At 35.8% G+C, this 103,338-nt stretch overlaps 7 protein-coding genes across 15 annotated transcripts; 6 read left to right on the plus strand and 1 right to left on the minus strand.

Annotated features, from left to right (window-relative positions):
• The first annotated feature begins 263 nt into the window (after nucleotides 1-263).
• On the plus strand, nucleotides 264-20,382 carry LOC131537062 (butyrophilin-like protein 3). 4 transcript variants are annotated; one of them, XM_058770305.1, is made up of 14 exons: nucleotides 265-400; nucleotides 577-652; nucleotides 6,056-6,409; nucleotides 7,001-7,273; nucleotides 7,801-7,908; nucleotides 10,102-10,143; nucleotides 10,417-10,458; nucleotides 10,657-10,698; nucleotides 13,375-13,416; nucleotides 13,685-13,729; nucleotides 15,954-15,986; nucleotides 18,972-19,025; nucleotides 19,167-19,211; nucleotides 19,843-20,382. In XM_058770305.1, exons 2-14 carry the CDS (start codon nucleotides 595-597, stop codon nucleotides 19,887-19,889), a joined length of 1,185 nt encoding a protein of 394 aa, XP_058626288.1. In that variant the 5' UTR covers nucleotides 265-400; nucleotides 577-594; the 3' UTR covers nucleotides 19,890-20,382. The 4 variants fall into 4 exon arrangements, with proteins under 4 accessions (XP_058626290.1, XP_058626291.1, XP_058626288.1 ...); XM_058770306.1 differs by lacking the exon at nucleotides 13,685-13,729; XM_058770307.1 differs by lacking the exons at nucleotides 18,972-19,025; nucleotides 19,167-19,211; nucleotides 19,843-20,382 and adding an exon at nucleotides 16,468-16,901 and having other exon boundaries at nucleotides 264-400.
• Nucleotides 20,383-21,176: 794 nt separating this feature from the next.
• On the plus strand, nucleotides 21,177-35,858 carry LOC131537064 (butyrophilin-like protein 3). 5 transcript variants are annotated; one of them, XR_009270160.1, is made up of 9 exons: nucleotides 21,177-21,320; nucleotides 21,631-21,981; nucleotides 22,281-22,550; nucleotides 25,444-25,551; nucleotides 31,569-31,610; nucleotides 31,954-31,989; nucleotides 32,314-32,383; nucleotides 33,181-33,279; nucleotides 35,720-35,754. XR_009270160.1 is itself a non-coding variant. In XM_058770310.1 (9 exons), exons 1-8 carry the CDS (start codon nucleotides 21,263-21,265, stop codon nucleotides 33,273-33,275), a joined length of 987 nt encoding a protein of 328 aa, XP_058626293.1. In that variant the 5' UTR covers nucleotides 21,177-21,262; the 3' UTR covers nucleotides 33,276-33,279; nucleotides 35,720-35,858. The 5 variants fall into 5 exon arrangements, 4 of the variants coding, with proteins under 4 accessions (XP_058626293.1, XP_058626294.1, XP_058626292.1 ...); XM_058770310.1 differs by lacking the exon at nucleotides 32,314-32,383 and adding an exon at nucleotides 32,244-32,270 and having other exon boundaries at nucleotides 35,720-35,858; XM_058770311.1 differs by lacking the exons at nucleotides 32,314-32,383; nucleotides 33,181-33,279 and adding an exon at nucleotides 32,244-32,270 and having other exon boundaries at nucleotides 35,720-35,856.
• On the plus strand, nucleotides 35,752-37,883 carry pde6ga (phosphodiesterase 6G, cGMP-specific, rod, gamma, paralog a). The gene is made up of 4 exons (XM_058770314.1): nucleotides 35,752-35,890; nucleotides 36,788-36,971; nucleotides 37,076-37,116; nucleotides 37,221-37,883. Exons 2-4 carry the CDS (start codon nucleotides 36,829-36,831, stop codon nucleotides 37,295-37,297), a joined length of 261 nt encoding a protein of 86 aa, XP_058626297.1. The 5' UTR covers nucleotides 35,752-35,890; nucleotides 36,788-36,828; the 3' UTR covers nucleotides 37,298-37,883.
• A 940-nt stretch (nucleotides 37,884-38,823) lies between these two features.
• On the minus strand, nucleotides 38,824-42,369 carry tspan10 (tetraspanin 10). Its single transcript, XM_058771548.1, has 3 exons — nucleotides 42,277-42,369; nucleotides 40,654-41,276; nucleotides 38,824-39,454 (listed from the first exon to the last, which is right to left on the minus strand). The coding sequence occupies exons 1-3, from the start codon at nucleotides 42,367-42,369 to the stop codon at nucleotides 39,124-39,126; spliced, it is 1,047 nt and encodes a 348-aa protein (XP_058627531.1). The 3' UTR covers nucleotides 38,824-39,123.
• Nucleotides 42,370-55,547: 13,178 nt separating this feature from the next.
• Nucleotides 55,548-60,630, plus strand: si:dkey-282h22.5 (uncharacterized protein LOC107988040 homolog). The gene is made up of 4 exons (XM_058772041.1): nucleotides 55,548-55,616; nucleotides 55,972-56,069; nucleotides 57,826-57,952; nucleotides 60,041-60,630. Exons 2-4 carry the CDS (start codon nucleotides 55,973-55,975, stop codon nucleotides 60,309-60,311), a joined length of 495 nt encoding a protein of 164 aa, XP_058628024.1. The 5' UTR covers nucleotides 55,548-55,616; nucleotide 55,972; the 3' UTR covers nucleotides 60,312-60,630.
• A 2,144-nt stretch (nucleotides 60,631-62,774) lies between these two features.
• On the plus strand, nucleotides 62,775-67,775 carry antkmt (adenine nucleotide translocase lysine methyltransferase). 2 transcript variants are annotated; one of them, XM_058772040.1, is made up of 7 exons: nucleotides 62,775-62,853; nucleotides 63,753-63,822; nucleotides 64,357-64,520; nucleotides 64,601-64,705; nucleotides 65,190-65,330; nucleotides 67,130-67,180; nucleotides 67,303-67,775. In XM_058772040.1, exons 3-7 carry the CDS (start codon nucleotides 64,359-64,361, stop codon nucleotides 67,492-67,494), a joined length of 651 nt encoding a protein of 216 aa, XP_058628023.1. In that variant the 5' UTR covers nucleotides 62,775-62,853; nucleotides 63,753-63,822; nucleotides 64,357-64,358; the 3' UTR covers nucleotides 67,495-67,775. The 2 variants fall into 2 exon arrangements, with proteins under 2 accessions (XP_058628023.1, XP_058628022.1); XM_058772039.1 differs by having other exon boundaries at nucleotides 62,776-62,853; nucleotides 64,342-64,520.
• A 4,238-nt stretch (nucleotides 67,776-72,013) lies between these two features.
• Nucleotides 72,014-96,614, plus strand: xpo6 (exportin 6). Its single transcript, XM_058770911.1, has 26 exons — nucleotides 72,014-72,163; nucleotides 72,393-72,482; nucleotides 73,936-74,026; nucleotides 75,883-75,995; nucleotides 76,643-76,840; nucleotides 78,372-78,531; nucleotides 78,683-78,760; nucleotides 79,724-80,207; nucleotides 80,291-80,417; nucleotides 82,867-82,976; nucleotides 83,066-83,174; nucleotides 83,261-83,353; nucleotides 85,329-85,398; nucleotides 86,529-86,688; nucleotides 87,349-87,441; nucleotides 87,544-87,691; nucleotides 89,663-89,809; nucleotides 89,915-90,086; nucleotides 91,421-91,576; nucleotides 91,711-91,825; nucleotides 91,971-92,049; nucleotides 92,137-92,229; nucleotides 93,235-93,396; nucleotides 93,742-93,840; nucleotides 94,495-94,725; nucleotides 95,898-96,614. The coding sequence occupies exons 2-26, from the start codon at nucleotides 72,480-72,482 to the stop codon at nucleotides 95,997-95,999; spliced, it is 3,393 nt and encodes a 1,130-aa protein (XP_058626894.1). The 5' UTR covers nucleotides 72,014-72,163; nucleotides 72,393-72,479; the 3' UTR covers nucleotides 96,000-96,614.
• Nucleotides 96,615-103,338: the final 6,724 nt, after the last annotated feature.

Raw genomic sequence — 103,338 nt, forward strand, 5'->3', positions numbered from 1 at the left:
ACCTCAATAGATTGTTTTTTTCTATCGGATCTTGCATTTGGTGTGATTTGCTGTCTGAAAAGTGCAGAGCAGTGTTTCTGTCATGAGCCTACTAAACCAGCTATTTAAACTAGTTAGAACCAGCAAATTGATTCAAAAAGTTAAATCACAACCCTCCACAAATGCCAGTTATAAACTCAAAGCCTGAAGACATTGATTTGGCAGCAGAGAGGTCCTACAAAAAAAGTTACTCCTCCCTGCTCCTAGACTCTAAAGAGGATGTAACACTAGTGTGATTGGAGGAACTTTGTAATCACTTAAGATGTTCAGTCAAATGAGAAAGTAAAACTAAACCAGGAATGATCTCCGTACGATCTTGCATTTATTCACTCTCTTGGGAGAAATCAATGTTGAGATTAAGGTAAGTCATGGAAGAATTGAGAGATACACCTGAAGTCTACATAGATTTTCTGAATTTAGATTTTCTGTTCTAATGTGTAATGTAAAGAAAACACATAAATGTTAACACACCATTCTATTTTCTGTTTTCTGATTATAATACATGCAATTTGTTTTTTTCTATATTTTTCTTTTCAGCGTCCATGTCCTTCAAATATGAAGTTTATTTGTTTGACCCTCCTGATTATTAGTGGAATTACTGATTCAAGATCAGGTAATTATTTGTATTCAAGTGTGTGTTTATGTGTAAAAGAAAAAGGAATCGAGATATAATAAGTAACTTATATAAGGGACAATGTACAATCAGCCAGTCATAGTCCAACTGAAGATTCATCAATCTGAAATATTTGACCACTGAATGCCAAGATTGACCAATCAGAATCAAGTATTCCAAAGAGCCATGTAATAAGTGATCAAATCTAAGAAAGTGTAAACAAGTAGTGTTTTATGTAGTTTAATGTAGTGAATGAATCCTCAGCTGGGGAAACGACAGATGCTGCTTTACATGGAAATATATTTTTCAGAAAAATTTGTCTTGTATTGTTTCTGGTGCAGGATTATCACACCAGGCTTTTCTTATACTAAAGATAAAAATTATTCGGTGTATTTTAACTGTCCTAAAACTGTAGAACAAACTGTCTGCTGCTTCTAATTTAAAGGGACATTTCATCATCCCTTTAAATGTCACCTCATGTCATTTCAAACCTGTATTTCTTCTCTGGAAGACAAAAGGAGATGTTAGACAATGTTTACTCTATTTTGCATAAAATGAAAGCATATAGTGACCAGGTCCTGACATGTTTCACAAAAGCCAAAAATACCATGAAAGTATCAGACAATAGCTTTTTGTAAGGAACAGACCAAACATTTTGTTGTCATTATAATTTCACTGTTGCCCTAAAGTCAAATATGAAGTGTTGTGATAAGCTTACATGTGAGAACCTGCGATGAGTGGTGTCAATAACATTAAACATTTACATTTAGTTATTTAGCAGATTATCCAAAGCGACTTACAAATGAGGACAATGGAAGCAATCAAAACCAACAAAAGAGCAATAATATGCAAGTGCTATGACAAGTCTCAGTTAGCCTAACAAATATATGTAGAAAAGTTTTTTTGTTATTTTTTGTTAATTATATAATTTCAGTCAGGACCTAAGTCAAAAAGAAAACCATAGACAAGCCTTTGAGTCAACTTTAATGGCATGATTACTAAAGTTACATTTGGCGGTATGGCTCTGTTCCAAGTTCCCTGTCCTTTTCATGAGCTCCATGAAAGCCAAGACAGGGAAACAGCAGCTGCTTCAGGGGCAACCGTCCTATTTTAAGAATAGGAGAGTAGCACAAAACCCCCCAACAGACCATACCAGGCAATCCTCCCTGGCTCTTCCTGCTAAAGAAGAGCCAGCAGAGGAACCAAATGAGCATTGCCGGAAGCCAATTTACTGCTTTAAAATAGCCAAATTAACTACGTGACGTCAGCGTAAGAATGAAGATAGAATAATGAATATTTATAAGTAAACACACCCAACAGCTACTGAAGCCATACATTTTTATTTTAAACCGCAGATTAGGGAGCTGCACTCATAGCTTTTTGAGCCAAGTCAAGGATGGCTCGAGCGTCGGGTCGGAGGTAACGTTCATAAGCAACTGAAGACCATCGCCCCATGGCCTTCAAGGTAGAGATTGGAGAGGAGGAAGCTGCAGTTGTAGTAGCCCCTATGCGCAGAGAATGAGCTGTGTAACATTCTGGGGGAAGACCACAGTATTAGCAGAGAAGGCAGAGACGGGAGGCAAACCAGCCTCTGGACATAGGCTTTCCCTCCTCTGTGGAAAACAATGGGTCCTGCGGACCAGCTTGTGGACGGCTTCTCAAGTAGGCCAACATGGATGACAAAGGACAAAAAAGTTAGATTCAGACATAAAAATTACTGTGCCTTCCTTGTTTTTATCAGTTTTAGAATGCTTTAGATATATGGTGAAGTAGTGAGAATAAATGGTTACATCAGAAATTGTCAGAGGTGGGTAGTAACGAGTTACATTTACTTCGTTACATTTACTTGAGTAATTTTTTTGGGTAACTAATACTTTTAGAGTATATTTAAAAATGGGTACTTTTACTCTTACTCAAGTACATTTTTAGTGAAAAAACGGTACTTTTACTTCGTTACTGTGGGCGACGCTCCTCTCGTTACTTTATCTTAATGCAGTACAAGTTAAAAATCCTTCAATTTATTCCAAGCGCGCCATCTACTTTTTTTCCTGGGCAATGAGCGATGCCCGTTCGCGAATGATTCATTCTTTTGAGTCAATTCTGTTCGAAGGCTTGATCAAACCAGTTGGCAGACCAGTGAATCGGTTCGCGAATCAGTTTGAATGATTCGTTCAGTTCCCTGCAGCACGCGCTGAGTCGTCTGAAGCGGCTCTCACTCAGAGTTGTAGAAGAGCGTTGAAGACGTGGCTCTGGATCAACAGTCAGTTGAAAGCAAATCTGCAAAGGCTATGGTTTGCTAGCTATGAAGACCTTTATTAGATGAACACCGCGTGTGCTGACGGTTCCACAGGTATAGATTCGATTACAGTTCACGATACCACTATGACATTACAGTTTGTTGTACATGTACCTTACACATTAAATACAATGTATAATTTATTCATTAAATAAGCTGTCAGAGAGTATGAAATAAACACCCGATAACCGCGTTAGTTCCAGGAGGAATGCCTTGCCTGGAAACAATTAATATTGATATTTTCACAATATTTACGCTTTCAGAAATAAAGGCTACATTTGTTTACATTTTGCAGAACAGACGGAAGAAGATCCGTCAATGTGCATTTTTTCGTTATGTTCAGATGTTCTGTAGCGGTCATGTGAGGAGATTTCATTCTTCTCCGTGTCAGAGGTTATATACATATATACATTTATTATACATAATATACTTTAAAATAATTTTATTTAATTCAGTGATGCAAATCTGAATTTTTATCAGCTGTTACTCCAGTTTTGCTGCTTAATATTTTTTGGAACCTGTGACATTTTGTTCAGGATTCTTTTATGAATAGAAAGCTAAAAAAGAACAGCATTGATAATAAATCAGGCTGATACGTATTCTGATTTGCATCACTGAAATAAATTACATTAAAAAAAAAAACATTAAAAGTATTTTGAACGGCTGTGTCTGTGTGTGTGTGTGAGAGTGTATATATATATATATATATATATATATATATATATATGTATGTATGTATATATATGTATATGTGTGTGTATATGTATGTATGCATGTATGTATATAAAATTTTATCTAAATATCTATATATATAAATAAAAGTATACTATATGCAGTATATGATCCAAAGTAACTAGTAACTAACTACTTGAGTAGTTTTTTTATCCGATACTTTTTTACTCTTACTCAAGTAACTATTCAGACTATTACTTTTACTTTTACTTGAGTAAATATTTCTTCAAGTACTTTTACTTTTACTTGAGTACAGTTTTTGGGTACTCTACCCACCTCTGGAAATTGTGAGGTCTTGTGATGGATTAAAAGTATCAGTGCGTGTGGCAAACTCGCCATCTCTGAGAAATCCATAGAAAGCTGTGAGCAAAGCAGACTCTAGCATTAAATCAGTATAAGACCCAAAGCATCCTTCTCTTAAACATGATATTAACTTTAGCAAGAGTGGGAGTGTGAAGGGGAGACACTGAGTGCGTTTACATGCACCCTCTTAATGCGATTATGATGAGATTTTGGCGATATTGCGATTAATCTTTACCTCATGTAAACGCAATACTTCGATCTAAATAATGCGATTAAGCTCATAATCGCAGCAAGCATAATCGTATTAACCATAGGTGGCGTACGCCGATTTTAATCGAAATACACAGGCATGTAAACACCTTAATCGCAGTATTGCCGCTCTGACCAAAGTGCGCATGCGCTTGTGACATGAATAACGTGACACGCACCTGTAAAAATACGGAGATTAGAAACGATGGAGGGGAAGAAAGCATCGCATTCTGAGGAAAACACAACAAGCTGCCAGCAGTCTCTGTTCTTTACCCTCATCCAGAAACGGCGAGCAGAACGCGACGGCAGCGTATAGGCAAACAAACTCCATCACATTTCTATGGCGCCGAAAAAGCGTGGAATACAGCCATACAAAATCATTATGCATTAGACGTAAATAAATTAAAACAGCGACCAGTAACACTGCTCTTTCTGAGTCCATCATTTGTGCTGTCCAGTGGGGTATGTGAATAATGGCAGTAAAAAAAATTAACCACAATTCTTAGCGAATAATAAGAATAATGGAAATTGCATGTAAACGGGAGTAAGAGCTTTGCTCTTGACATGTAAACATCAAAATGCGATTAAGTCCTTACTCTGATTATTGGAAATAATCGCAATATTCGTGCGCATGTAAACGCAGTCATTGATTGTTGCCTTGAGGTTTTTCTTTTTTGATGCCATTAAGCAGGAGACGAATCGATGGATTTCATGGTAAGCTGATGGTAGATGGATCCAAGCAGCACAGGTGGAATTGGATGCCGGCGACCATACTTTTGATGCTTGAAGGCTGCATTTTTCTTGATTCATAACAGTGGACTATAAAGCACTAACATATGAAACATTGACCGGTAGTACAGCTACGGGGAAAGTTGCACAGAAAGAACTGAAGTGAGACCAAGCAGAGTTGTACATTTTTAATGTAGTTTTAGCTAGACCATTACGCATACGTGAGCTGCAGAGTGCAAATACAATTGAAAGGTCATGTCTAGTCTAGTACGGTTTGGCTGAAAGAGGGACAGACCAGGCTGGATGGTGCTGCCTCCGGGCACAGGAGGTGGAATATCTGAAATTCAAACCGAGACAAAGAATCAGCGATTTGGTTGTTTAAGCCAGGAATGTGAGCAGCCCGAAAATTGAAGTTACCCAATACAGATAACCAAGTAAGGCGCCTAACAAAACGGTTTATAAACGGTACAGAGGAGCGACCCTTATTAATAATATTGACAGTTGCTTCATTGTCGCAGAAGAACATAATTTGTTTCCTTGACCAGTGCTTACCCCACAAAATACAAGCTATCACGATAGGGTACAACTCCAACAGAGCAGTTGACAGGGTATTAACAGGTACAGATAGCAGTTCATCCAAAGGGACTAGACAAGAGAGATAATCCAAAACGTAAGTAATAGTCCAGGCAGGGGAAAACACAATCTGAAACAGGCAAGACAAGGCAAGACAAGACTAGGAAAACTAACAGGGCTCTGTAAAGTAGCTAACAACTAGAACAGTGATAAATGCATACAATACTCGGCGATGATAGAGAGGAAGTCCAAGGCTTATAAAGCGTGTCTGATGGGATCAGCTGTGTAATCAGTGCAACGAGTGATTGGTGACAGCTGTGATCAGTACAATGATGGGAATTGTAGTCTGATGAAATGCAACAGTAGTGTAGTGCAGTGCAAGAGTCCATGTGATGAGCAGGTGACCTCTGGTGGTGAGTGAACGGAAGTGCATGGACAGGATTCGTGACAGGATTCCTACCGTATCAAAAGGGAAACTTGTTAGCACAAATTTTACACCTGCTTTCTTTCTTTTATAACAGAGCGGTATGATGTGGTGGGACCTGTAGATTCTGTATTTGCTGTAGCTGGTGAAGATGTGATTCTGCCCTGTTCAGTCAAACCCAACATCAGTGTTGTGGACATGACAGTGAGGTGGTCTGGTCTTGATCTGAAAGACTCACAGCTAGTGCATCTCTATGAGGATCATGGAGACAGAAACACAAAGCAAATTGAGTCCTACAGAGGGAGAACAGAACTGAATCATCAAGAACTACAGAGAGGAGATGCATCACTCAAACTCTCATCAGTCCGAGTCTCAGATGAAGGACGTTACAAGTGTTTTATTCAGTCCAAATCCTGGTATGATGATGCTACTGTTGATGTCAGTGTTGAAGGTGAGTAAACCAATGAAAACGAACATTTAATGGTTTTAGACATGAAGCTTTGGTGTAGGGAAGACTGGGATGTTTGTAACATGGGATCAGTTGTAAAGGGGTCTATAAGGTCATAGAAATATCATGTTTAGCAGATGGGAAGGATTGTCACACAACTTTCACGATTTACTTCTACTGCACCCACAAAGATTGAACACAATGAAATGAGATGGTGTGTAAGCCCACATTTGACAACTATGAAAGTGACTCACAAGCACACACACTGGGTCACATTCACTAATAATTGCGTGAATTAATATTTATATGCACAGGAGAATTTCTCACAAAACGTTAGCACCTATAATTCGCCACACATGCATACACACATGAATTTGTCCCGAACCTTATTTGAATGCTGAATTTTAGGTTTTATCTTAAAGTAAAAAGTTTTACAACCATCCAGAGTCTCCCCTGTATGTTACTCCTTTATGATTTAGTTTGATGCTCTTGTCAGCATCAAACTAACACAAAAAGAAAGAACAAAAACAGGTTTATAGGCAGAAAAAATAGGGTTATGCACTCAGTGAATGTTCTTCATCTTGGTCTCTGTAGCTGTAGGACGTCCTCCAGTGATCACTGTAGATGGGTTTGATCATTCAGAAAGGCTTCATCTACAGTGTGAATCTGAAGGTTGGTATCCTGAACCTGTTCTTGAGTGGCTGAACAGTGAAGGGGTCAGTTTGAGTTCGGAAACTACACAAATGCAAAGAAACACAGACGGGTTCAGTGTGAAACACACCATCACTGTACATCACAGAGACGACAAGATTCACTGCAGAGTCAAACTGAGACATCACACGCTGGAGACACTGATTGTGACCTCAAGTATGTACTGACACATTTGTTGTGCAATTTTTATGATATTTTTATGGTTATTTGACGCTGTAGAGTAGATCAAATAAAGTGTAACTTAGCAGATTTCCAACTCGCTTTGTATTGTTACAATGTCGTAGATGTAAATGAACAAGGTTTTTCTCCTACTTGTGTGTACCGAGATATACTGGTTTATTTCTTAGCAAATCTCAGCTGGATGATGACAAATTAAACAGGGGTATAGGTACACATAACTTGGAGAAAAATTTAATCTTGTTTATTTACATATAATGCTGATATTCTAACAATACAAGTGGGTTGAAAATCAGCAAAGTTACACTTTAATAATGAATTTAGTGCGTAACATTAGGGTATGTAAATCAAAAAGCATCAGCAGAATTAGTTTTAATAGCACTTTTTTTTTTTTTACTGTGTATGTATACAAATGTATCTTGCTTGCATTATTAATCATTTTTAATCAAATAGTAATAAATGTTTGACACAATGTGCTCAATGTGAGTCACTGTTTTGTTTTGCAGGTATAAGTTTTAATCCTTGGAGGACAACAATCATCTTGAATTTAATTGCTGTTGCGCTCATTGTGATTGCTGGAATACTGTTAGCTGCATTTGTTCGTAAAAACAGAGGTAAAATTCTTGTTTGTTTAATATATTTGATTTAAATAAATAAGGGATCCTAGGGCTGGTTGTCACATGTTTATTATTCCTCAGTCCACCAATAGTGTCCAACTGTGGACATATATGCAGGACTGAAGAAATCTGTAATTTTATTTTATTTATTTATTTTTGTCGAAAGTCGTTCACTATTAATTTAAAGGCTTATACTTTTGTGTCTTTTTTATTCAATCAAGCATACTGTGTTTGAGAGAAAAAATATATTGTAATTAAAAAATAAAAGACTGCAAGTAAAAATGATTGCTAAGAATTGTGCTACCGTTGGAATTGTTTTATTTACAAAAATAAAGTAATTGATAAAATCTTTGTATTGTAAATAAATATTCTATGCCGTTCCTACATTTTTCATTACGCACCCATATATTTTGCTTTCTGTTCTGTTTCTGGTCTAATTTTTTGCAGGTCTAAAATCTTGGCAGTAACTGTGCTAGAATGAAAGACCTGTTTCTATTGGTCACTCTCACTCTTGACACAATGGTTTGGCCACACCCACTGCCCAGTCCCAGTTGTGGCATGAAGAGGGTGTGTTTTAACACTGGGGCTTAATACACAGTCTAATTTCCTAAACGAAATCTACATTTCGATAACTTTTACTGTAACAATTTTAATGGACCTTCAACTTAACATATTGCACAATACAGTTGAATGAGCCAAGTCATTTCGGAGCAGTCTTTCTCAGCCATGTTCAATATTAAATATGACACCGACTGGTGACACACGCTATAATGGCCTAACAATAAACGTTTGACCATATTTCACTGTACTAACCTGCTTTTATAGACACACGCTTGATGGTATAATCAGCCACTCTGTTTTCTGCCCATTTGGCACAGCCTTTCTCAGCCATCTTAATTTAGGCTAATCCTAATGTTCAAGTATCCAACTATTATCAAGTGTATTTCTAGAAAACAAAACATTTTATTCTTACATTATGTGAATTCATTACATTACATTCCTACATTATGTGATACATTTGTTATATAATCGCACCTGGTAATTAGCCTCAAGCGACACATAATTTACAGTATGAAATTAATGTTGTTTTTCCCCTAAAATGCACTTTATACTGTAACACCATCTAGTGTAGAGATCTAAAGTGGATTTTGATGATATGAGATAGAAATATATTATATGTGACTTTTCATAGTTGGCTAAATGTTGCACCTGCTTAGCATTTCTCATATTAACATCTTTATTCGTATAAAATTAATGAAAAACACATGCAAGCCATCGTAATTGTTTATTTATTTTTGAAATGCTATCTGTTATTTGTGTGCAGTCAGAACGTAGAATGTCATTATAGAAGGGTGGGAGTTATGACACATAAGATGAGCGACAGATCTGCAGCGAATCGTCTGTAAGTCATGTGAACCGAAACAAACAGAACATTAGGCATCACTTCATGCTCATAATTGAATTAATAATTTTTTTTTTTTTAAGAAATATGAAGTAAACGTGGGAATCCATCAATATTTCTCACTTTTGAACTAATGGACATTGTTTAGTGAAACCATGTGATCACAAAGAAACAGGAGCAGACGCAATTGTGTCCTTATTCCATTTGAAATATCAGTAAATATTATACCGGTTTTTGCAATCTTTATTCTTTAATTACAATGTTATTACTTTTGCTCTCAAACATGGTATGTTTGATTGAATAAAAAAAAGACACAACAGTAACTCCATACATTTCATACACAAACTATTTAATCAGCACACACTGTGTATTCATATACTTTTTGTCTTATGAGGGAAAGTGTATATCTTAGGTCACCTTGATTTGGAGTTGTGGCCTAATGGTTAGAGTGTCGGACTCGTAACCCAAAGGTTGCGGGTTCAAGTCTCAGGTCCGGCAGGGATTGTAGGTGGGGGGAGTGAATTTACAGCGCTCTCTCTCCACCTTCACCCTTGAGCAAGGCATCGAATCCCCAACTGCTCCCTGTGCGCCGTATATAGCATAAATGGCTGCCCACTGCTCCGGGGTGTGTGTTCATGGTGTGTGTGTGTTCACTGCTGTGTGTGTGCACTTTGGATGGGATAAATGCAGAGCACAAATTCCGAGTATGGGTAGCTGTACTTGGCCACATGTCACTTTCACTTCACTTGGTCACCTTCTCTTGTCTTTTTTGTTCTGAATTTCTTCAGAACATGACGAACTACAGAATGAGAACAGGAGAAAAAAACAAGGTGAATTTGTCTTTTTTAGTTATAATTTCATTTTTAATGTAAAGTTTGTTTTCATCCATAAAACATTAACAAACAATGTGTATTCAAATATGTTTTTGTTTATATCTTTTTTTTTTAAAGTTTTTGTCATCTTATTTTTATTCATTAATTTATTTACATATTATTTAAATATAATTTCTGTTGTATTTGTAGTTCTTCTTCCTCAGTCAGAAATAATTATGGTCTATGTATTTAATGTTGTTTTCACTTGCCTTTATTCTGAATTTTCTTCAGAACATGATCAGCTACAGACAGAGACATGCAGAATTCAACAAGGTGAATTTATCTTTATTATGTTATTATTTCATTATCAAGTTAAACATTTTTTTCTTTTTTAATATTTGTAGTTATTATTCCACCCCTATAATAGATGCATGTTTATAAAATGTACATTTTAATTATTCACTTACCATATATACCCCTGATGTTATCTATTTAATGTTTTCTCTTGCTTTTATTCTGAATTTTCTTCAGAATATGATCAACTACAGGAGGAGAAGAACAGAAAACAACAAGGTGAATTTGTCTTTTTTTTGTTATAATTTCATTTTTAATGTAGAGTTTGTTTTCATTCACAAAATATCTACTTAACCAGACTCAAACATGTTTTTTTTTTCTTTTTTTAATATTTGTAGTTATTATTCCACCCCTATAATAGATGCATGTTTATAAAATGTACACTTGAATTATTCACTTACCATATACAGTCATGGCCAAAAATATTGGCACCCTTGGTAAATGTGATCAAAGAAGGCTGTGAAAATTAATCTGCGTTGTTAATCCTTTTGATCTTTGATTAAAAAAAATCACAAAAATCGAACCTTTCATTGAATAATAAGAATTTAAAATGGGGGGAAATATCATTATGAAATAAATGTTTTTCTCAAATACACGTTGGACACAATTATTGGCACCCCCTAGAAATTCTTATGAGAAAATATCTCTGAAGTATATTCCCATCATTCATATTCACAATTTTGAGCACTCCAGGGTGATTATGAACATGAAATTATCCAGCCATGGCTTTCTGTTTCACAGAAATATAAATAGGAGGGAAATCAAAGCCCAAACTCCCTTAATCATCCATCACAATGAGAAAAAAACAAAGAATGTATTTCTGATGTGCAGCAAAAGATAATTGAGCTTCACAAATTAGTGAAGTGGCTTAAAGAAAAGAGCTAGAGCAATGAAAATTCCCATTTCCACCATCAGGGCAATAATTATGAATTTCCAATCAACATTAAATGTTACGAAACTGCCTGGAAGAGGACATGTGTCTATATTGTATCGTCCTAATGCACAGTGAGAAGGAGAGTTTGAGTGGCTAAAGACTCTCCAAGGACCTCAGCTGGAAAACTGCATAAAATAGTTGAGTCTCGGGGTCAGAAAACCTTAAAAAAATTGTCAAACAGCACCTACATCACCACATGTTGTTTGGGAGGGTTTCAAGAAAAATTCTCCTCGCTCATCCAAAAACAAACTCCAGCATATTCAGTTATCAGACACCACGACTGGAACTTCAAATGGGACTGGCTTCTTATGGTCAGATGAAACTAAAAAATGAGCTTTTTAGCAGCAAACACTCAAGATGGGTTTGGTGAACACAGGGATAATGTAACGTGGCTGACGAGACGTGAGACGTGCGAATCCAAGTGCAAGCTTTTATTTAAAGGCATGGCCATATATACAGGCAGGGTCAAAACAATGGCAAACAGGTATGGCAGGGACAAGACAAAGAGTAATCCTAGGGCAAGCGAAGGTCGACGATGGGCGAACAGTATCCAAAAGGGCAAGGTAGAGAGATAATGCAGGTACATGGGCTATAATCCAGGCAAGGGAATAAACAGTCCGAACAGTGAGACGGGTAAATACTGGGAACACAGACTAGAAAACAACAAACGTTCCGTAAAGCAGCTAACACTAGGGGAGAAAAAAATGCAGGACAATACAGGAACTGAACAGAAACACGGAATGGCACGGAAAGGGTTAATCCAGGAAACACAGGCTAGAATAAAACACAGGAAAACAGGCAAGGCAAGACTAAGAAAACTACATGGGCTCCGTAGAGTAGCTATCACTAGGAGAGGGATAAGTGCATACAATACTCGGCAGTGAGGGAGAGAAAGTCCATGGCTTAAGTAGAGTGTGTGATTAGTGATAACTGTGTGATCAGTGCCTTCAGCATATGTGCAATCAGTGTAATCAGCTGTGTATGTGTCATCAGTGCAATGGATGATGGGAAATGGAGTCCAGTGTGATGGATGTTTTGAGAGTCAATGTGTTGAGTGAGTGACCTCTGGTGGTGAGTGAACGGAAGTTCATAGACTGGATTCGTGACAGATAAAAAGTACCCCATGTGTACAATGAAATATACTGCTGTATTTTTGATGTCGTGGGCCTATATTTCTGCTGGAGGTCCTGGACATCTTGTTTAGACACATGGCATCATGGATTCTATCAAATACCAGCAGATAAAAAATCAATAAGTGACTGACGCTGTTAGAAATCTTATAATGGGCCATGTTTGGATCTTCCAACCGTACAATAATCCAAACACAAACCTCAAAAACAACACAAAAATGGATCACTGAGCACAAAACCAAGCTTCTGCTGGCCATTCCAGTCCTCTGACCTGAACCCTGTAGAAAATGAGTGAACTGAAGAGAAGAAGCACCAACATGGAGCTGGGAATCTAAAGGGTCTGGAGTGATTCTGGATGAAGGAATGGTCTCTGATCTCTTGTCAGGTGTCTCTAACCTCATCAGGCATTATAGGAGAACATTTAGAGCTGTTAAACTGACAAATGGAGGTTTCAAAAAGTATTGAATAAAAGGGTGCCGTTAATTGTGGCTAATGTGTATTATGTGCACATCCTGGTGTGCTCAAAATTGTGAATATGAATGGGAATATCCTTCAAAGATATTTTACTCATAAGAATTTCTAGGGGTGCCAATAATTGTGTCCAACGTGTATTTGAGAAAAACAATTCTAACAATTCTTATTATCCAATGAAAGGTTAGATTTTTGTGAACTTTTTAAATAAAAGATCAAAAGGATTAACAATGCAGATCATTTTCACAGCCTTCTTTGATCATATTTACCAAGGGTGCCGATATTTTTGGCCATGACTGTATATCCCTGATGTTATCTATGTTAATGTTTTCTCTTGCCTTTATTTTGAATTTTCTTCAGAACTTGATCATCTACAGGAGGAGAAGAACAGAAAACAACAAGGTGAATTTATCTTTATTAGGTTCTTATTTAACTAATAATTTAATTTTTTTGCCATTTTTAAAGTTAGTTAGTTTATTTGTTTATTTATTTATTTATTTTATATTTGTTGTAATTATTTCTCCCCTATATTAGTTGCATTTTTATAAAATGTACATTTGAATGATCTATTCAGTTACCATTTGTAGCTATTTTAATAATCTTTAATGATATTTTCTCATGATCTATTTTAATGTTATTTTCTCTTGCCTTTATTCTGAATTTTCTTCAGAATACAATGCACTTTTACAAAATGAGAACCAGAGAATAAAGCAAGGTGAATCTTTCTTTAAGTCATAATTTCATTATTAATGTAAAGTAAAAACGTTTTCATCCACAAAATATCTGCTTAAGAGACACTGTATATGCATCTGTGTATAAGTTTATTTATTTATTTATTTTTTTGCCATTTTTTAAAATACAATTTGTTATTAGTATGAAATAATTATATAATTTTAATCTAGTTTTTTTTTAAACTTTCTTCAGAACACAATGAAGTTTATCAATTAATTAATAAAGTCTGCTGATCTGCAAAACATTAACACACTGCGTATTCATGTGTAAATAAAACAACCCGGTCTCATGAAAGTGTGTATAAATAGTAGGCTACGCCAAATAAAAACGAAAACTCGTGGTATTGATACACAAAAATGGACTTTGGCGTGTATATGCTACGCAATGGGTAGGATAAGGGCATGGCCGTAGCCAGGCTTTGAAAATTAGTGAGGTCCGGATGGGGGGATGGTTGGGGGGAGATTGTATGCTATAATAACCTCTTATTATAGAATTGTGCTATAATAACCCCTATATATACAACTCATTATACACTATTAACACTTTAAAATAGACAGAAATTTTTGTGAAAGAAAGAAGTTTTCTCTGTTTTGGAGGGATTTTAATTTTTAAATCATACCCTATTTATTGCATCAAAATTTGTTAATACATTTCTATAGTTATGGGGTGGATAATTTTATCAGTTGTTTATTATACATGCAACAATACTGTTATAGTTTTTATTTATAACCATTGCTGTGTAGCTGATAACTTTGTCTAGTGCTCTTATAAATGTTTATAGCATGATTTGTGAAAATTTAACTACTATGAATGACTTGGCATATACTTCTTCATAGTGTTTGCATATTTCATTTTATTCTGTAACCTACTTTTTCTACAGATCTCTGCACTAGTGTTAAATGCTACTGTTTTTGACAGCGTTGATAACGTTTCTGACAGATAATATGAATGTTTTTTTATTTTTTTTTTTTGCGTTTCCCTTATCGAATGTCGTAGGGTAGGCTATGTCAGAAATGGGCTTTTTTGATTACTGGTGATTACGGCGATGCAGTGTTGCCAGATATTGCTATTAAGATGAGCAAAAGCCCATCAGTAAATAAAAATAAACTGAATATATTACAAATCTTTTGCAAATAAGATAAGATAAAGATATCGCTGACCCTAAACCGCAAGGTCCTACATTATTAACTTTCTAAAGTGTCAAATTAAGTGGGAAAGACAAGTCAAAAACGTGCATATTAGCTGGATTTGGCAACACTGAGACTGCGCTCGCGTCCTCACTCACAACACTCTCAAGCCTCGTTCACTCCGCCAGCGTCTCGCAGCGATCATTTTCATACCACGGACGCTAAACATTCTTGCAAACTGTCTAAACTGAATTATACATACAGACATATGAGGAGTTTAATAGCAAATTGGTCATTCAGAGAACAAATTTTATTTTTGAACATGAAAAATTTACCGAGGTTCGGACCTCGGTGACCTCATAGCTGGCTACGGGCCTGGATAAGGGTTGTGGGGTAGATGCGTATCGTATTTACTCGAAAACTATGTATCATATGCACGCCAACAAATGTCGTATTATATGCACGCGAAAACTGCGTATTATATGCACGCCAAAAACGCGCGTATAATATGCACGCCAAAGTCCATTTTTGCGTATCAATACCACAAGTTTTCGTTTTTATTTGGCATACTGTTTATACGCATTTTCATGAGACCGGTCTCAAATAAAATGAGGCATAATTGACATTATGGCAATTCAAACACACACACACATTTGTTTTTGTGAATTGTGGGGACATTCCATAGGTGTAATGGTTTTTATACTGTACAAACTATATTTTCTATGGCCCTACACCTAAACCTACCCCTTACAGGAAACTTTGTGCATTTTTACTTTCTCAAAAAAACTAATTCTTTATGATTTATAAGCCTTTTGAAAAATGGGGACATGGAATAATGTCCTCGTAAGTCACCTTTTCCTTGTAATTCCTGTCATACCCATGTCATTATACAAATTTGTGTCCTCATATGTCACAAAAACGCACACGCGCGCGCACACACACACACACACACACACACACACACACACTTATATAATAGATTCCTGTTTATAAAATGTACAATTGAATTCAGTTACCATATATACCCGTGATGTTGTCTATTTAATGTTTTCTCTTACCTTTATTCTGAATTTTCTTCAGAACTTGATCGACTACTGGAGAACAGAAAACAAGGTGAATGTATCTTTAGATTATATTCACTATTAATATATTAGGTTATATGAAGAGTTCAGATGCAAAAGCCTCTAAGTATGTCTGACGTTTTTCTTTAAAATTAGCGTTTCTTTCTGGCTACTATGTATAGATTTCTATGTAAGTACTGGTACTTCTGAATGGGTTGAGGCTGGGATTTAGTGCATTTGAAGTGAAAGTTCTTGATGAACATATACTATGTATGGAGAGCATTCGCTCAGTATCGTTATCTCATTTTTGACCAAGATGGCTTTTAGAGGCTTTTGCGTTGGAACTCTTCATATTCACTATTAATTTAAACATATATATATACAGATGCATGTTTACATTATTATATTTTTATAGGTGCATGTTTATAAAATGTACATTAAATGAATTATTTATTCACTTACAGTATGTACCCGTGTCTGATGTTATCTGTTTAACATAGTTTTCTCTTGCCTTTATTCTGTATTTTCTTCAGAACATGATCAACTACAGAATGAGAACAGGGAAAGAAAACAAGGAGAATTTATCTTTTTAAGTTATAATTTTATTTTTAATGTAAAGTTTACGCAGGTGTAAAAAAGTACTCAGAAAATATACTCAAGTGAAGGCACAGACACTGGTTAAAAACATACTTGCGTTAAAGTAAAAAATAACCTTTTTTAATATTAGTAATTAAAAAAAGTAAAAGGGAAGAGGAAAAAAAGAAAAGAAACAAGAGGAGATGCTTGTTTCATCACATTGAATCGTCTTCTCTTTGCAAAGTGAAATTGCTTAAAAGAAACTGCATAAAATATTTTGTCAGGCAGACATACAAAAGTTTGGTTAAAGGAAGAAAACAAAAACAAAATGCATGTTCACTTTGTGTGGTTTCCTACGGAGCCCTTTACAGGACATTGTGGTGGGAAAAAATCGGGGTGAATGGAAAAAATTCAGGGTGGGAGGGAAAAATTTTCTCTCGCAAAACTTTTGCGTTCCCTCGCAAAGATATTTGCGTTCCCTCGCAAAACTTTTGCGTTCTCTCTCAAAACTTTTGCGTTCTCTCGCAAAGATATTTGCGTTCCCTCGCAAAACTTTTGCGTTCTCTCTCAAAACTTTTGCGTTCCCTCACAAAGATATTTGCGTTCTCTCTCAAAACTTTTGCGTTCTCTTGCAAAGATATTTGCGTTCTCTCGCAAAACTTTTGCGTTACCTCGCAAAGATATTTGAGTTCCCTCGCAAAACTTTTGCGTTCCCTCGCAAACATGTTTGCGTTCCCTCGCAAAGATATTTGCGTTCTCTCGCAAAACTTTTGCGTTCTCTAGCAAAACCATTTGAGTTCGGACAAACGCTTCATGTTTACTTTGCAGCTTGCAGTGGTTATAGCTCCTATGTTCACAATGAGCGGTTCATAGAGTTTTATTTTGAACTTGGACTCAAATAAATTAATAAGTCAATGCTTAGTTCAAGGCACGGTTTTGGGACATAATAAAACGCTTAATGTGGCTTAATGTTTTAAAACAGTGACTTGGAGGACCAAATTCAATAATAATAAAAGCTGATACAATTATTAGGCTAATATTAATAACCTTATTAATAATATTACTAAGCAGAATAGCCCAGAATATGAACGCAACGCCCTGCACGTAGCCTAAGCTTTTTCTCCCCCATAAAAGCTTAGTAGGCTATAATGAAAACGGTGATTTAAAAATACCAAATCCGTTGCATTCATATTCTGGGCTATTCTCCTTTATTAATAGTAATATTATTAATAAGGTTATTAATATAAACCTAACAATTTTATTAGTATTTATTATTATCGAATTTGGTCCTAATGTCACTGTTTTAATACATTAAGCCACATTAAAGCGTTTTAGAATGTCCCAAAACCGTGCCTTGAACTAACCTGACTGACTGTATTTCTTTATACTTGAATCAAAGTTCAAAATAAAAACTCTATGAACCGCCCCATTGTGAACATACCAGCTGCATGAACCTTTCATTATAGCCTACCTTAAGCGTTTTCTATGGGGAAGAAAAGGCTTAACGTGCAGGGCGTTGCGTTCATATTCTGCTTTATTAATAGGAATATTATTAATAAGGTTATTAATGTTAGCCTAATAATTTTTATCAGGATTTATTATTATCGAATTTAGTCCTCCAATGTCACTGTTTTAAAACATTAAGCCACATTAAGCGTTTTAGAATGTCCCAAAACCGTGCTTCGACATAAGCACTGACTGTATTACTTTGAGTGCAAGTTCAAAATAAAACTCTATGAACCGCTCCATTGTGAACATACGAGCTGTAACCACTGCAAGCTGCAAAGTAAACAGGAAGCGTTTGTCCGAACGCAAATATCTTTGCGAGAGAAGCAAAAGTTTTGCGAGAGAACGCAAAAGTTTTGCGAGGGAACGCAAAGTTTCTCGAGGGAACGCAAAAGTTTTGCGAGAGAACGCAAATATCTTTGCGAGAGAAGCAAAAGTTTTGCGAGAGAACGCAAAAGTTTTGCGAGGGAACGCAAAGTTTCTCGAGGGAACGCAAAAGTTTTGCGAGAGAACGCAAATATCTTTGCGAGAGAAAGCAAAAGTTTTGCGAGGGAACGCAAAGTTTCTCGAGGGAACGCAAAAGTTTTGCGAGAGAACGCAAAACATTTGAAAAGAATTTTTCCTCCCACCCTGAATTTTTTTCATTCACCGCGAATTTTTCCCACCACAATGTCCTGTAAAGGGCTCCGTACCTGTTTGAGCTTCAGTTACCTTATTTAATGAGCGTAAGATAAAATAAAAATGCAAAAATCTAACAAGTACCTTTCAAGTTGAAATAAAATTGTATGGAGCAAAAAGTACTGTTTTTTCTTTAGAAATGTATTGAAACAAAAGTACAAGTAGTAAGTATAATTTTTATTTAAATCAATTCACCAAAATAATACTTCAGTACAGTAATAAAGTAAAATTGTTCAAGTATTTTACACCTCTGAAGTTGTATCTCACCTTTATTCAGAATTTTCTTCAGAAGATGATCAAGAACAGATTGTGAAAAGCGGAATGCAACGAGGTGAATTTATCTTTATTAGGTTATTTCACTAATAATTAAATAAAATGTACATTTGAATTATTTATTCAGTTACCATACATACCCATGTGTGAAGCTATCTATTTAATGTTTTCTCTTGTCTTTATTCTGAATTTTCTTCAGAACACGATCAACCACAGAATGTGAAAGAAACGAAAGGAAAACAAGGTCAGATTTGTGTCAGGTGGTTCTTTGCCTCCAATCATGCAGTACAATTGTTTAATGCACACCTAGGCATGGATTATCTCTTAATGAATTAATTATTAAGTCTGATTTGATCTGCCAAACAATTAACAAACACTGTATATTCATTTATAAATAAAACAAGATACATATGATTTTATGGCAATTCAGATACACACACACACACACACACACATACACACACACACACACAATGAATGCATGTTTATATTGTATGCATGTATATTTGAATTATTTATTCAGTTACCAGTTAATGCAGCCTATAAACGCATCTTTTTATCATTTTATTTAAAATATGCAGTTGTTGTTTTTCAGAGTGATAATTTAAAATAATGTAATGTTTTTCTTATCTTTATTCTGAACATTCACAGTCACATGATGATTACACCAAATTAAGATTTTTTTATGGCTTTATTAAATTATTTAGATATTAATAAAATTCTTTACAGTTTATTATAAGATAAGTAATCTGTTTAAAGTCCTGTTGGTTTCACTGGTCTTCAAGTGGTGACTAATATTATTTATCTCATTATTGATCTTAAGATGAATTCTGTTATGGACCCTTTATAACTTCATTCTTTCTTTCTGTTTTTAGGGAACCAACAATCAAAAAAAGAAGATAAAAAGTGTCTTTTACAATGAGGTGCAGGTGAAGGAGTGAATTGAGTGGTATTCAGGCCAGTAACATGATGGGGTGGAACAGTCTGAGTGTGGAGCCTGGATTGTGGATTATGAGGAGGGTCTGGTCTCCTTTTATGATATGGAGCGGCTGACATCAGCTGGAGATCATGCATCGGTGCTCCACTGCTATTCCCGCGGTTCCCGGATGTGCAACGCTGACTTTTCTGCCGAATTTTAACCACTTAATTTGTGGCAGCGAATTTGGAAAGTGAAATAAAATGACTGAAATTTGCCTATCGAATATTATACATCATATTCACCTTCCAGAATTCACTTCCAAAGTATTCAACCTGTTTAAAAATACGAATTGTTGAATTTTTAATTATGAAAATGTGTTTCATTTTTAAAAATGAAAATATTTTGAATTGAAATATTCCCAGCTTAAATAAACAACTGTGTTAAATTTCAGGACCTAAAAATGCAAGCCCTGGAAATACAAGGCATTAAAATGCAAGCACTGTTAATTGCAATGCATCTTTTTTTCGATTTGTGGAATTCAGTATGCTTTATGTTTCAAAAACTATTGTCATTATTCTGCTTCCATAAGGTCAGTTTAATCACGTTCAATATTAATGCGCTTCCTATAAACCCACTGCGCGTCGGGCGGTTCTTCGCCTCCACGTCGTGCATTCAAATCGTTTAATGCACAGCTAGCCGTTGATTATCCCTTACATATACTACTGTGTTTGCCTTACTGGCCTCTTTGGTGCCATTCCATCGAGGTTTTTTATTTTTCTCATTTCTTATATTGGACGCTGCAACAGCTTGAGGCTGTCCACATAGGACTTGTTAACGCGTCGCTTGCAAAATGCACATCCGTTTTTCCCTTTGTGTCAGAAATGGTGCAAGCGTTTGGAGTACATACATGATAAAAATAAAAAATGAAAAATATAAAGCTAAATATGCAAGACCTCAATGTGGTGTGCTTGCTCTCTAAAAAGGCGGAGATGTGTTTACACCACTTAACCAATTGGTTAAACTAGTTAGAACCTGCACATTGATTTAAACACTTAAATCACATGCATAAATGCCATTTATAAACCCTGGTCAAAGCCTGAAAAAGTTGATTTTAGCAAACCAGGTTATTAAGTAGTATGATGGGAGGGACTGTGTTATCACTGTGTGATATGAGAAAGTAAAACCAGACCAGGAATGACCTCCGAATGATCTCTCATATCATCTTATTTATTCACACTCTTGAGAACAGTGTTGAGTTGAAGGTAAGAATTAAGAAATAGGATTAGATTGACTAAAATTCACTGAATTTAGATTTTCTGGGCGTGTTATATTAAAAAACATGTTTTCTCTTCTTTTTGCATCCGTGTCATTCAGAGATGAAGTTCATTTGTTTGGCTGTCCTGATTATTAGTGGAGCTACAGATTCAAGATCAGGTAATTATTTGAAGGGCTGAAGTGTGTATTCATGTGTACAAGAAAGAGGGAAGGAGATTTAATAAGTAACTTATGTAAGGGACGAAGTACAGTGAGTTGGCCATTGTCCAACTGTAGGCTAGAGATTAATTTTGCGGTCATGACTGGTGCATTATCCTTTTTGCAAAGATATTTAACATCTAAACAAACAAATGTACAAATATTACAAAAAGCCACAAAACAAATAATTAATATTTTAACTGTTGTAAATCTGTAGAACACAAAACCTTTATGACATGCAGTTTAGTTCTGCTCTCTTTCTCCTTTACAGAGCAGTATAAAGCAGTTGGTCCTGCAGATCCTGTATTTGTTGTAGCTGGTGAAGATGTGATTCTGCCCTGTTCAGTCAAACCCAACATCAGTGTTGTGGACATGAGAGTCGAGTGGATTAGACCTGATCTGAAAAACTCACTAGTGCATCTCTATGAGGATCATGAAGACAGAAACACAGAGCAGATCGAGTCCTACAGAGGGAGAACAGAACTGAATCATCAAGAACTACAGACAGGAGATGCATCACTCAAACTGTCATCAGTCCAAGTCTCTGATGAAGGACGTTACAAGTGTTTTATTCAGTCCAAATCCTGGTCTGATGACGCCACTGTAGATTTTATTGTTGAAGGTGAGTAATTGGTGGATGTTTCCATTTATTCGCTCTAAAATGCTGGGATAAAATGACAGTTGCTGGGTTATTTGGCAACTCACTGCTGGGTAAATATTGAACAAAAGAACAGCTTTTTGTTTTGTTTTTGTTTTTTGACATAGTTCTGGGTCAAACAACCTGATATTGAACCCTTGGGTTTAAAAATAAATAAATAACTTACCATTTTTAGAGTGTGATATTGTCCAGCAAAACAAAAACAGGTTTTTAGACACATTAAAAAAATTCACTCACTGAATGTTGTTGACGTTGGTCTGTAGTTGTAGGACGTCCTCCAGTGATCACTGTAGATGGGTTTGATGATTCAGGAGGGCTTCATCTACAGTGTGAATCTGAAGGTTGGCACCCTGAACCTGTTCTTGAGTGGCTGGACAGTGAAGGAGTTATTTTGAGTTCAGAAACTACAGACACACACAGAAACACAGATGGATTCAGTGTGAAACAAACCATCACTGTATATCACAGCGACAAGATTCACTGCAGAGTCAAACTGAGACATCACACGCTGGAGGCAGTAATTATCAGCTCAAGTAAGCACTGGCACTTTTGGTGTGCAATTTATAATGTTTTTATGATTATTTGATACAGTTGGATTGAATAACTGATTATCAATTCAGTGCATTAGGTAAATGTGTATTGTACTGTCAGGGCCGGATTATCCATAGACGGGATTGGGCGAGTGCCCTGGGGCACCAGCCAATAGGGGGGCACCAAGTGATTACGATAATGACAAGACCTTTAAAATATTTTTTCATGTTTTGTATATATTATTTTGCTGGAAGAGATACAGATGCATAGAAAATGAACAGTTAATGATACAATATACAGAGAGAATATCAAATATATGCACGCATATAAAGAATTGCGATTGGGTCAGGTCCCAGTGTATTTGCCCCCTCCCCCCAGTCAGAGTCGAGCATATTTATTCACAAATGGATAGGCAGCATCGACTTGGCGGTTGTGCGAAACGTAAATTTAAAAAAAAAAGAGAAAATATCATGACACATTGCCAGGGCTATACAGGGCGACTGAAAAGTAGCTACTGTGTGCGACTATCAAAACATATTTAGGAGCACCTGTGCGACTAACCCGATCAGCCAACCCATTCTCACTCCCAAGGCGTCAAAAACTGAAGCATGGTCAAACGCCTTTCGCGTCACTATGAAGACGCCAAAAGTGCGCCTAGGCGTCATTATATGACAAAATAGGAACTCCATTGCTTTCAATTGCTTGCTTTATGCGTCAGGTCAAGACGCTTATGGAAAATGACAATACGTTCTCCGCCGTTGTTTTCAGTTGTTTGTCTTAGTTTAATGGTTTGCATGCATTTGTAAAAAATATAAATAATTTTATATACATTTATACTTTTATTGGAGCACCTTACCCACCCCTACCCTAAACCTACCCACTTCAGAACAACATAAAACACGTAACAGTTAACAGGCAAATGTAAGTTAAGTCACCGGTGTTTATTGCAAAAACTGCCCATAAACAAGCAGTATAAAAGCATTACAAACAAGTCGTGCTGCATTCCAGGTCTTCTGAAGCCATACGAAGTCTTTATGAGAAGAAGAGAGCAAAACATAAGGTTTTAATCGCTGAAAATGATCCCGCTCCGTTAACGCTCACATCTCATTCAAAAGATACTCAAGTCCCGTAGCATGACGCAATTGGTCACGAGACACAGAAGAGCCAATAGCCTGTCAGAACAGCAAAACGCAATCGGTCACGAGACACACAAGAGCCAATAGCATTTCACAACCAAGGCTTCTTCTGGCGGCATTTTTGAATTCGCGCACAGACTGCATACGGGATGAGCTTAACGCGCCTACTCCTCTCACAAATCAAATGTTTTGCCTCGGAAGACTTGGAATATTCATATTTTTTGAATAAATTATGACAGTAGTTGTATCTGCCTGTTATATCTTGTGTTTTATTGACAAATTTAGGGGCAGGGGTTGGGTTATGTGCTCATAATGTGTAAATAATGTAATATAAATAAAACTGTTGTGGCTGTTTACATTGAAAAATCACACCCCAACATATATGCAATAATGGCAATGTTATTACACAATATATAATTTAATTATGACGATAAAATTCCCAGTATGGCGTCGGCATATTGACGCTAAGGGTTTCCTATTTAAAGCAACGGAGGACCCTGCAAGTCGAAAAATGACGCTAAGGGGTACCTTGAGCGTCAAAAGCGACGCCAAGTGGTCCTGACCAAGCTTCAATATGTGACGAGTTGGGTGTGAGAATGGGTTGGATCAGCATAGGCTATTTGTGTTTGCGCTGAGAGGAGCTTCAAAGATTTCTACTTGCGTGTTTGTGCAGCGTTGAGTAATGTATCGCAGACATATGTTGATTCCTTGAATGCAATGTTAATCAGAATCCACTCACTGCTCAAAATACTTTTGTTCATTGCTGAGTTATGCACGCTCACAAATGCTCTCGTTATAACAAACAAAGTGTAGATGGTGTAAATAAGAGATTCGTTGTGCAGTGTAGAGAGCTTCATTGATTATAATGGAGTTTTGTGAGATTGCTGAAGTGAGTAACAGCTTTTAAAGATTATTAAAGGTGTTTGTAAATGTGATATTAAATTAATACAACAGCTCAATAAACAATAAGTTATATAAAGTGATGTACATTGTATGACTTTTAACAATATTGCCTGATTTTGCTCTATTTAGTCAAGGAACATAGTTTCAAACAGTCACAGCCGAGCCGCTGCGCGTCTCCATTCAAACATAGCGGTGTTTCATTTATGAATGAACCTGCGTTTTTAAATGAGTCTAGTGAGTCAGTGATTCAATTACCCACTCATAAAGTGAGTCACTTGCTTCGTTCCTGAATGAATCAGCTGTTCAAACGAATCAGTGATTTACCGCCACCTGTTGGCAGTTTTATTTTTATGTTTAAAGTGTCCTTTCAGTTATTTAAATAATTTCAATCAAACAATAGTTCTATATTCAAAATGTTATATTTAAAACATTAATCTCACAACATTGTTATGAATTTAAAACATCCATGCCACCTCTGAGCCTCTCTAAATGTCTGTAAATTTACCTACATGCCACTTTTGTGTTCTTCTGTGCCACCTTTGTAGTGGAAACTAATTTTGTTAAATGATTTCTTTTGATTAGTAACTTATTCTTCTTATTCTACCTGTTCTTATGGAATTTTTTTTTTTATTAAAAACGGGGGCACTTCAAATGTGGTCACCCTAGGGCACTACACTGTGTTAATCCGGGCCTGTGTACTGTACATTTACAAGTAATTATTGTGATATCTACAATATCATTGTTTACATTATTAATCATTTTGAAAATAAATTATTAATCATTTTGAATCAAACAGAAATAAAGTTTTGATTGGACAGTGTGCTCGCTCAGTGTAAGTCATTATTTTGATTTACAGGTAATATGTTTCATCTTTGGAGGGCATCAGCCATCCTGTTTTCAGTTATAGTCGTGCTCAGTGGATTTGCTGCAGTTCTGATAGCGGTGTTCGTTCACGAATACAGAGGTAAAATTCTTGTGTTTGAGCTTGAGTCACATGTTTTATTCATTTCGCAGTCCACTTACAGTGTCCAGCAGTGGTGTTTTGTTCCTAAAAGTCAAAGTTATTATTTCATTGTTCATTTAAGGTCTCTTTTTTCAGAGTTGTGAAATAATGATATAATTTTGATCTATTTTTCTGAAATTTCTTCAGACTGCAATGAATCAATTTCTTAATTTTGACCTACAAAAGATTAAAGGGATAGTTAACCCAAACATGAAAGTTCTGTCATTAATTACTCACCCTCTTGTCGATCCAAACCTATAAGACCTTTGTTCATCTTCTGAACACAAATTAAGATATTTTGATGAAATCTGAGAGCTTTTTGACCCTCCATAGACAGCAATGCAACTGGCAGTTCCCTATCTGTCGGTCACTACGAGTTATGTCGTGACGACATATGGGATTTACTTGGGAGCCCCAATCATCTCTGACTTAAGAGAAAACGCCAATGAATATTGGCTAGTGGATTTTGCATACCTGCGCCACTCCCCGTGCACACGGGTATAAATAGGCGGCAGGTGCATCCACTCATTAGGTTTTTGCTTCGGAGCCGGGTGGATGAACGTGTTGATCTCCACAAAGAGCCATTCATCATCTGTCTGGAAGCTGTTCTGGTTGGCGTTATGGTGCGAACAGCGGTGTCCCTGTCTGCAGCGATTCCCCTGGGCACTTCAACTAAAAAGAGCAGATTTCCTAAAAGAACAAATCACGGTCGGTTCGCGTCTTTTTAAAGACGCCGTTCCGGCCGTGTCCTCTTGGTTGCGGTCGTTTCCTATCCTCCGTCCACGGCCACGATCGTTGTCTTCAGTGTCTGGGCATCCAGCGCGCTGAAGCTGCGTTCGTGGATGGTTTATGCGTTCGCTCTGAGAGTGTAACCATGGTAGCGCTGCGATCGCGCCTCTCTCTCCTCACGGGGATGGGAGGGGCTCCCTCTGTCACTACATGCGCTGGCTTCTCTGCCACGAGAGCCTGCAGAGAACCATCGGCTAGTACTCTGGGCGATCTGAGGGCTACAGTGAGAGCTTTTCCGCCGGGCCAGTCCCCACAGACCTCTCACTCCTCCCGCAGCAGAGCTCCTAGTCCTGAGCCCTCGCGGCGAGATGATTGGTTCCTCGGCACGGGCCGTGGCTCGCGACCACGCCCTGCCCCGGTTCCTTTCTTCCCGGAAGTGCATGAGGAGCTGACGAAGTCGTGGATGGCCCCTTTTTACGGCCAGAAGCGGCTCGTCTGCCTCCCCCATCCTCGCTACCCTCGATGGCGGGGTAGCTAGGGGGTACGTTGACATTCCCAGGTGGAGAGTGCGTTTGTGGTGCACTTGTACCCGCAAAACGCCGCCACTTGGAGGAATTGTCTCGTCTCCCATCCAAAACCTGTCGGCTGACGGCCGCTCGCGGCCAAAGGTTGCAGTGCTGCGGGCCAAGCTGCCTCTGCCCTGCATGCCATGGCTGTCCTGCGAGTACACCAGCCAAGGCATTAAAATGCACAAGGGTAGTACCAACCCGAGGTTGAGTCCCTCGGGAAGGCGATGTCCACACTTGGGGTCCAAGAGGGCCATCTATGGCTCAGCCTTGTTGAGAAGAGCGATGTCGACAGTGCGCTGTTTGCCGCTCTCGTCTCCCAGGCTGGACTGTTCAGCGACACTGTCGAGGTTTGTGCCCAGCAGTTCTCGGCAGTACAGAAGCAGACCGAGGCCAATTGGGTAACAGGTAAGTAGCACATCTTGCCCCGGCGTGATGCACCGCTCCGCCGCAGGGCAAGCCCCAGTCTGCTTGTCGCCGTGGGCGCCCTCCCGCATCCTCCAGAGCTGCTCTGCCCCGTGCTGAATCGTCCCATATGCCGGTGCGTCGAGCCTCTCGCAGGAGTGTGGCGCCCCCTGTGTCCCAGTCTTGGATTGGTTTGCAGCGATCGACCTGAAGGAAGCTTACTTTCATGTTTCGATCCTTCCGCGACACAGACCGTTCCTACGGTTTGTGTTCGAGGGTCGGGCATGGCAGTACAGGGTCCTCCCCTTCGGGCTGTCCCTGTCCCTCCCATGTCTTCGCGAAGGCACGGAGGGCGCCCTTGCCCCGCTACGGGAAGTGGGCATCAGGATCCCCTCGAGCATGGCCCGCGTGCGAGAACAGTTGTGTGATCACAGGGACCCAGTGCTTCAGCTCTCAGCCAGTTGGGGCTTCAGGTCAACTGGGAAAAGAGCAAGCTCTCCCTCGTGCAGAGAAACTCTTTTCTCAGTATGGAGTTAGACTCGGTGAGTGTGGTGGCGCGTCTCACCAACGAGCGTGCCCAGTCCATGCTGAACTGCCTGAGTTCCTTCAGAGGCAGGACGGTGGTACCACTGAAACCCTTTTCAGAGGCTCCTGGGGCATATGGCATCCGCAGCCACAGTCACGCCGCTCGGGTTGCTTCATATGAGACCACTTCAGCACTGGTTGCACTCCCGAGTCACGAAGTGGGCATGGCGTCGCGGTACACTTCATGTGAACATCATACAGGAGTGTCGCCGTTCCTTCAGCCCCTGGACGGACCTTGCCTTTCTACGGGCCGGGGTGCCCCTAGAGCAAGTGTCCCGGCATGTCGGTGTCACGACGGATGCCTCCAGTACGGGTTGGGGCGCTACATGCAACGGGCAGGCAGCCTCGGGGCCCTGGACAGGGCCTCGACTGCCTTGGCACATCAACTGCCTAGAGTTGTTGGCAGTGCATCTGGCCTTGCGGCAGTTCAGGCCACTGCTGCTCGGCAAGCACGTGTTGGTCTGTACGGACAACACTGCGACTGTCTCGTACATCAACCGGTTGGGAGGTGTACGATCACGTCGCATGTCACAGCTCGCCCGCCATCTCCTCCTCTGGAGTCAGACGCGGCTCAAGTTGCTGTGTGCTGCTCATATTCCGGGGGAGCTCAATCGTGCGGCCAACGCGCTCACGTTCCCCGGAGAATGGCGACTCCATCCTGAGATGATCCGGCTGATCTGGAGTCGATTCGGGGAAGCTCAGGTAGATCTGTTTGCTTCCCGCGAGTCCTCCCACTGCCAGCTGTATTACTTCCTGACCGAGGCCCCCCTCGGCAGGGAAGCACTGGCACACAGCTGGCCTCGGGCTCTACGCAAGTATGTGTTTCCACCAGTGAGCCTGCTTGCACAGACACTGTGCAAGGTCAGGGAAGACGAGGAGTAGGTCCTGCTGGTCGCGCCGTACTGGCCCACCTGGACCTGGTTTCCCAAACTCACACTCCTTGCGACAGCTCTTCCTTGGCGCATTCCTTGGCACCATATGGCACCCGCGTCCAGATCTGTGGAACCTCCACGTGTGGCTCCTGGACGGGACGTGGCAGACTTGAGCGGTCTCTCACGGACTGTGGTAGAGACCATCACTCAGGCTAGAGCTCCTTCAACAAGGCAAGCCTATGCACTGAAGTGGAAAGTAGTGCTTTCTTTCCTGCAAGAAAGGTTGGAGCGTAGGCTGTCACCCTCCACCTTGAAGGTGTATGTGGCTGCTATTGCGGCCCATCACGATGCAGTGGACGGCCGGTCCCTGGGAAAGCACGATCTCGTCGTGAGGTTCCTGAGGGGTGCCAGGAGGTTGAACCCTCCTAGGCCACCCCTGATGCCCCCCTGGGATCTCTCTGTTGTCCTGGCTGGGCTTCAGAGGGGTCCTTTTGAGCCGCTGGACTCAGTTAAGCTTAAGTTCCTGTCTGCTAGACAGCGATCCTGACCGCGCTCACTTCCATCAAGAGGGTCGGGGACCTCCAAGCATTTCGGTGAGAGAAGAGTGCCTTGTGTTCAGGCCGGTCTACTCTCACGTTGTCCTGAGACCCCGGCCTGGATACGTGCCTAAGGTTCCCACCATGCCCTTCCGCGATCAGGTGGTGAACCTGCAAGCACTGCCCTCAGAGGAGGCAGATCCAGCCTTGGCGTTGCTGTGTCCCGTAAGAGCGTTGCGCATATACGTGGACCGCACCCAGAGCTTTAGAAGCTCTTTGTCTGCCACGGAGGTCAGCAGAAAGGGAAGGCTGTCTCCAAGCAGAGGTTGGCCCACTGGATAGTGGATGCCATCGCCTTGGCGTACCAATCCCAAGGTGAGCCGTGCCCCCTAGGGGTGAGGGCTCACTCCACACGGAGTGTTGCCTCCTCCTATGCGTTGGTGCACGGCGCCTCTCTGCCAGACATCTGTAGAGCTGAACACCTTCGCGAGATTTTACAGTCTCCGCGTCGAGCCAGTTTCTTCCCGTGTGTTTGGTAACAGGTAATGGCGGGAAGAGATGGCCGGTGTCACGCTTGCTGCGCCATTCCCCCTCACCCTGGGATACGAGCGCCGTTTTCCTCCTCCAGTTCAGTTCCCCGGACGGCGAACCCTGGTGGAGTTCCTCCAGCACCCCCGGCAGTCAGACTGGGTGGAGCAGTCTGACGCCAGGCCCAGTACTTGTGTTAGCTTGCCCGGGTCTCCGGTCAGCCCCTGTACTGGGCTAGGTGTCCGTATGGCTGGATTCCCTTCGGGTAATCCCATATGTGTATTCTACCACGGTAAGGTTTCCCTCACAGTAAACCTGTGTCTTCCCTTTGACAGAGCCCTCTGTCAGGCCCTGCTGGCAGCTCTCCTCCCTACCCTTAGGTAGGATCTGCCCCAGGGTCCAGTCGTATGTAGTACTGCCCCAGGCCTGGGTCAGTCCATATCAGTGTCTCCACATGTTACCTCCCTTCGGGCAGGATGTGGCCTCCGTAGCGCCCTTCTCTGGAAGGCTCGCTTCCCCGTCGTTACTGCCAAGCTGTAACAACAAATAGGAAAGACTTGAAGCTATCTTTCATTGAAGGTCGAAATCCCTTCCGACTTCTGTGGGGAAAGGAACATCGGCTTGGCTATCTCCAGCAGCGATGTACTCAGTGGTCTCTGTGGGCACCAAGGTTAGCGAATTTGCGCTGGGGCGATGGGAAGGTTGCGACCTTTCGCATGGCATTTGTCTGTCACTCGCTCGCTTGTCAGCATCTGCATGCCACAAGGTTGTGACGGGGTTCAGGTTGTGGCGCTTTCCATAGGACCCCTATGTCGTCACGACATAACTCGTAGTGACCGACAGATAGGGAACGTCTCGGTTACGTACGTAACCCTCGTTCCCTGATGAAGGGAACGGAGACGTTATGTCCCCATGCCACAATCTCGAACCATCGCTGGTTGCCAGGGACTCGTTCTCGGCTCCTCAGCGTAAAAACCTAATGAGTGGATGCACCTGCCGCCTATTTATACCCGTGTGCACGGGGAGTGGCGCAGGTATGCAAAATCCACTAGCCAATATTCATTGGCGTTTTCTCTTAAGTCAGAGATGATTGGGGCTCCCAAGTAAATCCCCTATGTCGTCACGACATAACGTCTCCGTTCCCTCCATCAGGGAACGAGGGTTACGTACGTAACCGAGACGTTTTTATGGCCCAGAGAGGTAATAAAGACATTGTTAAAATAGTCAACTTCATTTAATGATGCCTTCTCTTCTGGGCCAGTCTCCGCCATCATTAACAAGAGTACCATGACTCTCATGAATGGTACTGTCATGAATGGCAGCGGAGACTGCCCCGGAAGAGAAGAAATTGTTAAATAAAGCGCTGGTGTCAAATTGACTATTTTAAAGATGTCTTTACTACATGTTTGGGCCATAAAATGTGTCAGTTGCGTTGCTATCTATGCAGGGTCAGAAAGCTCTCGGATTTCATTAAAAATATTTTAATTTGTGTTCCGAAGATGAACAAAGGTTTTTTTTAGAATGACATTAAGGTGTGTAATTAATGACAAAATGTACATTTTTGGGAGCACTTCTGTGTTTACATCTTGTAATTCTGTCAGGAAAAGTCAGAATTGCAAGAAAAAAGTCAGAATTGTTAAATAAAAAGTCACAATTACCTTATAAATTTATTACCTTATAAATGTTTTATCTCCTGGTGGAAACAACTGTCCATATCTATTCAATGTTGTTTTGTCTTTATTCTAACTTTTTTTTAGAACACAATCAACTACAGAATGAGAACAGGAGAATAAAACATGGTCAGTTTTACAACAAGTGCTTCTTTACTTTAAAATCATCTGCACACCTAGCTGTGGATTATCCCTGCTTTGGTCTGCAAAACAATCAACACACTTTCTATTCATTTATAAATAAAATGAGATAGATTTGATTTTATAGCAGTTTAGAGATGTAATAAATGCATGTTTGTATCCATGTGAATTTAAATGATTAATTTAGTTACCAGATTTACATGTGATGTTAATACATTATAACACATCTAATGATAATTTGTATTTAATATTTGCATTGACTATCAAAAATCTATATATTTTCAATGTTCTTTCATCTTGTCTTCATTTTGATTTTTTTTTTTTTTTTTAGAACTTGAACTTTTGCAGAGTCAGAAGATACCAAAAGGTGAATTTTGTTTAATATAGCCTTATTAAATTATTAATTTAATTTCAATAAAATTCATTGCGAAACAATTAATGAATGCACAGTGCATATATGAATTCTTATATGAATAAAGGTCATTATAGAGTATTTTGAGATGTAAACTGATCTTGTTTTTTGCTGGTCTTCAAGTGGTGAATAATATTTAAATCTGACCTCTTTGTTGATGGATCCTACTATGAACCCTTTGTAACTTAATACTGTTTTTCTGTTTCTAGTGATCACGCATTTAGAAACAGACAAGGGTGAGTGAAAAGTACTAATGTTTTTATATTTATATACTTTCAGAGTTTGGTAGAATACAAACTGTCACTGGATAAATGCAGCCAAATGGTTCAGATCCCAAATGATCAAACAGGTGATGGTTTGTATGTGCCACAACAACAAACTATTATTTGTGATGTTCTTGTTGGGGTGTGAAGAATTGTACTATATTTACACAACAATATACATATAAATTGCAGTTTTTTTTGTTTTGTTTTGTTTTGTTTTAGTTTTTTTCTATTTGCTTTGGTACAGTTTCCACAAATAAGATGTACATTTTCAAAACTCTTAGTACAATGATATTTGACCATACACAATGAAAAGGCAGTTACTGTGAATGCAACTTTTAGAAAAAAAAAAAAATTTCATGGAAATTATACTTTGTGCTTTTGTGTATTGTACTAACACAATTGAAAATATGCTGAAATGTTTGAAAATAAAAGTATGTTTTTGATGATTTTTTGTGAGATTAGTAATAAGAGTTTTTGAAAATGTGCTTATGAAAATTGTATCGGAACAATAAAAAACGATCTAGAGACAGACATATTGCTTTCTCCAAAAGATGACTCACACGTAAGATTAAAAATCCACGTTACAAAATGGTAAAAATGTTGTACATGCTATTAGCTTATTTTAACATAACAGACCAGTCTTTATAGTAGATACTGTGTGAAATGTGTCAAATTTCTAAACTTAAGATTTGAGAATTATAAACATTATTGTTCATAATGTAATATGCTTTAAACATTAGGTTTATTAAAAAGTAAGCGTCCCAATGCAGAATCTTCTTTTTTCTTTATAATGATTCCTCGCTATATGCTATAAAACAATATATTACTGTTATTTTATTATATACTTGTCTGTAAAGCAAAATGTTCAATATTTCAACAGTGAATTCAAAAACTGTGGATGGCGATTCAGCTAATGCATGTCTCACTGAGTCTGAACATGGGAAAGAAATAATAGATGACGAAACAAAACCATAAGAAGGTAACAATTGAGGCAAAATGACAAATTTGATCAAAATTCTTTATGATGATGAGACAGATGGATGGAGTGTATTTTTAACTTTTACACTATAACCATACTGTAATTGATGATGATGCAAAACTAGGCTGCAATACAACAATGACACAACTTTTTACAATCTTATCACAGTTGACACAGTGTTATTTAAACCCTAAACAATATTCAGTGTAGGTGATTCAATTATAAACTAAATTTGTGTAATAAAATTTACTTTGAGCATGTAAATGTTTTATCATGCATGTAATACCTACCCATGAATAATACGTAAATGTGATGCTAAAATACAAAATGTTTCTATAGTTCTATTTTATTCAACTCAAATGAAGTTCTATTTCTATTCTCGCCAGACGGTGGCGCTAGGTACTTATTATTTAATTGGTAAACTCTTGATCCAGTGAATTTGGGCTGGAGTCATAGAAGACTCCTTGCTTGCTGTCTGTATGTACAATGAAGGTCTGATATTTCTGAACATAATGTAAAAAGATTGAAAAAACTGATTGTTATGAAACTAATATCTTATGTAGTCCATTTCTTTTTAAAATAAACCATCAAATGTATGTCTTCCAAATGTATGTCTAAAAATTCTTAAAAATATGGTGAATAACAAATTTATTAATATATTTTCAAGCCCCACCTGCATATGTGTCAGGTTTTTTTTAATTTTATTTTTGTATATTGTTGATGTATGGAACTGGTGATAAAACAGAAGGTGTGTGTGATACTTTTGGTCTCTATATGGCTCTGTCTCTGCTACATTATTTCTCTGTTTTTAAAATTGTTTTTTTTTTATCTCTCAAGTACAACCAATAGTATGATGCCTGTAATTGTAATATGTGAACCTGGACCACGAAACCATTCATAAGGGTCTTTTTTTTTTTTTTTAATTGAGTATTATACATAATCTGAAAGCTGAATAAAGAAGCTTTCCACTGATGTATGGTTTGTTAGGAATATAGGACCATATTTGGCCGAGATACAACTATTTGAAAATCTGGAATCTGAGGGTGCAAACAAATCAAAATATTGAGAAAACTGCCTTTGAAGTTGTCCAAATGAAGTTCTTAGCAATGCATATTACTAATCAAAAATTAAGTTTTGATATATGTATATATATGTATGGTAGGAAATGTACAAAATATCTAAATGGAACATGATCTTTACTTAATATACTATTGATTTTTGGCTTAAAAGAAAAATCAATAATGTATTGTTAGCTATTGCTACAAATATACCCGTGTGACTTAAAAGAGTGGTTTTGTGATCCAGGTTCACAAATGTCATTACATAGAATTTTACATTGTAGCTCATGAAATTAATTGTCTGGTTTGTGGCATGCGATTATTAAACAGACTTTTATAGACTTTTTATTTAAACTAGCACCTGTCTGTATGAGATGTACCCTGTAGAAATATGCTTTAAAGATGTTTTTCCAGTTTTAGTCGTCCATCTTTAGTTGTGTGAGTTTTCTGATACTGCAGTTGAGTTAGTGTCTGGTTGAAGGGGCATGCTAATCTATTCTCTGAATGAACAGAGATGCAGAGATTATCTGACAGACTGCTGATCACACTGTACTGAGGACTCACAGCACATGCTGGACGCCTGGATGGGCGATTCAGAAAAACTGTTGCATAAGTAGAACATCACACTGGACATGTCGTGTGTGTGAATACGTGATCTGCTGAAGGTTATATGTGCATAAATGAAATCATTGTTATGACTAATTAGGCCTTTAGCTTTATCCATGTTTTAGTTAAACTCTGATATTTTTAAAGTCATGCTATTGCTTGAAAGGTCATTTGTGCAACATTTATCACTATTGCAATTCATAAGTCAATGTTATCAATTATAGTTTTTAATTGCCATATAAAGTAATAAGAAATAACCTATAAAATAATGAAAAATCTAAATATTTAAAATAAATTGTATATATAAATAGGCTCTCTCTCTCTCTCTCTCTCTCTCTCGCTCTCTCTGTGTGTGTGTGTGTGTGAGAGAGAAGAGTTCAGATGCAAAAGCCTCTAAGTGCCGTTTGAAATTTTGAATAGGTTCTTTTCATTGCCATTAAAGTGAAATAACTGAACATAAACATTGGAGCCTGATAAAAAAAAATACTAATTTTAGAAGAAGATTTAAGATGGCACTTAGAGGCTTTTGCATCTGAACTGTTCATATATATAGGCTATATATATATATATATATATATATATATTTTTTTTTTTTTTTTTTCACTTGTGGTCTTACATTTATGTGAATACATGTTTAAATAAATGAAGCAAAATCAAAAACACAAATTCCTAATCTCAATTAACCAAACACTGAGTGTCTAATTTAATTATTGCATGAACTATGGAAAACAGGATTAATCTCATACATGTGAATGTTGCATCCTGTTACCTTTTAGGGGGCTGATGACAGCTAGATTGTTTTGGAAAGAGGAAGGACCATCATGTGCAGGTTTAATCATCTTATGATGCTCAGAACTATATAAGAGCTGATGGGAGAGTATGTGTTGACAGAGAGCCGCAATCTGACCACCTCGACACATATAGGGACAGAAACAGAAGACCAGCAGGTGAGTACATCTGGTTAGAAAGAACAGAACATCTAGGATGGAAATGATTTGTAATATTTTTGTTAGGCTTCAAGTTCCAGTTATGCCTAAAGGTTATACTGATTTAATAGGAGTTATATATATTTGCAGTGACCACAAAAAGTATTTGTCCTATAAAACTGACTGAATGTCATTGTATGGCATTTATTTTAAAGAAAGATAGAACACGCTCACCTATCAAGCAAAACATTGCACAATTACAGGTGTGTATAATGATAAAAACAACAGATATATTGTTCAAAAAGAAGACATTAAGCAAAAATGAGGAATATTTAGTCAAGAGGAAAATTTGAGATGCAGATAGAAACTTGCTTTTGCATCTAATGCAAGACATTCAGACATTTTAAGTGTCTTAAGCGATCTGTTTCAGGCCACTGTCTCAACTGCAACAGAAAATATTGTCATGCAAGTGATGTTTTGGACACATTTCCTGTATTATTGAACAGTAAACAAGCATTGAACTCTTGTGTGTTTTAGCTGATAAAAGGAAGAGTTTGACTTCATGCACATTCTGCTTATTGCGCACTGACCTTCATCTAATGAGATTAATTGAGAAACCCTCTGGACAGCAGATTACAGGGGGGCTTGATCATTGTAAAGGGGATTAAAGGAACCTCCTTCATTATCACATGTCTGGACACTGAGATTTAATCATTATTATACTCATCTATTCATCTGGTGAAACCTATAAACAAAAATTCATCATTATAATAGAGTTTTGATTAGTTAATGATTAATCATATTAATTGTTTTTGATTAATCTTTAGTGGAAGTGCAATGCAACTGGAATATACTTAACTGCATTTCCCCCAAAGATTAACGAAGGATTAATGGTCTCATCTCCTCAATCTCTTGCAGATCATCATCAATTCAGTGCGCTTGCTATTGGTCTTGTGAATATGGATGTCTCCAAGCCTAAAGCGAGCAGCAAGGTTGCCACACGGGCCATGGCGCCCGGCAGTCCCCACAAGGGCCCGCCCAAGTTCAAACAGAGGTCAACACGGCAGTTCAAGAGCAAGCCACCCAAAAAGGGTGTCATTGGGTACAAATACTTTTTATGCTTTTATTTTTTATTTATTTATTTATTTGGATCTTTTATGGATTCGCATGTTGTATCTGTGCTAATATTAATGTTGTTTTTATTAGATTTGGTGAAGAAATTCCTGGAATGGAAGGATTGGGAACTGGTATGTACAATTTTTAGTCAAAACAATATTATATAATATTACATACTCCTCATTATATATTTAAGTCATTTGAGATTGTGTAATCATATTTTTCTCTCTCACAGACTTCAACGTGATCTGTCCGTGGGAGGCATACAGTCACCTGGAGTTACATGAGCTGGCCCAGTATGGCATTATATGAGGTCATTTCCTGTTCCCACATCCCACTGAACAACATCCTGCACCTTAATACATCTTTTAAATATTAATATTCATACAGCAATATCTTTGGTTGATGTTTGGTTAAATAAATCAGCAATAATGAACTGGATGTTAGTTAATCTACCTCTTAAAACTGAAATTTCTTGTAGAACTAGATTAATTTCACTCTGTCGCCAATGCTAATTTCAGATAACCTTTTCATACTCTGTTTTTACTTTATTATTTTACGTGTTATAGTATTGTCATATTGACATGCAATGGCCATTTTAGGTGTCAGATTTTACTTCCTTATAACCCTGCAAACATCATCTTAGGTTACTAAAGGTAGCATGAGTTGTGGATTTTTGTGCTTTCATTTTGTCAAATTGCAAATGTTCAAAATGAGTTTGGATTATGTGGGGTCTCAGTGTTTGCCCATAACGCGAGTACTGGGAGCAGCTCTCTGTGAGAGCTCGGCCCAGTTTATTGGCCTTATGATGCTGGAGAGCCATAAAAGAATGAGTCCGTCTCATTCCCGGCAGCGCAGAAAAGGTTTGGATATATAATAAAGTCTGATTATTTTCATACTTTCAGTCAATCTGAGTGGTTTCTCAACCTCTGGTCAAATACAAACTGAAACATTATGCAGTCTGTACTTGAAAGCAAGATGGTTTCTATAGGCCTACAGGTTTTTGAGCAAATCAAATAGCCTATTGGTTACAAACCAAGTGGTTTTGTTTGTTTGTTTGTTTGTTTTTACAATGCAAAACATTAACAGTTGCTTAAATGTTTAGTTATTAAAACTATTCACAGAGAACATGCTTTCGCGTTAAAAAACGTGAGACGCAGGGTAGTGGAATGAAAACGAACTTTTAGAACGCTGAATCGTGCGTGAGACGCTGCGAAAAATGCGAGAGCGCAAAGGTCCAACACATCCATCAAGCGCGTTTACATAAGAAACAATGGAACAGTACAGTCTGCGCTAATAAACCAGATGTGTCTCAGGTAAGTTACGATAAGTTTGCAGGCGGAATAATCAAATTTTTGATGAAGGGACTGAACTTTTGACTTTAAGTATTTTATCTTAGGTTTACATTCCTTATAGTTCAGTGTTTCATCTTTTTTTTTTTTTTTTTTTATTATTATTATTATTTTTTTGTAACTAAAGAAATTAGCGGTGTTGTTTAGAACGCGAGCTGTTTAAGTTTGACGCATGCGCATGTCGCGATCTACTGCAAGCATTGCGTGCTCCAGCTGTTTTCTTTGAAACATTAGCGATCTTTCGGCTAGCCTTGGTTATAGAATCATAAATGTAAGAAAGATCATTTAATTAAATCAAACCACACTTAAACACTTTTTAAATGTTTTATGATGTACAAAATTACACAAACTCTTCAAGTGCCCATTCTCACATACTTTTGCTGTTTAACGTTAACTATTGATATGTTAACTTTTTCTAGATAGATTTGCAAACAGTTTCATGTACATGAAGGAATTTGACCTGATAGGCCTAATGGTTACTATAGTGGCCCTTGCTCTGCGTTATAAATTGCGGTAGAAGCGTCGCATTTGCGAGTATTGTACTTTTGACCAGCTTAACTCACTAAGAATAGATACTTAATGAAAACATTTACAAACAATAAAAACCAATTAAATCCTTGTAATGCCTTTAAGATTTTACATGCTATCATGAAATTCCTAGACTGTTTGTCTCCAGAATAAACAGCTTAATATATCCAGATGTCAAATGCAATGAATTCATTAAATGCAGGCTGGTTCATAATCCCCAAGGCACAGTAACATGTTATTGGAAACATCTGAATCCATTCACTGCAGAGATTGTAAGTATACATCATGCTGAGCTCTGCTCCACCGTATCTTCTGCAGCAGACGGGCCGTTATGAACAGAGTGAGTATCTGGACCCCCAGCACAATGATGACTACTGTAACAATCACTCCACTGTGCTGATCAATCCAGCGTGAGATGCTGCCCAGACAGCCGCCCAGGAAGATCACACTTTGGGCCGTGAACTCGTCCAGCTGTTGGGCACCGACTCCACACTGAGTGTTCCACACCGTCCCGTTCTCTAGGGGGTCTATACAGCATGAGGGGGGCACTCCGCACGCTTGGACCCCTGGAGCTGAACAGTTGAAATACCTGTGCCAGAGAAATTGATATCGGTGAGACTCATTCAAATAAGTATGACATAATGCTTTCTGAGTTAAGGGCAGCTTAAGTGTGTGATTTATTATTGCAAAACATTAAACATTATTGCAAAAATAAGTACATTTGTGAGTAATAATTAATTGATAGTGTTGGGGTGCATGCTTAGACATTGCTACTTGGTTGCTAAGGTGTTCTGACTGGTGTTTAGCATGTTGATGTGTGGTTTCTAGGTGTTTGTTTACTAGTCGAAGCCAAAAGAGTTCATACAAACCTTGTTGTCATGCTAGGATGTTGCCATGTGGTTGCTAAGAGGTGCTGAGTGTTTTTAGTGCAATTCCATGCCACTGTTGTTTACTGACCCAAGACTCTCAGATATTCTGGTCTCTAGATAGCGCGTCTTACCTTTAATGTAAGTCCATAGGATTTTACAGTTGATGGTTTTTTTGTCCTCTAACAAGTGTGAAGTGTTAATACTTGCTAAGCCTGTGTATTAAGACTGGGATTCCAAAACTTATTTGTCAGCTGAACCCCTTTGTTTTGATAATAATAATGAAAATAATACTTACTGCTAATATACTACTAATAATAATTGTATAATAATAATAATAATAATGATGATGATGATGATGATGATAAATACTCATATTATTGACAATTTCATTAATAATAACAACAACTATTATTATTATTTATTATAATAATAATAAAATTGTATCAATAGTATGAATATTTTTTTATTTTTTATTTTTTTATTATAATTTTTTTATGATTTAATTCATGATTAATTTTCATCAAACTCCCACAGTCCCTTCAGGAACCTCCAGTTTGGGAAACCCTAGATTAAGATAAGTACACTAAAATAGAAAGATGACATACTCAATCGAATAGAGACATTATTTGTCTATAATGGGTAATCGCAATTGGGATTGCAAAATTAGGATGATTGCGTGATACAATGAAATATATTGGAAAGCATTAAAGGGACAATTATACAAAAAGTCTGAATAGAATCAAAAACAACAAGCAGGCCAAACTATGAGTCCAGATTCCACTGCAAAGCATTAAATACTGGAGAGGCTCTTCATTAAAAATTAGGTTGTATAATCCTTGTATTTAACTTTGGACTACATCAGTGTTGGAAACCCATGGAATTACTCATGATGTCAGCCCCTCTCTCGATTTCCACTCACACATTGATTTCCCAGTCTCTGTAGGTATCAGCCCCGCAGCACTGCAGGCCCGTCTGGATCTCATCAGTGATGAACCTCAGGTCCAGGTCGTCCTGGTACCGCACCATGGCAGCCAACATGCCCGAGCGAAAGTACTCCGCGATCTGACCCTGCAGACTGTACAACACGACTGCCGCCAGAACCTGCGCCGCCACCAGGAGCAAGACTGCAGCCGAGAAGGTCCGAAGCAGACACATGTTCTCCCGCAGCACCCCCACGCATCCTATCAGGCTCAGCAGGGCCAGAACGAGACCCAAGAAGGTGAAGAGCAGCATGGGGTCCGTCCCGATACCGCTAATCTTCTCCTGAGTGAAGGACTCTTTGTTGATCAGGCCCCAGAGGCCCACGACCAGTGTGCCCAGACCAAGAACAGTGAAGAGCAGGTTGCTTGTCACCAAGAGATACTTGAAAATGTAGTCGCTCCAGCTGGATGGACTGAGTGCTCGTGAGGTGAAGACATTCCTTGATGAAGCTCTGGCTGACTCTTCATGGCTGGATAAAGTCGAGCTCGTCTGACTTCCGGAACTGTCGTGTGTTCCCAGATACGAGACAGATGAGGCATCTTCTGCATTTCTTATATCTCCCTTGATGGTAATAAGAAGTAGAAGGTTCATGAATTTGGTCAGTTGATTAACCCAACACAGTTTGGGCAAGATTCACTAAATAGTTACAGTGCATTAATAATAATAATTAAAAAATTAGATTTTTAAATTAAAAACTAAAATTGAAATACATTTTACATTTAAAATCTTTATTTAAATGCAAAAAATTTAAGCTAAAAAAATATTAAAATACGTTTTAATAACACTACTACTATTATTATTAGTAGTAGTAGTAGTATTGTTGTTGTTGTTGATGTTATTGCTATTATTATTATTATTAATATTATTCAAATAAATAATATAAATTATTATAAATAATAACTGAATATGGATTAAAATGAATAAATAATAAATAATAATAAAATAAAAATATGTTTAATAAGAATAATAGTAGTAATAATAATGATGATTATGATGATGATGATGATGATGATTGTCAATAATAGTATTTTTAATTATTATCATGAATTATTTCCTAATAATTTAATAAAGCACTCTTGGTCAGTTGAATACATTTAGACAGTTTGGGCCAAACTGATTCAACATTTATTGAACATTTTAATAATAATTAATCATTAATAAACATAATGATACTACCACTACTACTACTAATAATAAATGTATATTATTATTATTATTATTTACAATTTTAAGCTATTGTTATTAATTCATTCTAAATAATCAAACACTCTTGCAACTCTCGGAACCATTGCTAAAAAAAAACTAGTCAGTTTGTTGCTAAATAGTTTGTTGCAGGTAATCCTGCCTTAAACATATCATTGGTTGAACCAAAAGTTACGTTGCTCAAATAAACAGAAATAAATTTTCACTGAACAACACTATTAACAGACACAGTTAATTAATTTTCCATAGTCAAAAACATTGTTTGTTGATGAGAATAATGTGCTTTAAAAAGTCCAATCAACTGGCAATTTTAGCCAGTAGAAATTCAAATAAATTAAACTTAAAGAAACGACACTACCTTTGGAATAAGAGGCTTGTTCTCTCCATTCTGGAAGTGATTCCTCCGCTCCCAGAAAAAGAGGAATCTCCCAAAAGACGGAAACCACCCCATACCTCCCAAATACCGGGAGTGGACTCTCTCTGTGCTCCAGACTGTCAGGGAGAGAAGCTGGTCGACTGAAGGGCTAGAGAAGACCGAGGGAAGGGAGTGAATCACAGTGAGAGCGGGCCACGGTTCGGCATTCCAGCATCATGTGAGAGTCACAGTACTGCGGATTAGCAGGTCAGGGTTTGAACCGGCCCTGAGGCTCAACCAGACAGTGTGCAGCTCACAGGAAAGACTAAAGCATTAACAAGATCCTTCACTGCTTCACCACTCAGACACAATAAAGCGAAGTCTAAGCATTAGTTTATAGTCTCAAGAACAGTGTTGTTATTGTTAACTACAAGACTTAAATTTAGATTTTGTTCATTTAAATAAAACAAAATATAACATAAAAAATAAAATATAAACGTTTTTTTTTATTAAATTAAATGAAAACAAATAAAATAAAATATGAAAAAATGGAAGAAAATTAACATTTAAAAAAACTTACAAATTATAAGCATTACCTTCAATATTTATCTTAATTTAAATGAAAGAAAATATAAAATAAAATAAATGATAAACATTGCTTAAATAAAATAAAATAAAGGAAAATTAAGTAAAATAATGAAATAAAATATAAATTAAATTAAATATGAATAAATATTTGATCAAAATGAACATTTAAAAAACTAAAATAAATATTATATAGAAATATTGCCTTCACAGCTTACTGAAATTTAAATGAAAATGCAAATAAATTAGCTAAATAGAAATGCTGTATTTAAAAACAAATATAAATAAAATTACAAAAGCACAAAATACAATTACTAAAATGTAAACTAACATTAAAATGAAATGTCAAAATATCAATACATACTCTAATGGTATGTAAATAATACTAAAAATTCTAGACTTTGTCTTAATTTGTGCCTCAAGCAAAAACAAAATCATATGGGTTTGAAATGACATGAATAATATGAAAACGTAAATTTTTGATAAATTTTTATATTTGAAACAGATGTATTCCTTGAGATTAGTTTTGCAGTAAACCACAATGTAAAATACTATCCTTCAGTGACTTTCAGTAAAAACCTGTGGAAAACGGCAGTGAACTAGCTGTTCACTGAAGAAGGGAAACTTGCTGCTACTGAAAACATTTGCAGTCCTCGGGAATTAAATGAAACATAAAATGAGCGTGATGTATGCATACATCTCATGGTGATTTTTCCTGTGGTTGTGCAGATGTGCTCGCTGTGAGACGTTCTCCAGGCTGCTGGATCCTCTCCTGACCTTGGCCTCGGCTCTGCGTTTTGAAGTGGAGAGCGCAGCACAGTAGGTATTCCAGGAATGAACGGAGCAGATTTTTCCTTCTCACAGCTCCTTCCACGGCCAAATCATCTCACACCACCTGACTCCACAAATATTGCTCACACAGACACTGCTGTCTGTGCAAACTCCATAAAACTCTGCTTCCTTTGCCATCTCTGGAGGTTGACTGATGCTCCTGTATGTTTGCATGAGAAACATGTGCACTGCTCTCTTCAGTCTTACCTTTGTGCTATCTAATTTTGCAATGAGAGATGTCCTGATAATTAATTAATTAATGGCGTAAAGCATCACTATTTCTATTATTCAAAATTTTTGTTATGGATCTGAAATGAATCTAAAGATTTGGCCAGTTTGCACCAAATTTACTAAACAGTCTCAGTGTATATAATTATGAATGAAAAATTGTTATTTCTAATAATAAAATTAATTATTTATAATATGATTATTTATGAATATATGAAGAGTTTATTTGCAAAAACAGATAACTCCATTTTTATCATGTTTTTCTTGCATTTTATTGTGTTAGATAGTATTTATTTTTAAAGCTATTTTTACCTAATCAAAATAACCCAACTGCAGTTTGATTGAGATTAATTGGCATGCACAATGAAAAAACATCATTTTTGAAAATTGTTAAAAATGAGTTATCTGTTTTTGTTCATATAATCATTAGTGTAGCAGCAATAATAATGTAAGGGGTAATAAAGTTATTATTATTATAATGATTCATTGTTGTTTCCAAGTTTGCAACAAATGTAAATATTTATCATAAGTATTATAATATGGCATAATTAGTGTAATTATAATAATTATCTGAACATGTGATTTCTCAGTCATGGTCTTCAATTTCATCACATCATAAATTAAGTCTCTTCAAAAAATATATAAATAAATAAAGGTAGGAAACTTGCGCCCTTCAATTAGAGAATATTAATTCTCTAAATAAGAACATAATGATGATTATTATAAGTTATTATTATTTCCAAATTGATTTTCAATTGATCCAAATTGACATTATTTGTAGTACTACTACACTAATTGTTATAAATAATATCAATAGTAATAATAATCATCATTATTATGATCATTGATAATGGATTTTACTACTACTACTAATAATAATAATAATAATTATTATTATTATTAATATTTATTATAATTTAGAAATTAATTAACAGACTTTGGTAAGTTGAATTCAAATTTACTTAAAGGTTTCAGTGCATTAATAATAATAATAATAATAACCAACTGGATCTACAGATAATAAAGACTTGTTTGCAAACTTTTACTTAACAAACCATCTATGAAAATAATGGAGGATCTGAACTGTAGTCTATATATCATATATATCGCTCCTCAAAATGTATTTCTCTGGACATTTTGCCGCCAAGTACAAATTGATAATCATTCAAACAGAAAACTGTTAGTCTGGTATTTTTGTGGAAACCTATGATTTTTCCTCCATTGTTATGTTGATAAATGAAATGCACCTGTTAAATCTGGCTATGGGTTGAAAGTTGTGTGCCAATCTGAACACGTCAACCCAGATTCTGTGGCGCAGGCCGTAAATTTATAAAAGCATATGCATCACTTCAGTTCTGCAGTTGCTTTGATGCTTATTTAGAAGTATTTCACTGGGAAAGTTTCAGATAATAAATTAGACACTGTCTAAAGAGCCAGACACAATAAAAATTTAAATATGAAATTCAGTAAAGGTGTCTAAAGTTTATGATTTCTCCTGCTTCTTCTCGCTTTCTGGCTTTAAAAAGATTTCCATGAAAATTTATTGTTTGCTCCTCTACTTTTTCACCAGCTTGCCACATTTCCCTTCACCAGAAATATTCTCTAATTGAAGGACGCAAGTTTCCTACCTTTATTTATTTATATTTTTTTTGAAGAGGCTTAATTTATGATGTGATGAAATTGAAGATGATGACTGAGAAATCACATGTTCAGATAATAAAACCACCTGCTACATGACTTGCGCTCTTATAGAGTGAAAAACCGCGTCCAGTGAAACTTATCATCACCTCTAATAGGAATCAAGGAGTCACGCTGAAAGACTGATGAAATCAGGCAACACTCTCTGTGTTTTCTCTATAGAGCCTATAGGTCGTCCTTGTTCTCTTAGAGATGTGGCATGTGCATTTATTTTAGGGTAACCATACATCCTTGTTTTCCCTTACTTGTCTAAATTGCATGAAATGTCCTGGTTTTGGCTTTGTTTTTCTGTTGTTTTCACACTTGCTGAAGGTAAAGACTGAAAAGTAGTTGACCAATAGCGCTCAGGCATTATACATAACCGTGTGCGAGAAGGTTGGATCAGAAAATGGTCAAAGCAATGCAAAGATTTGCACATATGAGGGCTGTAAAGAGCAAGTTAGGAAAACCAAGCCAAGAACAGGACGTTTTAAGCAATAGAAATCCCAGCCAGGACATGTCTGGGAAAACCATGACGTAATTTCTTTATTATCATTTTGTCATTTAATGGACAATAATCATGTTTTTTTATTGCCAATTCTTAAATAACTGTTAGATATTGTTACTAAATTAAACTCTAAAGTGCTACATTGTTTCAACACAGTCACAGTAAGTTTATAATTTATACTTATAATTTGAATACATGAACTCTGGCAGTATCTCTTGGTTTCATTGTGACTTGCAGTAAATTAGCATTATAATTGTGGGGGAAAAAACTTAATAACCCATGACATTTCTTTTCAAAACATTGTTGTATGTGTCCAAAAATGTAAAGTCACTATTCTTGTATGCTGTGCCAAAAATAATAGTTTTTCTGAAACAAAATTGATCACAATGGCTTTTTCCCCCATAACAGATTTAGATTATAAACAATGAAATACTGTTAAAGACTTGCTTCTGTTTTAACTATGTGGCCAATTTTATTATGTCACTGCCTTAAATATGATGTTTGAAAGACAAAGTCATTGTTTTTATATATTTTATTTTTAATATTTTATATTCTTTTATAATGACACTGCATTAAATATGAAGCTTGGAAGACTAAGTCATTGTTTCTATATATATTTTAGATTTTTAGATTTTCTATGCTATATGTTTTAAAAATTGTATATTTCAATTTAGGGTAGAATTTAACTTTTGATCATTTAAAATGTTTATAAAACTAATTAAAAACATATTCATAACCCATTGTTTTCATATTAGTATTTTCTAGGACTGGCGTTACCATCACATCTGCAGCTCTGTGTAACCAGAGAATGGCACAAGGCGAGAAAGAGAGCGAGAAATCGTTAAAAAACAGAGCAAGTGGGCCAGATTTTTCATTCTGGCACCCGGGGCTCAGTGTGGTGTCATTATTTCCATAAGTCCACGCTGGCCTGTTCTGCAGAGCGCTGCTGGCCGGGCCTGTGCATTGGATCAGAGCTTATGGCTGTTGATTAGTCCAGGACTTGAGCCCAGATTCAGGATCCAGAGGTTCAGCTGGGTCAGAGGTGTCTTCTGTTTTTACCCTAATCATTTGGACAGTGTTCTGCAATTGCTGGGCAACATATTTGACTTCAACTACAATAGCAGATTGTTTTTGGAGTTTACGGATACCAGGTATTTTGAGGCAAAGCAGCCAAAGAAAAGGTGGTCTCCTTTAAAATGGAATAAGCATTCATTTCGCTCTTCCTTCCTATTCCCATTTGTGTTTCCTCTGTGGCTTTGTTGTCAAACTTTTTCATGTAAAAGTGCATCCATGAGCTGTAACTGATGCCTTTTGCCCAGACAGGTTGAGACCTCCGGGAGGAATTTATAACCAGAATGTCCACAAGTTTGCATAAACCCATAACGTTTGAAAGTGAATCTCATGAAAACATGTCCAGGGCATATTTCACCCTAACAAACTAAAGAAAGAAAAATGTAAATAGATTTTGCATGCACAAAATGAAACACAAAGTCTTCTATTAAACGTACTAAGTAACTATTTATTTATTTATTTATTTATTTATGCACACACACACACATGCACATGCATTTATGCATTCAGGCTATTTATTAGGCATAAAGCCAAGACTTCCATGAAACTATTTATTTATTTTACACTTATGCATTTATTTATTTACGTAGCCTATGTATTTTTGCATTTATGTATTTATTTATGTATGCATGCATGCAATTGCTCATTTATTAATTTATGTATGCATGCGTACATGCATCGGAGCATTTTAATTCCCATTATTCTCAGTGCTGATTGTGAATAGTTTCTTATTACTGTAACTAAATTATATTTACATTATAAAATTAAATTTATCCCTCTAAATATTTGGTCACTGGCAAAACATTCACTATAATATGCTGAAATGTTTGCGATTTATGTTGCTCGCAAGTAAATTTGTAGTCTTCAAAGGAGAAAGGTGCATTTTTTTTTTCTTGTTTTTTTCTTTGCACCTGTGATGCAATTTAAGCTCATCTATAACAATTAAAACTACATAGTTTTCATAAACCTCATTCTTTTGTTGCAGAAGTTCTGCATTCCTGACTGGATGGCATCCAGTTATTTTCCTGAACTCAATCAGTCCAGAAGACGCTGATCTCTCCTTCACTCTCACAATGACTGTTTTCGATTGGATTAGCAGAGCCTGTTTGTTTATAGAGGATCTCTTTTCAACACAGGTGGAAATTCAACTCTACCTCTCACTTTCTGTTTTATAAATTTCTTGGATGAATCTGAGGGGGTTTCATTTCATCTTCAGTCATGTTTATTTCAGTATGGCATTAGGGTCACTGTGCACAAATACTTGTCTTTTGATAGTTCTTTGGCCATATTTATGAGATAAAATTTTTGGTTAAGGGAAAAACCTGAAAGCTTCATTGCACTCTTGTTCAGTTTATGTTAAAAATAGCTGTGGGATTTGTGGATGCCACAATATGACAGCCGTATGTGTTCTGCATCATGAATCTTATTCTCTTTTCTGGTCCATATGTAGCAAAGTTCATTTTATCTGTCTATAATTCTTTGTTCGCCCAGCCAAAAATGACTCAGTCACTGAACCTTTTTTGAAGAGTTTGAGGATATTTCCATGTGTTTTGAGCAATAGTGATACCTTTCAATCAAGAGGAGACACTATTAATGGATTTTAAGATTATTATTCCTTATGCATTATTTAAGATTATTATTCCAGCCCAAACCTGGAAAAAAATAAAATAAAATCCCTGGAAAAAACTGACATGAACCTGAGACTCAGAGTTGTGAGATATATACTCAAATTGCGAAATGTACTGTAACTCAGAATTGCGAAATATAAACTATTGTGAGATATAAATTCAGAATTTCAAAATACATACTCAAATTGTGAGATATAAACGCACAATTCTGACTTTTCTTTCAAAGTTCTGAGAAAAAAAGTAATAATTGCAAGATATAAGCTCAGAATACTTAGATATAAACTCAGAATTGCAAGATATATACTCAAATTCTAATATAAACAATTGACAGATATACTCAGATTGTGAGGTATAAACTCGCAATTCTGAGAAGAAAAGTCGTATTTATCTTTTCAATTTTAAACTCATGTTAAAATGTAAACTCATTCTGAATTTTTTCTCTGTAGTTCTGAGCAAAAAATAATAAATAGTAATAAAATAAAGTAGTAAATGAAGAATAAAATTAATAAAGTGATAAATAAAGAATTGTGAGGTGCAAACTCAGAATTGTGAAATATAAAGTCAGAATTATGAGATAACTAGCAATTCTGAGAAGAAAAGCATGATTACCTTTTTTTTTTTTTTATATTATTACACAATTTTGCCTTTTTTCTCGCTATTTTGAGAAAAAAAAGTAATAATTGCAAGATATAAACTTGTAATACTTAGATAGAAACTCAGATATGTGATATAATTCAGAATGGCGAGAGATAAACCCAAAATTGTAATATATAAACTCAAAATTGTGATATATAAATTCAGAATTGCGAGATATAAACTCAGAAATGAGATAAATTCAGAATTTTGAGAATTGTGAGATATAAACTCAGAAATGCAAGATATAATTTCAGAAATGCAATATGACTACTCAGAATTGTACGACGGCGTTTTAGTGCCACGTTAAAAAATGTTAAACATTTAAAATTACGAGAATAAAGTCGAAATATTACGAGAATAAAGTCGAAATATTACGAGAATAAAGTCTAAATGTTTCGAGATTAAAGTCGAAATATTTTAAGAATAAAGTCGAAATGTTTCCAGAATAAAGATTATAGTTATAATATTTTGAGAAAGGCTATTCTAGCCTTTTGCGCATGCAAATGGCCCGGATTGGGAGCACCGGGAGATATTCCAAATCTCAGTTTTCAAAATCTGTCAGTTTTATAGCGAAATACAAACAATATGTAGGCTATATTACAATAATGTGTTTGTCAAGCATGTGAGTCAGTCATCTTTCCGATTACAATAACAAACGACGAGACATTATTTTCATTATAAATTAGGCTAAACTTTTTTTTTTTCATGCCTTATGATGTTCCTTCACTGTATATCTTGCTATAAACCTGAAATAAAGAGCAAAAACACATTTATAATTTGTATTTCGTTATAAAACTGACAGAATTTGAAAGCTGAGCTGTGTGTAAAAGCAATAAAGCACAAAATTGTTGTGATTACTGGTTGGCTGGCGCGCTACAAATAATGAATGGAAGACATGAAATATTATGTCCTCATTTACAGTATACCATGAATGAAACAGTTTGTGAATAGGCACTTAACGTTTACAGCAGAGAAGACAACAATATAACGTATGTTAACAAATTTGAGTCCACTTCAACCTTTAGAACGTTTTATTGCTGTTTAATTAAACAGGCTGTGTGAGGAATTAAAGTTTCCAAACATACTGTCCCCGCGAGTATGACACATGGTATGATTTCTGCTAATAATCCCACATTCAGTCTGTTAATAAATATCATTAAGCTGTTTGTTAAATTGATATCCCAGTAAGATGATGCGGCCGCTCGGGTGCAACAGTATTCAAATCAATTCCGGTGGCCTCGCAACTTCTCCCAGTGCTCTCCATGCGCAATATAGGCTATACTCTCAAAATATTATAACTTTAATTTCTACGATTTAAATTTCGACTTCATTCTCGTAACATTTCAACTTTATTCTCGTAGCATTTCGACTTTATTCTCGTAACATTTCGACTTTATTCTCGTAACATTTCGACTTTATTCTCGTAACATTTCGACTTTATTCTCGTAGCATTTCGACTTTATTCTCATAACATTTCGACTTTATTCTCGAAACATTTCAACTTTATTCTCGAAACATTTCAACTTTATTCTCGTAATAATTTGACTTTATTCTGGAAACATTTCGACTTTATTCTCGTAAAAAAATTATTTTATTCTCTAAACATTTTGATTTTTTCTCGAAACATTTCGACTTTATTCTCGTAATAATTTGACTTTATTCTCGAAACATTTCAACTTTATTCTCAAACATTTCGACTTTATTCTCGAAACATTTCAACTTTATTCTCGTAATAATTTGACTTTATTCTGGAAACATTTCGACTTTATTCTCGTAAAAAAAATATTTTATTCTCTAAACATTTTGATTTTTTTCTCGAAACATTTCGACTTTATTCTCGTAATAATTTGACTTTATTCTCGAAACATTTCAACTTTATTCTCGAAACATTTCGACTTTATTCTCGAAACATTTTTTTTTAGCAAAACTCAGAACTCTAAGGAAAAAAACCTCATAAATGTGAGGAACAAAAGTCAGAATTCTCAGATAAAAAGTCGCAATTGCCTTTTTTATTTGGTGGAAACGAGCTTAGTAACCACCTAGCAAGCACTTAGAATGAATACCATAGCAGCTGCAACCAATCCCCTGGCATCACAGTGACAAATTTTGCATAGGTAAGCCTTAGGCTACACATTTACTTCAGTCTAGTTTTAAATTAATCAAAATTACAATTAGCTTTTTATATACTCTCTGTTTACATGTTTTTGAGCAAATCATTGTTTATTCTATGGCCTTCAAGTTTTACAAAATCAACCAAAGCTGTTTGGATCTTTGAACGTTTATTCAAGCCGCTTCTCACGAAGACCGGAGATGTATAATATTTGATTGATTCTGGGAACATGCAGTAGATTTTTTCATCATAGCTCTTGGTCTGGCATGTTATCATGCTGATGAATGCATTTCTACTGATACGGAAGGAGGCGAAGCCAAGCTGTTATTTGTTTCAAATGCTGAATTACGTAATGCTCTCATGACTCTGGGGAATCGCCTTGGCCAGGGAGTTTCTGCACACTTTCAGAACATGAAGCTTATGTAATGAAAGCTCAAAAGTTCAATGAATAACATTCACGTTCTCACAAGGGCCTATGAAATATGACCCAGAACATCTATTTTCGCTTCTCGTTTGAAAACAGTTAAGTAATGTCACATGAATTCTGCACACAATAAGGGCACGTTATCGCAGCTTTTGGGATTAAGAGCACTCCCATCAAAAACATCCACAAGGTACATACGGAACTGTTTGTAACTCTGTAACTTCTTGGAAATCCTGATGGATCTAATGGGAATTGCTTTACTACGAACCTAGAGTTTTATTTTAAAAAAGGAGATCTTTAATGCATTTCTGAACAACACAACTAGTGCAGGTTGAGTTGCATTCTTAAAGGAATAGTTCACCCCAAAATTAAAAATGTAGCTTTACATTACTTGTACACCAGTCTTCTGCAGTGAATGGGTGCCATCAGTAAAAATTGTAATTTTACAAGTAATTTGAAGCTCTTGCTTCCAGTTAAAATATTGTATTATAATATTTCTTTCTCCGGTGAAAAAGTTGTCTCGTCTGAACCAGGAGAGAAATATGCACAGATCTGTTTACAAGCAAAAACAGCCCAAAAAGGATCTTAACAATTATGTTGGTGGATTTTGATGTGAGAGGACAACAGTGCATGGAGTTTTTCACTGAAGGAAGCATGTTATAGATTATGGACTCGTATTTAGGAGTGAAGGTTTAAAATTAAAACGTCTTGATGCATTTGTTTCTTACAAACACGCAGTTTTTCACTTCTCAAATATGCTAATTGATGAACTGCAGTGGTGTGGATTACGTGTGGATTATTGTGATGTTTTTATCAGCTGTTTGGACTCTCATTCTGACGGCACCCATTCACTACAGAGGATCCACTGGTGAGCAAGTGATGTGATGCTACATTTCTCCAAATCTGTTCTGATGAAGAAATAAACTCATCTACATCTTGAATGGCCTGAGGGTAGATAAACTTTCAGCAAAGTTTCAGTTTTGGGTGAACTATTGCTTTAAAGGGATAGTTGTAAGTTGCAGCTGTTAATAATGAAAGTTAATGGGGTCCAAAACAACACTGATCCATGATTAAGTTTATTGTGTGCACAAATAACACTGAGGCATTTTTCTAAATATGTTAGAAAGCCAGCCCTACAGGTTTGAAATCACATTAAGTTGAGTAAATAATGACAGAACGTCTATTGTGGGTGAACTGTCTCTTTAAATGTATTACTTATCTCTATACGATAACCATGATCGATAGTAATAGGCTTTACAGTCTGAATATGTGATTTGACAGATTTTTCATAAAATAAACACGTGAAAGCATTGTCATATGATTGAAGATGAAATGAGGAACACATTGAAGAAGGATAACCGATATCAAAGAAGCAAAAAGCCGCTATAATCCTTACAAATGGATCATCTGCTGTCGAAACATGTTTTTCCTTTTTCTCCCCTGCATACTTTTTCACCATGCCAGATGATGACGCAATATCTATTTCATTTTTCCCTATTACAGCCTGCTAAAGATGTTATATTTTACAGGAAGTCTGCGAATGCAGCTTCAGCTTGTGTGTTGGTGTCTCCTCCACCTCTGACTCGGTCAGGTCCAGATGTTCAGCAGACCTTTTCAGGGAGGGGCATCAAACACCTCTCCGCTGGAGCTGATCCTGGACCTGGAAGTAATGTGGCAGGCCTCATTAGATAGGCTCATTAGTAGGATATAAAATCCTTGATCCTACACTTTTAATGGTAATGTACTAACCATGGCATTTGAGTAAGGTAATTAAATATCAGTGTTGGGCTAGTTACTCAATGTAATATATTACTCATTACTAGTTACTCCTTTCAAAAGTAATATTGTTACTTTACTTATTACTTTCTGGCAACAGTAATTAGTTACACTACTAGTTACATTACTTTTTCTTCACGCCCCACAGAAGTTGTAACTGTGTATCTTCTTCTACAATGTTACTAACAACATATTTCTGCCTCATCATTTGACTAAAATCCACATTGGATCACAGTCAGAAGTGATTACAAACACTCGATAGTGATTGATAGTGACATTAAAATAGTGTTGTATTCATCTCATTAATTGTCATGCGTAGCTTGAAGTAATTTTTCCGTTACCCATATGCGATTAAATTGCGTTATGTATTTTATCAAATCACATGAGTTTGTAAGAAACTGTTTAATTTTCCAAAAATATTTTAAATTATATTAATATAATGTACCACATGTTGATCAGAGGGATGTAATGCCAGAGTAAAGTAAAGCCACAACTTACACAACACATCTTTTTTCCTGACAAAATCAATATAATGCAATATTTCTATCTGCTGAATGTAAGCTTTTCCATATTCCAAGCTTCGTCACATGCATGTGCGAGTCATGAAAATTATGAAAATAAATCTAGGAATTATTTGATTGTTAGATTTTAAATCAGCGGGGTTGAGGCATCAAAACTAACTAAGCTGTTTTATGGAAAGTAACTGTAATATTATTTCTGAAATCTTATTAGTAATTAGTTACACTACTTGTTACTGCAAAAAGTAATATTATTACAGTAACTAAATTACTAGTAACTAGTTACTGCCCAACACTGTAAATATAAATATAAATATGAATATAAACATACATTGAAGTACTTTTAAAACATATATATACAAATTTCAAACATTGTGTTAAATAGGTTAGTACAAGCTAGAACAAGGAGGGATATAAAAAAATGAAACTATTCATTTGCAAAAACAGATAATTTAACAATTTTCAAAAATCATGTTTTTTCATTGTGCATTCCAATTAATCTCAATCCAACTGCAGTTGGGTTATTTTGATTAGGGGAAAAAAAAAACTAAAAAAAACTAAAAAATACTAGCTAACCAACACAATAAAAACATGTTAACATAATAAAAAATAAAAAACATGATTTTTGAAGTTATCTGTTTTTGCAAATAAACTCTTCAAATTGTGAAAACATATTCAGACCAATTCTCACTAATTGCCTATTATTGACATACTGGCTGTTTATTAGTACTTATAAAGCACATATTATGCATGACCATATTCTTGTTAATAGCGAGCATTGGACCTTAAAATAAAATGTGACTGATGTTTCTCCTATCATTCTGCATTACAGTAAGAGAAAGAGCTGTAAAATGAATGTGGACAGCAGTTCAGGTCAGTGCAGGTCTTGCAAGTATTTCATGAGAAATGTTTTAATTCATGTTGATATCTCTGACTTTTGTTTGTAGATGTTGCCGTCTTGGCAAATCTGAGCAGAGTTTGACATCTCTTCTGAAGCTAGAGAAGACACGTGAGTTTACTCTTTTCTCTGAGTCTTTTTCTCAGGAGAAACATCTGAGAAGCAGGAGACTTGATTAAAAGTCTCCATAACATCTTTACTGTGTAGAAACAATTAAGATATTATCTCTTTTGTTTCTGTTTCTCGTAATGTGAGCAGTGATGTCATGTATCTGTGCTGTTTGTCTCGGTTGAGGGGGTGGGAACAGGTTGAGGGAAGGATTTTGGACCGTGGTATATTGCTATAAGACAGCAGACGCACTTATGTTCCTTCACTTGAACCACAATAACAGGGATTATTTCATGCTCGTGTCTCCGCTGACCACTGAAACAAACCTTCAGCACAAGAACTGAGGTATTTACTCTGGACCACAACTCAAATATTATTCCAGCACACAATCTGACCTTTAACTATTCCAGTGAGAACTTGTTTGGAGCATTTTTAGTCTTTGCAGATGCTCTGCGTTTTCTGCAGCTGCTCGACATTTACCCTGAATGCTCTCGCAGCGTGCCCATCAACAATCTGTTTACCAGACCAGTCAATGAAGCTCTTCATCAGATTTTATTTAACTCATTCCAGCGCTGAAGTGTTTGTGAATGTGTCAAGCATCTGTTGAAAGCCGTTAACTCTTATAAAGTCAGACTGAGAGTCTGCACTAGATGCTGTAGGTTTGTACCCATCCTGACATCACTGTTGTTTCTCTGAGGAGGATGAGGATGAGGAGCGTTCTGAACCTGTTGTATCTGGTCTGTCTATGTGCCGCACAAAAGAAATGGACCCAGGACACGTCCGAGTGGGACCACCAAGGTAAAATCTCTTGAAATTTACTCTAGTGTTTTCTGTTAGTTTGCAGAGGTGAGTCGAGGAAATGTAAGAAAAATCAAGATGTTTCTGCCATTTCACTATTAAAGAGAGGATGTGATGATTTTCTGAAAATGCAAAACTTTCAGAAAATGTTATTTATCCATCTCAGGATGTCAAAATGAAAGATTATATGTGATGTTTTACATTTATTTCATACGGGGGTTTAGATTTCTACTACCATTGTGACCCATACTTTAGACATACACTGTAAAAAAAAAAAGAAAACTGAAAATATGCTGGTAATTTTCAGCCAGGGCATTAACATTATCCATTAATTTTACAGACATTTTGGTTAACTCTATAACACAACACTTGTGAGAAATAAATACAGAAAATTCCTTCATATGAATACAGTACATTGTGCCCTATTTTTTACAGTATTTTTTTTTTTTACAGTGTATGAGTACAATTGAAAACTCTAATTTGTGTGATTTTTGTTATTTTATAGAAATGAAAACTAAATAAATACATTAATAAAATACTAAGTTACTGATTTAAATGAAGAAATAAATACAAATTCCAGAATGGATCAGAGTTATTTATTCTATTCTATTCTATTCTATTCTATTCTATTCTATTCTATTCTATTCTATTATATTATATTATATTATATTATATTATATTATATTATATTATATTATATTATATTATATTATATTATATTATATTATATTATATTATATCTAAAGCTAAAACCATAAAGAAGTTTCATTACTTGAAATAAAATAAACTTTAACTAAAACAACTATATACTAAATATATAAATAATAAAAAACTTAAACAAATTATACAAGTATAAAATAAACCAATTTTAATAATAATAATAAAAACATTTTAATTCAACTAGGTACCATGACAACAATTTTCATTTTAATTTAGTTTAACTTGATGTACTAGAATAACTCATACTAAAACTGAAATGAAACAAATATAAAAATTTGGACATATTAAGAAAAAAAGAAAAAAAAAAACCTCACACACACACACACACACAGCAAAATTCATAAAACCTAAACTAAAATTAAAATAAAATCTAAAAATAAAAACTAATTCAAAATATGACTGAAAATGAAATGTAATAAAATAAATAAATAATTTAATTAATTAATTAATTAATTAATTAAAAATAAAGATAATAAAATAACACTGGCTGCTAGTTTGTAGTAATGAATGAGCTTGTAAAGAAAACAATATGCATTTGACCATGGTTAATAATGGTTGATAATTTTTATTACATTAACTTTGGCAGTAGAGTTGAACGGTTGATCTTGGCAATTGCAGTACCTTTATTACTTAAAACTCCAATTAGTACCCTACTTATATTCATGGAAAGTGCCTATTGTTGTTTTATAAACAATGTTAAGAAGGGACCTTTGAGAAATAAAAAATAATCATGGGTGCAGAAATCACAAGTTTTATATATTATTTGCTTGAATGCACCTCTGGTTGTGAGCCTACCTGATACTGACTGAAATTATGTAAAATCTAAAGCTAAAAGATAATAAATTAAGAATAATTCAGAATAAATGAAATTAAGTAAATGCAGTCTCAAAGACATGCGTCAACGGTGTTTAGCCTCGTCCTTCTGCACAATGATGAATATGAGCTGAACATATCAATATGACAGGTATGATACAAAGCATCTTTAAATGTGCTTTCTTATAACCAAGCTCAATCTGAAGTTTCTTCACTGTCTCAGACAAACCAAACAGCAGGAGCTGTTCAAACCTGACGCAGGTGCTGGACAACTGGAAATACGCCATCATGTACCAGGTGAAGGACATGCTGGTCAACGATCACACGTCCATCTTACCAGAATACGTCAGGTGGGCTGTGAAATGTTGTGGTGACTTTTGACGGTGTTTGATTTCATGAAACCAGGCCTGGTCTGTCCATGGCACGCATATTGCTCCAGCCTCAGGCCATCTGGACATTTTCTCTGTGACATTTTTTCATTTTTCGCAGCAACTGGAGACAATTGGGATCATGTGGCAAAAAAAGGAAATGATTATTAATCCAAAATATGCTTTGACTAAAATAAACCACCTAATCCATACAATATGTGCTTTCTCTAAGGTGTAGGACCTTTGATCCCCAGCCTAAAATCTGCTCAGCAGCTTCAAGCACCATTAATCATGCATGAAAGAGTTCTTGTGCCTAATTATTACCTCATTTCTAACTAATATACTGCTACAAATCATCATTGAATTTTATAACCTGACCTCTGTGCCAGCAAAATATGTCACTGCGGTTTAATCCAGGCCCTGTCATCCATATACTATATTGACTGAAATACGATCACAATGCAGATTCCAGCATGGGTTGTTGAATTTTTAGGTGAATTTAATATGAAAATGTATATGGACATATAAAGTTTATTTTTTAAGATATTGCTTTTCTATTTCTATTATAAATAATTAATCTAAACTGAGAATTTTATTTTGTTGTTGTATTTACAATTATTATTTTTTATTTCATTCATTCATTCATTTATTTGTATTTGAAAAATGCTCAATTTTAATATATATATATATATATATATATTTATATTATATATATTTAGATATTTAGCAGACACTTTTATCCAAAGCGACTTACTAATGAGGACAACTAAAACAGATCCAAAACTAAAAGCTAAAACTTTATAAATGCTATATATACACATTTTAAAAAATAAAGAAATTAAATAAAAATGACAAATGCATACAACAAAATTTCAAAACTTATAATTTAAATGAAAACAAAAAATAAAGCTAAAAACAATTCAAAATTTTAAAGAACAAAAAGGTATAGAGTATAATAATGATTCTAACATAACAGTAAGCCAAACACCAAAAAACAACTACATATATGTGTATGTAAAACCATGCACACATACATATATATACATACATTTATAAATTCAATATACTGTATATATTCTTTCATTTCCATGTACATTTAGCCTATTTATTATGAGGGTTGTGATTTTTACAACCCTTAATTGTCACTATACAGTTTAAAACCCTGATTGATATTATTTTTGTTATTTTCTAGCAATAAGAATTAAACACTGAAATCTTGAGTTACAAATTTAAATCTTGAGTTTCTGATTTAAATGAGAAAATGAATTTAAAATACCACAATGGATCAGGGATATTATCATTAACTAAAACTAAATCTAAAACCATAATTTTTTTATTTTCAATTGAAATGAAGTAAACAAAACAAAAAAAAAAAAAATATATATATATATATATTTATATATATAAATACATATATAAATATATTTTATTTCAGCTTGTTGACAAGGCAACATGTCTCAAACTTTTAGTTTATCTTGATGTACTAAATTAGCTTAAACAAATAAAATTAATTAAAACTACATATAAAATTAATAGAAAATGTAAATATACATTAATAGAATTTAATTAATAGATATTATTATTAATTTAGTTATTCATTTATTTGTATTTATTTGCTTTTAACTACCTTTTAACTTTTCCGCAATTTACCTAAACATGAAGAAAATTGGTGTATTTACTTTGAATTTACCGTGATGTACAATTTTCACTCAGAAACTGCTAGTGAATTACACAAATAATTACATGGCAAGTAACACACTGGAAAAAAAAAAAACTTGAAATTTAAGAGAATGAAATAATAAATAAATAAATAATATTCTTTTTTGTGTGTGTGAAACCTTTTCCAATAATTATGTTTTATTTATTGCTAAGTGGTTAATTACTGGCCCAAATCAAACGAATCCACTCTAAAGTCTATGTTACTACCTGTCTTCTTGCAAACCACACGATTTGAAGAATTATTTATGCAGGACAAGTTATGTGCCTACATTTAATTCTTGGCTTTAGGCTTTTAGGACAGACTTATGACCTGCATGCTTTTTATGTATATATTTTATGTTTTATGCACAGGATCCAGCCCCTCTCAGATGCGGTAGGAGACCTTTATAAGCAGTTCAACACTCTTAAGGAGAACCTGGCGAAGCTGACCAACAAGTTTGACAAGATAGAAAGCTTTGTGGATGAGATCCAAGAAGGAAAATTTCCCAGGCCAAAACTTTGGATGCCGCCAAGACTCCCTGTCAGGAGAATCCCACATCAGATGCCAGCGAAAAGTCCTGTAAAAGTCCCAGGTAAATCAGTGTGGGCTCAGAGGAGAGCCAGAAGAGGTCCTGGTACTTAACAGACTACAGTAAGTCCAGAGAGGCAGCTGATCAGCTTACTGGATCTGGAGACATAATCATGATGCTTTTCTAATAGTAGCCTGCTTAAACCAGAGATAAGCCTGTCATGTTTAAAGGAATAGTTCACCCAAAAATGAACGACTGCTGAACATTTACTCACATTTAGGCCATCCAAAAATTGTTTTGTTTTTTTCTTCATCAGAACAGATTGGAGAAATGTAGCATTACAACACTTGCTCACCAACGAATCCTCTGCAGTGAATGGGTGCCGTCAGAATGAGAGTCCAAACAGCTGATAAAAACATCACAATAATACACAAGTAATCCACACCACTGCAGTTCATCAATTAACATTATGTGAAGTGAAAAGCTGCATGTCTCTAAGAAGCAAACACATAATTTTATCTTCAAACCATTACTTCTAGCTAAAAAATGAGTCCTCTATTCATAATACTGCCTTCTCCAGAGAAACAGTCGTCTGGTCTGAATCAGGAGAGAAATAACTGAGCAGATCAAACACAATTTACAAGCAAAAACAGTCCATAGATCTAAACAAAAATAGGTGTAATGTTGAAACAGGAGATGAACAGGAGATGAACTTTCCACTTGAGGAAGCATTATTATGAATTATGGACTCATCATGGAATGGATTATGGAATTATGGTGTTTTGGCCAGAAGCGATGGATGGTTTAAAGTTAAAACATCTTGATGGATTTGTTTCTTACAAACATGCATCTTTTCACTTCACAAGATGTTAATTAATGGACTGGAGTGATGTGGATTACTTGTAGATTATTGTGATGTTTTTATCAGCTGTTTGGAATCTCATTCTGACGGCACCCATTCACTGCAGAGGATACACTGGTGAGCAAGTGATGTAATGCTACATTTCTCCAAATCTGTTCTGATGAAGAAACAAATGCATCTACCACCCATCTTGGATGGCAAAATATTACAAAATACAAAAATTATTAAAAATACAAAATATTACAGACTTACCTATGTCATAAACTGACTATGGGGCATACTGTGGGTTATTTGAACAATGGGTTATTTGTATAGTATGTTTGACAAAAGGAGTTTGACATTTCTGTATGCACAAATGATTAACAGAAATATTGCGAAAAATGTATATTAGATCATATCACAAATACGTTAATCTTTTAATATTACAGATATAACAGTGGTAGATATGTGGGTTTTTTAAAACCCAGCCATTTTCAACAGTTCTTGTGTATGGTAGTATGTATTAAATATTTAAATGTTTACTTATAATGTGCATGTAAATACTGTAAACATGGATTTTTATTGCAAATACTCACGAGTGTGTGTATATGTTTTAGCATGTTTATCAAGACACATTACTCAAATGCAACTCAAATAATAAGCATATCGGTGCATCTCACTGTTGCATGCTATAATAAGCTACAGTTATCTAATTAAAAACGATAAACAACAGCCCACAATTACTATTACTGTGGTTTAAAAAAAAAATGACACCAGTGTTGAACAGCTGGAAAAGCTGAATAAAATGATATTTCTGAAATATGTCTGATGGACAGTGTCAGAGGACTGAACATCTGAATGCGTTTATTGCGTTTGTTGAGTTTTCTGCATAAATCTAAACATGAATATATCATTTGACTTTCATGAAAGCAAAGCAGATGTGTGCTGGATGAAAGAAACCCTCGTTGTTCTTTCCACAAGTGTTTCTTATATACAATGCTGTAACTAGCAAAATAATATTCTTACAATATTTCATGCAACATGCATAAGATTCAACAGTTTCTTTCATATGTTGACAATAGGAATTGTTATTTTGCGTGTAAATGTGTCTTGTCTGAATAAGGATAGTCTTTATATAACAATGTTTTTGTTTTCTTTTTTCATGCAACAGCTGTCTGAAGTCTTGATTAATGTAACATTCTTTGTATGGTGTTTGGTTTGAAATAAGCTTTGAAGTTTGAAATGAAAATAAATGGTCAGTGTCAGTCTGGTCAGCTGTGACTCTCCCTCAGTTCCCCATCTTTATAAGAGCGCCATCATCTGGAAAGATGGAGTAATTGATACAGTCAGTAGCATTATTCATGGACTCACCAAGATTAAGCAGCAGTCAAATATGTGACTTATTCAGCCAACCAGTTAAACAGTGTACATCAAGAAATATGTCATAATATAGCAAGATTTTTATGCCAGATAGTGTAAAATACTTTACTGATTTTTTTTTTTTTTTTTTTGTAAAGAAAGAGGCCATTCCAATTATCTTAAAGAAATGTTTAATTGAACAAAAATATTATATATTTATTTGATGTGATATTTTGGGGTTATGCAGCCCAATAAATAAATAAATACATACATAACATACATGCATGCATGCATGCATAGCCATGTTTTACATTCTTTTTAAACCGTATGACACTCCAAATTTGTATAAATATGCTCTTAGTCGAAGGACCTTTATTTTGAATTTTTTCCAAAACAGGAAGCTGTCGTCCTGTGCTCTGTTTAGCTGTAGAAATGTTCATTTCGCTTCAGTGAAGGTTAGTTGGTTATTTCGGAATATTTGTACTAAGGTTGTATATTGTTTCATACCTCCCTTTAAAAACGAATGAGTTCAACACGCTCAGTGCATGACTTTGTGACTGTCTGTCTGTTGTTATAAATATTTAACGTTAGTAAAACTAGCTCCAGAGAGCTCTCTACTGACAAGTGTACGTTATCTTTATTTGTATGGTTTTTTTTTTTGTTTGTTTGTTTGTTTTTTTGCGCTGATCCTGTTCCTAATGAACCTTTTAGCCATAATATGTGTGAAAAAGTAACATACATTAACATTTAATGTATTTTTAATGGTTTGCTGTACAACTGAGAAGACATGTCAATAAAATTACTTAATGGCTGTAACGTTACTGAAAATTATTTTGTTGGTGTAAAAGAGAAGTGTTACTTAACTAAAAGGGAATTGTGCCCACATTGTCAATATCCCATGGCGATGGCAACACATCAAACAGGCCTACAGTCTATAAGTGTTTGTTATAAGTATATTATAACTTTATATCATAAGTAATTACACTTAGATTTGACAGACTTTTTCATGAAGGTGTTCTAACCTGTTACCAGATAAATAAGTTACCGGATCTGATCTGTCAAAACATTAAACCGTGCAAACCAGTACTAGTTGTGCTGATTGTGGCGCAATATTTGTCTCTGATATACTTACTGCATTGGTCATCAACAGCAACACACACAAACATCTGTTAGGACTCTTCTTCATCAACTAACAATGTAGAAAAACTGAGCAGCCGAATGGTTCAGGACCTCTTTGTTCCTCTAAAATGATAAATAATGTCGTTCCTGTAATTAAATACCCTGCACGTCTGCAAATTAACCTGGTCACTCAAAAATTAAATTAAATTGAATTTCTTCACCCTGCTACCTTCAGGTCCAAGCTTGTAGCTTAAACCACTAAGCCACTTTTCAGGAAACAGATACTGTATCAACCCAATATTCAGGTATGTATGCATTATGCAAACGTTTATCACATAATACTTGTTTCTTACTAACTTTGTTACCTGTTTTTGATCAAGTCACACTTACTCTCAAAATATGATGCATTTTGTAGCATTTTTACTTTCAACAACAATTTGCAGGGTGAAGAAGTCTTTTATTATCCCTTAATCAGCAGAAAAAAACCTGGCATAAAGGCATGATTCCTGTCATCCTTTGAGCCAGATTACAACTATTTGTTCAATTCTCAGACAATGTTCACATGTATGAATGATTCTGAAGAAATTAGTTTATGCCTAATCCTGTTTTCCACTTTTTTCACTAATTTCCAGATTGATTTCGACTTCTTCTTTTTGTCATTCTTAAAATCTTCAGTCATATTTTGTGAAAAAAAAAAAAAAATGTAAAGATTTATAAATATATTTTTAACTCGCCATCATAAAATTAGGTAATATTAGGTGTTTTTGCAAATCAGGCTGTGTAAATGTAAAATATGATGTATAAAATATAATATGGATATGCAGTTCTTATTTCTATAGCCATGGAAGACGACATACAAGAGGAAGTCCTTTCACAGTTCAAAGAGAGGGGACTGGGCGGCTGGCAGATCCTGCAGCTGACGGCGGGCACGGGTTTGGCGGTCTATGCCGTCTGGGCAGGGATCCTCATGCCGGGGTTTCGCCGAGTTCCTCTCAAATTACAGGTGAGATCTGAGGAGTGTGTCTGTGGTAATGCTGCTCATGGGGAGAGGTTTATCAGCCTGTAACTGCTGCTGTGTTCCAGGTGCCGTATATGCCAGCGAGCAGAGCTCAAGTGAGTAACGTCATGACTCTCTTGAAGGGCCGATCTGGAGGCATCGCTGACCTGGGCTCAGGCGATGGCAGGATTGTGAGTGATCCTCTTACTTTTTTTGTTTTGTAGGAATTCTATTATGCTCACAAAGGCTGCATTTTATTTAATCACATATACAGTAAAAACAGTAATATTGTGGAATGTCATTGCAATTTAAAATAACTATTTTCTATTTGAATATATTTTAAAATGAAATTTATTCCTGTCTTGCAAAGCTGAATTTTCAGCATCATTACTCCAGTCTTCAGTGTCACATGATCCTTCAGAAATCATTCTGATATGCTGATTTGCTGCTCAAGAAACATTTATTATTATTATAAATGTTGAAAACAGTTGTGCTGCTTCGTATTAAAAACAACATTTATCTAAAATGCAAATCTTTGGTAACATTATGACTTTTGATCAATTTAATGCATCCTTGCTGAATAAAAGCACTAATTTATTAATTTATTTTAAAAAATGAGCTCAAACTTTTGAACAGTAGTGAACAAGTTTATGTGTTTGTTTTAATCGTGTGCAGGTGTTAGAAGCGTGTCGTCAGGGTTTTTCTCCAGCAGTTGGTTATGAGCTCAATCCCTGGCTCGCTCGTCTTGCATGTTTTCATGCGTGGAGAGCTGGACAACACAGAAGTGTTTCATATCGGCGAGAAGATCTGTGGAAGGTTCATCTAAAGACTCAAAATACTATATTAAAACATGTATTATGTTGTATAATACATATATATATACAGTGCTGCTTGAAAGTTTGTGAACCCTTTAGAATTTTCTATATTTCTGCATAAATATGACACAAAACATCATCAGATTTTTGCACAAGTCCTGAAAGTAGACAAAGAGAACCGAATCAAACAAGTGAGAGAAGGATATTTTCTTTGTCATTTATTTATTGAGAAAAATGATCCAGTGTTACATATCTGTGCGTTGCAAAAGTATGTGAATCTTTGCTTTCAGTATCTTGCTGCAGTAACTGAAGGTAAAGTTTCTTGTAAATGCTGATCAGTGCTGCACAATAACATGTAGGAGTTTTAGCCCATTCCTCAGTGCAGAACCACTTCAACTCTGTGATGTTGGTGGGTTTCCTCCTATGAACTGCTTGCTTAGGTCCTTCCACAACATTTTAATTGGATTAAGGTCTGGACTTTGACTCAGTCTCTCCAAAACATTAACTTTGTTCTTCTTTAACAATTCTTTGGTGGAATGACTTGTGTGCTTGAGATCGTTGTCTTGCTGCATGACCCACGTTCTCTTGAGACTCTGTTCTTAAACAGATGTCCTGATGTTTTCCTTTAGAATTTGCTGCTATAATTCAGAATTCATCGTTCCATCAATGGCAGGCTGTCCTGGCCAAGATGCAGCAAAACTACCACCACCATGTTTCACAGATGGGATACGATTCTTAAGCTGGAATGCAGTGTGTTCTTTTCTCCGAACATAATAGCTTCTCATTTCTATTTTGGTTTCATCCAACCATTAAACCACATGATCTTTAGCAAGCAATTTTCTTTTTGGAGAACAGTGGCTTTCTTCTTGCACACCATGGTTGCTCAGTGTTCTCCTGATGGTGGACTCATGAACATTAACATTAGCCAATGTGAGAAAGGCCTTTAGTAACTTAGAAGTTACCCTGGGAACTTTTGCAACCTTGCAGACTATTACACGTTCTGCTTTGGAGTGATCTTTGTTGGTCGACCAATTTTGTTGGAAGCCAACAGTGGTCTTGAATTTCCTCCATTTGTACACAATCTGTCTGACTGTGGATTTGTGGAGTCCAACACTTTAGAGATGGTTTAGTAAACTTTTCTAGCCTGATGAGCAACATCAACTCTTTTTCCGAGGTCCTCGGTAATCTCCTTTGTTCGTGACATGATTCACTTCCACAAACATTATCAGACTTTGATAGATCCCTGTTCTTTGAATAAAACAGGTCACATACTGACATTTGATAGTCATTGCACTGACTGAAAACACCTCTGCACAGATGGACTCGAATTTCACCTTTAAATAAACTTCTAATCCAAGAGATTCACATACTTTTGCCACTCACGGATATGCAATATTGGATCATTTTCCTGAATAAATAAATGACAAAGAAAATATTTTTCTCTCACTTGTTTGATTCGGTTCTCTTTGTCTACTTTCAGGACTTGTGCGGAAATGTGATGATGTTTTGGGTCACATTTATGCAGAAATATAGAAAATTCTAAGGGGTTCACAAACTTTCAAACAGCACTATATATATATATATTGTGTGTGTGTGTGTGTATATATATACACACATACTTTTTTGTACAATATTTTACCTTAACTTTACACATCAACATTATAACCCAAAAAATATCAAATGATAGTATTATTATCGTACACTATCCTAAATTATCATACAAATTCTCATTCCTCATACAGATGCAAGATATGATTGATACACAATATTGTGCATAATATGTGTGCATGTGTGTTCCAGGTTGATCTCTCCACATATAAAAATGTCACAGTATTTTTAGCCCCTAGTGTGGTAAGTGATTCCTACATCATTAAGATTTTGGAATGAATGCAATCAAAGACTTTAATCAATCAGTTAATGTGTTTGCATTATATTATTGAGTCCTCATTTACTGTGTATTGTGTGTTTATCAGTTAAGTCTTTTACAAAAGAAGTTACTGGCCGAGCTGCCTGAAGATGCTATGATTGTGGCGGGACGTTTTCCGTTTCCTGATTGGACGGCGTGTAAAGTAGAGGGTGAAGGTGTGGACAGAGCGTGGGCCTATCACATACAAGAACTGAGACACCGCTTCCACTCACAAGATAAACATGAGAAAACCAGCTGAGAAACATTTTAAATCTCTGCTTTCTTATTATTGTATATTCATTTTATGTAATTATATAGTTTAGAATGTTTTTAAAAGATTTAAGCTATTTAATCGTGTTTTTAAATGTGCTCTCATTCTTAAGTTAAACAAAACACAAGATGTTGAAAACAAAGCTGCTGTCTGTGGGGGTTCCTTGAACCCGTGGATCACTTCCTGTTTCATAATGTGACCTAGATAATGTTATGTGTACAATATTTCTCTTTTACAGAAAAAAAGGAAATAAACCACATTTATTTTGAGTCATCTTATTGAATGTGCTGTTTTGCAAAAAGTGCATGTTTGTAAATGTGTTTACCACTCAATCTCCAGTCTTACTCAACATGTGCTTGAGATGATGGGTTGCATAATGTGAAGTCGTTGAGCAAACCACATTAAACAACCAGAAGCAATAGAATGGCAAGCTCTTCCCTTTCATCTTCAGAATTAACAGACTGATTCTCACAGTTCAGGAGGAACATCTACATGCAGAAACAAAAAGCAACAAAGCTTTTGTGTCTGTTATTTGGTCTATGCTGTTTTTTTAACAAAGCAGAGTGGCTGATATGATGCAGATGTACAGTCAAACCAAAATTTATTCAGACAACTTCAACATTTTTCACATTCTCACAGTTTATTTGCTATAGTTTAGAAAATGGTAATAAAATATGACAAGAACTCAGAGTTAAACTGTGTCAGAAAAAAATCATCTTGATAATGTCATATGACTTTGATAGAAAGGTATGTAATGAATTGGGTTGAATAGCTGTCACCTGTTAAATTTAAGTACACAATCAGATAATACCAATTTAGGTCAACCAGTTACCAAACAATGCCTAAGTTTGTTCAGTTTGTGGTGTAAAAAGGGTGCATTAGCAATTAAAGAAAATCACTTAAGCAAAACACCGTCAGGTCAAAGTGTCTGAAACATTTTTGGTCCCAAATTTTTATAAATTTTACTGCTACTCCACTGTATGAATATTTTTTGGGTATAATATGTCAAAGTTTACTTTACTTTGCTATCCTCTCTATCCTCATAAATGAACTATAGTGTCCTGCACCCACTAGTAAAAATATATCAAAAATTTTATCTGGTGTCTGAATAATTTTTGGTTTGACTGTATTTAATACATTTGGTAAAATGTTACTTAAAGCCTTTATGCATAATGCATTATAAAAGTAGTTTTAATGTATTAATTATGCCTTGTAGTGCAACTTATACAGGTGCTGGTCATATAATTAGAATATCATCAAAAAGTTAACTTATTTCACTAATTCCATTCAAAAAGTGAAACTTGTATATTATATTCATTCATTACACACAGACTGATATATTTCAAATGTTTATTTCTTTTAATTTTGATGATTATAACTGACAACTAAGGAAAATCCCAAATTCAGTATCTCAGAAAATTTGAATATTACTTAAGACCAATGCAAAGAAAGGATTTTTAGAAATCTTGGCCAACTGAAAAGCATGAACATGAAAAGTATGAGCATGTACAGCACTCAATACTTAGTTGGGGCTCCTTTTGCCTGAATTACTGCAGCAATGCGGCGTGGCATGGAGTCGATCAGTCTGTGGCACTGCTCAGGTGTTATGAGAGCCCAGGTTGCTCTGATAGTGGCCTTCAGCTCATCTGCATTGTTGGGTCTGGTGTCTCTCATCTTCCTCTTGACAATACCCCATAGATTTTCTATGGGGTTAAGGTCAGGCGAGTTTGCTGGCCAATTAAGAACAGGGATACCATGGTCCTTAAACCAGATACTGGTTGCTTTGGCATTGTGTGCAGGTGCCAAGTCCTGTTGGAAAATGAAATTGCATCTCCATAAAGTTGATCAGCAGCAGGAAGCATGAAGTGCTCTAAAATTTCCTGGTAGATGGCTGCATTGACTGTGGACTTCAGAAAACACAGTGGACCAACACCAGCAGATGACATGGCACCCCAAACCATCACTGACTGTGGAAACTTTACACTGGACTTCAAGCAACGTGGATTGTGTGCCTCTCCTCTCTTCCTCCAGACTCTGGGACCTTGATTTCCAAATGAAATGCAAAATTTACTTTCATCAGAGAACATAACTTTGGACCACTGAGCAACAGTCCAGTTCTTTCTGTCTTTAGCCCAGGCGAGACGCTTCTGACGCTGTCTGTTGTTCAAGAGTGGCTCAATGCGACAGCTGAAACCCATGTCTTGCATACGTCTGTGCGTAGTGGTTCTTGAAGCACTGACTCCAGCTGCAGTCCATTCTTTGTGAATCTCCCCCACATTTTTGAATGGGTTTTGTTTCACAATCCTCTCCAGGGTACGGTTATCCCTATTGCTTGTACACTTTTTTCTACCACATCTTTTCCTTCCCTTCGCATCTCTATTACTGTTCTTGGACACAGAGCTCTGTGAACAGCCAGCCTCTTTTGCAATGACCTTTTGTCATTGTCACTTTAATCACGTTCTATATTAATGAGCTTCCTATAAACATCGGTAACCATAGTAACATACAGTTACAGTTGAATAGTAATACAGACGAAAATAACCGTCATTTTTATCGTTCCGGTCAAATATTGCAGCACAAATATTATCTTTAATATGTGAATGCTGGGAAATGACCATGGCATAAACGGGATAATCCGCTGCGCATCCGGCGGATCTTCACCTCCACGTCGTGCATTCAAATCGTTTAATGCACAGCTAGCCGTTGATTATCCCTTACATAATATACAAGTTTCACTTTTTGAATGGAATTAGTGAAATAAATCAACTTTTTGTTGATATTCTAATTATATGACCAGCACCCGTAATGCATCACAATCTCATTAATAATTGTAACCACATTTAATACATTATAACGCTTATAAATTCATTGTTACACTAAGCAAGTTAGACACCTTATTGTAAAGTGTTACAAAAAGCTTTAAGTAAAGTCATACCATACATTTTAATTTTAGCGCTCAAATTAAAGTAAACAATATTTATTCCTCAATCACAAATATTTGAAAAACTTTGCTAGTTGTAAAAGTAATTGTTATGGAAGACAAAACCACTTCTGTTGACTTGGCAAACCTACTGACCATTGTAAATAATATCTGAGTACCAGTTGATTAAGAAAAACAATGTAAAAATTAACAATAAAAATGATAAGAAAAAATTGATAAAAAATAAATTGATAAATACACAACAGTACATTTCTAATAGAAATGTAATGATTTCCATTTTTTAAAATAATATTTATAATAATTTTGCATGAAATTAATGCTGTCTTTATACACAACACTATATACATGTGTTTTAAATGTTAGGATGTGGGTCCCTCTCGCGAGGATCATCATATTTGGGGGTGCGTGACATCTAAAAGCCTGAAAAGCTCTGGTTTGGCCAATAGCGGATGCATGTGTAATAATGAGGCAATACCTGCGCACAGAGTGCGTAGTTACTCGACATGTGTCTTGTGTCTTGTTGCGGCCGGTTTCATCCGGCTCGAGATTAAGACTTCACTTCCGGTAGTTAAATGGGTAGAATACATTGGGTGGCAAAAACAATTTCATAATTACAGTTTACTGTAGAGCACATATTTTCTTCCTCGAGGGGCGCTTGACGGCTCAGAACACCGACTCCTCAACTGAGCCGCATTCAACTCTCACGACGTTTTGTGTCTTATTGGAGACATTTGTGCAATATAAATTATAATCACATAAGTCACATTATTACAAAATATGCATGTCTGACACGCTAATGGAAATTCTATATCTGAATCCTCTATAATATAATTTAAAGATCAAGCCTGATTAGTAATCACAAACGACTGTAATTGGTGCATTCTTACCAGCGCTGAGAAAAGTAACAAGTACCACGTGACATCTATAGCGAAAGCAAAAATGCGTGTAAAACAAAACTCATTTTAAAACTCTTTTAAAACACATATTTTTAAATTATTTTTAAAATGTGTTGCACTAAAAATTTAGAACGTATTCTAAATTTAGAAGAAGATCTTGGTATAATGTATGCAATAAATAAATATATTCAAATCAACCTACACATAAATTCCAAAATGTACTGAAAGTTATGCTTATTTATATGTTTTATATATATATATATATATATATATATATATATTACAAGAGGTATTACAATCGTGACAATATGAACAACATTCGCTGCCAGATAAAAAAAATAATTTCTATTTTCTTTTAAATTTATTTTGTTTCAAAAGATTTGTATAATTTAAAGTCATAAAATGTAAGAAATTAGGTTTGCAAAGAGTCCACTTCTTCTTGTACAAGGTATTTTCCTAATAAAATAAACAACTGCATAATGTATTGTTTGAAAAGCTCCTATAGTAAATAAATAAATAAATAATCTCCTAATTACTATTCAGACAGGTCACTCCTGACCAATCAGAGGCACCTTCTCCTCTCTAAGCCCCGCCCACTAAAGTACTCCGTTCTGTTACGCTGCTTGACTTTCTACCCTCACTCATTTCTACAAGTATGAGGAAGATGTCACTTCCGTTAGTTTAATGGGCAGAGGAGAGGAAGCTACGAGAGGCCTGCACGGAAAAAGCGATCCCACCAACCCAAGGAGTGGCTCTGTCAGTCTTCTGAGGGCTCAAAATAAAGCACCGAGTCCCGCACAGCGCTATCGTCGCCCGAAACGTAAACAACAGAGTCTCGACATATTTTTAACACCGCTGTTTTGTTGCTCTTCTCTCTGTTTCGCAGTAGTTTTATGCGGTTTGTCGCCGTGTATCCGGCCAGCGTCAGTTCCAGTCTCACTCCCTTTAGGCTCTCGCTAGATCAACAATAATAATAAGTGTCCCGGAGCCCGTAACCGGGGTCCACCGTTCGTGTGCGGGACAGTGATGCGGAATTTCGGTGTTTCCAGGTGAAACACGAAGGCCCCAGAGGAAGCATGAGCGAGCAGAACCAGATTCATCTCATATTATAGCCGCATAAAAGCTCAGAGCCCGGCATGGTGAGTCAAAATGAATGCATATATATATGTATTTAACACACTCACAGTTTATTTGACCCATGTATGTTTTTTTTTGTTTGTTTTTTTTTGTTCTTTGCAAATACGTGAGCTGTCTATATTTGCACCAAAACTTGAAGATTGCAATGCTTTTGAAGTGTCTGTGCTTCTTTATTTGCCTGTAAATGTTCATATTGCATTGTGCTAGAAGCATTGATTTGATTTAAGCACGTCAAAACACTTTGGTTTAGATGTGTATAACTGTAGAATGATGTTTTAGGACTGACAGATAAGAGTCCTAGATCTGCCAGATATGAAAGCAAATCAAATGCAAGTTATTCTGTCATTAAGGAACGGTATCAGGTGATATTCACACAAATGAAGCAGAGCTGAGCCGCTTGTGCATGTGTGTGTAGCGGTGTCCTCTTGAGTTCATGACAGTCTGAACGGTATGAGGAAATCAAAGGCATCCTTCTGCTCCTGTGAAGTCACACTCACTGTGTGGAGCAACGTGTCGTGACTCATACAAAGAATTCGGAGCCTTGAGCATCATCACCCTCATCAGCAGCCCACTTCCTGTACTCATCTTCCAGACTTTTTACTCCTTTTTTTTTTCTTTTTTTTTTTTTCTGTGAACTCTCTCGCCTTTTTGTGTATTTTGTGGGCGAGCGTGCACTGAAAAAAGGGAACTGTCAAAAGAAGGCAACATGATGCACTATGCATCGTCTTTAAGGGTTAATTAAAAAAAATGGAAAAAAGAAAAAGGCAACATGACGCATCGCACAGTCGTTAAGGGTTAATAAATAAAACAATTAAATTAAATAGAAAAAGGTGTCATGATGCATTACACTTAGCCTTTAAGAGTTAAAAAAAAACTCTAAAATTATAAATTAATAAATTTGTTCCAAACATGTTTGACTTTCTTTTGTGGAGCACACACACAAAAATATTTTGAAGAATTTGTCAGCTGTTTTTGTCCATTCTGTTCAAAATAACATTGTATGAACAACAAAACACTAAGACTTTTGTGTCCCACAGAAAAAAAGTCTTACAGGTTTGGTTTGGAATGACATGACTATAAGAAATTGTGGCAAAATAATAATTATTATATTTATATAATAATTTAATAATGACAGATCTTATTTTATTTATTTTCTTTGCTTAACTATCCCTTTTATAAGTAAATAAGCTATTAAAATGTCCCCAAACCAAAAACAGCGACGACAACAACAGCATAAATAAAGACAGCAAACTGTAAAACAATCCAATATCAGTAACTATGCTGTTAATTCATGCTGAAAAGCATGCTGGGAGTTTGTAAACCCTTAAATCGGAAACATTTGAGGGATATATGTGTTTGATGCACTGCATGGCTGCCTTAAAAGTTCAGATTGAAATGCCTTATCTTGTCATATCTCATCTTTCACCCCCCCATCTGTCTCTCTCTGTACTGCAGGCGTCAGAGGAGGGCTCCTTACGGGCCCTGGAGAGTCTTATGACAGAGTTTTTCCACAGCTGCACCACCAATGACCGCAAGAGAGAGATTGGTGAGCATATGCCTGACATTGGCCTTCACACAGTTATCATGCCCTGATTTGCAGAGTCATCCTTTGTGCAGTTTTAATCTGAAAAGGCCGTCACTTGTTATGACTGTCTGATATCATGAGACGTTCAATTTTCTCTTCTTTCAAGAAATTTCTTGATGCCCAAGATCGCCCTATATTCACTTCAATGATGCCTATTCAGAATTGAGCAAATTGTCAGGAGCAGTGTGCTAATAGTAGCAGTGTGCATACTATTAAATGTGTAAAATGTAGTAAGGTCTATTAAAACTGCTCTTAAAGTCTTACATTTACCTCATTAATCATAACTAAGGGCGTCCTGGAGTTTACATAAGTCTTAAAGGCACAACAGCAAAAATATGGCCTGTTTAATTGAGGATTAGAGACCGACTGGAAGATATTATTGTTTGTTCTGTGACGAATTGCTTATGTTCTTCTAATGCAAGTCACTTTGGATAAAAACATCTGCTAAATTCAACGGAAAATGCTGATGAAGAACTAAATTACAACTGTTTTTGATGCGTCTATGCTTTTAAAATGTATAAGGAAACGTCAAATAAAAATAAATTATCATGCGACCTCTTTAAGGTGAGGAATGCGTCTAATAACGGTTATATTTTGTGGGTGGAGACCACGTTCATGACATTTAAACTGTGTGTCTTTTAAGTTTCATAAAATCCTTGGTATTCAGTTTGAGAGCATTTGGCCCAAGATTTACTCTAATTCCAAACACGGTGCTTTGAAACTCAGGACTTGTAGCTCAACGTATGATCAATGTACAATTCTCAGCAGTGATATATTTGGAGAAAGTGAAACTGTAATTGGTCTAGTGTTTCTTCATCAGGAAATAAATGACTTGTATATCAGACCCTGCATAAGTCAAGTATTGCATCAGAAAAATTCAGTTTCCAGTTGATGTCGAGTTGCACATTGTTATTGTCATTTTACTTTACGAGGAAACCAATAATACATTTGTAATTAAGTAACAGTTCACCCAAATATGACAGAATTTAACCTTTTGAAATGGCTTGATTTATATTAATTTCTGCTTCAAACTTGACTCCATAATTATAAGGTTAGTCCAGAATGCAATAGAGAAATTATTTAAGCTGTAGATTCAGTACATTCATTTACGAACTATGAAGGAAATATGAAGTGTGAATGAGATTTTTACAGAAGCTGTTTGAATGTAAGTCAGCTGTACTTGTGTCCTCGTTGCAACCATCTATATGGTCTTTCTCGATATTTCACACCATGTTTTCAGACAAAACCATATGTTAAAAACTACCAGCTGCGCATGGTTTTTCAGTTCCTACTTGTCACAAGAGTTGATCTGGGTTTTTTTAAATGTTGTCATAACAAAAATCAAAAGATGGAATGCATATTGATTTTAAAAAGGCAGATACTGTAAGTGGATTTAGATCCAGTGTCTGTCTATTTAACTGTTAATGGTGTTTCCAGGTTATTGTAAAGTAGCTCTTGCTCACAAACATACTGTTTTAACTCTACTGGTTTTTGAAATGCTCGTCTATGTAGGTGTGCAACAAACCAATGTTTTCTTTTTCATGCAAATATGCAAAACTTTGTGTACAAACCATCACTGGCTTGTCATGAAATTAGAAGTGAATGGCTCCAGTTGTGGGAACAGCCTTCATCTACAGAACTTTACAGAACTTGTTTAGTATCGCTAGTGTTTACCAGAGTGTTGGTGTTAAATGCAACAAACCACACAAATAAACATTTTAACAATTTCCACAATTTGGTTTGTTTCAGTTAGAAAGTGAATGTTTATTCTTCAAAATAAGTTTTTGTAATGATTGTTTTGTTGTTGTTTATTGCAGAAGAGCTGCTGAACAGTTTTGCGGGTCAGCCTGGCTCATGGAGGCACTGCCTCTACTTCCTCTCCAACAGCAGAAATGAATACGTCATGATGTACAGCCTTACGGTGTTTGAGGTAAAATTAAGCCTTCGATTCATTATTTTCTGTAGGTTGATTTCATGACTGCAAAGACCATTTTCAAGTCACACAATACCATTCAAAACTTTGTAATTATAATGTTTAAACCGTGTTTTTTAAAAGTCTCTCATGCTCACCCGGGTGATAATTTTTTAGGGTTCTTTAATTAGTAAGAAGTTCAAAAGAACAGCTGAATGAAAGTAATGAAAGCATTTCCTTTTTTAAAAAAAAAAAAAAACTTTAGAATTCTTTTTTTTTTGCATTAAAATTATTTTCATTACTAGTGAGCATATTTTTCCCCTAAATTGTTATTACTGTATTGCAAAAACAGATATATCATTTAAATGATCTATGCTAAATATAATTTTAATTATTAATTGTTTTGATAGTGCATGGTTTTTGCTACTATAGTGCAATAATGTTAGTTTTAAGGGTATTCAAATAATATCATAATATATCTTAATGGTACAAAAAATAGGCTTAATTTTCTGTATGCAAAATACAATTTTTTCTTTTGATTTTATGGTGAAACATGAGACCGTTTTGTTTGATTCACCCTAAAATGCATTAAAATATACGAGCACAGGCATCATAGACTGTGTTTAAGATAATACACATGACAGTAAATGTGTCCTTCTCTGCAGAATCTTGTGAACAAGATGTGGGTCGGTGTAGCCAGTGAAGACAAAGCAGAACTTCGTAGCTGTTTGCCCAAGCTTCTGCTTTCCCAGCATGCACTGCTGCCTTTCTTCATCAGAAACAAGCTGTGCAAAGTCATTGTGGACATCGGACGCCAGGACTGGCCAATGTTTTACCATGACTTCTTCAGCAACACCTTACAGGTACGTCTTAAGCCGCTTTTCCACCGAAATAACCTTGAACAATTTGTCCCAGGAACTTTTTTTTTACCCCAGACCTGTTGATGTCTGCGTTTCCATCGCAGTCTAAATTACCGAGAAGAATAGGCAAATAGTCTGGTGACGTAGGTCTGCGCTCAATACCGAATCGTTTCTCAATACCAAATTTCGAACTTGCGTCCTCCTCGGTAGTTCTGACTTAACGAGTGTGAACTCCTGCAGATGGGACGACGTGAGTCCGGTAATTCTGCAAAGAGCAGCGTACTTGATAACATCAGTCAGCTCGCCTCGGCTACTGCAATTTTCCTCACTGTATTTACAATAGGATGAAATATATCAAACACCACTGACTCTTTTCGTTTTCATTTTAACATATTAATAGAATAATAGAATAAAGACCAAAGATTACCTGTTAGATTTACCCAAAGCGAATTATATCACTACAGAGCCAGCGGCTACATTTTATGAGGGTGAGTAAATGACACAATTGTCATTTTTGGGTGGGTGAACTATACCTTTAATAATTAAGTTTATTAATTCTATTATTATTATTACTATGGAAATATGAAATTATTTCTTTAATGAAATGAAACTAAATAATAAACTAAAACTGCCAGTAGGTGGTGGTAAATGTCTTAATGATTAAGTCATCGAGTCATTTATTAATTCATTTGATTCGTTCAAATGACTGATTCATTCAGGAGTGAAGTAAATGGTTCTTTATGGTCCATTGAATCATTAATAGGGCTGGGACGATAAATCGATGCAGAATCGATTCATGGATTCTGAGATCTTCTGAATGCATCGTGATTCCTCTGGAATCGATTCTGAGCGTAGATTTGAACAGCAGACTTGAAGCGGATCGTCACCATCAGACCGATCAGTGTGTGACATCAAAGTACCGCAAGAGCTATAAAGAGCAGACGGCTCCTTATGCTTTCGAGTCGCTCTCGTGGTCATTTGATGTCTGCGCAGCGCCGCTTCAAATCCAACACGCCTATGGCCAATGTTTCACCCAGTTCATTCAAAACGTGCATTAAGAAATGAAATGCTGCTGTGTGTTGCACAGTTCTGCTTTGTCTTTATATTTTTGTTGGCAAAATCTTTCAAAACAGACAACATTGTGTCTAAAATAACACTATATTAACTTATTACTTACTGAACTGTTGTATAAGATCAGTATCACATTTGCACTCGTGTGATATTGCACTTAGCCTATTGCTTAACTATATGATGTAAATATGAGACACAAACTCAAACAGGGGCATTTTTGCCACATATCTTGAATTTTAGGGATATTCCAACTACATTCTTTAGACTCCATCACGCAGTGAGTTGTTGCTCTGCCTCATATTTGTCATCAATCAACTGTATGAAATGTCAGATGACCCACATAGGTCTGGGGCGGGGCAAGTGCGTTAAATGCATTAATATTAACGCGTTAAATTACCAGCCATAATTATTATTAAATCATATTAAAGTGATCTGACTCCATCTTTGTGGTTTTGTGTTGTAGTTAGTGCAGTCACCATCTCTTGCACCGCTGGGTTTAGTTCTGCTCAAGATGACCTCAGAAGAGTTGGTCTGTCCCAGAGAAGACTTGAGCGTCGCTCGTAAAGAGGAGCTGAAGAAACTCCTGCTGGATCAGATCCCCACCGTACTGAACCTTCTGACTGGTGAGATGCTCAGAACTCGTTAATTCAGAGTATGTGTGGTTGTTAATATTCCTTAAGCACTGGAAAATGTGTGTGTGATCTGATTGGGCTTGCATTTTCTTTTTCTTTTTTTTTCTTTTCTTTTTTTTAAACTACTCTCTTTTCCTTGTAGGTATTTTGGAGACAGTATGGGACAAACACAGTGTTACAGTCACCACTCCCCCTCCATCCCCCACGTCTAGAGAGTCAGGTGAGCTGCTGCTTTGACCCTTTTAACACTGGTATGTTTTGAAAGGCAAGGTCTACATCAGTGGTACCAACAAGTGCTAATATAGGTTATTTAGAGGCTGATAACTAGAATATAATGTGGTGGATGGTTGATAATTGGTCTGCAACAGCAAATTGGTAAAATTAATATAAATTGATAATGGGAATAGTTGACGGTGACGTCACTTTACAATAGTAAGAAAAACTATTTGAACTTTGAAAAACAAAAACATGTTTGGGGGGAAAAGCCTGTTTGCAAGTGCTTTGAAGGCTTTTGCTTGTTTTTTTGCCACTACATAACATACTTTTGTATTTTTTTTGTAATCCTGTGGCATGAGAAATTTAATAGTAATACTTTAAATAATTTGTTTTAGTGTTAATAAATAAAAATATTAATTTAAATTAAGAAAATAATGATACATATATAAATAAAATGAAATACTAATAAATAATTTAATAATAATAGTTATAAAAATAATAATTAAATTAGAATTAATACAAAAATTTAATAATGCTTTCTGTAAAATGACAAAACCACAGATTTGGCTATATTGGCAATTAATTTAACAATCAATTTAATTGTTATTAAAAATAATTTCATAAATTAATTGAACCCTAGCTAATATAGTTCTGAATCATATAATCATTATCAGTTAGTCAATCATTGAACTTTGAATAAATATAGAAATGAAAAAACAAATTCTATATATATCATTTGAAAATAAAATATTCAAATTACAGAATTTGGTATTTATTGTATTATTTATTATATATATTTTTTATTATATTAAGTTATCTCAATTGATGAACTTTGAGCACATATAGAAAATGTAAAGCCACATGGGTCGTCAACCAATACTGAAAATCACAAACTGGTCTCTCACTTGCTGAAAGCTACCAGTAAATGAATGCTGTATTAATTGTTGTCTTTTGTCATGTTCTGTAGGCATTTTGGCAGGCGACAGCACACCGATGGTTCTGGAAGCTGAAAGTGGCGCTCTGTGTCTGCTAGCGCTGGAATGCTTGGCTCATCTCTTTAGCTGGATCCCGCTCTCCTCTTCCATCACTCCATCCCTCCTAGCTTCAATTTTTCATTTTGCTCGCTTCGGATGCCAGCAGCCAATCAAAACGAAACCTCTGCCCACTTCCAATGGAGACTCCGCCCCCGGAAGCCTCCCAGCCAATGGCGGCAGCGGGGGACACGGCAGGACTGGTCAGATGGTGGGCCACACCGAACGCGCCAGATTGGGCGTGATGGCCATGAACTGTATTAACGAGTTAATGTGCAAAAACTGCGTCCCAGTGGACTTTGAGGAGTTTCTGCTCCGCATGTTTCAACAGACTTTCTACCTGCTGCAAAGACTCACAAACACACACTCGCACACCAACACGCACACTATCAAAAGCAGATTGCAAGAATTAGACGAAAGGTAAGAAATGGATGCGCATGCTTAACTTTTAACTCCTTGATGCCGCTGCTTTTTAACCCTTTCTGCCTGTCTGTCCCTTTCAGCTATGTGGAAAAGTTCACAGATTTCCTCAGGCTGTTTGTTAGTGTTCATCTGCGGAGGATCGAATCTAACGCCCAGTTTCCTCTAGTGGAATTTCTAGCTTTGCTCTTCAAATACACCTTTAACCAGGTAAAACACCTTCACTTAATGTTCCAGGAAGCACCGACTCTAACTTACCATATTAATGTCTAATGATACTTCCTTTTGCTGGACTTTGTTTACTCAAACCTACCCTGTTCCTCTAATTTTTAACTCTTATCACCCTCCTTTTTTTTTTTCAAACTGATGAGAAAACATATTTATTGATGTTTTCCCGGTCATAGTTCAATGTTTGTTGAAAGTGTCTGTACTTGAAGGTGGAATTGTTTTTTTTAACTTTTTACTCTTCTCAGTGGCTTTGTCAGTATTTAACCACAAGATGTGCATTATCGTGACTAATATTGAAAGTGTCATGAATTGATAAACCAAAACTTCCAATGATATGTTGACATACAGTTGTGCTCACAAGTTTACATTACTCTTGTAGAATATGCAAGATTGTTATAACAAAATAAGAAGGATCATCAAGGATCATTGTTTTTTTTTCCGGCATAAAAACATTCCTTTTAATTTATATTTTAATAAAAATTAAACGCATCTTATTTTTTGGAAAATAAAGGGGATTTAATATTGATAATAACATTGACATCTATTACGTTCTGCCCAATGTCTTCAAGTGAAACCGAACTTTTATTTTGACGGGTTGCCCTGAATACCTTTGCATTTCTGTGTATATGATATGAGGATAGTTTTTCTCAAAGGAAACGGTCAAATGCTCATGAAGTGACTCTCAGCAGTTCTGGAGATGTTGTTCATGTATTTATGTCCTCATTTAGTGAGGTGGCAGACGTTAATATCACCGCAAGCATTGCGCGCGCGCTTCTGTATGAGTAAACAAACCCGCGCGTCTGCGCCATACATTAGCACAGAGACGGGCAATTTAAATAGACGTTTTGCGGCTTAATATTTACAAATAGGAGTGAGAGTGTGCTCACTTGTGTGTGCGCTTACGTTTGTGTGTGTGCGAACCGGGGCGGAACTCCGCTGTGCGCGCGATACGGAGAGTGCGACCATGTAACAGAGACAGAAATGACACGCCGTCGTGTAAATAAGGTAAATAACATCAGGCTATTTAGTTTGTTTAATAAAACAACAAGGTATTGACCTGTTCTATAGGGAAGGTAACATTGAATGGCTGCTTTTGTGGTCTGGCGTTATAGAGAAAATAAAATCAACTTGACCTTCAAGGGGGGGTGGGGGTGCCGTTGGGGGCGGGCCGCCCCTAAAATAATGGTACGGGAAACGCTGGGGTTAATATAGTTAATTAAAACTAAAACCATAAAAAATTGTTACTTGAAATACTTTAACTGAAGTAAAATATAAAAACCTTGAACTTTTTTTATTTTAGCTAGTTGCCAAAGCAAAATGTCTTATTTTCATTTAGTTTAGTTTGATGCACTAAAATAACAAACTAAAGCTGAAATAAAAATGAATAAAAACTGAATATATTTTTATATTCATGTGTATGTATATGTGTATGTATGTGTGTGTATAATATATATATATATATAATATATATAATATATAAATGGAAAAACAAACTTCTAAAATTGATCTCAATGATACTAAAGTAATGCTGGTCCACAAAACTAAAAAAAAAACAGCTGAATTTAACATTATGCGGTTTTTGTGATCCTCCTTTGGTTAAAACTATTAACATCTTCCATATTTTGAAAAACAGCTTTTTTTTTTAAACCAAGTTGTCAAAATGATTCAGTTATCAGTAGATTCTTTGGAATTTGTTGCAGGCATTTCAAACAGACTTTTATGGAAAGATATATTCAACGTGTAAGTACACAGGTCAATTTTAATGTCTAATCTGTGATCATTTTTTTTTTTTTTTTACCATATAAGGACTCATTTATAGTCAGTCTTTATTTTGGGAACTCATTTATTGATGTTTTTGCATCAGTAAATCAAGCTAGTGACTAAACGGTCAACTGTTTGTCCTAGTAGCCTGAAAATCATTAGTTATTTAAATTGTGTTTGTTTATAAAGAGAAAGCGAACAAAGAGCACTCACTTTATAATCACTGGAGCTGTCAATCACTTCAGTTCAGCACAAGTTCTGTACTCATCAAAAATAATGCTATAATCAGCACTTTTCATGATTCGTTAATCTCAGCAGCTGTGATTATTATAAGTATCGTGAAAGTTTTGACATTGGGTAATGTCAAAACCTTTACGACAATCAATCATAGCAGTTGGTGTGTACATTGAAGCCTTAAAGGAGACCTGCCCCCTGTAAACAGTGTTTTACTCGTATGGCTAAAATGATGGTTCAAAATGGGCTTTTATCTCCAAGTTATGACAGTTTTTGATGTAAAAATCCTTAACATTAAAAGAGCACTTCAGGAAGCATTATAAAATAAAAATGCAATTTGTGACTCACTTAAAAAGAGTGTGACTCGGCACAACATTTTTTAACCTTTCATCTTTTGTGCACCTCTTAACTTATATGTGTGTTTAATTTGTTGTAGGCGAATCATGAGGGTTATCTGGCCTGTCTGGACATCTGGAGTATATTCCTGGACTACCTGACCACCAAGATCAGAAGCCGATTGGCTGACAGTGACAGTGTCATTAACAGGTGCCTTTCTGTGGACTTTTTGTGAGCCCAAGAATTGAGTTTAGCTTGTATTAAAAACTTTGCAGTAATCTGTGTGCGTGTGTGACCAGGTATAAAGACGCTCTAGTTCTGCTGCTGCGTGAAGTTCTTAACAGGATCCAGTTCAGGATAAACCAGAGTCAGCTAGAAGAACTCGATGACGAGACCCTTGATGATGATGTAAGGATCAACCAAACATACACCGAAGCATCAATTTTGTTCTGCAGAATTTTTGGAACTTTTTTCCCCCTCTCTGGTCTCTATAGCAACAGACGGAATGGCAGCGATACCTGCGTCAGAGTTTGGAAGTGGTTGCCAGGGTGATGGAGCTGCTGCCGTCCCAGACCTTTTCAGTTCTGGTAGGTGTATATGAGTGGGTGAGCATGTACATCTCTTTGTACTGAAAACAATTGACTCTTCATTAGCAAGTATAATAGATTTTTACTATGGAAGCAAATCTGATTTAAAAACCCACAAGCAATAATGATCATGATCCACATGAGTATGAGTTTTAGAGCTGTCAGTTATATATAATTTTAGATATAGTTATATATAATTTTGTATTTTATAAATGAAAGTTTTGTTTATGTATCAGTGGTGGCTGATGCTAAAAAAATTTGGCGAGGTGCAAACAAACTTAATCACACTGTTAATGCAACCGCATATGACTGAATGCAATTGTTAAATAACCATTTAACAAGTGACATAATAATGAATCATTATTGCTTAAAAATGTAAGATGAAAAATAAGATACCAAATCAGTGAATTTGAGTTTAATGTGTGTTAAGTAATCATTAAACATTTGTAATCATTCAAAAAAAAAATTATCCATTTATGTTAACATAATTCAGAGATAATTGTCCACATGAGGGAGCCACAGGATAGCAAATCCTTCAAGATAAAGACTGAAAATGGTTCAATAAAATTGACTTATTAAAAAATTTGCAAATAAATTCACTGTATTTCCATAAGGTTTAATAAAGTCCAATGTAATAAGTATGCAAAAACTGTAATCTCCTAGAGACTTATAGACTTTTTTTTTTTTTATCTTAATTTTAATGTTATTGACTATATTATTCAAGTTGTCAGACATATATGTCAGACTGAACATGGGACACTATATTATTTATATATTTGCATAATAATCCTTATATAAAAACTCGTAATATACTTGAAAAGAGACAACCATTGTATAACTACATGATCTACACAAGCCAATTGTGCTTGGATCTCGATGATCGGCTCAAGTTCAACTGCATTCTTCTAATAACCTTCCGTGTCATTGCCAACGCTTCGGTGACGGGACAATAACAATCAGGAAAAACAATAAAAGCGGCAGCTCCATTAAATAGGATATGCGCCGTGAGACAGGTGCGTATTGCTGGACACTGTGTGCTTCCACCCGCTGTTATTTCAACGTTTTACTTTAGATATGCTTTCATTTCTGCCATTTGGAATGCAGTGCATATTAGATGCTCGCGTACTGACAGACTTCCACGTGTGCTTTATGTATTGTCCTGAAGTCCGCGGCTGCGGTTAAATGCACTTGCGTCTCTGAATATTTTTTGTATTGAAATTGATGTGTAAACAGTTAGTTATGTTTTCAGAGCAGGACAAAACATTTGATATGTCGAATTAGATCTGTGCATTAGTGTGAATGCAGCCTGTTAAAGCTGCCACTGTCTGTGATCGCATCAGTAATAATCAAATGGCAATAATGCTGAAGGAAAAAGGAAAAACCCACAACTATGATTGTCAGTAAACTTTCGGATACTTGAAGAACACTTATTTTAAATAAGTAATTATTTTTAAAAGTAGCCTGCTTATGTAATGTAATTTAATTTAAAAAATAAAATAAATATTGCACAATAAATTTGATATAAAATTTATATGAAAATGTAGCCATGTGCAGTAATATTGAAAAATGAGGATGTGATGCATGGTGATATCGAATTGAATCAAATCGTTGACATGATAATCCTAATTGAAACGAATCGTGAAACCAGTGCCGATTCCCTAATTTTAAGATGGCAGTACTGTCACAGAGATTCCAACTATAAACAAAAAGCATAGAAACTCCAATTTTGGTTAAAATGTAAAGATGTATATGCACAGTAGAATAATTAATTGGGGAAAAAATGTAGATCAAGAATAGTTTTGGAATCGGATTGTGACTCTTGGGATCGGATCGTGAAGTGCCTGAAGATTCCCACCCCATATATGTATATGTATATATATATATATGTGTGTGTGTGTATATAAATATATATGTGTGTGTATATAAATGCCAATTTTTATATATATATATTTTTGTATATGTGTGTTTTTTTTAGTTTCCGGTGCTCCAGGAGGATCTGGACATTTATCTTGGGCTGCAGCAGTTTATCGTGAGATCAGGAACAAGTGAGTTTCTCTTCATTGTTACAATCTGAATGAGTTTTATAGATGGCTTTGTTCCAAAACCTGTAGAGCTGCATAACTAGGTAATGCTTTTAGGTATCCAAATGCAAATACCGTTCCATTAAAGGAGACATTGTTTTGGCCAGATTTTAAGGCAGGATTGCATATATGCGTCATAGACAAGGCAATCCCAGAATGCATTGCGCAAAGCTCATTGGAAAAATTCCATGCAAGTTGCTGTCATTTTTACTCCGTATCCAAATGTGTTACCGTCTATGTCTTAATGTACCAAAGCGTGAAGGGGAATATGATAGTAATGTGATATCTTTGACAACTTTATTTCCTTGTTAATCAGGCAGTAACACTTTTTTGCTATCTGACTTCCTATAAAGTATAACATAAATATTTTACTACCTTGACATGGGGAATTTTACTTGTTACTTTTTTTGACCTGAGTTTCAACAATAAGTCCATGTGAGTGGAGGCTTGTTTGATTTAAGGCTGTACAACTGCACATGAAATAAAATATAAAGTAGGAAGTTGTACATGAACTGTAATGCACATTACAGTTTAAAAGCTTGGGGTTAGTATGTTTTTTTTTTTTTCACTTGTTTAAAGTAAAGTCAAAAGTAAAACAGTAATATTTTGAAATATTATTGTGATTTTAAAATAACTGTTTTCTATCTGAATATATTTTAAAATTTAATTTGTTTCTGTAATCAAAGCTGAATTTTCAGCATCATTACTCCAGTCTTCAGTGTCACATGATCCTTCAGAAATCATTCTAATATGATGATTTGCTGCTCAAGAAACATTTATTAATATTATCAATATTAAAAACACTTGTGCTGCTCAATATGATTTTTCAGGTTCAATCAATTTATCAATTTAATGCATCCTTGCGAAGTAAAAACATTAACTTACTGACTGCAAATTTATGAATGGTAATATACCTTCTGCTGATTGCTTGAACACTTTGAGCAGTCTGTAAATATATAAAAATTAGTATCTGGTCTTGTAATGTTCGCTCTGATGGTTTTTAGTGGCGCTTCTGTTCTCATGTGGCTAGTGAGCTGCTGTCAGCTGTTGTTGAGTGGTTTCGCACCTCTTTCTCTCTGTGTGTGTGAGAGCAGGTCGCAGGCTGAACATCACAGCGGAGGCCGACTGCAGAAAGCTGCACTGCGCTCTCAGAGACCTGAGCTCTCTTCTGCAGGCCGTGGGACGTCTAGCCGAGTTCTTCACAGGGGACGTTTTCACCGCTCGCTTTAACGACGCTCTCGCCATTGTGCAGAGGTCAGTTCCTGAATCTCAATTCCTCTTTTAACAACAACACTGCCTCCTTATTTTTATGTTTAATGTCCTCTGCGTTTGCTCATGTTTTATGCCATTTTATACCTCAAAATACAGTGATAGTACAGTTTGCTTAGTCAGGCATCACTATCACTAGTTACTAGCCTGTAGAAAGTGCAACAGTGCCACATTTTGACTTTGAATGTTCAGTGTTCACATTTATTTAATTAAATCATTGCCTTTTGAAGATTAATAATCACATTAGGCCATACTGTGATTCCTGTTTTTCTATTTCCAAATTTAAATCCTCTTAAAGTGAGTATTAAGACTTTTGTAATACCGTTTAAGTTATAAAAGACAAAACATTACTATTTAAACTTGGCGAAAATAAATGGTTTCCTTTTTGTATGCTGTTCAAATTCCTATTTTAATTAAAAGAAAAACAGAAGTTTCACAGTTTGAAAGTATTTCCTTGTTTTGGCCAACACAGGATGTCAAAGTAATATGCAACTTTACATTTTTAGATAAACATCATGGTAAACATTTAGGAATTATTAATGACAGAATAATAGCTTGACTTAACACAGAGGTGTATTAAGTGCTCTTTGGTCAAATGTTACTAGCTGACTGGAATAAGTGATGGCATTGTGTTTGTCCCCTCAGATTGGTGGAAGTGTCGTGTTATGGTTCTCAGATAAGCCTGTACGATGTAGAAATGGCTGTTCCTTCAGTGCTCAAACCGGACCTTATAGATGTGTAAGTAGTCATAAACTCAAGGTTCAAGGTGCTATTTGCCATCAGTTAACACAAAAGTGGATTGTTTTATAATCATGCTTAACAAATGTGTATGTTTTGCAGCCATGCACAGTCATTGGCTGCTCTGCAGGCGTATTCTCATTGGCTGGCTCAGTTTTGCGGTGAGGTGCAGCGACAACAAGATCAAACGCAATTTGTGGACCTCATCACATCGAGCATGGCTGCCACGACTCCTCTCATCAATGCCAAGGTGAGTTGATCTTTATGAATGATCATTTATGAATGATCTTCATGGCTCATTAAAAGTAGGACATTGTGATTGCAAGTTTTAAACACTCAAAAACATGTTTTGTTATATATATATATATATATATATATATATATATATATATATATATATATATATATATATATATATATATATATATATATATATATATATATATATATATATATATATATATATATATATATATATCTCTATATCTCTATATCTCTATATCTCACACACACAATGCCCTCCACTAATATTAGCACCCTTGGTCAATATGAGCAAAGGCGGCTGTGAAAATAAATCTCATATGAAATAATGTTTTATGTTTTGATTTAAAAGATAGTTAACAGTAAATGTCAGTAAAACCCCTAAGAATTCACAATATTTTTAACAATAATGCTCTCATTATAATGTTATGTATATGACCGTAGTTATTAATGTTCTGCATTTCTGTTTTGATCTGTGCACGCTGAAGATAACCCAGTAGAATGAAGCATTTGATAGCAGGGTTTTAATCAATGGGATTTAACTCATCATTTATCTCAAATAGAATATGCTTCGTTATTTATACAACATAATGTTAATATTACGTCGTATAGGCTATCTGCACAAAATACCCCGAATGCACATGACCGTGTCTGCGCGGCTCTCAATGAACTCCTTTTTGTGGACGCGTTCATGCAACAACGCACAGAAACGCAACTAAACTCTAAAAATTCAGTGTTTTACCATAATAGTGTTCTCATTATAACGGTATGTGTATGACAGGCTTAGTCACAGTCAATATGCATTGTTGTTTGTCCTGCTCGCGCTGTGCACTGAAGAGATAATCACCGTACAATGAAGTGCTTTACTGCAGCATAACTCAAACAAATGCATCTTATACGAGATAAATGATACACAATGTATATAAACCGACTGAAATGTTTTAAAATCACTTGTACCCTACCTGATTTTAAAAATCCAGTCTTTCACTCTGCCTGTGTCAATTTGTTAAAGATTTAAATCCCTGCCGCCAAGATGCTCCTCTGTCGGTCACGGATTATGGAAATCATATCAACTTGTGGAAATTGACCCCTTTAATGAATGATTTGTGTTTTTGAATTTTGAATCATTTGAGTCGATGATTCAGTGGTCCATTCATACTTTAGGCACTTGCTTCATTCTTTAATGAATCCGCTGTCTGAACGAATTAAGATGAATCTTAATTCAATGACTCATTAAGATAGTCACTTGCTTCCACCTACTGGTGGTTTACTTTCATAGTAGCATATCTTTGCAATTTTTCCAACATTTCATATTTATTTTAAATATACATTTTAAAACACCGAGCTCACAACATTATTTATGCTATTATAATTTTGCATGCAGTGTAAATGCATTTGTGCTATATTTCAGCTGAATTGAACTGTCTGTGTATAAATGCATCTGAATGCCGCTCCAGTCACTTCTGTTTCTTCTGCAGTGAATAGATCAATTTTGTAGATACTGATTTCATATGATTGGTAACAGCCCTATATTATCTTATTATATAAAGTGAAATTATTAATAAAATGTAAGAATTTGATATGAAAGATGATGCATGCATTTAATACGGTTAGAGAAAAATGCCCTTTAAATAGGTCAAACATTTTTTGTATGCAGTATTAAGTCATATAAAACGTCATTTCCCAACAACAAAATTGTGGCCAGTGAAAATGCTGAGTGGCTAGTAAATTTGGAAAACCACTAGCCACAGTGGCCGGTGAGCAAAAAAGTTAATGTCAAGCCCTGCTAATGTCCATTGCTATATATTTAGTTGGTGGGTTGTCTTGAAACTAAAACGTTGCTCTGTGTGTTAAAGTTTACAGTTTCACTATATTGTTAGATTTATTCTGTTTAACCCATTTTTCCTTATTCTTTGACTCTGGGGAAAATGCTAATCTGCCTGATCTCTGTGTGCCGCAGGTTCCAGAGAAATTGCTCTTATCTGCGTGCCATCTCCTGGTCTCCATGGCGACCACCGTGCGGCCGGTGTTCCTGGTGTCGCTGCCGGCGGTGCAGAACATCTTCAACCTGATCACGGAGAATCATAACCACAGATTACCTCAGGAGGTGGGTTTATATTGGTCCGTCTTTGGAAAACAGGACAGTGTGGCACAGTTTGTACTTGGCTTCATCTGTATTTGTTTATGATGTAATGTGTTGTTTTTGTCCCAGGGTCACGTCCTCGTGTGTCGAGCTCTGTCAAACATGCTGCTGTTGCCGTGGCCCAGCCTGCCGGAGGCGGAGCAGCAGTGGCAAAGCCGCTCATCCAATCACTCGCGGCTTCTCAGCAGTCTCACGCAGCAGTACCGCCTCCTGCCCCGCCCACCCAGCCATCACCCCAACAGTAAGAGCAACTGATGATTAGTAGCTATATGGAGTCTGTAAGGTTTTTTAAAAGAGAGAAATACTTTTATTCAGCAAGTATGCAGTATATTGATTTTAGGTGACAGAAAATTATTCCTAATCTTACATAGATTTCTATTTCAAATAAATGCTGTTCTTTTGAACTTTCTCTCCATCGAAGAGTGCTGAAAAATAAATTATCACAGTCTTCAGAAAAATTTGAAACGGCACAACTGTTTTCAACATTTGATAATAATAATAATAAGAAATGTTTCTTGAGCATCAAATCAGCATATTAGAATGATTTCTGAAGGATCATGTGACACTGAAGACTGGAGTAATGATGCTGACAATACAGCTTTGATCACAGGAATAAATTACACTTTAAAAGATATTAAAATAGAAAACAGCAATTTTAAATTGTAATTGTATTTTGCAATATTACTGTTTTTACTATATTTTTCATCAAATTAAATACAGACTTGGTGAGCATAAGAGACTAATTTCAAAAACATGATTTTTGAAACAATTTTACTACATATTACCAACCCCAAAATCACTCACTGACTCATTTATTTCCTTATTGTTTGAGAAGAGCATTTATTTGAATTTTTTTTTTTTTGAATTCAATATTGTGATCAATTCAAAACGTCCTTGCTGAATAAAAAAATTTATGTATGTATGTATGTATGTATGAACATATATATATATGTATTGATACATGTGTATGTATTGAGGACAATTATATCGCGATAATTATCATTATCAATTTATTGCCCAGTCCTAATATGTGACCCTGGACCACAAAACCAGTCTTAAGTGTCAATTTTTCGAAATTGAGATTTATACATCATCTGAAAGCTGAATAAATAAGCTTTCCATTGATGTATGTTTGTTAGGACAATATTTGGCTGAGATACAACTGTTTGAAAATCTGGAATCTGAGGGTGCAAAAAAATCTAAATATTGAGAAAATCGACTTTAAAGTTGTCCAAATGAAGTTCTTAGCAATGCATATTACTAATCAAAAATTAAGTTTTGATATATTTACAGTAGGAAATTTACAAAATATCTTCATGGAACATGATCTTTACTTAATATCCTAATGATGTTTGGCATAAAAGAAAAATCAATAATTTTGACCCATACAATGTATTTTTGGCTATTGCTACAAATATACCTGTGCTACTTCAGACTGGTTCTCTGGTGCAAGGATAGACGGATAGATGGATAGATGGATAGATAGAATTTTAATTTAGTATTTATTTATTTATTTATTTATTTATTTATTTTAAAAGGCTTTTTTTTACCAGTTAATCCTTCTGTGTCCCTCAGGCAAAGCGGTGATCCAGCAGACTCTGTGCGTGTTGAAGGATCTGGTGGACAGTATATCAGGAGAGGCCACCAAATCACGTCAGATCTGTTACCACAGTCTGCAGGAGTCTGTCCAGGTCACGCTCGCGCTCTTCCCCCACTTCATCCAGCAGCCAGGTAACTAAACCATCACTTTTACAGCCAGTGATCTTTTATCAGCGTTTATGACAAAAGCATCTTCACTGCCTTCTAGTGTCATAATCATATTTGTTCAGTTTGATTGTTCTGACTTCTGGTCTTCTCTCTCTCAGATGTGACGGATGAGATGCTGAGTTTCTTTCTCACGCTGTTTCAAGCGCTGCGTGTGCAGATGGGGGTGGCCTTCACAGAGCAGATCATCCAGACCTTCCTCAGCATGTTCACCAGGTGACCTTCACAGCTTTTGCTGACACTGAGAGCCATAAGCAGTTGTTTCTGAATGTGTATGAGTACTAATCAGTCATGTGTAACTGCTTATTGATGTCAGGCTTATCTAACTTGGCTAAATCTTCACTGTGTGTGTGCTCCTCAGAGAGCAGCTGGCAGTGAGCATCTTACAGGAGGGTAGCTCTGGCTCCAAAGTGGTTCAGAAGTTTCTCAAGATTCTGCAGGTAAATGGAATAAAAGCCACTTTGTGTTTGGGTTTCTGTGTTTATTAATCATGTCATTCACAGTTTATCTTTGTATTATTGTTTCAGGTGGTGGTTCAAGAACCTGGTCAGACGTTCAAACCTCTGTTACCCAGCATCCTCAGCCTTTGTTTGGATCAGGTTTACCCAATAGTGTCAGAGGTATGAGACAATAGACATCTAAACCTGCTTCAAATTGATTTTCCAGCATAATACACAGTAGCAGATTAATTTATGGTTTAAAAAAGATGGCAGCTGTGGTTGCCAGAAATTGCAGATATTATGGGAGTGCATATTGGCGCTTACCATAACCATAGAAAAATATGAAATCATAGTCCATATTTTTTTTTATGGAACCATTTATTGATCTTGTTGACAATCGTACAAAAAAAAGGGAAAAAACTCATGTTTTTTATTGAGTATCATATTTGATACATCAGCTTTTATGGCTGTGAGAATATGGAGCTCATACTTTTGAGTAAAAAAATTCCTCAATTTTATTCAGTGGTCCAAATTAGGCAAAATATGCAATTTAGTGCCTTTGTTGATATGTACATTGGCAAAAATATAAAATTCTGATAGTCTGTTATAATGTAAAATCTTATAGATTTATTTTAGCTATTTACATAAAATGCATATAAATATCAGTTGTCATTCTGTATTTCCCAATAATATAATATGTCTTAAGATTATATTTAAATGCTTAATTTTATGTAACACAAATACACAAACATGCTGATAATGATAAAAAATAAGAAACAAAATGTACACAAAAAATAATTACGTGCAATGTGTCTCACTGGGACTTCTGGGAATGTTCTATACAGTGTAGTTTTTACTTGCAAAAATTATACTTTTGACATTTACAGTACAGTGATATTAAACACGTTATAGTTTTTCCATTTTATAAATGATAAGATAACTTGGTTAATCGATTCAGTTTTTACCGTAGCATGTAAAAATGACAAATATTTTGTGTAGGAACCAGAATGCAAAACATTTAATACATTAGCATCTACAAGATAAATGTTAATTGTTGTCTAACAGTAACTTAATACAAACACTTACAATAGTTCTTAGGAGTTTTTATTTAACTTATGAGTTCTCTAACGTTCTTCTTTCTGGAAGTTTTTGTAATTTGCTGATCTTCGCCTCTGTCTTCTGCAGCGTTCCTGTCCAGATGTGAAAGCCGAGATGTTCGAGCTGCTCTTTCAGATTCTCCATCAGAACTGGAGGTTCTTCTTCAAGAGCTCAGTGTTGAGCAGCGTTCAGAGAACCGGAGCCGAAGAACTGATGGAGAACCAAGCGCAGTTCATTGCCGCCATGCAGGTATCAACTGCACATGGATAACTGCCATAGAAACATGACTTAACCAAGTCTGCTTTGCAGAAGCATCAAGCAGTGACACCTCTTCCATGCTGATCTGATTCAGAGATTGATTCATTCACTATGAAGAACCACATCAGTCAACCATTTCAAGCGCACTTTAGCGTGTGGATTCAGCACAGACGACACAATGCAATGTTTTTGTTTTTGGCTTTTATAGTCTGTATATTATTCAGTGTTTCCTAGAATGTTGTTTCATACAATTCAAGCTTCAGTTGCAGCTCTGGAAATGCTGGTATGTGTGTTGGACTATTTTTTGTGTCTGAGTGCCATGTATTTGATTTGCAGGCATTTGGTCAGTCTTTTCTGCAACCAGACATTCACATCTTCAAGCAAAACTTGAGTTACCTCGAGGTCCTAAACACCAAACACAAGCTGTATCACAGGGTAAAACTAACTTCCTTTCTTTTATTATTTATTTGATGGATATATAAATGAAAAATGCTTTCATACTTTAAACCATATTTTTATGTATTTTAATTTTATTTATATTTAAAAATGTTTTAATTCAATTATTCATTTATTTCATAATGAAAATGTAAATGATATTTAATATAAATAAAAATTGAATTCATATTTAATCAATTAAAAGAAAACTTCTATTTAATATATTATTCATATAAATTATATATATATATATATATCAAATTAAAAATACACTGTTATTTAATATTAAAACTAAACTCTTTAAAATGTTGCATTTTTATTTATATATAATATGCAATAAATGTTTTAATTTAAATTTACATTTTATATTTAAAAAATTAAACTCATTTAATACAAATAAAATTTAATGAATATTTAATATATATTGAAGATGAATTAAAAAAAACATTAAGTTCTTAATTTGTATTAAGTATAAGTTTAATTTAATTTGAGGTAAATTTTCTTATTTATATTCAATATAAGTAAAAATTACTAAACTAATATTTAAAATAAATAAAAAATTAAACTTGTATTAAATATTTAATTTCTCTTTGTTTTATAATAGGTGTAATGGATTTATTTTTGTTTTGATGTGTGGTTACGTGTTCATTTCAGAAGCTGTTCCGGAATGCCATGCTGTTCCACTTCATAAATGTTCTCCTGCAAGTCCTTCTGCACAAGAGCCATGACCTCCTCCAGGACGATATCACGCTGGCGCTCTACAACATGGCGGCTGTGGATTTCCCAGCGTTCTACTCTTCCTTCTTGCCAGAGTTCCTCAATGGCTGCCAAGGCCTTGACCCCCACCAACGCACAACGCTTGCCCGAAACTTCACGCCAGAGAGGGTGAGTGAACCTGACTGATGCCATTAATACCTGAAGCGCTAATTACATGAGAAAATTGTGTTTTCACAAATGTGAAGCGCTGGAACATATTCTGGCTTTTTTTTTTACATTGCTCTGTCTTTAATGCCTTTTAATGTTGGCATTAGACTTTTGCAATTGTTCACATGCCTATAAATATGTAAGGTGTGTGTATGTATGTATGTGTGTGTGTATATACTATATATAATAGAAAATTCAGGCTCTTTTAGGAAACCTTGTTTTAACCTTTTTATTTAAAATTAGCATAAATTAAAGACGTACACTATATATATATATATATATATATACACTGAATATGTTAGTAATTGTGTGTGTACTTATTTATTTTAGAGCTGTCTGGCTATTTAAATTTATTTAATTACACACTGTGCCGATTTAATGAATTGTAAATGTTGTTAATTACACAGTTTGAGAAGAAATTAAAAGGGAAAAAATCTGTTTGTAATTTGCACCGTAAAACTAAGTTTTAATTTGATTAATATCAGCCTAGACAAATACCATATATACTCAATGTTAGCATATATATATATATATATATATATATATATATATATATATATATATATATATATATATATATATATATATATATATATATATATATATATATATATATATATATATATATTAGTATTTATATATATATTAGTATTTATATATAAAATATGCAAATATAACTTGTTTGTTTGCTGGTTTTTATTGTATTTGTTATACTTTTATTTTTAAATTGTTTTTACCATGAAAATAGCCTATGATGCTGACATGACATTAAATTAATATATACTACTACTACTCTAAAATATGCAAAACAATTATTATACAATTATTTTGTGTATAATATATGTATACATATACACCCCCTCACACTTTACATGATACACATTTTGTTTTATTTGTTTTATTATTATTATTTTCTTTTACCAAAACTTCTGAATAGTCATTTTTATTATTATTTTTTTTTAATATGGATTTAAACATGTGCAGGATGTTTTGTCGCCAGGTGTTGTCAGATTCACCTGTACACAGACTTGTCCCATTCTCTCAGTTTGGATGATATCATGGGTTCAGTCACGCAGCGTGAAACTTGTTTTAACATGTGAGTCACATCTTGTTTCTGTCTCTATTCCTCGCAGGACCTGCCATCGTTTTCTCAGGGAGTGTATCGTATCGTGAACGACCTGCGCTTCTACAGACTGTGCAATGGAAGCCTTCCGCCAGGAACCTTGAAATTATAGCAGCACATCACCCCTGCCGCGCAGCCAAACCACGGCCCATCCTTCTCAAGGACGCCGATCACTGCTTCGGTGGTCATGGTCTCGCCTTTCGCCAGGGGCCGGCCTGAGATCTCAGCGGCGGTGACGTGCTCTGAGAGCCCCAGGGCTTCGTTCCTCAGCTTCTTTTATGTTTATTTCAGCTAGATTTTACACGTTTGCCAATGATCAAGAGGCCAAAGCTGCTGTCGAGAAACAGCTGATGCGATTCAGAGCACTGCGGTTCGTGGGAATCGGAGCAGTGCTTTCCCCATTGCTTGTTGTTTTAAAAGGACTGATGTAACTGAAAGCACACTTTATTTTGTTGATGTGAAGAGATGGCGTTTGAAATGCAGTGTGGTGTGGAGTTGAACGAACTCATCTCAAGACGGTTTCAGTGAGTGAAGCATTGCTGGAGTTTTGAATGGTTTTAAAGTGAACTGGTGCGACGCAGAGCACTGAAATTTGTTTTCTCTTAAATTGTCTGGTTTTATTGCCCTCTCCTTATTTCCACGGAGATGGACTCTCACATCTTTTTCATATCATTCCATCCTGATCCAGGACAAACAAACCTTCAATAAAGTTTTATAATGAAATGCATTTTGTCTTTCTCATTTTGTTACTCGTCTTGTTTTCCCACCAGATTTGGCAACATAAGGAGTTTAAAATATCTTGTTGTGATGATGGATGCCAGAATTGACGTAGTACAGGCTCCAATTTGAAATTTTATCGCATACCTGCTGCCACTGCCAGACAAAAAACCGACAACAGCTGTGGTTAAATGCGATAAAACGAGGGGACTGGACAGAAACGAATGTCAAAAATGCTTGCGTTTGCAGCACACACTTCTTATTAGAAAAGGTGTTTTTTCGCATCTAAAGGTTTCTTATGCATCTCACTACTATCAAAGACTATAGAAAAAGGGGACTTTGCTATATGTCATGACACATGTATGAAATAATGTCTGTGTGCATGTGTGTAAAACAACAAACTGACCATTTATATGCTTAATCATTTTGTAATTGTGATTGTGGCTGGATTTTTTTGGTAACTTGGTAAGAAATGGTAATCAAATACAGGAAGTTCAAAATTAGTTTCTTGGATTTTTTTTTTTTTTTTAATCTCTAGAAAATATTCACATCTTAATTTAAATGTAGGCTATATGTAAATGTTCTGTAAAGTCACTGTAAACATAATTTACAGGAGTTATAGACTTTAAAATAACTATTTGGCCATTACATAATAGGCCTACATACATCTTCAAATAATATATCCATCGCATTGAATGTTAAAAAAAAAAATGAAACTGAGCATCACCTCGTCGTAGTGACATTAACATACCAATAACTACTTAATATTGCCACACAAAAGATTTTAATTGTATTAACCACAAATTACTGGTAAGGAAATTAGCAAGAATTACGCAAATGCACTCCTTAATAAGCTGAGACAATATTCAGTGGTTATGCTAGTACTATGAAATGTTTATTTCAATTGTATTTTTATCTAGCCGCGATAGTTAAAACGACTACATACAACTTGAATAAAGCTCAAACAATAATCAGCAGTTATGCTAGTACCATTTAGCCTACCTAGCCCCCGATAGTTAGTCTAATATAAATACATAGGCTACAAATTGAATAAAGCTGAGACAATAACCAGCGGTTATGACCAGTAGCCTACTATGACTAGCCCCCATAGGTAATGCAACTGAGTAGGCCTATAACTTAAGTAAAGTCAAGCAGTTAGTCAGAAATCTGCCCTGTATGCTTCATCTACCTGAGATTTGCGGAAACATATACTTTCACTTAATCTACTTGAGAAAATCATTTCAGAGTAATCAGAATAAATTCAAACATTGGCTAATTTATTAACCAGGTAATCAAGATAAAAATTCAAACATTACAAACATTGATCAGTCATATAAAACATTCAATAATATCAAAATGAGAGAATATAGAAATGTTATAGCGAAAACTACACATAAAAATTGTGTGGGAGATCTGACTGATTCCTTGAGCTCTGTCACGCTCCCTTAAATATCCAGAGGAACCCTAAAGTTACCAAATGGTATTGTCTGTTTATAGCAGGGGATTTAGCATATCACTTTTGGGGATTGCAACTTTGATTTCTGTGGGAGGCTGTTTTTCATTTACATAGGCTACAGGAGGTAGCCTACTTTGTGTGAAAGACCTGGGAGTAGTCTGTTTCCAGTATTCATGGCTGGCTGTCCTATTGTTAAGAGAATGAGACCTTTTTACCAGACACACAGAGATCTTTCAAACAACATCAAACATGAACAGTTGCATTGTTATAATCTCTGATTTAGAAAAGTGGTTTCGGGGATCTCTGTAGTGTCCTGTGTTCAGATGGAAATGAAGGGAGAGAGGGGGAATGGCTTGCTTGTGACAACTGAAAAGTTATCAAAAGAGGAACAACTCTCTCTCTCTCTCAAGTTCAAGTTCAAGTTGCTTTATTGGCATGACATTTGTGTTACAGTATTGCCAAAGCATTTGAATACAGAATATAATAACGCCATCAAAGTAAAGGAGACAATAAATGAGTAATAAATGAGAGAAAATAGATACAATAAAATAAAAATAACAATAGCAGAAAGTATAATATTAATAATAATAATAATAATAATAATAATAATAATTATATATACAATGAAGAATGTCAAATAAAGCAAACGGATACAATAAATTAACCATTTCGTATGGTGTGTATGGAGGACCCTCAAATATGAAAAAACGTTCCCTTTAAAACCAAAACTCAGTTGGAACCAATCTAAAGCTGAAAAATTAAAAGAACACATGAGCAGCTCTGTTATACTAAAAATGCTGGACGACGTTATGTCCACAGATTTCACTCCAGATACTAATGGAATAAACTAAGCAACATCCAACCTTAAATATATACTTCGGTACTAGAAAACTAGAAAAAATTATCAAAACCCACTGGATACATTTATATACATCAGAAATAACAGAGCACATTAAAAATCTCAAATTAAAGAAGGCATGTGGACAAGACAACATCAGTAACAAAATGTTCAAACTCAGCAGCCCTTACATAATTCAAACTCTAGCAAAATCATTCAAACTGATCTTATCCTCAGATTGACTATCCAAAGGACTGATCACACCTATATACAGGTGCTGGTCATATAATTAGAATATCATCAAAAAGTTGATTTATTTCACTAATTCCATTCAAAAAGTGAAACTTGTATATTATATTCATTCATTACACACAGACTGATATATTTCAAATGTTTATTTCTTTTAATTTTGATGATTAGAGCTTACAGCTCATGAAAGTCAAAAATCAGTATCTCAAAATATTAGAATATTACTTAAGACCAATACAAAGAAAGGATTTTTAGAAATCTTGGCCAACTGAAAAGTATGAAAATGAAAAGTATGAGCATGAGTTACTGCAGCAATGCGGCGTGGCATGGAGTCGATCAGTCTGTGGCACTGCTCAGGTGTTATGAGAGCCCAGATTGCTCTGTTAGTGGCCTTCAGCTCATCTGCATTGTTGTGTCGGGTGTCTCTCATCTTCCTCTTGACAATACCCCACAGATTCTCTATGGGGTTCAGGTCAGGCGAGTTTGCTGGCCAATCAAGCACAGTAACACCATGGTCATTGAACCAGCTTTTGGTACCTTTGGCAGTGTGGGCAGGTGCCAAGTCCTGCTGGAAAATGAAATCTGCATCTCCATAAAGCTTGTCAACAGAAGGAAGCATGAAGTGCTCTAAAATTTCCTGGTAGATGGCTGCGTTGATTGTGGACTTCAGAAAACACAGTGGACCAACACCAGCAGATGACATGGCAGCCCAAATCATCACTGACTGTGGAAACTTCACACTGGACTTCAAGCAACATGGATTCTGTGCCTCTCCACTCTTCCTTCAGACTCTGGGACCTTGATTTCCAAATGAAATGTAAAATTTACTTTCATCTGAAAAGAGGACTTTGGACCACTGAGCAACAGTCCAGTTCTTTTTCTCCACAGCCCAGGTAAGACGCTTCTGACGTTGTCTCTGCTTCAGAAGTGGCTTGGTAGCCCTTTTCCTGAAGATGTCTGAGCGTGGTGACTCTTGATGCACTGACTCCAGCTTCAGTTCTCTCCTTGTGAAGCTCTCCCAAGTGTTTGAATCAGCTTTGCTTGACTTGTATTCTCAAGCTTGCAGTCATCCCTGTTGCTTGTGCAGCTTTTCCTACCCAAATTCTTCCTTCCAGTCAACTTTGCATTTAATATGCTTTGATACAGCACTCTGTAAACAGCCACACCTTTCAGTAATGACCTTCTGTGACTTACCCTCTTTGTGGAGGGTGTCAATGTTCGTCTTCTGGATCATTGCCAAGTCAGCAGTCTTCCCATTATTGTGGTTTCAAAGAACAAGAGATACCCAGAATTTATACTGTAGGGATGGTCATTTATTCAAACTCAAATGTAAATATTCTAATATTTTGAGATACTGATTTTTGACTTTCATGAGCTGTAAGCTCTAATCATCAAAATTAAAAGAAATAAACATTTGAAATATATCAGTCTGTGTGTAATGAATGAATATAATATACAAGTTTCACTTTTTGAATGGAATTAGTGAAATAAATCAACTTTTTGATGATATTCTAATTATATGACCAGCACCTGTATATAAAAAACTTACCTGGACATCGAGATCTCAGCATCAGGGGGCTTTAGTCTGGCTGTGAAAGCCTTGAATGAGAATACAGTTTATGCCATAAAATCACGGTTTGGCCAATTAAAATGACCAATTAAAACATGGATCAAATTATATCATGCAATCATTAAACCAATTCTACTGTACGGGAGTGAAATTTGGGGACCAATATTAAAGTTTGAAAATTGGGATAAAACTTTAACAGAACAAATACAATTGGAATTTGTAAAAAAAAAAAAAAAAACCTTCTAAGGGTAAACAAAGGCACTTCTAACAATACCTGCAAGGCTGAACTGGGCTTATACCCCTTACACATTAATTAAATGAAATTAAAAAAGAGCTGTTCTATTCTGGCATCATCTGAGTCAATCTGACACTGAATCTATTCAATATAAAGCCCTTCTTGCCAATGAATCCCCCACAGTGTCTCATCCTCTAAATACACTCGTCCTTCAGCTAATGAAGCGGAGTCTAACTCCAGCGACAACCCCAACATTCATAAAGAAATTGACAAAAATCTGAAGTATAATTATGATGAAAATTTAAAAAACGAATTTGACCTCCAAACCAAACTCTATTCGGCCCTAATGACTTGCGCATACACTATATGGACAAACGTATCGGGACACCCCCTTCTTTAGAACAGAAAAAGGCACTTCCAAAACTGTGGCAACAAAGATGGAAACATAATTCATGTATTTAAAAATTGTATTTCCATCTCTGTTGCAACAGTTTTGGAAGTGTCTAAAATGACTGTACCCATATGTACTAATCATTGGTGTTTGGTAAAGAGTTTTTGGCTCAAGATCTGCATTTAAAGTCACACCAGAGGTGTTCAGCTTGGATTAGGACTTGGCTTAATCAATCATTTCTTTTTGAACCTTGCCTTATACACAGAGGCATTGTCATGTTAGAATAGAAAAGGGTCCTGTCCAAACTGAAGCACACAATTCCCTAGAATATCATTATATGCTTAAACATTAAGATTTTTACTAATGGTAATTACTAAAGTAGTCAAACCTGTTCATTAGAAGGGCGTGACCCAATACTTTTGGCAATATAGTGTATTTTCCATTGGAGTCGATGAGAATAAGAGCTTCTGTTTCGGTCAGGTTATCTGTGGACGTTGGTCTGTGGATCTGATGAAGAGTGAGCATCGTCCACTGTGTTGGTGATTGTCAGTGGGGATCTCTAGACAGGTCAGGTGTTCAGTGTGAGATTCTTTGGAAGTTGAAACATGAAGAATTTGTTCTTTCATATTATTTATAAGTTCATCTTCGGAGTCCTCTCTCTCTCTCTCTCTCTCTCTCTCCACATTGCAAAACGTGGCTTGAGAACAAGTTCATCAGGCTCATGTTTGGTCTGGTCAGAGTCCAGTTTTAACCCCCAATAAAGAATATTTGGTCTCACATTAAGGGTGACTGCTCTTAACCTGAAACATTTCTCATACATTTAACTTAAAATTATTGTTCATGTTCATTACTGGCTAAATCAATTAACACTAAAGTGATAATTAGTAACACAGAGCTTTGATTGCTAAATTTTGGTTAAATTTAAATTGGTCTAAATTATAAGAAAAAAGTTAATTAATAACAAAACAATGAAAAAAATAAATAAATCAATAAATCAGATTACTTAAAATGTGTCAGTTTCATGAACTCGAAAGAAAGTTTTAAATACTCATAAAAGTTCATTTAACTGAACTAGTTTAAGTTTGCCCAGCTCAAATAAAATAATTATTTTGAACATCAGGGTTTACATGAACTGTCTGAAATCATCAGTATTGAGTGGAACAACACTGACTGTTCTTTCTTCAAAAGCTGTCTGTAAGTTTACCCACACAGCTTAAACATTTAGAGAAAACAAACAGAAGGCTATCCCGTACTTTAACCACAGCATTTACAGTATTTGTGCAATTCTTTCCTGAACAGTGATTTGTGGGTAAAATGTGCACCCATTTTTTTTAATTTTTTTTTTGCCCAGGAATGCAGCATACAAAGTAACTTGCAAAAGTATTCATATTCTTTTTTTTTTGTTTGTTTTTTACTTTTGACATTTTATGTTGCTGCCTCATGTTAAACTGCTTTAAATGACTTTTTTCACATCAATCTATACTCCATACACCACAGTGACAAAGCAAAAAACATGTCACAACACACACACACACACACACACACACTTAAGCTTTAATGTAAAGCGTTCTCGGAAAACCTTCTATTCAACTTGTCATTCCTGTGTGACTTCTCTGGGCATTTGTTTACATCAGCTTCTTGAGGAGGCAAGTTGAGGCCAGTTCTTTCTGAGACTTTTCTTGTTCCGGGAATTTACACTAAAACAAACCTTGACATCGTTTAAATTGCAACCTCTTTCATAAAACCCCTAAATCAAAAATGTAATTCGTTTAAATTCGATCAGCTAGATTAACTGATTGACAAATAAAGTGCATTTTAGACAGCTGTACTGTCAATGTTGTGCCGCTCGTAAATGATGTTCACCGCGACCTCTAGTGGTGCATGAGGGATATTTACATTCCATCACATCACTGATGGTGGGTTTAAGTTTACTGAAGGAAAATTTGTCAGCTTGAATTTCAAGTAATTTTATGTTAAATTTTCTTCATAATACCA

Source organism: Onychostoma macrolepis, chromosome 03, assembly GCF_012432095.1.
Source record: "Onychostoma macrolepis isolate SWU-2019 chromosome 03, ASM1243209v1, whole genome shotgun sequence".
In the NCBI taxonomy this organism is placed as follows: Eukaryota; Metazoa; Chordata; class Actinopteri; order Cypriniformes; family Cyprinidae; genus Onychostoma; species Onychostoma macrolepis.

Coding starts and splice junctions, on each gene's coding strand:
- si:dkey-282h22.5 (XM_058772041.1), top strand. CDS start 55,973: ATGAGGATGAGGAGCGTTCTGAACCTGTTGTATCTGGTCTGTCTATGT. Junction 56,070..57,825: donor GTCCGAGTGGGACCACCAAG/GTAAAATCTCTT, acceptor TCACTGTCTCAG/ACAAACCAAACAGCAGGAGC. Junction 57,953..60,040: donor ATCTTACCAGAATACGTCAG/GTGGGCTGTGAA, acceptor TTTTATGCACAG/GATCCAGCCCCTCTCAGATG.
- pde6ga (XM_058770314.1), top strand. CDS start 36,829: ATGGATGTCTCCAAGCCTAAAGCGAGCAGCAAGGTTGCCACACGGGCC. Junction 36,972..37,075: donor CCCAAAAAGGGTGTCATTGG/GTACAAATACTT, acceptor TGTTTTTATTAG/ATTTGGTGAAGAAATTCCTG. Junction 37,117..37,220: donor AATGGAAGGATTGGGAACTG/GTATGTACAATT, acceptor TCTCTCTCACAG/ACTTCAACGTGATCTGTCCG.
- LOC131537062 (XM_058770305.1), top strand. CDS start 595: ATGAAGTTTATTTGTTTGACCCTCCTGATTATTAGTGGAATTACTGAT. Junction 7,909..10,101: donor ATTTGTTCGTAAAAACAGAG/GTAAAATTCTTG, acceptor GAATTTCTTCAG/AACATGACGAACTACAGAAT. Junction 10,699..13,374: donor GAAGAACAGAAAACAACAAG/GTGAATTTGTCT, acceptor AATTTTCTTCAG/AACTTGATCATCTACAGGAG.
- xpo6 (XM_058770911.1), top strand. Junction 91,577..91,710: donor CCACTTCATCCAGCAGCCAG/GTAACTAAACCA, acceptor TCTCTCTCTCAG/ATGTGACGGATGAGATGCTG. Junction 93,841..94,494: donor AACACAAGCTGTATCACAGG/GTAAAACTAACT, acceptor TGTTCATTTCAG/AAGCTGTTCCGGAATGCCAT.
- LOC131537064 (XM_058770310.1), top strand. CDS start 21,263: ATGAAGTTCATTTGTTTGGCTGTCCTGATTATTAGTGGAGCTACAGAT. Junction 21,982..22,280: donor TGTAGATTTTATTGTTGAAG/GTGAGTAATTGG, acceptor GTTGGTCTGTAG/TTGTAGGACGTCCTCCAGTG. Junction 22,551..25,443: donor GGCAGTAATTATCAGCTCAA/GTAAGCACTGGC, acceptor TTTGATTTACAG/GTAATATGTTTCATCTTTGG.
- antkmt (XM_058772040.1), top strand. CDS start 64,359: ATGGAAGACGACATACAAGAGGAAGTCCTTTCACAGTTCAAAGAGAGG. Junction 64,706..65,189: donor GCTCAGGCGATGGCAGGATT/GTGAGTGATCCT, acceptor AATCGTGTGCAG/GTGTTAGAAGCGTGTCGTCA. Junction 67,181..67,302: donor TATTTTTAGCCCCTAGTGTG/GTAAGTGATTCC, acceptor TGTGTTTATCAG/TTAAGTCTTTTACAAAAGAA.
- tspan10 (XM_058771548.1), bottom strand. CDS start 42,369: ATGGGGTGGTTTCCGTCTTTTGGGAGATTCCTCTTTTTCTGGGAGCGG. Junction 41,277..42,276: donor ACAAGCCTCTTATTCCAAAG/GTAGTGTCGTTT, acceptor ATTACCATCAAG/GGAGATATAAGAAATGCAGA. Junction 39,455..40,653: donor AGAGACTGGGAAATCAATGT/GTGAGTGGAAAT, acceptor TCTCTGGCACAG/GTATTTCAACTGTTCAGCTC.